At 35.1% G+C, this 144,179-nt stretch overlaps 2 protein-coding genes across 2 annotated transcripts; one reads left to right on the top strand and one right to left on the bottom strand.

The window, feature by feature from the left end:
• Positions 1-59,646: 59,646 nt before the first annotated feature.
• Positions 59,647-61,330, bottom strand: LOC123315618. Its single transcript, XM_044901376.1, has 2 exons — positions 60,233-61,330; positions 59,647-59,773 (listed from the first exon to the last, which is right to left on the bottom strand). The coding sequence occupies exon 1, from the start codon at positions 61,202-61,204 to the stop codon at positions 60,251-60,253; it is 954 nt and encodes a 317-aa protein (XP_044757311.1). The 5' UTR covers positions 61,205-61,330; the 3' UTR covers positions 59,647-59,773; positions 60,233-60,250.
• A 47,476-nt stretch (positions 61,331-108,806) lies between these two features.
• On the top strand, positions 108,807-111,374 carry LOC123315429. The gene has a single exon (XM_044901118.1). The coding sequence runs from the start codon at positions 108,807-108,809 to the stop codon at positions 111,372-111,374; it is 2,568 nt and encodes an 855-aa protein (XP_044757053.1).
• The last annotated feature ends 32,805 nt before the right edge of the window (positions 111,375-144,179 follow it).

Below are 144,179 nucleotides of genomic sequence, written 5' to 3'. Positions count from 1 at the left end.
GTTTCGTAATCAGCATTGATAAGGCTTCCATTCCAGCTCAAAAACTAAATATCGAAAATCTCGATTTTTTGGGTCAAAAATGAGCAAGGGGTTAGACCCCCCTAAAATGACCTATTTGCTCTTCTGCCTGAAAATCAGGAAGTTCAACCACTGTCTTAGGATATGGAGTGTATGATACTTACTTTGTTGATTCCTCCAAACTAAACAGTTGATGATTCAATAGAGAATTGCACTCCAGAGAGCAGTTCAAATTGAACTGGAAAATGAAAAATGGAAAAACAATAAATTCGATTTTTCTTTAAACAACGTCGGATATTTGAAAGTTCATCATAAAGACATAGGTTTTCGAATATGCTGAATCTATAGCAAGTATTCCTGAAAGTCTATCTCTCTCCGTTCAGATTTTCATCTTGAAAATAGCATTTTTCAAAAGTTGCAAATTTCAATCTGCAATATCTCTTGTTATATTCGTCTGATCCACTTGGGATTTCTGGTTTCGTTATCAGCATTGATCAGGCTTCCATTCCAGCTGAACAACTAAATATCGAAAATCTCGATTTTTTGGGTCAAAAATGAGCAAGGGCTTAGACCCCCCTAAAATGACCTATTTTCTCCTCCGCATACAAATCAGGGTGTCCAACTACTGTCTTAGGATATGGAGTGTATAGTACTTACTTTTTTGATTCAGCCAAACCTAACAGTTGATGATTCAATAGAGAATTGCACTCCAGAGAGCAGTTCAAAGTGAACTGGAAAATGAAAAATGGAAAAACAATAAATTCGATTTTTTTTCAAACGAACTCAGATATTTGAAAGTTTGATATGAAAATAAAGGTTTTCAAATAAGCTGAATCCATTGCGAGCATTCTGGAAAGCCTATCTCTCACCGATCAGATTTTCATTTCGGAAATGTCATTTTTCAAAAGTTGAAGATTTCAATCTGCAATATCTCTTGTTATATTCGTCTGATCCAATTGGAATTTCCGGTTTCGTAATCAGCATTGATAAGGCTTCCATTCCAGCTCAAAAACTAAATATCGAAAATCTCGATTTTTTGGGTCAAAAATGAGCAAGGGGTTAGACCCCCCTAAAATGACCTATTTGCTCTTCTGCCTGAAAATCAGGAAGTTCAACCACTGTCTTAGGATATGGAGTGTATGATACTTACTTTGTTGATTCCTCCAAACTAAACAGTTGATGATTCAATAGAGAATTGCACTCCAGAGAGCAGTTCAAATTGAACTGGAAAATGAAAAATGGAAAAACAATAAATTCGATTTTTCTTTAAACAACGTCGGATATTTGAAAGTTCATCATAAAGACATAGGTTTTCGAATATGCTGAATCTATAGCAAGTATTCCTGAAAGTCTATCTCTCTCCGTTCAGATTTTCATCTTGAAAATAGCATTTTTCAAAAGTTGAAAATTTCAATCTGCAATATCTCTTGTTATATTCGTCTGATCCAATTGGAATTTCCGGTTTCGTAATCAGCATTGATAAGGCTTCCATTCCAGCTCAAAAACTAAATATCGAAAATCTCGATTTTTTGGGTCAAAAATGAGCAAGGGGTTAGACCCCCCTAAAATGACCTATTTGCTCTTCTGCCTGAAAATCAGGAAGTTCAACCACTGTCTTAGGATATGGGGTGTATGATACTTACTTTGTTGATTCCTCCAAACTAAACAGTTGATGATTCAATAGAGAATTGCACTCCAGAGAGCAGTTCAAATTGAACTGGACAATGAAAAATGGAAAAACAATAAATTCGATTTTTCTTTAAACAACGTCGGATATTTGAAAGTTCATCATAAAGACATAGGTTTTCGAATATGCTGAATCTATAGCAAGTATTCCTGAAAGTCTATCTCTCTCCGTTCAGATTTTCATCTTGAAAATAGCATTTTTCAAAAGTTGCAAATTTCAATCTGCAATATCTCTTGTTATATTCATCTGATCCACTTGGGATTTCTGGTTTCGTTATCACCATTGATCAGGCTTCCATTCCAGCTGAACAACTAAATATCGAAAATCTCGACTTTTTGGGTCAAAAATGAGCAAGGGCTTAGACCCCCCTAAAATGACCTATTTGCTCCTCTGCATACAAATCAGGGTGTCCTACTACTGTTTTAGGATATGGAGTGTATAATACTTACTTTTTTGATTCAACCAAACCTAACAGTTGATGATTCAATAGAGAATTGCACTCCAGAGAGCAGTTCAAAGTGAACTGGAAAATGAAAAATGGAAAAACAATAAATTCGATTTTTTTTTCAAACGAACTCAGATATTTGAAAGTTTGATATGAAAATATAGATTTTCAAATAAGCTGAAGCGATTGCGAGCATTCTCAAAAGCCTATCTCTCACCGTTCAGATTTTCATTTTGGGAATGTCATTTTTCAAAAGTTGAAAATTTCAATCTGCAATATCTCTTTATATATTCGTCTGATCCAATTGGGATTTCCGGTTTCGTAATCAGCATTGATAAGGCTTCCATTCCAGCTCAAAAACTAAATATCGAAAATCTCGATTTTTTGGGTCAAAAATGAGCAAGGGGTTAGACCCCCCTAAAATGACCTATTTGCTCTTCTGCCTGAAAATCAGGAAGTTCAACCACTGTCTTAGGATATGCAGTGTATGATACTTACTTTGTTGATTCCTCCAAACTAAACAGTTGATGATTCAATAGAGAATTGCACTCCAGAGAGCAGTTCAAATTGAACTGGAAAATGAAAAATGGAAAAACAATAAATTCGATTTTTCTTTAAACAACGTCGGATATTTGAAAGTTCATCATAAAGACATAGGTTTTCGAATATGCTGAATCTATAGCAAGTATTCCTGAAAGTCTATCTCTCTCCGTTCAGATTTTCATCTTGAAAATAGCATTTTTCAAAAGTTGCAAATTTCAATCTGCAATATCTCTTGTTATATTCGTCTGATCCACTTGGGATTTCTGGTTTCGTTATCAGCATTGATCAGGCTTCCATTCCAGCTGAACAACTAAATATCGAAAATCTCGATTTTTTGGGTCAAAAATGAGCAAGGGCTTAGACCCCCCTAAAATGACCTATTTTCTCCTCCGCATACAAATCAGGGTGTCCAACTACTGTCTTAGGATATGGAGTGTATAGTACTTACTTTTTTGATTCAGCCAAACCTAACAGTTGATGATTCAATAGAGAATTGCACTCCAGAGAGCAGTTCAAAGTGAACTGGAAAATGAAAAATGGAAAAACAATAAATTCGATTTTTTTTTCAAACGAACTCAGATATTTGAAAGTTTGATATGAAAATACAGATTTTCAAATAAGCTGAAGCGATTGCGAGCATTCTCAAAAGCCTATCTCTCACCGTTCAGATTTTCATTTCGGGAATGTCATTTTTCAAAAGTTGAAAATTTCAATCTGCAATATCTCTTTATATATTCGTCTGATCCAATTGGGATTTCCGGTTTCGTAATCAGCATTGATAAGGCTTCCATTCCAGCTCAAAAACTAAATATCGAAAATCTCGATTTTTTGGGTCAAAAATGAGCAAGGGGTTAGACCCCCCTAAAATGACCTATTTGCTCTTCTGCCTGAAAATCAGGAAGTTCAACCACTGTCTTAGGATATGGAGTGTATGATACTTACTTTGTTGATTCCTCCAAACTAAACAGTTGATGATTCAATAGAGAATTGCACTCCAGAGAGCAGTTCAAATTGAACTGGAAAATGAAAAATGGAAAAACAATAAATTCGATTTTTTTTCGAACGAACTCAGATATTTGAAAGTTTGATATGAAAATGAAGGTTTTCAAATAAGCTGAATCCATTGCGAGCATTCTGGAAAGCCTATCTCTCACCGATCAGATTTTCATTTCGGAAATGTCATTTTTCAAAAGTTGAAGATTTCAATCTGCAATATCTCTTGTTATATTCGTCTGATCCAATTGGAATTTCCGGTTTCGTAATCAGCATTGATAAGGCTTCCATTCCAGCTCAAAAACTAAATATCGAAAATCTCGATTTTTTGGGTCAAAAATGAGCAAGGGGTTAGACCCCCCTAAAATGACCTATTTGCTCTTCTGCCTGAAAATCAGGAAGTTCAACCACTGTCTTAGGATATGGAGTGTATGATACTTACTTTGTTGATTCCTCCAAACTAAACAGTTGATGATTCAATAGAGAATTGCACTCCAGAGAGCAGTTCAAATTGAACTGGAAAATGAAAAATGGAAAAACAATAAATTCGATTTTTCTTTAAACAACGTCGGATATTTGAAAGTTCATCATAAAGACGTAGGTTTTCGAATATGCTGAATCTATAGCAAGTATTCCTGAAAGTCTATCTCTCTCCGTTCAGATTTTCATCTTGAAAATAGCATTTTTCAAAAGTTGCAAATTTCAATCTGCAATATCTCTTGTTATATTCATCTGATCCACTTGGGATTTCTGGTTTCGTTATCACCATTGATCAGGCTTCCATTCCAGCTGAACAACTAAATATCGAAAATCTCGATTTTTTGGGTCAAAAATGAGCAAGGGCTTAGACCCCCCTAAAATGACCTATTTGCTCCTCTGCATACAAATCAGGGTGTCCTACTACTGTTTTAGGATATGGAGTGTATAATACTTACTTTTTTGATTCAACCAAACCTAACAGTTGATGATTCAATAGAGAATTGCACTCCAGAGAGCAGTTCAAAGTGAACTGGAAAATGAAAAATGGAAAAACAATAAATTCGATTTTTTTTTCAAACGAACTCAGATATTTGAAAGTTTGATATGAAAATATAGATTTTCAAATAAGCTGAAGCGATTGCGAGCATTCTCAAAAGCCTATCTCTCACCGTTCAGATTTTCATTTTGGGAATGTCATTTTTCAAAAGTTGAAAATTTCAATCTGCAATATCTCTTTATATATTCGTCTGATCCAATTGGGATTTCCGGTTTCGTAATCAGCATTGATAAGGCTTCCATTCCAGCTCAAAAACTAAATATCGAAAATCTCGATTTTTTGGGTCAAAAATGAGCAAGGGGTTAGACCCCCCTAAAATGACCTATTTGCTCTTCTGCCTGAAAATCAGGAAGTTCAACCACTGTCTTAGGATATGGAGTGTATGATACTTACTTTGTTGATTCCTCCAAACTAAACAGTTGATGATTCAATAGAGAATTGCACTCCAGAGAGCAGTTCAAATTGAACTGGAAAATGAAAAATGGAAAAACAATAAATTCGATTTTTCTTTAAACAACGTCGGATATTTGAAAGTTCATCATAAAGACATAGGTTTTCGAATATGCTGAATCTATAGCAAGTATTCCTGAAAGTCTATCTCTCTCCGTTCAGATTTTCATCTTGAAAATAGCATTTTTCAAAAGTTGCAAATTTCAATCTGCAATATCTCTTGTTATATTCGTCTGATCCACTTGGGATTTCTGGTTTCGTTATCAGCATTGATCAGGCTTCCATTCCAGCTGAACAACTAAATATCGAAAATCTCGATTTTTTGGGTCAAAAATGAGCAAGGGCTTAGACCCCCCTAAAATGACCTATTTTCTCCTCCGCATACAAATCAGGGTGTCCAACTACTGTCTTAGGATATGGAGTGTATAGTACTTACTTTTTTGATTCAGCCAAACCTAACAGTTGATGATTCAATAGAGAATTGCACTCCAGAGAGCAGTTCAAAGTGAACTGGAAAATGAAAAATGGAAAAACAATAAATTCGATTTTTTTTTTCAAACGAACTCAGATATTTGAAAGTTTGATATGAAAATACAGATTTTCAAATAAGCTGAAGCGATTGCGAGCATTCTCAAAAGCCTATCTCTCACCGTTCAGATTTTCATTTTGGGAATGTCATTTTTCAAAAGTTGAAAATTTCAATCTGCAATATCTCTTTATATATTCGTCTGATCCAATTGGGATTTCCGGTTTCGTAATCAGCATTGATAAGGCTTCCATTTCAGCTCAAAAACTAAATATCGAAAATCTCGATTTTTTGGGTCAAAAATGAGCAAGGGGTTAGACCCCCCTAAAATGACTTATTTGCTCTTCTGCCTGAAAATCAGGAAGTTCAACCACTGTCTTAGGATATGGAGTGTATAATACTTACTTTGTTGATTCCACCAAACTAAACAGTTGATGATTCAATAGAGAATTGCACTTCAGAGAGCAGTTCAAAATGAACTGGAAAATGAAAAATGGAAAAACAATAAATTCGATTTTTTTTCAGACGAACTCAGATATTTGAAGGTTTGATATGAAAATGAAGGTTTTCAAATAAGCTGAATCCATTGCGAGCATTCTCAAAAGCCTATCTCTCACCGTTCAGATTTTCATTTTGGAAATGTCATTTTTTAAAAGTTGCAAATTTCAATCTGCAATATCTCTTGTTATATTCGTCTGATCCAATTGGTATTTCCGGTTTCTTTATCAGCATTGATCAGGCTTCCATTCCAGCTCAACAACTAAATATAGAAAATCTCGATTTTTTGGGTCAAAAATGAGCAAGTGCTTAGACCCCCCTAAAATGACCTATTTGCTCCTCTGCATAAAAATCAGGGTGTCCTACTACTGTCTTAGGATTTGGAGTGTATAGTACTTACTTTTTTGATTCAACCAAACCTAACAGTTGATGATTCAATAGAGAATTGCACTCCAGAGAGAAGTTCAAAGTGAACTGGAAAATGAAAAATGGAAAAACAATAATTTCGATTTTTTTTTTAAACAAAGTCAGATATTTGGAAGTTTATCATGAAAATATAGGTTTTCAAATAAGCTGAATCCATTGCGAGCATTCTCGAAAGCCTATCTCTCACCGTTCAGATTTTCATTTTGGAAATGTCATTTTTCAAAAGTTGAAAATTTCAAACTGCAATATCTCTTGTTATATTCGTCTGATCCAATTGGGATTTCCGGTTTCGTAATCAGCATTGATAAGGCTTCCATTCCAGCTCAAAAACTAAATATCGAAAATCTCGATTTTTTGGGTCAAAAATGAGCAAGGGCTTAGGCCCCCCTAAAATGACCTATTTGCTCCTCTGCATTAAAATCAGGGTGTCCTACTACTGTCTTAGGATATGGAGTGTATAGTACTTACTTTTTTGATTCAACCAAACCTAACAGTTGATGATTCAATAGAGAATTGCACTCCAGAGAGCAGTTCAAATTGAACTGGAAAATGAAAAATGGAAAAACAATAAATTCGATTTCTCTTTAAACAACGTCGGATATTTCAAAGTTCATCATGAAAATATAGGTTTTCGAATATGCTGAATCTATAGCAAGTATTCCTGCAAGCCTATCTCTCTCCGTTCAGATTCTCATCTTGAGAATGGCATTTTTCAAAAGTTGCAAATTTCAATCTGCAATATCTCTTGTTATATTCGTCTGATCCAATTGGGATTTCTGGTTTCGTTATCAGCATTGATCAGGCTTCCATTCCAGCTCAAAAACTAAATATCGAATATCTCGATTTTTTGGGTCAAAAATGAGCAAGGGCTTAGACCCCCCTAAAATGACCTATTTGCTCCTCTGCATACAAATCAGGGTGTCCTACTACTGTTTTAGGATATGGAGTGTATGATACTTACTTTTTTGATTCAACCAAACCTAACAGTTGATGATTCAATAGAGAATTGCCCTCCAGAGAGCAGTTCAAAGTGAACTGGAAAATGAAAAATGGAAAAACAATAAATTCGATTTTTTTTTTAAACAAAGTCAGATATTTGAATTTTCATGATGAAAATATAGGTTTTCGAATATGCTGAATCTATAGCAAGTATTCCTGAAAGTCTATCTCTCTCCGTTCAGATTTTCATCTTGAAAATAGCATTTTTCAAAAGTTGCAAATTTCAATCTGCAATATCTCTTGTTATATTCATCTGATCCACTTGGGATTTCTGGTTTCGTTATCACCATTGATCAGGCTTCCATTCCAGCTGAACAACTAAATATCGAAAATCTCGATTTTTTGGGTCAAAAATGAGCAAGGGCTTAGACCCCCCTAAAATGACCTATTTGCTCCTCTGCATACAAATCAGGGTGTCCTACTACTGTTTTAGGATATGGAGTGTATAATACTTACTTTTTTGATTCAACCAAACCTAACAGTTGGTGATTCAATAGAGAATTGCACTCCAGAGAGCAGTTCAAAGTGAACTGGAAAATGAAAAATGGAAAAACAATAAATTCGATTTTTTTTTCAAACGAACTCAGATATTTGAAAGTTTGATATGAAAATATAGATTTTCAAATAAGCTGAAGCGATTGCGAGCATTCTCAAAAGCCTATCTCTCACCGTTCAGATTTTCATTTTGGGAATGTCATTTTTCAAAAGTTGAAAATTTCAATCTGCAATATCTCTTTATATATTCGTCTGATCCAATTGGGATTTCCGGTTTCGTAATCAGCATTGATAAGGCTTCCATTCCAGCTCAAAAACTAAATATCGAAAATCTCGATTTTTTGGGTCAAAAATGAGCAAGGGGTTAGACCCCCCTAAAATGACCTATTTGCTCTTCTGCCTGAAAATCAGGAAGTTCAACCACTGTCTTAGGATATGGAGTGTATGATACTTACTTTGTTGATTCCTCCAAACTAAACAGTTGATGATTCAATAGAGAATTGCACTCCAGAGAGCAGTTCAAATTGAACTGGAAAATGAAAAATGGAAAAACAATAAATTCGATTTTTCTTTAAACAACGTCGGATATTTGAAAGTTCATCATAAAGACATAGGTTTTCGAATATGCTGAATCTATAGCAAGTATTCCTGAAAGTCTATCTCTCTCCGTTCAGATTTTGATCTTGAAAATAGCATTTTTCAAAAGTTGCAAATTTCAATCTGCAATATCTCTTGTTATATTCGTCTGATCCACTTGGGATTTCTGGTTTCGTTATCACCATTGATCAGGCTTCCATTCCAGCTGAACAACTAAATATCGAAAATCTCGATTTTTTGGGTCAAAAATGAGCAAGGGCTTAGACCCCCCTAAAATGACCTATTTTCTCCTCCGCATACAAATCAGGGTGTCCAACTACTGTCTTAGGATATGGAGTGTATAGTACTTACTTTTTTGATTCAGCCAAACCTAACAGTTGATGATTCAATAGAGAATTGCACTCCAGAGAGCAGTTCAAAGTGAACTGGAAAATGAAAAATGGAAAAACAATAAATTCGATTTTTTTTCGAACGAACTCAGATATTTGAAAGTTTGATATGAAAATGAAGGTTTTCAAATAAGCTGAATCCATTGCGAGCATTCTGGAAAGCCTATCTCTCACCGATCAGATTTTCATTTCGGAAATGTCATTTTTCAAAAGTTGAAAATTTCAATCTGCAATATCTCTTGTTATATTCGTCTGATCCAATTGGAATTTCCGGTTTCGTAATCAGCATTGATAAGGCTTCCATTCCAGCTCAAAAACTAAATATCGAAAATCTCGATTTTTTGGGTCAAAAATGAGCAAGGGGTTAGACCCCCCTAAAATGACCTATTTGCTCTTCTGCCTGAAAATCAGGAAGTTCAACCACTGTCTTAGGATATGGAGTGTATGATACTTACTTTGTTGATTCCTCCAAACTAAACAGTTGATGATTCAATAGAGAATTGCACTCCAGAGAGCAGTTCAAATTGAACTGGAAAATGAAAAATGGAAAAACAATAAATTCGATTTTTCTTTAAACAACGTCGGATATTTGAAAGTTCATCATAAAGACATAGGTTTTCGAATATGCTGAATCTATAGCAAGTATTCCTGAAAGTCTATCTCTCTCCGTTCAGATTTTCATCTTGAAAATAGCATTTTTCAAAAGTTGAAAATTTCAATCTGCAATATCTCTTGTTATATTCGTCTGATCCAATTGGAATTTCCGGTTTCGTAATCAGCATTGATAAGGCTTCCATTCCAGCTCAAAAACTAAATATCGAAAATCTCGATTTTTTGGGTCAAAAATGAGCAAGGGGTTAGACCCCCCTAAAATGACCTATTTGCTCTTCTGCCTGAAAATCAGGAAGTTCAACCACTGTCTTAGGATATGGGGTGTATGATACTTACTTTGTTGATTCCTCCAAACTAAACAGTTGATGATTCAATAGAGAATTGCACTCCAGAGAGCAGTTCAAATTGAACTGGACAATGAAAAATGGAAAAACAATAAATTCGATTTTTCTTTAAACAACGTCGGATATTTGAAAGTTCATCATAAAGACATAGGTTTTCGAATATGCTGAATCTATAGCAAGTATTCCTGAAAGTCTATCTCTCTCCGTTCAGATTTTCATCTTGAAAATAGCATTTTTCAAAAGTTGCAAATTTCAATCTGCAATATCTCTTGTTATATTCATCTGATCCACTTGGGATTTCTGGTTTCGTTATCACCATTGATCAGGCTTCCATTCCAGCTGAACAACTAAATATCGAAAATCTCGACTTTTTGGGTCAAAAATGAGCAAGGGCTTAGACCCCCCTAAAATGACCTATTTGCTCCTCTGCATACAAATCAGGGTGTCCTACTACTGTTTTAGGATATGGAGTGTATAATACTTACTTTTTTGATTCAACCAAACCTAACAGTTGATGATTCAATAGAGAATTGCACTCCAGAGAGCAGTTCAAAGTGAACTGGAAAATGAAAAATGGAAAAACAATAAATTCGATTTTTTTTTCAAACGAACTCAGATATTTGAAAGTTTGATATGAAAATATAGATTTTCAAATAAGCTGAAGCGATTGCGAGCATTCTCAAAAGCCTATCTCTCACCGTTCAGATTTTCATTTTGGGAATGTCATTTTTCAAAAGTTGAAAATTTCAATCTGCAATATCTCTTTATATATTCGTCTGATCCAATTGGGATTTCCGGTTTCGTAATCAGCATTGATAAGGCTTCCATTCCAGCTCAAAAACTAAATATCGAAAATCTCGATTTTTTGGGTCAAAAATGAGCAAGGGGTTAGACCCCCCTAAAATGACCTATTTGCTCTTCTGCCTGAAAATCAGGAAGTTCAACCACTGTCTTAGGATATGCAGTGTATGATACTTACTTTGTTGATTCCTCCAAACTAAACAGTTGATGATTCAATAGAGAATTGCACTCCAGAGAGCAGTTCAAATTGAACTGGAAAATGAAAAATGGAAAAACAATAAATTCGATTTTTCTTTAAACAACGTCGGATATTTGAAAGTTCATCATAAAGACATAGGTTTTCGAATATGCTGAATCTATAGCAAGTATTCCTGAAAGTCTATCTCTCTCCGTTCAGATTTTCATCTTGAAAATAGCATTTTTCAAAAGTTGCAAATTTCAATCTGCAATATCTCTTGTTATATTCGTCTGATCCACTTGGGATTTCTGGTTTCGTTATCAGCATTGATCAGGCTTCCATTCCAGCTGAACAACTAAATATCGAAAATCTCGATTTTTTGGGTCAAAAATGAGCAAGGGCTTAGACCCCCCTAAAATGACCTATTTTCTCCTCCGCATACAAATCAGGGTGTCCAACTACTGTCTTAGGATATGGAGTGTATAGTACTTACTTTTTTGATTCAGCCAAACCTAACAGTTGATGATTCAATAGAGAATTGCACTCCAGAGAGCAGTTCAAAGTGAACTGGAAAATGAAAAATGGAAAAACAATAAATTCGATTTTTTTTTCAAACGAACTCAGATATTTGAAAGTTTGATATGAAAATACAGATTTTCAAATAAGCTGAAGCGATTGCGAGCATTCTCAAAAGCCTATCTCTCACCGTTCAGATTTTCATTTCGGGAATGTCATTTTTCAAAAGTTGAAAATTTCAATCTGCAATATCTCTTTATATATTCGTCTGATCCAATTGGGATTTCCGGTTTCGTAATCAGCATTGATAAGGCTTCCATTCCAGCTCAAAAACTAAATATCGAAAATCTCGATTTTTTGGGTCAAAAATGAGCAAGGGGTTAGACCCCCCTAAAATGACCTATTTGCTCTTCTGCCTGAAAATCAGGAAGTTCAACCACTGTCTTAGGATATGGAGTGTATGATACTTACTTTGTTGATTCCTCCAAACTAAACAGTTGATGATTCAATAGAGAATTGCACTCCAGAGAGCAGTTCAAATTGAACTGGAAAATGAAAAATGGAAAAACAATAAATTCGATTTTTTTTCGAACGAACTCAGATATTTGAAAGTTTGATATGAAAATGAAGGTTTTCAAATAAGCTGAATCCATTGCGAGCATTCTGGAAAGCCTATCTCTCACCGATCAGATTTTCATTTCGGAAATGTCATTTTTCAAAAGTTGAAAATTTCAATCTGCAATATCTCTTGTTATATTCGTCTGATCCAATTGGAATTTCCGGTTTCGTAATCAGCATTGATAAGGCTTCCATTCCAGCTCAAAAACTAAATATCGAAAATCTCGATTTTTTGGGTCAAAAATGAGCAAGGGGTTAGACCCCCCTAAAATGACCTATTTGCTCTTCTGCCTGAAAATCAGGAAGTTCAACCACTGTCTTAGGATATGGAGTGTATGATACTTACTTTGTTGATTCCTCCAAACTAAACAGTTGATGATTCAATAGAGAATTGCACTCCAGAGAGCAGTTCAAATTGAACTGGAAAATGAAAAATGGAAAAACAATAAATTCGATTTTTCTTTAAACAACGTCGGATATTTGAAAGTTCATCATAAAGACGTAGGTTTTCGAATATGCTGAATCTATAGCAAGTATTCCTGAAAGTCTATCTCTCTCCGTTCAGATTTTCATCTTGAAAATAGCATTTTTCAAAAGTTGCAAATTTCAATCTGCAATATCTCTTGTTATATTCATCTGATCCACTTGGGATTTCTGGTTTCGTTATCACCATTGATCAGGCTTCCATTCCAGCTGAACAACTAAATATCGAAAATCTCGATTTTTTGGGTCAAAAATGAGCAAGGGCTTAGACCCCCCTAAAATGACCTATTTGCTCCTCTGCATACAAATCAGGGTGTCCTACTACTGTTTTAGGATATGGAGTGTATAATACTTACTTTTTTGATTCAACCAAACCTAACAGTTGATGATTCAATAGAGAATTGCACTCCAGAGAGCAGTTCAAAGTGAACTGGAAAATGAAAAATGGAAAAACAATAAATTCGATTTTTTTTTCAAACGAACTCAGATATTTGAAAGTTTGATATGAAAATATAGATTTTCAAATAAGCTGAAGCGATTGCGAGCATTCTCAAAAGCCTATCTCTCACCGTTCAGATTTTCATTTTGGGAATGTCATTTTTCAAAAGTTGAAAATTTCAATCTGCAATATCTCTTTATATATTCGTCTGATCCAATTGGGATTTCCGGTTTCGTAATCAGCATTGATAAGGCTTCCATTCCAGCTCAAAAACTAAATATCGAAAATCTCGATTTTTTGGGTCAAAAATGAGCAAGGGGTTAGACCCCCCTAAAATGACCTATTTGCTCTTCTGCCTGAAAATCAGGAAGTTCAACCACTGTCTTAGGATATGGAGTGTATGATACTTACTTTGTTGATTCCTCCAAACTAAACAGTTGATGATTCAATAGAGAATTGCACTCCAGAGAGCAGTTCAAATTGAACTGGAAAATGAAAAATGGAAAAACAATAAATTCGATTTTTCTTTAAACAACGTCGGATATTTGAAAGTTCATCATAAAGACATAGGTTTTCGAATATGCTGAATCTATAGCAAGTATTCCTGAAAGTCTATCTCTCTCCGTTCAGATTTTCATCTTGAAAATAGCATTTTTCAAAAGTTGCAAATTTCAATCTGCAATATCTCTTGTTATATTCGTCTGATCCACTTGGGATTTCTGGTTTCGTTATCAGCATTGATCAGGCTTCCATTCCAGCTGAACAACTAAATATCGAAAATCTCGATTTTTTGGGTCAAAAATGAGCAAGGGCTTAGACCCCCCTAAAATGACCTATTTTCTCCTCCGCATACAAATCAGGGTGTCCAACTACTGTCTTAGGATATGGAGTGTATAGTACTTACTTTTTTGATTCAGCCAAACCTAACAGTTGATGATTCAATAGAGAATTGCACTCCAGAGAGCAGTTCAAAGTGAACTGGAAAATGAAAAATGGAAAAACAATAAATTCGATTTTTTTTTTCAAACGAACTCAGATATTTGAAAGTTTGATATGAAAATACAGATTTTCAAATAAGCTGAAGCGATTGCGAGCATTCTCAAAAGCCTATCTCTCACCGTTCAGATTTTCATTTTGGGAATGTCATTTTTCAAAAGTTGAAAATTTCAATCTGCAATATCTCTTTATATATTCGTCTGATCCAATTGGGATTTCCGGTTTCGTAATCAGCATTGATAAGGCTTCCATTTCAGCTCAAAAACTAAATATCGAAAATCTCGATTTTTTGGGTCAAAAATGAGCAAGGGGTTAGACCCCCCTAAAATGACTTATTTGCTCTTCTGCCTGAAAATCAGGAAGTTCAACCACTGTCTTAGGATATGGAGTGTATAATACTTACTTTGTTGATTCCACCAAACTAAACAGTTGATGATTCAATAGAGAATTGCACTTCAGAGAGCAGTTCAAAATGAACTGGAAAATGAAAAATGGAAAAACAATAAATTCGATTTTTTTTCAGACGAACTCAGATATTTGAAGGTTTGATATGAAAATGAAGGTTTTCAAATAAGCTGAATCCATTGCGAGCATTCTCAAAAGCCTATCTCTCACCGTTCAGATTTTCATTTTGGAAATGTCATTTTTTAAAAGTTGCAAATTTCAATCTGCAATATCTCTTGTTATATTCGTCTGATCCAATTGGTATTTCCGGTTTCTTTATCAGCATTGATCAGGCTTCCATTCCAGCTCAACAACTAAATATAGAAAATCTCGATTTTTTGGGTCAAAAATGAGCAAGTGCTTAGACCCCCCTAAAATGACCTATTTGCTCCTCTGCATAAAAATCAGGGTGTCCTACTACTGTCTTAGGATTTGGAGTGTATAGTACTTACTTTTTTGATTCAACCAAACCTAACAGTTGATGATTCAATAGAGAATTGCACTCCAGAGAGAAGTTCAAAGTGAACTGGAAAATGAAAAATGGAAAAACAATAATTTCGATTTTTTTTTTAAACAAAGTCAGATATTTGGAAGTTTATCATGAAAATATAGGTTTTCAAATAAGCTGAATCCATTGCGAGCATTCTCGAAAGCCTATCTCTCACCGTTCAGATTTTCATTTTGGAAATGTCATTTTTCAAAAGTTGAAAATTTCAAACTGCAATATCTCTTGTTATATTCGTCTGATCCAATTGGGATTTCCGGTTTCGTAATCAGCATTGATAAGGCTTCCATTCCAGCTCAAAAACTAAATATCGAAAATCTCGATTTTTTGGGTCAAAAATGAGCAAGGGCTTAGGCCCCCCTAAAATGACCTATTTGCTCCTCTGCATTAAAATCAGGGTGTCCTACTACTGTCTTAGGATATGGAGTGTATAGTACTTACTTTTTTGATTCAACCAAACCTAACAGTTGATGATTCAATAGAGAATTGCACTCCAGAGAGCAGTTCAAATTGAACTGGAAAATGAAAAATGGAAAAACAATAAATTCGATTTCTCTTTAAACAACGTCGGATATTTCAAAGTTCATCATGAAAATATAGGTTTTCGAATATGCTGAATCTATAGCAAGTATTCCTGCAAGCCTATCTCTCTCCGTTCAGATTCTCATCTTGAGAATGGCATTTTTCAAAAGTTGCAAATTTCAATCTGCAATATCTCTTGTTATATTCGTCTGATCCAATTGGGATTTCTGGTTTCGTTATCAGCATTGATCAGGCTTCCATTCCAGCTCAAAAACTAAATATCGAATATCTCGATTTTTTGGGTCAAAAATGAGCAAGGGCTTAGACCCCCCTAAAATGACCTATTTGCTCCTCTGCATACAAATCAGGGTGTCCTACTACTGTTTTAGGATATGGAGTGTATGATACTTACTTTTTTGATTCAACCAAACCTAACAGTTGATGATTCAATAGAGAATTGCCCTCCAGAGAGCAGTTCAAAGTGAACTGGAAAATGAAAAATGGAAAAACAATAAATTCGATTTTTTTTTTAAACAAAGTCAGATATTTGAATTTTCATGATGAAAATATAGGTTTTCGAATATGCTGAATCTATAGCAAGTATTCCTGGAAGCCTATCTCTCTCCGTTCAGATTTTCATCTTGAAAATAGCATTTTTCAAAAGTTGCAAATTTCAATCTGCAATATCTCTTGTTATATTCGTCTGATCCAATTGGGATTTCCGATTTCGTTATCAGCATTGATGAGGCTTCCATTCCAGCCCAACAACTAAATATAGAAAATCTCGATTTTTTGGGTCAAAAATGAGCAAGGGCTTAGACCCCCCCAAAATGACCTATTTGCTCCTCTGCATAAAAATCAGGGTGTCCTACTACTGTCTTAGGATATGGAGTGTATAATACTTACTTTTTTGATTCAATCAAACTTAACAGTTGATGGTTCAATAGAGAATTGCACTCCAGAGAGCAGTTCAAAGTGAACTGGAAAATGAAAAATGGAAAAACAATAAATTCGATTTTTTTTTTTAAACAAAGTCAGATATTTGAAAGTTTATCATGAAAATATAGGTTTTCGAATATGCTGAATCTATAGCAAGTATTCCTGGAAGCCTATCTCTCTCCGTTCAGATTTTCATCCTGAAAATAGCATTTTTCAAAAGTTGAAAATTTCAATCTGCAATATCTCTTTATATATTCGTCTGATCCAATTGGGATTTCCGGTTTCGTAATCAGCATTGATAAGGCTTCCATTTCAGCTCAAAAACTAAATATCGAAAATCTCGATTTTTTGGGTCAAAAATGAGCAAGGGGTTAAACCCCCCTAAAATGACTTATTTGCTCTTCTGCCTGAAAATCAGGAAGTTCAACCACTGTCTTAGGATATGGAGTGTATAATACTTACTTCTTTGATTCAACCAAACCTAACAGTTGATGATTCAATAGAGAATTGCACTCCAGAGAGCAGTTCAAAATGAACTGGAAAATGAAAAATGGAAAAACAATAAATTCGATTTTTTTTTTCAAACGAACTCAGATATTTGAAGGTTTGATATGAAAATGAAGGTTTTCAAATAAGCTGAATCCATTGCGAGCATTCTCAAAAGCCTATCTCTCACCGTTCAGATTTTCATTTTGGAAATGTCATTTTTCAAAAGTTGCAAATTTCAATCTGCAATATCTCTTGTTATATTCGTCTGATCCAATTGGTATTTCCGGTTTCGTTATCAGCATTGATCAGGCTTCCATTACAGCTCAACAACTAAATATAGAAAATCTCGATTTTTTGAGTCAAAAATGAGCAAGGGCTTAGACCTCCCTAAAATGACCTATTTGCTCCTCTGCATAAAAATCAGGGTGTCCGACTACTGTCTTAGGATATGGAGTGTATAGTACTTACTTTTTTGATTCAACCAAACCTAACAGTTGATGATTCAATAGAGAATTGCACTCCAAAGAGCAGTTCAAAGTGAACTGGAAAATGAAAAATGGAAAAACAATAAATTCTATTTTTTTTTAAACAAAGTCAGATATTTGAAAGTTTATCATTAAAATATAGGTTTTCAAATAAGCTGAATCCATTGCGAGCATTCTCGGAAGCCTATCTCTCACCGTTCAGATTTTCATTTTGGAAATGTCATTTTTCAAAAGTTGAAAATTTCAATCTGCAATATCTCTCGTTATATTCGTCTGATCCAATTGGGATTTCCGGCTTCGTAATCAGCATTGATAAGGCTTCCATTCCAGCTCAAAAACTTAATATCGAAAATCTCGATTTTTTGGGTCGAAAATGAGCAAGGGGTTAGACCCCCCCTAAAATGACCTATTTGCTCTTCTGCCTGAAAATCAGGAAGTTCAACTACTGTCTTAGGATATGGAGTGTATGATATTACTTTGTTGATTCCACCAAACTAAACAGTTGATGATTCAATAGAGAATTGCACTCCAGAGAGCAGTTCAAATGGAACTTGAAAATGAAAAATGGAAAAACAATAAATTCGATTTTTCTTTAAACAACGTCGGATATTTGAAAGTTCATCATGAAAATATAGGTTTTCGAATATGCTGAATCTATAGCAAGTATTCCTGCAAGCCTATATCTCTCCGTTCAGATTCTCATCTTGAGAATGGCATTTTTCAAAAGTTGCAAATTTCAATGTGCAATATCTCTTGTTATATTCGTCTGATCCAATTGGGATTTCTGGTTTCGTTATCAGCATTGATCGGGCTTCCATTCCAGCTCAACAACTAAATATCGAAAATCTCGATTTTTCGGGTCAAAAATGAGCAAGGGCTTAGACCCCCCCTAAAATAACCTATTTGCTCCTCTGCATACAAATCAGGGTGTCCTATTATTGTTTTAGGATATGGAGTGTATAATACTTACTTTTTTGATTCAACCAAACCTAACAGTTGATGATTCAATAGAGAATTGCACTCCAGAGAGCAGTTCAAAATGAACTGGAAAATGAAAAATGGAAAAACAATAAATTCGATTTTTTTTTCAAACGAACTCAGATATTTGAAGGTTTGATATGAAAATGAAGGTTTTCAAATAAGCTGAATCCATTGCGAGCATTCTCAAAAGCCTATCTCTCACCGTTCAGATTTTCATTTTGGAAATGTCATTTTTCAAAAGTTGCAAATTTCAATCTGCAATATCTCTTGTTATATTCGTCTGATCCAATTGGTATTTCCGGTTTCGTTATCAGCATTGATCAGGCTTCCATTACAGCTCATCAACTAAATATAGAAAATCTCGATTTTTTGAGTCAAAAATGAGCAAGGGCTTAGACCCCCCTAAAATGACCTATTTGCTCCTCTGCATAAAAATCAGGGTGTCCGACTACTGTCTTAGGATATGGAGTGTATAGTACTTACTTTTTTGATTCAACCAAACCTAACAGTTGATGATTCAATAGAGAATTGCACTCCAAAGAGCAGTTCAAAGTGAACTGGAAAATGAAAAATGGAAAAACAATAAATTCTATTTTTTTTTAAACAAAGTCAGATATTTGAAAGTTTATCATGAAAATATAGGTTTTCAAATAAGCTGAATCCATTGCGAGCATTCTCGGAAGCCTATCTCTCACCGTTCAGATTTTCATTTTGGAAATGTCATTTTTCAAAAGTTGAAAATTTCAATCTGCAATATCTCTCGTTATATTCGTCTGATCCAATTGGGATTTCCGGTTTCGTAATCAGCATTGATAAGGCTTCCATTCCAGCTCAAAAACTTAATATCGAAAATCTCGATTTTTTGGGTCGAAAATGAGCAAGGGGTTAGACCCCCCCTAAAATGACCTATTTGCTCTTCTGCCTGAAAATCAGGAAGTTCAACTACTGTCTTAGGATATGGAGTGTATGATATTACTTTGTTGATTCCACCAAACTAAACAGTTGATGATTCAATAGAGAATTGCACTCCAGAGAGCAGTTCAAATGGAACTGGAAAATGAAAAATGGAAAAACAATAAATTCGATTTTTCTTTAAACTACGTCGGATATTTGAAAGTTCATCATGAAAATATAGGTTTTCGAATATGCTGAATCTATAGCAAGTATTCCTGCAAGCCTATCTCTCTCCGTTCAGATTCTCATCTTGAGAATGGCATTTTTCAAAAGTTGCAAATTTCAATCTGCAATATCTCTTGTTATATTCGTCTTATCCAATTGGGATTTCTGGTTTCGTTATCAGCATTGATCGGGCTTCCATTCCAGCTCAACAACTTAATATCGAAAATCTCGATTTTTCGGGTCAAAAATGAGCAAGGGCTTAGACCCCCCTAAAATAACCTATTTGCTCCTCTGCATACAAATCAGGGTGTCCTACTATTGTTTTAGGATATAGAGTGTATAAAACTTACTTTTTTGATTCAACCAAACCTAACAGTTGATGATTCAATAGAGAATTGCACTCCAGAGAGCAGTTCAAAATGAACTGGAAAATGAAAAATGGAAAAACAATAAATTCGATTTTTTTTTCAAACGAACTCAGATATTTGAAGGTTTGATATGAAAATGAAGGTTTTCAAATAAGCTGAATCCATTGCGAGCATTCTCAAAAGCCTATCTCTCACCGTTCAGATTTTCATTTTGGAAATGTCATTTTTCAAAAGTTGCAAATTTCAATCTGCAATATCTCTTGTTATATTCGTCTGATCCAATTGGTATTTCCGGTTTCGTTATCAGCATTGATCAGGCTCCCATTACAGCTCAACAACTAAATATAGAAAATCTCGATTTTTTGAGTCAAAAATGAGCAAGGGCTTAGACCTCCCTAAAATGACCTATTTGCTCCTCTGCATAAAAATCAGGGTGTCCGACTACTGTCTTAGGATATGGAGTGTATAGTACTTACTTTTTTGATTCAACCAAACCTAACAGTTGATGATTCAATAGAGAATTGCACTCCAAAGAGCAGTTCAAAGTGAACTGGAAAAAGAAAAATGGAAAAACAATAAATTCTATTTTTTTTTAAACAAAGTCAGATATTTGAAAGTTTATCATGAAAATATACGTTTTCAAATAAGCTGAATCCATTGCGAGCATTCTCGGAAGCCTATCTCTCACCGTTCAGATTTTCATTTTGGAAATGTCATTTTTCAAAAGTTGAAAATTTCAATCTGCAATATCTCTCGTTATATTCGTCTGATCCAATTGGGATTTCCGGTTTCGTAATCAGCATTGATAAGGCTTCCATTCCAGCTCAAAAACTTAATATCGAAAATCTCGATTTTTTGGGTCGAAAATGAGCAAGGGGTTAGACCCCCCCTAAAATGACCTATTTGCTCTTCTGCCTGAAAATCAGGAAGTTCAACTACTGTCTTAGGATATGGAGTGTATGATATTACTTTGTTGATTCCACCAAACTAAACAGTTGATGATTCAATAGAGAATTGCACTCCAGAGAGCAGTTCAAATGGAACTGGAAAATGAAAAATGGAAAAAACATAAATTCGATTTTTTTTTTAAACAAAGTCAGATATTTGAATTTTCATGATGAAAATATAGGTTTTCGAATATGCTGAATCTATAGCAAGTATTCCTGGAAGCCTATCTCTCTCCGTTCAGATTTTCATCCTGAAAATAGCATTTTTCATAAGTTGCGAATTTCAATCTGCAATATCTCTTGTTATATTCGTCTGATCCAATTGGGATTTCCGGTTTCGTTATCAGCATTGATGAGGCTTCCATTCCAGCCCAACAACTAAATATAGAAAATCTCGATTTTTTGGGTCAAAAATGAGCAAGGGCTTAGACCCCCCCAAAATGACCTATTTGCTCCTCTGCATAAAAATCAGGGTGTCCTACTACTGTCTTAGGATATGGAGTGTATAATACTTGCTTTTTTGATTCAACCAAACTTAACAGTTTTGATGGTTCAATAGAGAATTGCACTCCAGAGAGCAGTTCAAAGTGAACTGGAAAATGAAAAATGGAAAAACAATAAATTCGATTTTTTTTCAAACAAAGTCAGATATTTGAAAGTTTATCATGAAAATAAAGGTTTTCAAATAAGCTGAATCCATTGCGAGTATTCTCGAAAGACTTCCTCTCACCGTTCAGATCTTCATTTTGGAAATGTCATTTTTCAAAAGTTGAAAATTTCAATCTGCAATGTCTCTTGTTATATTCGTCTGATCCAATTGGGATTTCCGGTTTCGTAATCAGCATTGATAAGGCTTCCATTCCAGCTCAAAAACTAAATATCGAAAATCTCGATTTTTTGGGTCAAAAATGAGCAAGGAGTTAGACCCCCCTAAAATGACCTATTTGCTCTTCTGCCTGAAAATCAGGAAGTTCAACTACTGTCTTAGGATATGGAGTGTATGATACTTACTTTGTTGATTCCACCACACTAAACAGTTGATGATTCAATAGAGAATTGCACTCCAGAGAGCAGTTCAAATTGAACTGGAAAATGAAAAATGGAAAAGCAATAAATTCGATTTTTCTTTGAACAACGTCAGATATTTGAAAGTTCATCATGAAAATTTAGGTTTTCGAATATGCTGAATCTATAGCAAGTATTCCTGAAAGCCTATCTCTCTCCGTTCAGATTTTCATCTTGAAAATGGCATTTTTCAAAAGTTGCAAATTTCAATCTTCAATATCTCTTGTTAAATTCCTCTGATCCAGTTGGGATTTCCGGTTTCGTAATCAGCATTGATCAGGCTCCCATTCCAGCTCAACAACTAAATATCGAAAATCTCGATTTTTTGGGTCAAAAATGAGCAAGGGCTTAGACCCCCCTAAAATGACCTATTTGCTCCTCTGCATACAAATCAGGGTGTCCTACTACTGTTTTAGGATATGGAGTGTATAATACTTACTTTTTTGATTCAACCAAACCTAACAGTTGATGATTCAATATAGAATTGCACTCCAGAGAGCTGTTCAAAGTGAACTGGTAAATGAAAAATGGAAAAACAATAAATTATATTTTTTTCGAACGAACTCAGATATTTGAAAGTTTGATATGAAAATAAAGGTTTTCAAATAAGCTGAATCCATTGCGAGCATTCTCAAAAGCCTATCTCTCACCGTTCAGATTTACATTCTGGAAATGTCATTTTTCAAAAGTTGAAAATTTCAATCTGCAATATCTCTTGTTATATTCGTCTGATCCAATTGGGATTTCCGGTTTCGTTATCAGCATTTATAAGGCTTTTATTCCAGCTCGAAAACTAAATATAGAAAATCTCGATTTTTTGGGTCAAAAATGAGCAAAGGCTTAGACCCCCCTAAAATGACCTATTTGCTCCTCTGCATAAAAATCAGGGTGTCCTACTACTGTCTTAGGATATGGAGTGTATAATACTCACTTTTTTGACTCAACCAAACCTAACAGTTGATGATTCAATGGAGAATTGCACTCCAGAGAGCAGTTCAAAGTGAACTGGAAAATGAAAAATGGAAAAACAATAAATTCGATTTTTTTTTAACAAAGTCAGATATTTGGAAGTTTATCATGAAAATATAGGTTTTCAAATAAGCTGAATCCATTGCGAGCATTCTGGAAAGCCTATCTCTCACCGATCAGATTTTCATTTCGGAAATGTCATTTTTCAAAAGTTGAAAATTTCAATCTGCAATATCTCTTGTTATATTCGTCTGATCCAATTGGAATTTCCGGTTTCGTAATCAGCATTGATAAGGCTTCCATTCCAGCTCAAAAACTAAATATCGAAAATCTCGATTTTTTGGGTCAAAAATGAGCAAGGGGTTAGACCCCCCTAAAATGACCTATTTGCTCTTCTGCCTGAAAATCAGGAAGTTCAACCACTGTCTTAGGATATGGAGTGTATGATACTTACTTTGTTGATTCCTCCAAACTAAACAGTTGATGATTCAATAGAGAATTGCACTCCAGAGAGCAGTTCAAATTGAACTGGAAAATGAAAAATGGAAAAGCAATAAATTCGATTTTTCTTTGAACAACGTCAGATATTTGAAAGTTCATCATGAAAATTTAGGTTTTCGAATATGCTGAATCTATAGCAAGTATTCCTGAAAGCCTATCTCTCTCCGTTCAGATTTTCATCTTGAAAATGGCATTTTTCAAAAGTTGCAAATTTCAATCTTCAATATCTCTTGTTAAATTCCTCTGATCCAATTGGGATTTCCGGTTTCGTAATCAGCATTGATCAGGCTCCCATTCCAGCTCAACAACTAAATATCGAAAATCTCGATTTTTTGGGTCAAAAATGAGCAAGGGCTTAGAACCCCCTAAAATGACCTATTTGCTCCTCTGCATACAAATCAGGGTGTCCTACTACTGTTTTAGGATATGGAGTGTATAATACTTACTTTTTTGATTCAACCAAACCTAACAGTTGATGATTCAATATAGAATTGCACTCCAGAGAGCTGTTCAAAGTGAACTGGTAAATGAAAAATGGAAAAACAATAAATTATATTTTTTTCGAACGAACTCAGATATTTGAAAGTTTGATATGAAAATAAAGGTTTTCAAATAAGCTGAATCCATTGCGAGCATTCTCAAAAGCCTATCTCTCACCGTTCAGATTTACATTCTGGAAATGTCATTTTTCAAAAGTTGAAAATTTCAATCTGCAATATCTCTTGTTATATTCGTTTGATCCAATTGGGATTTCCGGTTTCGTAATCAGCATTTATAAGGCTTTTATTCCAGCTAGAAAACTAAATATAGAAAATCTCGATTTTTTGGGTCAAAAATGAGCAAAGGCTTAGACCCCCCTAAAATGACCTATTTGCTCCTCTGCATAAAAATCAGGGTGTCCTACTACTGTCTTAGGATATGGAGTGTATAATACTCACTTTTTTGACTCAACCAAACCTAACAGTTGATGATTCAATGGAGAATTGCACTCCAGAGAGCAGTTCAAAGTGAACTGGAAAATGAAAAATGGAAAAACAATAAATTCGATTTTTTTTTAACAAAGTCAGATATTTGGAAGTTTATCATGAAAATATAGGTTTTCAAATAAGCTGAATCCATTGCGAGCATTCTGGAAAGCCTATCTCTCACCGTTCAGATTTTCATTTTGGAAATGTCATTTTTCAAAAGTTGAAAATTTCAATCTGCAATATCTCTTGTTATATTCGTCTGATCCAATTGGGATTTCCGGTTTCGTTATCAGCATTGAGCAGGCTTCCATTCCAGCTCAAAAACTAAATATCGAAAATCTCGATTTTTCGGGTCAAAAATGAGCAAGGGGTTAGACCCCCCTAAAATGACCTATTTGCTCTTCTGCCTGAAAATCGGGAAGTTCAACTACTGTCTCAGGATATGGAGTGTATGATACTTACTTTGTTGATTCCACCAAACTAAACAGTTGATGATTCAATAGAGAATTGCACTCCAGAGAGCAGTTCAAAGTGAACTGGAAAATGAAAAATGGAAAAACAATAAATTCGATTTTTTTTTTGAACAAAGTCAGATATTTGAAAGTTCATCATGAAAATATAGGTTTTCAAATGAGCTGAATCCATTGCGAGCATTCTGGAAAGCCTATCTCTCACCGATCAGATTTTCATTTTGGAAATGTCATTTTTCAAAAGTTGAAAATTTCAATCTGCAATATCTCTTGTTATATTCGTCTGATCCAATTGGAATTTCCGGTTTCGTAATCAGCATTGATAAGGCTTCCACTCCAGCTCAAAAACCAAATATCGAAAATCTCGATTTTTTGGGTCTAAAATGAGCAAAGGGTTAGACCCCCCTTAAATGACCTATTTGCTCTTCTGCCTGAAAATCAGGAAGTTCAACCACTGTCTTAGGATATGGAGTGTATGATACTTACTTTGTTGATTCCACCAAACTAAACAGTTGATGATTCAATAGAGAATTGCACTCCAGAGAGCAGTTCAAATTGAACTGGAAAATGAAAAATGGAAAAACAATAAATTCGTTTTTTCTTTGAACAACGTCAGATATTTGAAAGTTCATCATGAAAATATAGGTTTTCGAATATGCTGAATCTATAGCAAGTATTCCTGAAAGCCTATCTCTCTCCGTTCAGATTTTCATCTTGAAAATGGCATTTTTCAAAAGTTGCAAATTTCAATCTTCAATATCTCTTGTTAAATTCCTCTGATCCAATTGGGATTTCCGGTTTCGTAATCAGCATTGATCAGGCTCCCATTCCAGCTCAACAACTAAATATCGAAAATCTCGATTTTTTGGGTCAAAAATGAGCAAGGGCTTAGACCCCCCTAAAATGACCTATTTGCTCCTCTGCATACAAATCAGGGTGTCCTACTACTGTTTTAGGATATGGAGTGTATAATACTTACTTTTTTGATTCAACCAAACCTAACAGTTGATGATTCAATATAGAATTGCACTCCAGAGAGCTGTTCAAAGTGAACTGGTAAATGAAAAATGGAAAAACAATAAATTATATTTTTTTCAAACGAACTCAGATATTTGAAAGTTTGATATGAAAATATAGGTTTTTAAATAAGCTGAATCCATTGCGAGCATTCTCAAAAGCCTATCTCTCACAGTTCAGATTTTCATTTTGGAAATGTCATTTTTCAAAAGTTGAAAATTTCAATCTGCAATATCTCTTGTTATATTCGTTTGATCCAATTGGGATTTCCGGTTTCGTAATCAGCATTTATAAGGCTTCTATTCCAGCTCGAAACTAAATATCGAAAATCTCGATTTTTTGGGTCAAAAATGAGCAAGGGCTTAGACCCCCCCTAAAATGACCTATTTGCTCCTCTGCATACAAATCAGGGTGTCCTACTACTGTTTTAGGATATGGAGTGTATAATACTTACTTTTTTGATTCAACCAAACCTAACAGTTGATGATTCAATAGAGAATTGCACTCCAGAGAGCAGTTCAAAGTGAACTGGAAAATGAAAAATGGAAAAACAATAAATTCGATTTTTTTTCGAACGAACTCAGATATTTGAAAGTTTGATATGAAAATGAAGGTTTTCAAATAAGCTGAATCCATTGCGAGCATTCTGGAAAGCCTATCTCTCACCGATCAGATTTTCATTTCGGAAATGTCATTTTTCAAAAGTTGAAAATTTCAATCTGCAATATCTCTTGTTATATTTGTCTGATCCAATTGGAATTTCCGGTTTCGTAATCAGCATTGATAAGGCTTCCATTCCAGCTCAAAAACTAAATATCGAAAATCTCGATTTTTTGGGTCAAAAATGAGCAAGGGGTTAGACCCCCCTAAAATGACCTATTTGCTCTTCTGCCTGAAAATCAGGAAGTTCAACCACTGTCTTAGGATATGGAGTGTATGATACTTACTTTGTTGATTCCTCCAAACTAAACAGTTGATGATTCAATAGAGAATTGCACTCCAGAGAGCAGTTCAAATTGAACTGGAAAATGAAAAATGGAAAAACAATAAATTCGATTTTTCTTTAAACAACGTCGGATATTTGAAAGTTCATCATAAAGACATAGGTTTTCGAATATGCTGAATCTATAGCAAGTATTCCTGAAAGTCTATCTCTCTCCGTTCAGATTTTCATCTTGAAAATAGCATTTTTCAAAAGTTGCAAATTTCAATCTGCAATATCTCTTGTTATATTCATCTGATCCACTTGGGATTTCTGGTTTCGTTATCACCATTGATCAGGCTTCCATTCCAGCTGAACAACTAAATATCGAAAATCTCGATTTTTTGGGTCAAAAATGAGCAAGGGCTTAGACCCCCCTAAAATGACCTATTTGCTCCTCTGCATACAAATCAGGGTGTCCTACTACTGTTTTAGGATATGGAGTGTATAATACTTACTTTTTTGATTCAACCAAACCTAACAGTTGATGATTCAATATAGAATTGCACTCCAGAGAGCTGTTCAAAGTGAACTGGTAAATGAAAAATGGAAAAACAATAAATTATATTTTTTTCGAACGAACTCAGATATTTGAAAGTTTGATATGAAAATAAAGGTTTTCAAATAAGCTGAATCCATTGCGAGCATTCTCAAAAGCCTATCTCTCACCGTTCAGATTTACATTCTGGAAATGTCATTTTTCAAAAGTTGAAAATTTCAATCTGCAATATCTCTTGTTATATTCGTTTGATCCAATTGGGATTTCCGGTTTCGTAATCAGCATTTATAAGGCTTTTATTCCAGCTCGAAAACTAAATATAGAAAATCTCGATTTTTTGGGTCAAAAATGAGCAAAGGCTTAGACCCCCCTAAAATGACCTATTTGCTCCTCTGCATAAAAATCAGGGTGTCCTACTACTGTCTTAGGATATGGAGTGTATAATACTCACTTTTTTGACTCAACCAAACCTAACAGTTGATGATTCAATGGAGAATTGCACTCCAGAGAGCAGTTCAAAGTGAACTGGAAAATGAAAAATGGAAAAACAATAAATTCGATTTTTTTTTTAACAAAGTCAGATATTTGGAAGTTTATCATGAAAATATAGGTTTTCAAATAAGCTGAACACATTGCGAGCATTCTGGAAAGCCTATCTCTCACCGTTCAGATTTTCATTTTGGAAATGTCATTTTTCAAAAGTTGAAAATTTCAATCTGCAATATCTCTTGTTATATTCGTCTGATCCAATTTGGATTTCTGGTTTCGTGATCAGCATTGATCAGGCTTCCATTCCAGCTCATAAACTAAATATCGAAAATCTCGATTTTTTGGGTCAAAAATGAGCAAGGGCTTAGACCCGCCTAAAATGACCTATTTGCTCCTCTGCATAAAAATCAGGGTGTCCTACTACTGTCTTAGGATATGGAGTGTATAGTACTTACTTTTTTGATTCAACTAAACCTAACAGTTGACGGTTCAATAGAGAATTGCACTCCAGAGAGCAGTTCAAATTGAACTGGAAAAGGAAAAATGGAAAAACAATAAATTCGATTTTTCTTTAAACAACGTCGGATATTTGAAAGTTCATCATGAAAATATAGGTTTTCGAATATGCTGAATCTATAGCAAGTATTCCTGAAAGCCCATCTCTCACCGTTCAGATTTTCATTTTGGATATGTCATTTTTCAAAAGTTGCAAATTTCAATCTGCAATATCTCTTGTTATATTCGTCTGATCCAATAAGGATTTCCGGTTTCGTAATCAGCATTGATAAGGCTTCCATTCCAGCTCAACAACTAACTATAGAAAATCTCGATTTTTTGGGTCAAAAATGAGCAAGGGCTTAGACACCCCTAAAATGACCTGTTTGCTCCTCTGCATGAAAATCAGGGTGTCCTACTACTGTCTTAGGATATGGAGTGTATAATACTCACTTTTTTGACTCAACCAAACCTAACAGTTGATGATTCAATGGAGAATTGCACTCCAGAGACCAGTTCAAAGTGAACTGGAAAATGAAAAATGGAAAAACAATAAATTCGATTTTTTTTTTGAACAAAGTCAGATATTTGAAAGTTCATCATAAAAATATAGGTTTTCAAATGAGCTGAATCCATTGCGAGCATTCTGGAAAGCCTATCTCTCACCGATCAGATTTTCATTTTGGAAATGTCATTTTTCAAAAGTTGAAAATTTCAATCTGCAATATCTCTTGTTATATTCGTCTGATCCAATTGGAATTTCCGGTTTCGTAATCAGCATTGATCAGGCTCCCATTCCAGCTCAACAACTAAATATCGAAAATCTCGATTTTTTGGGTCAAAAATGAGCAAGGGCTTAGACCCCCCTAAAATGACCTATTTGCTCCTCTGCATACAAATCAGGGTGTCCTACTACTGTTTTAGGATATGGAGTGTATAATACTTACTTTTTTGATTCAACCAAACCTAACAGTTGATGATTCAATAGAGAATTGCACTCCAGAGAGCAGTTCAAAGTGAACTGGAAAATGAAAAATGGAAAAACAATAAATTCGATTTTTTTTTTGAACAAAGTCAGATATTTGAAAGTTCATCATAAAAATATAGGTTTTCGAATATGCTGAATCTATAGCAAGTATTCCTGAAAGCCTATCTCTCTCCGTTCAGATTTTCATCTTGAAAATGGCATTTTTCAAAAGTTGCAAATTTCAATCTTCAATATCTCTTGTTAAATTCCTCTGATCCAATTGGGATTTCCGGTTTCGTAATCAGCATTGATCAGGCTCCCATTCCAGCTCAACAACTAAATATCGAAAATCTCGATTTTTTGGGTCAAAAATGAGCAAGGGCTTAGACCCCCCTAAAATGACCTATTTGCTCCTCTGCATACAAATCAGGGTGTCCTACTACTGTTTTAGGATATGGAGTGTATAATACTTACTTTTTTGATTCAACCAAACCTAACAGTTGATGATTCAATAGAGAATTGCACTCCAGAGAGCAGTTCAAAGTGAACTGGAAAATGAAAAATGGAAAAACAATAAATTCGATTTTTTTTTCGAACGAACTCAGATATTTGAAAGATTGATATGAAAATGAAGGTTTTCAAATAAGCTGAATCCATTGCGAGCATTCTGGAAAGCCTATCTCTCACCGATCAGATTTTCATTTCGGAAATGTCATTTTTCAAAAGTTGAAAATTTCAATCTGCAATATCTCTTGTTATATTCGTCTGATCCAATTGGAATTTCCGGTTTCGTAATCAGCATTGATAAGGCTTCCATTCCAGCTCAAAAACTAATTATCGAAAATCTCGATTTTTTGGGTCAAAAATGAGCAAGGGGTTAGACCCCCCTAAAATGACCTATTTGCTCTTCTGCCTGAAAATCAGGAAGTTCAACCACTGTCTAAGGATATGGAGTGTATGATACTTACTTTGTTGATTCCTCCAAACTAAACAGTTGATGATTCAATAGAGAATTGCACTCCAGAGAGCAGTTCAAATTGAACTGGAAAATGAAAAATGGAAAAACAATAAATTCGATTTTTCTTTAAAAAACGTCGGATATTTGAAAGTTCATCATAAAGACATAGGTTTTCGAATATGCTGAATCTATAGCAAGTATTCCTGAAAGTCTATCTCTCTCCGTTCAGATTTTCATCTTGAAAATAGCATTTTTCAAAAGTTGCAAATTTCAATCTGCAATATCTCTTGTTATATTCATCTGATCCACTTGGGATTTCTGGTTTCGTTATCACCATTGATCAGGCTTCCATTCCAGCTGAACAACTAAATATCGAAAATCTCGATTTTTTGGGTCAAAAATGAGCAAGGGCTTAGACCCCCCTAAAATGACCTATTTGCTCCTCTGCATACAAATCAGGGTGTCCTACTACTGTTTTAGGATATGGAGTGTATAATACTCACTTTTTTGACTCAACCAAACCTAACAGTTGATGATTCAATGGAGAATTGCACTCCAGAGAGCAGTTCAAAGTGAACTGGAAAATGAAAAATGGAAAAACAATAAATTCGATTTTTTTTTAACAAAGTCAGATATTTGGAAGTTTATCATGAAAATAAAGGTTTTCAAATAAGCTGAATCCATTGCGAGCATTCTCAAAAGCCTATCTCTCACCGTTCAGATTTACATTCTGGAAATGTCATTTTTCAAAAGTTGAAAATTTCAATCTGCAATATCTCTTGTTATATTCGTTTGATCCAATTGGGACTTCCGGTTTCGTAATCAGCATTTATAAGGCTTTTATTCCAGCTCGAAAACTAAATATAGAAAATCTCGATTTTTTGGGTCAAAAATGAGCAAAGGCTTAGACCCCCCTAAAATGACATATTTGCTCCTCTGCATAAAAATCAGGGTGTCCTACTACTGTCTTAGGATATGGAGTGTATAATACTCACTTTTTTGACTCAACCAAACCTAACAGTTGATGATTCAATGGAGAATTGCACTCCAGAGAGCAGTTCAAAGTGAACTGGAAAATGAAAAATGGAAAAACAATAAATTCGATTTTTTTTTTAACAAAGTCAGATATTTGGAAGTTTATCATGAAAATATAGGTTTTCAAATAAGCTGAACACATTGCGAGCATTCTGGAAAGCCTATCTCTCACCGTTCAGATTTTCATTTTGGAAATGTCATTTTTCAAAAGTTGAAAATTTCAATCTGCAATATCTCTTGTTATATTCGTCTGATCCAATTGGGATTTCCGGTTTCGTTATCAGCATTGATCAGGCTTCCATTCCAGCTCAAAAACTAAATATCGAAAATCTCGATTTTTTGGGTCAAAAATGAGCAAGGGGTTAGACCCCCCTAAAATGACCTATTTGCTCTTCTGCCTGAAAATCAGGAAGTTCAACTACTGTCTCAGGATATGGAGTGTATGATACTTACTTTGTTGATTCCACCAAACTAAACAGTTGATGATTCAATAGAGAATTGCACTCCAGAGAGCAGTTCAAAGTGAACTGGAAAATGAAAAATGGAAAAACAATAAATTCGATTTTTTTTTTGAACAAAGTCAGATATTTGAAAGTTCATCATAAAAATATAGGTTTTCAAATGAGCTGAATCCATTGCGAGCATTCTGGAAAGCCTATCTCTCACCGATCAGATTTTCATTTTGGAAATGTCATTTTTCAAAAGTTGAAAATTTCAATCTGCAATATCTCTTGTTATATTCGTCTGATCCAATTGGAATTTCCGGTTTCGTAATCAGCATTGATAAGGCTTCCATTCCAGCTCAAAAACCAAATATCGAAAATCTCGATTTTTTGGGTCTAAAATGAGCAAAGGGTGAGACCCCCCTTAAATGACCTATTTGCTCTTCTGCCTGAAAATCAGGAAGTTCAACCACTGTCTTAGGATATGGAGTGTATGATACTTACTTTGTTGATTCCACCAAACTAAACAGTTGATGATTCAATAGAGAATTGCACTCCAGAGAGCAGTTCAAATTGAACTGGAAAATGAAAAATGGAAAAACAATAAATTCGTTTTTTCTTTAAACAACGTCAGATATTTGAAAGTTCATCATGAAAATATAGGTTTTCGAATATGCTGAATCTATAGCAAGTATTCCTGAAAGCCTATCTCTCTCCGTTCAGATTTTCATCTTGAAAATGGCATTTTTCAAAAGTTGCAAATTTCAATCTTCAATATCTCTTGTTAAATTCCTCTGATCCAATTGGGATTTCCGGTTTCGTAATCAGCATTGATCAGGCTCCCATTCCAGCTCAACAACTAAATATCGAAAATCTCGATTTTTTGGGTCAAAAATGAGCAAGGGCTTAGACCCCCCTAAAATGACATATTTGCTCCTCTGCATACAAATCAGGGTGTCCTACTACTGTTTTAGGATATGGAGTGTATAATACTTACTTTTTTGATTCAACCAAACCTAACAGTTGATGATTCAATATAGAATTGCACTCCAGAGAGCTGTTCAAAGTGAACTGGTAAATGAAAAATGGAAAAACAATAAATTATATTTTTTTCGAACGAACTCAGATATTTGAAAGTTTGATATGAAAATAAAGGTTTTCAAATAAGCTGAATCCATTGCGAGCATTCTCAAAAGCCTATCTCTCACCGTTCAGATTTACATTCTGGAAATGTCATTTTTCAAAAGTTGAAAATTTCAATCTGCAATATCTCTTGTTATATTCGTTTGATCCAATTGGGATTTCCGGTTTCGTAATCAGCATTTATAAGGCTTTTATTCCAGCTCGAAAACTAAATATAGAAAATCTCGATTTTTTGGGTCAAAAATGAGCAAAGGCTTAGACCCCCCTAAAATGACCTATTTGCTCCTCTGCATAAAAATCAGGGTGTCCTACTACTGTCTTAGGATATGGAGTGTATAATACTCACTTTTTTGACTCAACCAAACCTAACAGTTGATGATTCAATGGAGAATTGCACTCCAGAGAGCAGTTCAAAGTGAACTGGAAAATGAAAAATGGAAAAACAATAAATTCGATTTTTTTTTTAACAAAGTCAGATATTTGGAAGTTTATCATGAAAATATAGGTTTTCAAATAAGCTGAATCCATTGCGAGCATTCTGGAAAGCCTATCTCTCACCGTTCAGATTTTCATTTTGGAAATGTCATTTTTCAAAAGTTGAAAATTTCAATCTGCAATATCTCTTGTTATATTCGTCTGATCCAATTGGGATTTCCGTTTTCGTTATCAGCATTGATCAGGCTTCCATTCCAGCTCAAAAACTAAATATCGAAAATCTCGATTTTTTGGGTCAAAAATGAGCAAGGGGTTAGACCCCCCTAAAATGACCTATTTGCTCTTCTGCCTGAAAATCAGGAAGTTCAACTACTGTCTCAGGATATGGAGTGTATGATACTTACTTTGTTGATTCCACCAAACTAAACAGTTGATGATTCAATAGAGAATTGCACTCCAGAGAGCAGTTCAAAGTGAACTGGAAAATGAAAAATGGAAAAACAATAAATTCGATTTTTTTTTTGAACAAAGTCAGATATTTGAAAGTTCATCATGAAAATATAGGTTTTCAAATGAGCTGAATCCATTGCGAGCATTCTGGAAAGCCTATCTCTCACCGATCAGATTTTCATTTTGGAAATGTCATTTTTCAAAAGTTGAAAATTTCAATCTGCAATATCTCTTGTTATATTCGTCTGATCCAATTGGAATTTCCGGTTTCGTAATCAGCATTGATAAGGCTTCCATTCCAGCTCAAAAACCAAATATCGAAAATCTCGATTTTTTGGGTCTAAAATGAGCAAAGGGTTAGAACCCCCTTAAATGACCTATTTGCTCTTCTGCCTGAAAATCAGGAAGTTCAACCACTGTCTTAGGATATGGAGTGTATGATACTTACTTTGTTGATTCCACCAAACTAAACAGTTGATGATTCAATAGAGAATTGCACTCCAGAGAGCAGTTCAAATTGAACTGGAAAATGAAAAATGGAAAAACAATAAATTCGTTTTTTCTTTAAACAACGTCAGATATTTGAAAGTTCATCATGAAAATATAGGTTTTCGAATATGCTGAATCTATAGCAAGTATTCCTGAAAGCCTATCTCTCTCCGTTCAGATTTTCATCTTGAAAATGGCATTTTTCAAAAGTTGCAAATTTCAATCTTCAATATCTCTTGTTAAATTCCTCTGATCCAATTGGGATTTCCGGTTTCGTAATCAGCATTGATCAGGCTCCCATTCCACCTCAACAACTAAATATCGAAATTCTCGATTTTTTGGGTCAAAAATGAGCAAGGGCTTAGACCCCCCTAAAATGACCTATTTGCTCCTCTGCATACAAATCAGGGTGTCCTACTACTGTTTTAGGATATGGAGTGTATAATACTTACTTTTTTGATTCAACCAAACCTAACAGTTGATGATTCAATATAGAATTGCACTCCAGAGAGCTGTTCAAAGTGAACTGGTAAATGAAAAATGGAAAAACAATAAATTATATTTTTTTCAAACGAACTCAGATATTTGAAAGTTTGATATGAAAATATAGGTTTTTAAATAAGCTGAATCCATTGCGAGCATTCTCAAAAGCCTATCTCTCACAGTTCAGATTTTCATTTTGGAAATGTCATTTTTCAAAAGTTGAAAATTTCAATCTGCAATATCTCTTGTTATATTCGTTTGATCCAATTGGGATTTCCGGTTTCGTAATCAGCATTTATAAGGCTTCTATTCCAGCTCGAAAACTAAATATCGAAAATCTCGATTTTTTGGGTCAAAAATGAGCAAGGGCTTAGACCCCCCCTAAAATGACCTATTTGCTCCTCTGCATACAAATCAGGGTGTCCTACTACTGTTTTAGGATATGGAGTGTATAATACTTACTTTTTTGATTCAACCAAACCTAACAGTTGATGATTCAATATAGAATTGCACTCCAGAGAGCTGTTCAAAGTGAACTGGAAAATAAAAAATGGAAAAACAATAAATTCGATTTTTTTTCGAACAAACTCAGATATTTGAAAGTTTGATATGAAAATGAAGGTTTTCAAATAAGCTGAATCCATTGCGAGCATTCTGGAAAGCCTATCTCTCACCGATCAGATTTTCATTTCGGAAATGTCATTTTTCAAAAGTTGAAAATTTCAATCTGCAATATCTCTTGTTATATTCGTCTGATCCAATTGGAATTTCCGGTTTCGTAATCAGCATTGATAAGGCTTCCATTCCAGCTCAAAAACTAAATATCGAAAATCTCGATTTTTTGGGTCAAAAATGAGCAAGGGGTTAGACCCCCCTAAAATGACCTATTTGCTCTTCTGCCTGAAAATCAGGAAGTTCAACCACTGTCTTAGGATATGGAGTGTATGATACTTACTTTGTTGATTCCTCCAAACTAAACAGTTGATGATTCAATAGAGAATTGCACTCCAGAGAGCAGTTCAAATTGAACTGGAAAATGAAAAATGGAAAAACAATAAATTCGATTTTTCTTTAAACAACGTCGGATATTTGAAAGTTCATCATAAAGACATAGGTTTTCGAATATGCTGAATCTATAGCAAGTATTCCTGAAAGTCTATCTCTCTCCGTTCAGATTTTCATCTTGAAAATAGCATTTTTCAAAAGTTGCAAATTTCAATCTGCAATATCTCTTGTTATATTCATCTGATCCACTTGGGATTTCTGGTTTCGTTATCACCATTGATCAGGCTTCCATTCCAGCTGAACAACTAAATATCGAAAATCTCGATTTTTTGGGTCAAAAATGAGCAAGGGCTTAGACCCCCCTAAAATGACCTATTTGCTCCTCTGCATACAAATCAGGGTGTCCTACTACTGTTTTAGGATATGGAGTGTATGATACTTACTTTTTTGATTCAACCAAACCTAACAGTTGATGATTCAATAGAGAATTGCACTCCAGAGAGCAGTTCAAAGTGAACTGGAAAATGAGAAATGGAAAAACAATAAATTCGATTTTTTTTTCAAACGAACTCAGATATTTGAAAGTTTGATATGAAAATATAGATTTTCAAATAAGCTGAAGCGATTGCGAGCATTCTCAAAAGCCTATCTCTCACCGTTCAGATTTTCATTTTGGGAATGTCATTTTTCAAAAGTTGAAAATTTCAATCTGCAATATCTCTTTATATATTCGTCTGATCCAATTGGGATTTCCGGTTTCGTAATCAGCATTGATAAGGCTTCCATTCCAGCTCAAAAACTAAATATCGAAAATCTCGATTTTTTGGGTCAAAAATGAGCAAGGGGTTAGACCCCCCTAAAATGACCTATTTGCTCTTCTGCCTGAAAATCAGGGAGTTCAACCACTGTCTTAGGATATGGAGTGTATGATACTTACTTTGTTGATTCCTCCAAACTAAACAGTTGATGATTCAATAGAGAATTGCACTCCAGAGAGCAGTTCAAATTGAACTGGAAAATGAAAAATGGAAAAACAATAAATTCGATTTTTCTTTAAACAACGTCGGATATTTGAAAGTTCATCATAAAAACATAGGTTTTCGAATATGCTGAATCTATAGCAAGTATTCCTGAAAGTCTATCTCTCTCCGTTCAGATTTTCATCTTGAAAATAGCATTTTTCAAAAGTTGCAAATTTCAATCTGCAATATCTCTTGTTATATTCCTCTGATCCAATTGGGACTTTCGGTTTCGTAATCAGCATTGATCAGGCTTCCATTCCAGCTCAACAACTAAATATCGAAAATCTCGATTTTTCTGGGTCAAAAATGAGCAAGGGCTTAGACCCCCTAAAATGACCTATTTGCTCCTCCGCATACAAATCAGGGTGTCCTACTACTGTCTTAGGATATGGAGTGTATAATACTTACTTTTTGATTCAAACAAACCTAACAGTTGATGATTCAATAGAGAATTGCACTCCAGAGAGCAGTTCAAAGTGAACTGGAAAATGAAAAATGGAAAAACAAAAGATTCGATTTTTTTTTAAACGAAGCCAGATATTTGAAAGTTTGATATGAAAATATAGGTTTTCAAATAAGCTGAATCCATTGCGAGCATTCCCAAAAGCCTATCTCTCACCGTTCAGATTTTCATTTTGGAAATGTCATTTTTCAAAAGTTGAAAATTTCAATCTGCAATATCTCTCGTTATATTCGTCTGATCCAATTCGGATTTCCGGTTTCGTAATCAGCATTGATCAGGCTTCCATTCCAGCTCAGAAACTAAATATCGAAAATCTCGATTTTTTGGGTCAAAAATGAGCAAGGGCTTAGACCCCCCTAAAATGACCTATTTGCTCCTCTGCATAAATTTCAGGGTGTCCTACTACTGTCTTAGGATATGGAGTGTATAGCACTTACTTTTTGATTCAACCAAACCTTACAGTTGATGATTCAATAGAGAATTGCACTCCAGAGAGCAGTTCAAAGTGAACTGGAAAATGAAAAATGTAAAAACAATAGATTCGATTTGTTTTTAAACGAAGCCAGATATTTGAAAGATTGATATGAAAATATAGGTTTTCAAATAAGCTTAATCCATTGCGAGCATTCCCAAAAGCCTATCTCTCACCGTTCAGATTCTCATTTTGGAAATGTCATTTTTCAAAAGTTGAAAATTTCAATCTGCAATATCTCTTGTTATATTCGTCTGATCCAATTGGGATTTCTGGTTTCGTTATCAGCATTGATCAGGCTTCCATTCCAGCTCAATAACTAAATATCGAAAATCTCGATTTTTTTGGGTCAAAAATGAGCAAGGGCTTAGACCCCCTAAAATGACCTATTTGCTCCTCTGCATAAAAATCAGGGTGTCCTACTACTGTCTTAAGATATGGAGTGTATAGAACTTACTTTTTTGATTCAACCAAACCTAACAGTTGATGATTCAATAGAGAATTGCACTCCAGAGAGCAGTTCAAATTGAACTGGAAAATGAAAAATCGAAAAAAAATAAATTCGATTTTTTTTCAAACAAAGTCAGATATTTGAAAGTTTGATATGAAAATAAAAGTTTTCAAATAAGCTGGACCCATTGCGAGCATTCCCGAAAGCCTATCTCTCACCGTTCAGATTTTCATTTTGGAAATGTCATTTTTCAAAAGTTGAAAATTTCAATCTGCAATATCTCTTGTTATATTCGTCTGATCCAATTGGGATTTCTGGTTTCGTTATCAGCATTGATCAGGCTTCCATTCCAGCTCAACAACTAAATATCGAAAATCTCGATTTTTTTGGGTCAAAAATGAGCAAGGCTTAGACCCCCTAAAATGACCTATTTGCTCCTCTGCATAAAAATCAGGGTGTCCTACTACTGTCTTAGGATATGGAGTGTATAGAACTTACTTTTTTGATTCAACCAAACCTAACAGTTGATGATTCAATGGAGAATTGCACTCCAGAGAGCAGTTCAAAGTGAACTGGAAAATGAAAAATGGAAAAAAAATAAATTCGATTTTTTTTATGAACAAAGTCAGATATTTGAAAGTTAATCATGAAAATATAGGTTTTCAAATAAGCTAGATCCATTGCGAGCATTCTTGAAAGCCTATCTCTCACCGTTCAGATTTTCATTTTGGAAATGTCATTTTTCAAAAGTTGAAAATTTCAATCTGCAATATCTCTTGTTATATTCGTCTGATCCAATTAGGATTTCCGGTTTCGTAATCAGCATTGATAAGGCTTCCATTTCAGCTCAAAAACTAAATATCGAAAATCTCGATTTTTTGGGTCAAAAATGAGCAAGGGCTTAGACCCCCCTAAAATGACCTATTTGCTCTTCTGCCTGAAAATCAGGAAGTTCAACTACTGTCTTAGGATATGGAGTGTATGATACTTACTTTGTTGATTCCACCAAACTAAACAGTTGATGATTCAAAAGAGAATTGCACTCCAGAGAGCAGTTCAAATTGAACTGGAAAATGAAAAATGGAAAAACAATAAATTCGATTTTTCTTCAAACAACGTCCGATATTTGAAAGTTCATCATGAAAATATAAGTTTTCGAATATGCTGAACCTAAAGCAAGTATTCCTGAAAGCCTATCTCTCTCCGTTCAGATTTTCATCTTGAAAATGGCATTTTTCAAAAGTTGCAAATTTCAATCTGCAATATCTCTTGTTATATTCCTCTGATCCAATTGGGACTTTCGGTTTCGTAATCAGCATTGATCAGGCTTTAATCCAGCTCAACAACTAAATATCGAAAATCTCGATTTTTTTGGGTCAAAAATGAACAAGGGCTTAGACCCCCTAAAATGACCTATTTGCTCCTCCGCATACAAATCAGGGTGTCCTACTACTGTCTTAGGATATGGAGTGTATAATACTTACTTTTTGATTCAAACAAACCTAACAGTTGATGATTCAATAGAGAATTGCACTCCAGAGAGCAGTTCAAAGTGAACTGGAAAATGAAAAATGGAAAAACAAAAGATTCGATTTTTTTTTAAACGAAGCCAGATATTTGAAAGTTTGATATGAAAATATAGGTTTTCAAATAAGCTGAATCCATTGCGAGCATTCCCAAAAGCCTATCTCTCACCGTTCAGATTTTCATTTTGGAAATGTCATTTTTCAAAAGTTGAAAATTTCAATCTGCAATATCTCTCGTTATATTCGTCTGATCCAATTCGGATTTCCGGTTTCGTAATCAGCATTGATCAGGCTTCCATTCCAGCTCAGAAACTAAATATCGAAAATCTCGATTTTTTGGGTCAAAAATGAGCAAGGGCTTAGACCCCCCTAAAATGACCTATTTGCTCCTCTGCATAAATATCAGGGTGTCCTACTACTGTCTTAGGATATGGATTGTATAGTACTTACTTTTTTGATTCAACCAAACCTAACAGTCGATGATTCAATAGAGAATTGCACTCCAGAGAGCAGTTCAATGTGAACTGGAAAATGAAAAATGGAAAAAAAATAAATTCGATTTTTTTTCAAACGAAGTCAGATATTTGAAAGTTTTATATGAAAATGAAGGTTTTCAAATAAGCTGAATCCATTGCGAGCATTCTCAAAAGCCTATCTCTCACTGTTCAGATTTTCATTTTGGAAATGTCATTTTTCAAAAGTTGCAAATTTTAATCTGCAATATCTCTGGTTATATTCGTTTGATCCAATTGGGATTTTCGGTTTCGTTATCAGCATTGATCAGGCTTTCATTCCAGCTCAAAAACTTAATATCGAAAATTTCGATTTTTTGGGTCAAAAATGAGCAAGGCCTAGACCCCCCTAAAATGACCTATTTGCTCCTCGGCATAAAAATCAGGGTGTCCTACTACTGTCTTAGGATATGGAGTGTATAGTACTTACTTTCTCGATTCAACCAAACCTAACAGTTGATGATTCAATAGAGAATTGCACTCCAGAGAGCAGTTCAAAGTGAACTGGAAAATGAAAAATGGAAAAAAAATAAATTCGATTTTTTTTTAAACAAAGTCAGATATTTGAAAGTTTATCATGAAAATATAGGTTTTCAAATAAGCTGAATCCATTGCGAGCATTCTCAAAAGCCTATCTCTCACTGTTCAGATTTTCATTTTGGAAATGTCATTTTTCAAAAGTTGCAAATTTTAATCTGCAATATCTCTTGTTATATTCGTTTGATCCAATTGGGATTTTCGGTTTCGTTATCAGCATTGATCAGGCTTTCATTCCAGCTCAAAAACTTAATATCGAAAATCTCGATTTTTTGGGTCAAAAATGAGCAAGGGCTTAGACCCCCTAAAATGACCTATTTGCTCCTCTGCATAAAAATCAGGGTGTCCTACTACTGTCTTAGGATATGGAGTGTATAATATTCACTTTTTTGACTCAACCAAACCTAACAGTTGATGATTCAATGGAGAATTGCACTCCAGAGAGCAGTTCAAAGTGAACTGGAAAATGAAAAATGGAAAAACAATAAATTCGATTTTTTTTTTAACAAAGTCAGATATTTGGAAGTTTATCATGAAAATATAGGTTTTCAAATAAGCTGAACACATTGCGAGCATTCTGGAAAGCCTATCTCTCACCGTTCAGATTTTCATTTTGGAAATGTCATTTTTCAAAAGTTGAAAATTTCAATCTGCATTATCTCTTGTTATATTCGTCTGATCCAATTTGGATTTCTGGTTTCGTGATCAGCATTGATCAGGCTTCCATTCCAGCTCATAAACTAAATATCGAAAATCTCGATTTTTTGGGTCAAAAATGAGCAAGGGCTTAGACCCGCCTAAAATGACCTATTTGCTCCTCTGCATAAAAATCAGGGTGTCCTACTACTGTCTTAGGATATGGAGTGTATAGTACTTACTTTTTTGATTCAACCAAACCTAACAGTTGATGGTTCAATAGAGAATTGCACTCCAGAGAGCAGTTCAAATTGAACTGGAAAAGGAAAAATGGAAAAACAATAAATTCGATTTTTCTTTAAACAACGTCGGATGTTTGAAAGTTCATCATGAAAATATAGGTTTTCGAATATGCTGAATCTATAGCAAGTATTCCTGAAAGCCCATCTCTCACCGTTCAGATTTTCATTTTGGATATGTCATTTTTCAAAAGTTGCAAATTTCAATCTGCAATATCTCTTGTTATATTCGTCTGATCCAATTAGGATTTCCGGTTTCGTAATCAGCATTGATAAGGCTTCCATTCCAGCTCAACAACTAACTATAGAAAATCTCGATTTTTTGGGTCAAAAATGAGCAAGGGCTTAGACACCCCTAAAATGACCTGTTTGCTCCTCTGCATGAAAATCAGGGTGTCCTACTACTGTCTTAGGATATGGAGTGTATAATACTCACTTTTTTGACTCAACCAAACCTAACAGTTGATGATTCAATGGAGAATTGCACTCCAGAGACCAGTTCAAAGTGAACTGGAAAATGAAAAATGGAAAAACAATAAATTCGATTTTTTTTTTGAACAAAGTCAGATATTTGAAAGTTCATCATAAAAATATAGGTTTTCAAATGAGCTGAATCCATTGCGAGCATTCTGGAAAGCCTATCTCTCACCGATCAGATTTTCATTTTGGAAATGTCATTTTTCAAAAGTTGAAAATTTCAATCTGCAATATCTCTTGTTATATTCGTCTGATCCAATTGGAATTTCCGGTTTCGTAATCAGCATTGATCAGGCTCCCATTCCAGCTCAACAACTAAATATCGAAAATCTCGATTTTTTGGGTCAAAAATGAGCAAGGGCTTAGACCCCCATAAAATGACCTATTTGCTCCTCTGCATACAAATCAGGGTGTCCTACTACTGTTTTAGGATATGGAGTGTATAATACTTACTTTTTTGATTCAACCAAACCTAACAGTTGATGATTCAATAGAGAATTGCACTCCAGAGAGCAGTTCAATGTGAACTGGAAAATGAAAAATGGAAAAACAATAAATTCGATTTTTTTTTTGAACAAAGTCAGATATTTGAAAGTTCATCATAAAAATATAGGTTTTCGAATATGCTGAATCTATAGCAAGTATTCCTGAAAGCCTATCTCTCTCCGTTCAGATTTTCATCTTGAAAATGGCATTTTTCAAAAGTTGCAAATTTCAATCTTCAATATCTCTTGTTAAATTCCTCTGATCCAATTGGGATTTCCGGTTTCGTAATCAGCATTGATCAGGCTCCCATTCCAGCTCAACAACTAAATATCGAAAATCTCGATTTTTTGGGTCAAAAATGAGCAAGGGCTTAGACCCCCCTAAAATGACCTATTTGCTCCTCTGCATACAAATCAGGGTGTCCTACTACTGTTTTAGGATATGGAGTGTATAATACTTACTTTTTTGATTCAACCAAACCTAACAGTTGATGATTCAATATAGAATTGCACTCCAGAGAGCTGTTCAAAGTGAACTGGTAAATGAAAAATGGAAAAACAATAAATTATATTTTTTTCGAACGAACTCAGATATTTGAAAGTTTGATATGGAAATAAAGGTTTTCAAATAAGCTGAATCCATTGCGAGCATTCTCAAAAGCCTATCTCTCACCGTTCAGATTTACATTCTGGAAATGTCATTTTTCAAAAGTTGAAAATTTCAATCTGCAATATCTCTTGTTATATTCGTTTGATCCAATTGGGATTTCCGGTTTCGTAATCAGCATTTATAAGGCTTTTATTCCAGCTCAAAAACTAAATATCGAAAATCTCGATTTTTTGGGTCAAAAATGAGCAAGGGGTTAGACCCCCCTAAAATGACCTATTTGCTCTTCTGCCTGAAAATCAGGAAGTTCAACTACTGTCTCAGGATATGGAGTGTATGATACTTACTTTGTTGATTCCACCAAACTAAACAGTTGATGATTCAATAGAGAATTGCACTCCAGAGAGCAGTTCAAAGTGAACTGGAAAATGAAAAATGGAAAAACAATAAATCCGATTTTTTTTTTGAACAAAGTCAGATATTTGAAAGTTCATCATGAAAATATAGGTTTTCAAATGAGCTGAATCCATTGCGAGCATTCTGGAAAGCCTATCTCTCACCGATCAGATTTTCATTTTGGAAATGTCATTTTTCAAAAGTTGAAAATTTCAATCTGCAATATCTCTTGTTATATTCGTCTGATCCAATTGGAATTTCCGGTTTCGTAATCAGCATTGATAAGGCTTCCATTCAAGCTCAAAAACCAAATATCGAAAATCTCGATTTTTTGGGTCTAAAATGAGCAAAGGGTTAGACCCCCCTTAAATGACCTATTTGCTCTTCTGCCTGAAAATCAGGAAGTTCAACCACTGTCTTAGGATATGGAGTGTATGATACTTACTTTGTTGATTCCACCAAACTAAACAGTTGATGATTCAATAGAGAATTGCACTCCAGAGAGCAGTTCAAATTGAACTGGAAAATGAAAAATGGAAAAACAATAAATTCGTTTTTTCTTTAAACAACGTCAGATATTTGAAAGTTCATCATGAAAATATAGGTTTTCGAATATGCTGAATCTATAGCAAGTATTCCTGAAAGCCTATCTCTCTCCGTTCAGATTTTCATCTTGAAAATGGCATTTTTCAAAAGTTGCAAATTTCAATCTTCAATATCTCTTGTTGAATTCCTCTGATCCAATTGGGATTTCCGGTTTCGTAATCAGCATTGATCAGGCTCCCATTCCAGCTCAACCACTAAATATCGAAAATCTCGATTTTTTGGGTCAAAAATGAGCAAGGGCTTAGACCCCCCTAAAATGACCTATTTGCTCCTCTGCATACGAATCAGGGTGTCCTACTACTGTTTTAGGATATGGAGTGTATAATACTTACTTTTTTGATTCAACCAAACATAACAGTTGATGATTCAATATAGAATTGCACTCCAGAGAGCTGTTCAAAGTGAACTGGTAAATGAAAAATGGAAAAACAATAAATTATATTTTTTTCAAACGAACTCAGATATTTGAAAGTTTGATATGAAAATATAGGTTTTCAAATAAGCTGAATCCATTGCGAGCATTCTCAAAAGCCTATCTCTCACAGTTCAGATTATCATCTTGGAAATGTCATTTTTAAAAGTTGAAAATTTCAATCTGCAATATCTCTTGTTATATTCGTTTGATCCAATTGGGATTTCCGGTTTCGTAATCAGCATTTATAAGGCTTCTATTCCAGCTCGAAAACTAAATATCGAAAATCTCGATTTTTTGGGTCAAAAATGAGCAAGGGCTTAGACCCCCCCTAAAATGACCTATTTGCTCCTCTGCATACAAATCAGGGTGTCCTACTACTGTTTTAGGATATGGAGTGTATAATACTTACTTTTTTGATTCAACCAAACCTAACAGTTGATGATTCAATAGAGAATTGCACTCCAGAGAGCAGTTCAAAGTGAACTGGAAAATGAAAAATGGAAAAACAATAAATTCGATTTTTTTTCGAACGAACTCAGATATTTGAAAGATTGATATGAAAATGAAGGTTTTCAAATAAGCTGAATCCATTGCGAGCATTCTGGAAAGCCTATCTCTCACCGATCAGATTTTCATTTCGGAAATGTCATTTTTCAAAAGTTGAAAATTTCAATCTGCAATATCTCTTGTTATATTCGTCTGATCCAATTGGAATTTCCGGTTTCGTAATCAGCATTGATAAGGCTTCCATTCCAGCTCAAAAACTAAATATCGAAAATCTCGATTTTTTGGGTCAAAAATGAGCAAGGGGTTAGACCCCCCTAAAATGACCTATTTGCTCTTCTGCCTGAAAATCAGGAAGTTCAACCACTGTCTTAGGATATGGAGTGTATGATACTTACTTTGTTGATTCCTCCAAACTAAACAGTTGATGATTCAATAGAGAATTGCACTCCAGAGAGCAGTTCAAATTGAACTGGAAAATGAAAAATGGAAAAACAATAAATTCGATTTTTCTTTAAACAACGTCGGATATTTGAAAGTTCATCATAAAGACATAGGTTTTCGAATATGCTGAATCTATAGCAAGTATTCCTGAAAGTCTATCTCTCTCCGTTCAGATTTTCATCTTGAAAATAGCATTTTTCAAAAGTTGCAAATTTCAATCTGCAATATCTCTTGTTATATTCATCTGATCCACTTGGGATTTCTGGTTTCGTTATCACCATTGATCAGGCTTCCATTCCAGCTGAACAACTAAATATCGAAAATCTCGATTTTTTGGGTCAAAAATGAGCAAGGGCTTAGACCCCCCTAAAATGACCTATTTGCTCCTCTGCATACAAATCAGGGTGTCCTACTACTGTTTTAGGATATGGAGTGTATAATACTTACTTCTTTGATTCAACCAAACCTAACAGTTGATGATTCAATATAGAATTGCACTCCAGAGAGCTGTTCAAAGTGAACTGGTAAATGAAAAATGGAAAAACAATAAATTATATTTTTTTCGAACGAACTCAGATATTTGAAAGTTTGATATGAAAATAAAGGTTTTCAAATAAGCTGAATCCATTGCGAGCATTCTCAAAAGCCTATCTCTCACCGTTCAGATTTACATTCTGGAAATGTCATTTTTCAAAAGTTGAAAATTTCAATCTGCAATATCTCTTGTTATATTCGTTTGATCCAATTGGGATTTCCGGTTTCGTAATCAGCATTTATAAGGCTTTTATTCCAGCTCGAAAACTAAATATAGAAAATCTCGATTTTTTGGGTCAAAAATGAGCAAAGGCTTAGACCCCCCTAAAATGACCTATTTGCTCCTCTGCATAAAAATCAGGGTGTCCTACTACTGTCTTAGGATATGGAGTGTATAATACTCACTTTTTTGACTCAACCAAACCTAACAGTTGATGATTCAATGGAGAATTGCACTCCAGAGAGCAGTTCAAAGTGAACTGGAAAATGAAAAATGGAAAAACAATAAATTCGATTTTTTTTTTAACAAAGTCAGATATTTGGAAGTTTATCATGAAAATATAGGTTTTCAAATAAGCTGAACACATTGCGAGCATTCTGGAAAGCCTATCTCTCACCGTTCAGATTTTCATTTTGGAAATGTCATTTTTCAAAAGTTGAAAATTTCAATCTGCAATATCTCTTGTTATATTCGTCTGATCCAATTGGGATTTCCGGTTTCGTTATCAGCATTGATCAGGCTTCCATTCCAGCTCAAAAACTAAATATCGAAAATCTCGATTTTTTGGGTCAAAAATGAGCAAGGGGTTAGACCCCCCTAAAATGACCTATTTGCTCTTCTGCCTGAAAATCAGGAAGTTCAACTACTGTCTCAGGATATGGAGTGTATGATACTTACTTTGTTGATTCCACCAAACTAAACAGTTTATGATTCAATAGAGAATTGCACTCCAGAGAGCAGTTCAAAGTGAACTGGAAAATGAAAAATGGAAAAACAATAAATTCGATTTTTTTTTTGAACAAAGTCAGATATTTGAAAGTTCATCATAAAAATATAGGTTTTCAAATGAGCTGAATCCATTGCGAGCATTCTGGAAAGCCTATCTCTCACCGATCAGATTTTCATTTTGGAAATGTCATTTTTCAAAAGTTGAAAATTTCAATCTGCAATATCTCTTGTTATATTCGTCTGATCCAATTGGAATTTCCGGTTTCGTAATCAGCATTGATAAGGCTTCCATTCCAGCTCAAAAACCAAATATCGAAAATCTCGATTTTTTGGGTCTAAAATGAGCAAAGGGTGAGACCCCCCTTAAATGACCTATTTGCTCTTCTGCCTGAAAATCAGGAAGTTCAACCACTGTCTTAGGATATGGAGTGTATGATACTTACTTTGTTGATTCCACCAAACTAAACAGTTGATGATTCAATAGAGAATTGCACTCCAGAGAGCAGTTCAAATTGAACTGGAAAATGAAAAATGGAAAAACAATAAATTCGTTTTTTCTTTAAACAACGTCAGATATTTGAAAGTTCATCATGAAAATATAGGTTTTCGAATATGCTGAATCTATAGCAAGTATTCCTGAAAGCCTATCTCTCTCCGTTCAGATTTTCATCTTGAAAATGGCATTTTTCAAAAGTTGCAAATTTCAATCTTCAATATCTCTTGTTAAATTCCTCTGATCCAATTGGGATTTCCGGTTTCGTAATCAGCATTGATCAGGCTCCCATTCCAGCTCAACAACTAAATATCGAAAATCTCGATTTTTTGGGTCAAAAATGAGCAAGGGCTTAGACCCCCCTAAAATGACCTATTTGCTCCTCTGCATACAAATCAGGGTGTCCTACTACTGTTTTAGGATATGGAGTGTATAATACTTACTTTTTTGATTCAACCAAACCTAACAGTTGATGATTCAATATAGAATTGCACTCCAGAGAGCTGTTCAAAGTGAACTGGTAAATGAAAAATGGAAAAACAATAAATTATATTTTTTTCGAACGAACTCAGATATTTGAAAGTTTGATATGAAAATAAAGGTTTTCAAATAAGCTGAATCCATTGCGAGCATTCTCAAAAGCCTATCTCTCACCGTTCAGATTTACATTGTGGAAATGTCATTTTTCAAAAGTTGAAAATTTCAATCTGCAATATCTCTTGTTATATTCGTTTGATCCAATTGGGATTTCCGGTTTCGTAATCAGCATTTATAAGGCTTTTATTCCAGCTCGAAAACTAAATATAGAAAATCTCGATTTTTTGGGTCAAAAATGAGCAAAGGCTTAGACCCCCCTAAAATGACCTATTTGCTCCTCTGCATAAAAATCAGGGTGTCCTACTACTGTCTTAGGATATGGAGTGTATAATACTCACTTTTTTGACTCAACCAAACCTAACAGTTGATGATTCAATGGAGAATTGCACTCCAGAGAGCAGTTCAAAGTGAACTGGAAAATGAAAAATGGAAAAACAATAAATTCGATTTTTTTTTTAACAAAGTCAGATATTTGGAAGTTTATCATGAAAATATAGGTTTTCAAATAAGCTGAATCCATTGCGAGCATTCTGGAAAGCCTATCTCTCACCGTTCAGATTTTCATTTTGGAAATGTCATTTTTCAAAAGTTGAAAATTTCAATCTGCAATATCTCTTGTTATATTCGTCTGATCCAATTGGGATTTCCGGTTTCGTTATCAGCATTGATCAGGCTTCCATTCCAGCTCAAAAACTAAATATCGAAAATCTCGATTTTTTGGGTCAAAAATGAGCAAGGGGTTAGACCCCCCTAAAATGACCTATTTGCTCTTCTGCCTGAAAATCAGGAAGTTCAACTACTGTCTCAGGATATGGAGTGTATGATACTTACTTTGTTGATTCCACCAAACTAAACAGTTGATGATTCAATAGAGAATTGCACTCCAGAGAGCAGTTCAAAGTGAACTGGAAAATGAAAAATGGAAAAACAATAAATTCGATTTTTTTTTTGAACAAAGTCAGATATTTGAAAGTTCATCATGAAAATATAGGTTTTCAAATGAGCTGAATCCATTGCGAGCATTCTGGAAAGCCTATCTCTCACCGATCAGATTTTCATTTTGGAAATGTCATTTTTCAAAAGTTGAAAATTTCAATCTGCAATATCTCTTGTTATATTCGTCTGATCCAATTGGAATTTCCGGTTTCGTAATCAGCATTGATAAGGCTTCCATTCCAGCTCAAAAACCAAATATCGAAAATCTCGATTTTTTGGGTCTAAAATGAGCAAAGGGTTAGAACCCCCTTAAATGACTTATTTGCTCTTCTGCCTGAAAATCAGGAAGTTCAACCACTGTCTTAGGATATGGAGTGTATGATACTTACTTTGTTGATTCCACCAAACTAAACAGTTGATGATTCAATAGAGAATTGCACTCCAGAGAGCAGTTCAAATTGAACTGGAAAATGAAAAATGGAAAAACAATAAATTCGTTTTTTCTTTAAACAACGTCAGATATTTGAAAGTTCATCATGAAAATATAGGTTTTCGAATATGCTGAATCTATAGCAAGTATTCCTGAAAGCCTATCTCTCTCCGTTCAGATTTTCATCTTGAAAATGGCATTTTTCAAAAGTTGCAAATTTCAATCTTCAATATCTCTTGTTAAATTCCTCTGATCCAATTGGGATTTCCGGTTTCGTAATCAGCATTGATCAGGCTCCCATTCCACCTCAACAACTAAATATCGAAAATCTCGATTTTTTGGGTCAAAAATGAGCAAGGGCTTAGACCCCCCTAAAATGACCTATTTGCTCCTCTGCATACAAATCAGGGTGTCCTACTACTGTTTTAGGATATGGAGTGTATAATACTTACTTTTTTGATTCAACCAAACCTAACAGTTGATGATTCAATATAGAATTGCACTCCAGAGAGCTGTTCAAAGTGAACTGGTAAATGAAAAATGGAAAAACAATAAATTATATTTTTTTCAAACGAACTCAGATATTTGAAAGTTTGATATGAAAATATAGGTTTTTAAATAAGCTGAATCCATTGCGAGCATTCTCAAAAGCCTATCTCTCACAGTTCAGATTTTCATTTCGGAAATGTCATTTTTCAAAAGTTGAAAATTTCAATCTGCAATATCTCTTGTTATATTAGTCTGATCCAATTGGAATTTCCGGTTTCGTAATCAGCATTGATAAGGCTTCCATTCCAGCTCAAAAACTAAATATCGAAAATCTCGATTTTTTGGGTCAAAAATGAGCAAGGGGTTAGACCCCCCTAAAATGACCTATTTGCTCTTCTGCCTGAAAATCAGGAAGTTCAACCACTGTCTTAGGATATGGAGTGTATGATACTTACTTTGTTGATTCCTCCAAACTAAACAGTTGATGATTCAATAGAGAATTGCACTCCAGAGAGCAGTTCAAATTGAACTGGAAAATGAAAAATGGAAAAACAATAAATTCGATTTTTCTTTAAACAACGTCGGATATTTGAAAGTTCATCATAAAGACATAGGTTTTCGAATATGCTGAATCTATAGCAAGTATTCCTGAAAGTCTATCTCTCTCCGTTCAGATTTTCATCTTGAAAATAGCATTTTTCAAAAGTTGCAAATTTCAATCTGCAATATCTCTTGTTATATTCATCTGATCCAATTGGGATTTCCGGTTTCGTAATCAGCATTTATAAGGCTTCTATTCCAGCTCGAAAACTAAATATCGAAAATCTCGATTTTTTGGGTCAAAAATGAGCAAGGGCTTAGACCCCCCCTAAAATGACCTATTTGCTCCTCTGCATACAAATCAGGGTGTCCTACTACTGTTTTAGGATATGGAGTGTATAATACTTACTTTTTTGATTCAACCAAACCTAACAGTTGATGATTCAATATAGAATTGCACTCCAGAGAGCTGTTCAAAGTGAACTGGAAAATAAAAAATGGAAAAACAATAAATTCGATTTTTTTTCGAACAAACTCAGATATTTGAAAGTTTGATATGAAAATGAAGGTTTTCAAATAAGCTGAATCCATTGCGAGCATTCTGGAAAGCCTATCTCTCACCGATCAGATTTTCATTTCGGAAATGTCATTTTTCAAAAGTTGAAAATTTCAATCTGCAATATCTCTTTATATATTCGTCTGATCCAATTGGGATTTCCGGTTTCGTAATCAGCATTGATAAGGCTTCCATTCCAGCTCAAAAACCAAATATCGAAAATCTCGATTTTTTGGGTCTAAAATGAGCAAAGGGTTAGAACCCCCTTAAATGACTTATTTGCTCTTCTGCCTGAAAATCAGGAAGTTCAACCACTGTCTTAGGATATGGAGTGTATGATACTTACTTTGTTGATTCCACCAAACTAAACAGTTGATGATTCAATAGAGAATTGCACTCCAGAGAGCAGTTCAAATTGAACTGGAAAATGAAAAATGGAAAAACAATAAATTCGATTTTTCTTTAAACAACGTCGGATATTTGAAAGTTCATCATAAAGACATAGGTTTTCGAATATGCTGAATCTATAGCAAGTATTCCTGAAAGTCTATCTCTCTCCGTTCAGATTTTCATCTTGAAAATAGCATTTTTCAAAAGTTGCAAATTTCAATCTGCAATATCTCTTGTTATATTCATCTGATCCACTTGGGATTTCTGGTTTCGTTATCAAAATTGATCAGGCTTCCATTCCAGCTGAACAACTAAATATCGAAAATCTCGATTTTTTGGGTCAAAAATGAGCAAGGGCTTAGACCCCCCTAAAATGACCTATTTGCTCCTCTGCATACAAATCAGGGTGTCCTACTACTGTTTTAGGATATGGAGTGTATGATACTTACTTTTTTGATTCAACCAAACCTAACAGTTGATGATTCAATAGAGAATTGCACTCCAGAGAGCAGTTCAAAGTGAACTGGAAAATGAGAAATGGAAAAACAATAAATTCGATTTTTTTTTCAAACGAACTCAGATATTTGAAAGTTTGATATGAAAATATAGATTTTCAAATAAGCTGAAGCGATTGCGAGCATTCTCAAAAGCCTATCTCTCACCGTTCAGATTTTCATTTTGGGAATGTCATTTTTCAAAAGTTGAAAATTTCAATCTGCAATATCTCTTTATATATTCGTCTGATCCAATTGGGATTTCCGGTTTCGTAATCAGCATTGATAAGGCTTCCATTCCAGCTCAAAAACTAAATATCGAAAATCTCGATTTTTTGGGTCAAAAATGAGCAAGGGGTTAGACCCCCCTAAAATGACCTATTTGCTCTTCTGCCTGAAAATCAGGGAGTTCAACCACTGTCTTAGGATATGGAGTGTATGATACTTACTTTGTTGATTCCTCCAAACTAAACAGTTGATGATTCAATAGAGAATTGCACTCCAGAGAGCAGTTCAAATTGAACTGGAAAATGAAAAATGGAAAAACAATAAATTCGATTTTTCTTTAAACAACGTCGGATATTTGAAAGTTCATCATAAAAACATAGGTTTTCGAATATGCTGAATCTATAGCAAGTATTCCTGAAAGTCTATCTCTCTCCGTTCAGATTTTCATCTTGAAAATAGCATTTTTCAAAAGTTGCAAATTTCAATCTGCAATATCTCTTGTTATATTCCTCTGATCCAATTGGGACTTTCGGTTTCGTAATCAGCATTGATCAGGCTTCCATTCCAGCTCAACAACTAAATATCGAAAATCTCGATTTTTCTGGGTCAAAAATGAGCAAGGGCTTAGACCCCCTAAAATGACCTATTTGCTCCTCCGCATACAAATCAGGGTGTCCTACTACTGTCTTAGGATATGGAGTGTATAATACTTACTTTTTGATTCAAACAAACCTAACAGTTGATGATTCAATAGAGAATTGCACTCCAGAGAGCAGTTCAAAGTGAACTGGAAAATGAAAAATGGAAAAACAAAAGATTCGATTTTTTTTTAAACGAAGCCAGATATTTGAAAGTTTGATATGAAAATATAGGTTTTCAAATAAGCTGAATCCATTGCGAGCATTCCCAAAAGCCTATCTCTCACCGTTCAGATTTTCATTTTGGAAATGTCATTTTTCAAAAGTTGAAAATTTCAATCTGCAATATCTCTCGTTATATTCGTCTGATCCAATTCGGATTTCCGGTTTCGTAATCAGCATTGATCAGGCTTCCATTCCAGCTCAGAAACTAAATATCGAAAATCTCGATTTTTTGGGTCAAAAATGAGCAAGGGCTTAGACCCCCCTAAAATGACCTATTTGCTCCTCTGCATAAATTTCAGGGTGTCCTACTACTGTCTTAGGATATGGAGTGTATAGCACTTACTTTTTGATTCAACCAAACCTTACAGTTGATGATTCAATAGAGAATTGCACTCCAGAGAGCAGTTCAAAGTGAACTGGAAAATGAAAAATGTAAAAACAATAGATTCGATTTGTTTTTAAACGAAGCCAGATATTTGAAAGTTTGATATGAAAATATAGGTTTTCAAATAAGCTTAATCCATTGCGAGCATTCCCAAAAGCCTATCTCTCACCGTTCAGATTCTCATTTTGGAAATGTCATTTTTCAAAAGTTGAAAATTTCAATCTGCAATATCTCTTGTTATATTCGTCTGATCCAATTGGGATTTCTGGTTTCGTTATCAGCATTGATCAGGCTTCCATTCCAGCTCAACAACTAAATATCGAAAATCTCGATTTTTTTGGGTCAAAAATGAGCAAGGGCTTAGACCCCCTAAAATGACCTATTTGCTCCTCTGCATAAAAATCAGGGTGTCCTACTACTGTCTTAAGATATGGAGTGTATAGAACTTACTTTTTTGATTCAACCAAACCTAACAGTTGATGATTCAATAGAGAATTGCACTCCAGAGAGCAGTTCAAATTGAACTGGAAAATGAAAAATGGAAAAAAAATAAATTCGATTTTTTTTCAAACAAAGTCAGATATTTGAAAGTTTGATATGAAAATAAAAGTTTTCAAATAAGCTGGACCCATTGCGAGCATTCCCGAAAGCCTATCTCTCACCGTTCAGATTTTCATTTTGGAAATGTCATTTTTCAAAAGTTGAAAATTTCAATCTGCAATATCTCTTGTTATATTCGTCTGATCCAATTGGGATTTCTGGTTTCGTTATCAGCATTGATCAGGCTTCCATTCCAGCTCAACAACTAAATATCGAAAATCTCGATTTTTTTGGGTCAAAAATGAGCAAGGCTTAGACCCCCTAAAATGACCTATTTGCTCCTCTGCATAAAAATCAGGGTGTCCTACTACTGTCTTAGGATATGGAGTGTATAGAACTTACTTTTTTGATTCAACCAAACCTAACAGTTGATGATTCAATGGAGAATTGCACTCCAGAGAGCAGTTCAAAGTGAACTGGAAAATGAAAAATGGAAAAAAAATAAATTCGATTTTTTTTATGAACAAAGTCAGATATTTGAAAGTTAATCATGAAAATATAGGTTTTCAAATAAGCTAGATCCATTGCGAGCATTCTTGAAAGCCTATCTCTCACCGTTCAGATTTTCATTTTGGAAATGTCATTTTTCAAAAGTTGAAAATTTCAATCTGCAATATCTCTTGTTATATTCGTCTGATCCAATTGGGATTTCCGGTTTCGTAATCAGCATTGATAAGGCTTCCATTTCAGCTCAAAAACTAAATATCGAAAATCTCGATTTTTTGGGTCAAAAATGAGCAAGGGCTTAGACCCCCCTAAAATGACCTATTTGCTCTTCTGCCTGAAAATCAGGAAGTTCAACTACTGTCTTAGGATATGGAGTGTATGATACTTACTTTGTTGATTCCACCAAACTAAACAGTTGATGATTCAAAAGAGAATTGCACTCCAGAGAGCAGTTCAAATTGAACTGGAAAATGAAAAATGGAAAAACAATAAATTCGATTTTTCTTCAAACAACGTCCGATATTTGAAAGTTCATCATGAAAATATCAGTTTTCGAATATGCTGAACCTAAAGCAAGTATTCCTGAAAGCCTATCTCTCTCCGTTCAGATTTTCATCTTGAAAATGGCATTTTTCAAAAGTTGCAAATTTCAATCTGCAATATCTCTTGTTATATTCCTCTGATCCAATTGGGACTTTCGGTTTCGTAATCAGCATTGATCAGGCTTTATTCCAGCTCAACAACTAAATATCGAAAATCTCGATTTTTTTGGGTCAAAAATGAACAAGGGCTTAGACCCCCTAAAATGACCTATTTGCTCCTCCGCATACAAATCAGGGTGTCCTACTACTGTCTTAGGATATGGAGTGTATAATACTTACTTTTTGATTCAAACAAACCTAACAGTTGATGATTCAATAGAGAATTGCACTCCAGAGAGCAGTTCAAAGTGAACTGGAAAATGAAAAATGGAAAAACAAAAGATTCGATTTTTTTTTAAACGAAGCCAGATATTTGAAAGTTTGATATGAAAATATAGGTTTTCAAATAAGCTGAATCCATTGCGAGCATTCCCAAAAGCCTATCTCTCACCGTTCAGATTTTCATTTTGGAAATGTCATTTTTCAAAAGTTGAAAATTTCAATCTGCAATATCTCTCGTAATATTCGTCTGATCCAATTCGGATTTCCGGTTTCGTAATCAGCATTGATCAGGCTTCCATTCCAGCTCAGAAACTAAATATCGAAAATCTCGATTTTTTGGGTCAAAAATGAGCAAGGGCTTAGACCCCCCTAAAATGACCTATTTGCTCCTCTGCATAAATATCAGGGTGTCCTACTACTGTCTTAGGATATGGATTGTATAGTACTTACTTTTTTGATTCAACCAAACCTAACAGTCGATGATTCAATAGAGAATTGCACTCCAGAGAGCAGTTCAATGTGAACTGGAAAATGAAAAATGGAAAAAAAATAAATTCGATTTTTTTTCAAACGAAGTCAGATATTTGAAAGTTTTATATGAAAATGAAGGTTTTCAAATAAGCTGAATCCATTGCGAGCATTCTCAAAAGCCTATCTCTCACTGTTCAGATTTTCATTTTGGAAATGTCATTTTTCAAAAGTTGCAAATTTTAATCTGCAATATCTCTGGTTATATTCGTTTGATCCAATTGGGATTTTCGGTTTCGTTATCAGCATTGATCAGGCTTTCATTCCAGCTCAAAAACTTAATATCGAAAATTTCGATTTTTTGGGTCAAAAATGAGCAAGGGCTTAGACCCCCCTAAAATGACCTATTTGCTCCTCGGCATAAAAATCAGGGTGTCCTACTACTGTCTTAGGATATGGAGTGTATAGTACTTACTTTCTCGATTCAACCAAACCTAACAGTTGATGATTCAATAGAGAATTGCACTCCAGAGAGCAGTTCAAAGTGAACTGGAAAATGAAAAATGGAAAAAAAATAAATTCGATTTTTTTTTAAACAAAGTCAGATATTTGAAAGTTTATCATGAAAACATAGGTTTTCAAATAAGCTGAATCCATTGCGAGCATTCTCAAAAGCCTATCTCTCACTGTTCAGATTTTCATTTTGGAAATGTCATTTTTCAAAAGTTGAAAATTTCAATCTGCAATATCTCTTGTTATATTCGTCTGATCCAATTGGGATTTCTGGTTTCGTTATCAGCATTGATCAGGCTTCCATTCCAGCTCAACAACTAAATATCGAAAATCTCGATTTTTTTGGGTCAAAAATGAGCAAGGGCTTAGACCCCCTAAAATGACCTATTTGCTCCTCTGCATAAAAATCAGGGTGTCCTACTACTGTCTTAGGATATGGAGTGTATAGAACTTACTCTTTTGATTCAACCAAACCTAACAGTTGATGATTCAATAGAGAATTGCACTCCAGAGAGAAGTTCAAAGTGAACTGGAAAATGAAAAATGGAAAAAAAATAAATTCGATTTTTTTTTTGAACAAAGTCAGATATTTGAAAGTTTACGACTCGGATTTAACCATTTTAGACCTGCTCCCCGCGTATAGTCCGATGACATCGCTTGATGACGAAATCTCAATGTCGGAAATCATAAGTGCGATTAAAAATATGAAAAATGATAAGTCACCTGGTCTAGACGGCATTCCGGCGGAGATATTCAAAGCCTTGGATGAGGACATTGTCAATAGTCTCCAAATACTATTCCGCAAAATCTGGGAACAGGGAGATGTGCCACAAGACTTCAGAGACGCTTTAGTTATCAACCTCTATAAGAACAGAGGCGATACGTCGAATTGCAACAATTACAGGGGCATATCGTTGCTTAATGTGGCCGGGAAAATTCTCTCGAAGATTATGGCTAATCGTCTGGTTCCACTCTCAGAGAAGCTTTTACCTGAATCCCAGTGCGGCTTTCGACCAAATCGAGGTACGGTGGACCTAATTTCTACACTGCGACAGCTACAAGAAAAGGCCCGTGAACAACAATCAAGGATTTATACAGCCTTCATCGATTTAAGCAAGGCATTCGACTCGGTGAACCGGAGAGCGCTATGGAAAATCATGGCACGTCTAGGAGTACCGGAAAAATTCCTAGCAGTGTGTAAAAGCCTTCATACCAACAACACCGCTAGAATACAGCATAATGGCTCTACAACCGACCATTTCTCAACCAACTCTGGAATAAAACAAGGCTGCGTATTAGCGCCTTTACTGTTCAATATTTTCGCCATAGCTGTATCGATAATTGCTGACATGAGCATGCCCGTAAGAGGTGTTGGGATAAGATTCAGATTTGATGGAGGCCTGTTTAACCTGAAGCGCCTCAGAGCGAAAACCCGTACCAAGTTTATCACGGAACTTCAATATGCAGACGACTGTTCACTCATCGCTAGCAGCTCAGAGGATCTACAGATAATGATGGACACCTATAAACATATATACGAAGCTTTAGGCCTTAGAATCAATATTGACAAGACCAAAATCCTGGTGAGTCCGCCAGAAAGCCTTCAAACAGATATCAGCCTGGACAATGAAACTCTAGAACAGGTCGAACAGTTCAAATACTTGGGAAGCTTCATAAATACTAGGGCTAACCTTGACACAGAAATACACAACCGTATCAATTCGGCATCACGGGCATTCTGGAAGCTGAAGGACAGAGTGTTTCAAAATCACGACCTCAATCTGAAGACCAAAACAGCTGTTTACAGAGCAGTGGTCCTCCGAACGCTTCTTTACGGAAGCGAAAGCTGGACTCCCTACAGGCGACATATTAAACAGCTTGAACAGACGCAGCAACGTCATCTAAGACAGATAATGCACATCAGATGGTTCCACAAAGTTTCGAATGCAGAAGTCTTGCAGCGCGCGAGTTGTACAACAATTGAGACTCAAGTAACGAGGGCCCGACTCAGATGGAGCGGCCACATTCTGAGGATGCATGACACAAGACTCCCCAAAATAGCTCTATACGGCGAACTCACTGAGGGAGCCCGGAAACCAGGAGGCCAGTATAAGCGGTTTAAGGATACACTACATCAATCCCTAAAATCAGTTAATGCCAATCATAACTGGGAACAACTAGCGTTAGACAGGTCACAGTGGAGGTCTTTGGTACACAGTTATAATAGAGAATCGAGAAGGATACAGCGGCGGCCAGATCTGGTTGGTGACTATCCATGCCCTGAGTGTGGAAGGATCTGCAGGTCACGGTTGGGTCTCTTTAGTCACAGGAGGGCACACAGTCGCAACTAGCACTAAGAAATTACAAGTCTGTTCGATTTTTTTTTTTTCTTCTTTTTGTAGAATTATTCCCGGTAACGAGATACAGCAATGATGAATGAATCAAGTCAACAGACAAATCATAGAAATCTTTAGAGGTGCTACTCTTCAATGAGCTCACAATATCTCTTACCTCGATAAAAGATACCTCCCTAAATGAAAAACTGAGATCACTTCGAATTTCTTTCGAAAACAAAGTCTCAACGTCAATATTACCTTTATCGACACTCCCAGCAATTCTGTGTGGAACAGAGTGAAAATACTCACTCAATGTCTCAACATCAACCTGAATATCAGACTGCCCCCTCGTAACTCCGCGTCTCTGGTCGATCATGGTCCACATAGTTCGAACTTTGTTGTTAGATTTCGCTATAATTTGATCATTGTGTTTAATCTTAGCATTTCTTATCTCCATTTCATACCTCGTTTTCAATCTCCTCTTATGAATCTTCAGACGCTCAGTGCCGTATCTGTCATACAAACCCGATACAAGATTTAGGTCATCCCGTAGAGCTCTCAATCTATCATTGTAGCAGCCCTCACTGATACCTACCCTTAATTTTTCTCTGGTGATAGCCTTAAGAGGAAAACATCTCTCATATGCATTAAGGAAAACATCATGAAAATGTTTGAAATTTTCATTCACCGACTGATTAGCAGTTCCATGAACGTTGAAATCAATATTCTCCAGGAAGCCATAAAACTCATTGAAAGCTCTTCCAGTACGCGGTCGGAAAACCCGAACCGACCTATCTCTAGACTCACCAGGGATCCTCACCGTTAACCTCTGCGCTCTATGATCAGAGAAACTCACTTCATGTACCCTACCACGACAATCTGAACAGCCAAAATTCAAAAAAATATTGTCCAGGCAGTTTTTACCTCTTGTAGGTTCAAAAACGGTTCGCCGAAACCCATAGGATGACAATAAGTCACAGAATGCATCTGAGTAATAGTCTGAAATATTAAAATTTACATTTAAATCACCACAAATAATGAATTTCTCACACAAATTTATTTTAACAAGAATAGACTCCACTATAGTCAAAAATTTATGAAAATCCCCTTTAGGAGATCTATATATGGATATCACAGTCACACTAAAAGAAGATAATCTCAAACTGGCAATCTCACAATGAGTCTCAACAGACAATGTATCTATTTCAGGACAAACAGAAAACAAATTATTTCTACAAAAAATGACAACACCTCCACGGCTCCTCGATTCTCTACCAAAAGAGTTTGCGGTTATCCAGCCAGACAGTGACAACCTGTCACATAAGGAAGATTTAACAAAATGTTCAGTAACACACAAAATATCCGTGCTACCAACTTCGTCAAGAAATAACTCCAGTAGGTTCAACTTATCACCAATTCCCTGTACATTCAAATGCACCAAAGAAAAACATGCTGTACCTTCAGAAATCATCGATTTCACTTCTTTTCTTTTTGAAGCTGTCTGCTCTGAAAAAACTTGGATACCACAGAACCATCAGGCCACATATTTGGGTCTTTCGCCTTTTCGAAGCTTGTCGCATTTATCGAAACCCTAAAGGATGAATATTTTTCCGGATATTTAGAAGTCAATTTCTCGCATACAGCTTCATTAATTTCTGTTTTTACCATAGCTGTAAAGTCACCTATCGATGTGGACGGAGAAATCCTAGATACAAAGAGTTGAATTTGCCTTTGAGTTGCCATGATGTCGTTGTTACTTCCAGAACCTGTAATAGACCATTTCTTAGAATTTCCTTTATTCTTCCTATTTATAATCTTCCACTCGTTTGTTTTAGACGTGTTTTTAGATTCCTCAGCCATATTTACATCATCATGCGTGATGATATGTTTATGTTTACTAACTTTCGCTTTCTGAAAAGTTTTCTTCTCCGATAATGTTTTACCATTTTCTAAGGATATAGGTTCCTCTACGAGATCCAGAGGATTGTCACGTTTATCGGTAGGTTGATCCACTAGTACGGGAGTCAGTTCACCCTTAGTTGGTATGTTAGATGGCGCAGTACGCCCCTTTATGGTCGATTTAATCGAAATATTGTACTCTTTCAAAAGCATAATTTTGTCCTTTAGCTCATTTATTAGCTCATTTTTTCCTTCAATTATTGTGTTCAAATACCCAATAACAGTTTCTTTGCTGTCTTCGTCATCAATGAATGTACTCACGGACTTAGTCTCATCATCGCAATTTAGCGAATCATTTCCACTGTTTTTTGACAGTTGGTTTACAACCATGGATTGCTCGAAGGAGGCTTCATTTAAATCTGCAATTCGGGTCTTCAGTTTGAGAATTTCAGCATCCTTCTCCTTACAGTGACAATTTTTTGAGGTTATGTTATCACAACAAATAACTTCACCATCAACTCCCACATACATTCCAGGAATCTTTAACACACAACTGGGATGGAAATATTTGCTGCATCTTGAGCAGGTTATTGATATTTTCACTTCTTTCGTACATTTATTACACAATTTTTCTGCACCATGAACACTTCGTGGCGCCATGTTGAAATCTGCAATTTCTCTTGTTATATTCGTCTGATCCAATTGGGATTTCCGGTTTCGTAATCAGCATTGATAAGGCTTCCATTTCAGCTCAAAAACTAAATATCGAAAATCTCGATTTTTTACGGTCAAAAATGAGCAAGGGGTTAGACCCCCCTAAAATGACCTATTTGCTCTTCTGCCTGAAAATCAGGAAGTTAAACTACTGTCTTAGGATATGGAGTGTATGATACTTACTTTGTTGATTCCACCAAACTAAACAGTTGATGATTCAATAGAGAATTGCACTCCAGAGAGCAGTTCAAATTGAACTGGAAAATGAAAAATGGAAAAACAATAAATTCGATTTTTCTTCAAACAACGTCCGATATTTGAAAGTTCATCATGAAAATATAAGTTTTCGAATATGCTGAACCTAAAGCAAGTATTCCTGAAAGCCTATCTCTCTCCGTTCAGATTTTCATCTTGAAAATGGCATTTTTCAAAAGTTGCAAATTTCAATCTGCAATATCTCTTGTTATATTCCTCTGATCCAATTGGGATTTCCGGTTTCGTAATCAGCATTGATCAAACTTCCATTACAGCTCAACAACTAAATATCGAAAATCTCGATTTTTTTGGGTCAAAAATGAGCAAGGGCTTAGACCCCCTAAAATGACCTATTTGCTCCTCCGCATACAAATCAGGGTGTCCTACTACTGTCTTAGAATATGGAGTGTATAATACTTACTTTTTGATTCAAACAAACCTAACAGTTGATGATTCAATAGAGAATTGCACTCCAGAGAGCAGTTCAAAGTGAACTGGAAAATGAAAAATGGAAAAACAATAAATTCGATTTTTTTTTTCAAACGAACTCAGATATTTGAAAGTTTGATATGAAAATAAAGGTTTTCAAATAAGCTGAATCCATTGCGAGCATTCTCAAAAGCCTATCTCTCACTGTTCAGATTTTCATTTTGGAAATGTCATTTTTCAAAAGTTGCAAATTTTAATCTGCAATATCTCTTGTTATATTCGTCTGATCCAATTGGGATTTCCGGTTTCGTTATCAGCATTGATCAGGCTTTCATTCCAGCTCAAAAACTAAATATCGAAAATCTCGATTTTTTGGGTCAAAAATGAGCAAGGGCTTAGACCCCCCTAAAATGACCTATTTGCTCCTCTGCATAAAAATTAGGGTGTCCTACTACTGTCTTAGGATATGGAGTGTATAGAACTTACTTTTTTGATTCAACCAAACCTAACAGTTGATGATTCAATAGAGAATTGCACTCCAGAGAGCAGTTCAAAGTGAACTGGAAAATGAAAAATGGAAAAACAATAGATTCGATTTTTTTTTAAACGAAGCCAGATATTTGAAAGTTTGATATGAAAATATAGGTTTTCAAATAAGCTGAATCCATTGCGAGCATTCCCAAAAGCCTATCTCTCACCGTTCAGATTTTCATTTTGGAAATGTCATTTTTCAAAAGTTGAAAATTTCAATCTGCAATATCTCTTGTTATATTCGTCTTATCCAATTGGGATTTGTGGTTTCGTTATCAGCATTGATCAGGCTTCCATTCCAGCTCAACAACTAAATATCGAAAATCTCGATTTTTCTGGGTCAAAAATGAGCAAGGGCTTAGACCCCCTAAAATGACCTATTTGCTCCGCCGCATACAAATCAGGGTATCCTACTACTGTCTTAGGATATGGAGTGTATAATACTTACTTTTTGATTCAACCAAACCTAACAGTTGATGATTCAATAGAGAATTGCATTTCAGAGAGCAGTTCAAAGTGAACTGGAAAATGAAAAATGGAAAAACAATAGATTCGATTTTTTTTAAACGAAGCCAGATATTTGAAAGTTTGATATGAAAATATAGGTTTTCAAATGAGCTGAATCCATTGCGAGCATTCCCAAAAGCCTATCTCTCACTGTTCAGATTTTCATTTTGGAAATGTCATTTTTCAAAAGTTGCAAATTTCAATCTGCAATATCTCTTGTTATATTCGTCTGATCCAATTGGGATTTCCGGTTTCGTAATCAGCATTGATGAGGCTTCCATTCCAGCTCAAAAACTTAATATCGTAAATCTCGATTTTTTGGGTCAAAAATGAGCAAGGGCTTAGACCCTCCTAAAATGACCCATTTGCTCCTCTGCATAAAAATCAGGGTGTCCTACTACTGTCTTAGGATATGGAGTGTATAGAACTTACTATTTTGATTCAACCAAACCTAACAGTTGATGATTCAATAGAGAATTGCACTCCAGAGAGCAGTTCAAAGTGAACTGGAAAATGAAAAATGGAAAAACAATAAATTCGATTTTTCTTCAAACAACGTCCGATATTTGAAAGTTCATCATGAAAATATAAGTTTTCGAATATGCTGAACCTAAAACAAGTATTCCTGAAAGCCTATCTCTCTCCGTTCAGATTTTCATCTTGAAAATGGCATTTTTCAAAAGTTGAAAATTTCAATCTGCAATATCTCTTGTTATATTCGTCTTATCCAATTGGGATTTTTGGTTTCGTTATCAGCATTGATCAGGCTTCCATTCCAGCTCAACAACTAAATATCGAAAATCTCGATTTTTCTGGGTCAAAAATGAGCAAGGGCTTAGACCCCCTAAAATGACCTATTTGCTCCTCCGCATACAAATCAGGGTGTCCTACTACTGTCTTAGGATATGGAGTGTATAGTACTTACTTTTTTGATTCAACCAAACCTAACAGTTGATGGTTCAATAGAGAATTGCACTCCAGAGAGCAGTTCAAATTGAACTGGAAAATGAAAAATGGAAAAACAATAAATTCGATTTTTCTTTAAACAACGTCGGATATTTGAAAGTTCATCATGAAAATATAGGTTTTCGAATATGCTGAATCCATAGCAAGTATTCCTGAAAGCCTATCTCTCTCCGTTCAGATTTTCATCTTGAAAATGGCATTTTTCAAAAGTTGCAAATTTCAATCTGCAATATCTCTTGTTATATTCGTCTGATCCAATTGGGATTTCTGGTTTCGTTATCAGCATTTGATCAGGCTTCCATTCCAGCTCAACAACTAAATATCGAAAATCTCGATTTTTTGGGTCAAAAATGAGCAAGGGCTTAGACCCCCCTAAAATGACCTATTTGCTCCTCTGCATACAAATAAGGGTGTCCTACTACTATTTTAGGATATGGAGTGTATAATACTTACTTTTTTGATTCAACCAAACCTAACAGTTGATGATTTAATAGAGAATTGCACTCCAGAGAGCAGTTCAAAGTGAACTGGTAAATGAATAATGGAAAAACAATAAATTCGATTTTTTCTTCAAACGAACTCAGATATTTGAATGTTTGATATGAAAATATAGGTTTTCAAATAAGCTGAATTCATTGCAAGCATTCTCAAAAGCCTATCTCTCACCGTTCAGATTTTCATTTTGGAAATGTCATTTTCCAAAAGTTGAAAATTTCAATCTGCAATATCTCTCGTTATATTCGTTTGATCCAATTCGGATTTCCGGTTTCGTAATCAGCATTGATAAGGCTTTCATTCCAGCTCAAAAACTAAATATCGAAAATCTCGATTTTTTGGGTCAAAAATGAGCAAGGGCTTAAACCCCCCTAAAATGACCTATTTGCTCCTCTGCATAAAAATCAGGGTGTCCTACTACTGTCTTAGGATATGGAGTGTATAGTACTTACTTTTTCGATTCAACCAAACCTAACAGTTGATGATTCAATAGAGAATTGCACTCCAGAGAGCAGTTCAAAGTGAACTGGAAAATGAAAAATGGAAAAACAATAGATTCGATTTTTTTTTAAACGAAGCCAGATATTCGAATGTTTGATATGAAAATATAGGTTTTCAAATAAGCTGAATCCATTGCGAGCATTCTCAAAAGCCTATCTCTCACCGTTCAGATTTTCATTTTGGAAATGTCATTTTTCAAAAGTTGAAAATTTCAATCTGCAATATCTCTTGTTATATTCGTCTTATCCAATTGGGATTTGTGGTTTCGTTATCAGCATTGATCAAGCTTCCATTCCAGCTCAACAACTAAATATCGAAAATCTCGATTTTTCTGGGTCAAAAATGAGCAAGGGCTTAGACCCCCTAAAATGACCTATTTGCTCCGCCGCATACAAATCAGGGTATCCTACTACTGTCTTAGGATATGGAGTGTATAATACTTACTTTTTGATTCAACCAAACCTAACAGTTGATGATTCAATAGAGAATTGCATTTCAGAGAGCAGTTCAAAGTGAACTGGAAAATGAAAAATGGAAAAACAATAGATTCGATTTTTTTTAAACGAAGCCAGATATTTGAAAGTTTGATATGAAAATATAGGTTTTCAAATAAGCTGAATCCATTGCGAGCATTCTCGAAAGCCTATCTCTCACCGTTCAGATTTTCATATTGGAAATGTCATATTTCAAAATTTGAAAATTTCAATCTGCAATATCTCTTGTTATTTTCGTCTGATCCAATTGGGATTTCCAGTTTCTTAATAAGCATTGATCAAGCTTCCATTCCAGCTCAACAACTAAATATCGAAAATCTCGATTTTTTGGGTCAAAAATGAGCAGGGGCTCAGACCACCCTAAAATGACCTATTTGCTCCTCTGCATAAAAATCAGGGTGTCCTACTACTATCTTAGGATATGGAGTGTATAGTACTTACTTTTTTGATTCAACCAAACCTAACAGTTGATGATTCAATAGAGAATTGCACTCCAGAGAGCAGTTCAAAGTGAACTGGAAAATGAGAAATGGAAAAAAAACAAATTCGATTTTTTTTCAAACAAAGTCAGATATTTGAAAATTTGATATGAAAATAAAGGTTTTCAAATAAGCTGAATCCATTGCGAGCATTCTCGAAAGCCTATCTCCCACCGTTCAGATTTTCATTTTGGAAATATCATTTTTCAAAAGTTGAAAATTTCAATCTGCAATATCTCTTGTTATTCCTCTGATCCAATTGGGATTTCCAGTTTCTTAATAAGCATTGATCAGGCTTCCATTCCAGCTCAACAACTAAATATCGAAAATCTCGATTTTTTTGGGTCAAAAATGAGCAAGGGCTTAGACCCCCTAAAATGACCTATTTGCTCCTCCGCATACAAATCAGGGTGTCCTACTACTGTCTTAGGATATTCAGTGTATAATACTTACTTTTCGATTCAACCAAACCTAACAGTTGATGATTCAATAGAGAATTGCACTCCAGAGAGCAGTTCAAAGTGAACTGGAAAATGCAAAATGGAAAAACAATAAATTCGATTTTTTTTTTTCAAACGAACTCAGATATTTGAAAGTTTGATATGAAAATGAAGGTTTTCAAATAAGCTGAATCCATTGCGAGCATTCTCAAAAGCCTATCTCTCACTGTTCAGATTTTCATTTTGGAAATGTCATTTTTCAAAAGTTGCAAATTTTAATCTGCAATATCTCTTGTTATATTCGTCTGATCCAATTGGGATTTCCGGTTTCGTTATCAGCAGTGATCAGGCTTTCATTCCAGCTCAAAAACTAAATATCGAAAATCTCGATTTTTTGGGTCAAAAATGAGCAAGGGCTTAGACCGCCCTAAAATGACCTATTTGCTCCTCTGCATAAAAATTAGGGTGTCCTACTACTGTCTTAGGATATGGAGTGTATAGAACTTACTTTTTTGATTCAACCAAACCTAACAGTGTATGATTCAATAGAGAATTGCACTCCAGAGAGCAGTTCAAAGTGAACTGGAAAATGAAAAATGGAAAAACAATAGATTCGATTTTTTTTTAAACGAAGCCAGATATTTGAAAGTTCGATATGAAAATATAGGTTTTCAAATAAGCTGAACCCATTGCGAGCATTCCCAAAAGCCTATCTCTCACCGTTCAGATTTTCATTTTGGAAATGTCATTTTTCAAAAGTTGAAAATTTCAATCTGCAATATCTCTTGTTATATTTCGTCTTATCCAATTGGGATTTGTGGTTTCGTTATCAGCATTGATCAGGCTTCCATTCCAGCTCAACAACTAAATATCGAAAATCTCGATTTTTCTGGGTCAAAAATGAGCAAGGGCTTAGACCCCCTAAAATGACCTATTTGCTCCTCCGCATACAAATCAGGGTGTCCTACTACTGTCTTAGGATATGGAGTGTATAGTACTTACTTTTTTGATTCAACCAAACCTAACAGTTGATGGTTCAATAGAGAATTGCACTCCAGAGAGCAGTTCAAATTGAACTGGAAAATGAAAAATGGAAAAACAATAAATTCGATTTTTCTTTAAACAACGTCGGATATTTGAAAGTTCATCATGAAAATATAGGTTTTCGAATATGCTGAATCTATAACAAGTATTCCTGAAAGCCTATCTCTCTCCGTTCAGATTTTCATCTTGAAAATGGCATTTTTCAAAATATGCAAATTTCAATCTGCAATATCTCTTGTTATATTCGTCTGATCCAATTGGGATTTCTGGTTTCGTTATCAGCATTGATCAGGCTTCCATTCCAGCTCAACAACTAAATATCGAAAATCTCGATTTTTTGGGTCAAAAATGAGCAAGGGCTTAGACCCCCCTAAAATGAACTATTTGCTCCTCTGCATACAAATAAGGGTGTCCTACTACTATTTTAGGATATGGAGTGTATAATACTTACTTTTTTGATTCAACCAAACCTAACAGTTGATGATTTAATAGAGAATTGCACTCCAGAGAGCAGTTCAAAGTGAACTGGTAAATGAATAATGGAAAAACAATAAATTCGATTTTTTCTTCAAACGAACTCAGATATTTGAATGTTTGATATGAAAATATAGGTTTTCAAATAAGCTGAATTCATTGCAAGCATTCTCAAAAGCCTATCTCTCACCGTTCAGATTTTCATTTTGGAAATGTCATTTTCCAAAAGTTGAAAATTTCAATCTGCAATATCTCTTGTTATATTCGTTTGATCCAATTCGGATTTCCGGTTTCGTAATCAGCATTGATAAGGCTTTCATTCCAGCTCAAAAACTAAATATCGAAAATCTCGATTTTTTGGGTCAAAAATGAGCAAGGGCTTAAACCCCCCTAAAATGACCTATTTGCTCCTCTGCATAAAAATCAGGGTGTCCTACTACTGTCTTAGGATATGGAGTGTATAGTACTTACTTTTTTGATTCAACCAAACCTAACAGTTGATGATTCAATAGAGAATTGCACTCCAGAGAGCAGTTCAAAATGAACTTGAAAATGAAAAATGGAAAAAAAATAAATTCGATTTTTTTCAAACAAAGTCAGATATTTGAAAGTTTATCATGAAAATATAGGTTTTCAGATAAGCTGAATCCATTGCGAGCATTCTCGAAAGCCTATCTCTCACCGTTCAGATTTTCATATTGGAAATGTCATATTTCAAAAGTTGAAAATTTCAATCTGCAATATCTCTTGTTATATTCGTCTGATCCAATTGGGATTTCCAGTTTCTTAATAAGCATTGATCAAGCTTCCATTCCAGCTCAACAACTAAATATCGAAAATCTCGATTTTTTGGGTCAAAAATGAGCAAGGGCTCAGACCCCCCTAAAATGACCTATTTGCTCCTCTGCATAAAAATCAGGGTGTCCTTCTACTATCTTAGGATATGGAGTGTATAGTACTTACTTTTTTGATTCAACCAAACCTAACAGTTGATGATTCAATAGAGAATTGCACTCCAGAGAGCAGTTCAAAGTGAACTGGAAAATGAAAAATGGAAAAAAAATAAATTCGATTTTTTTTTTAAACAAAGTCAGATATTTGAAAATTTGATATGAAAATAAAGGTTTTCAAATAAGCTGAATCCATTGCGAGCATTCTCGAAAGCCTATGTCCCACCGTTCAGATTTTCATTTTGGAAATATCATTTTTCAAAAGTTGAAAATTTCAATCTGCAATATCTCTTGTTATATTCCTCTGTTCCAATTGGGATTTCCGGTTTCGTAATCAGCATTGATCAGGCTTCCATTCCAGCTCAACAACTAAATATCGAAAATCTCGATTTTTTTGGGTCAAAAATGAGCAAGGGCTTAGACCCCCTAAAATGACTTATTTGCTCCTCCGCATACAAATCAGGGTGTCCTACTACTGTCTTAGGATATTCAGTGTATAATACTTACTTTTCGATTCAACCAAACCTAACAGTTGATGATTCAATAGAGAATTGCACTCCAGAGAGCAGTTCAAAGTGAACTGGAAAATGAAAAATGGAAAAACAATAAATTCGATTTTTTTTTAAACGAAGCCAGATATTCGAAAGTTTGATATGAAAATATAGGTTTTCAAATAAGCTGAATCCATTGCGAGCATTCTCAAAAGCCTATCTCTAACCGTTCAGATTTTCATTTTGGAAATGTCATTTTTCAAAAGTTGCAAATTTCAATCTGCAATATCTCTTGTTATATTCGTTTGATCCAATTCGAATTTCCGGTTTCGAAATCAGCATTGATAAGGCTTCCATCCCAGCTCAACAACTAAATATAGAAAATCTCGATTTTTTTGGGTCAAAAATGAGCAAGGGCTTAGACCCCCTAAAATGACCTATTTGCTCCTCTGCATAAAAATCAGGGTGTCCTACTACTGTCTTAGGATATGGAGTGTATAGTACTCACTTTTTTGATTCAACCAAACCTAACAGTTGATGATTCAATAGAGAATTGCACTCCAGAGAGCAGTTCAAAGTGAACTGGAAAATGAAAAATGGAAAAACAATAAATTCGATTTTTTTTTTCAAACGAACTCAGATATTTGAAATTTTGATATGAAAATAAAGGTTTTCAAATAAGCTGAATCCATTGCGAGCATTCTCAAAAGCACATCTCTCACTGTTCAGATTTTCATTTTGGAAATGTCATTTTTCAAAAGTTGCAAATTTCAATCTGCAATATCTCTTGTTATATTCGTTTGATCCAATTCGAATTTCCGGTTTCGAAATCAGCATTGATAAGGCTTCCATCCCAGCTCAACAACTAAATATAGAAAATCTCGATTTTTTTGGGTCAAAAATGAGCAAGGGCTTAGACCCCCTAAAATGACCTATTTGCTCCTCTGCATAAAAATCAGGGTGTCCTACTACTGTCTTAGGATATGGAGTGTATAGTACTTACTTTTTTGATTCAACCAGACCTAACAGTTGATGATTCAATCTGCAATATCTCTTGTTATATTCGTCTGATCTAATTGGGATTTCCGGTTTCGTAATCAGCATTGATCAGACTTCCATTCCAGCTCAACAACTAAATATCGAAAATCTCGATTTTTTTGGGTCAAAAATGAGCAAGGGCTTAGACCCCCCTAAAATGACCTATTTGCTCCTCTGCATAAAAATCAGGGTGTCCTACTACTGTCTCAGGATATGGAGTGTATAGTACTTACTTTTTTGATTCAACCAAACCTAACAGTTGATGATTCAATAGAGAATTGCACTCCAGAGAGCAGTTCAAAGTGAACTGGAAAATGAAAAATGGAAAAAAAATAAATTCGATTTTTTTTCAAACAAAGTAAGATATTTGAAAGTTTATCATGAAAATATAGGTTTTCAAATAAGCTGAATCCATTGCAAGCATTCTCAAAAGCCTATCTCTCACCGTTCAGATTTTCATTTTGGAAATGTCATTTTTCAAAAGTTGCAAATTTCAATCTGCAATATCTCTTGTTATATTCGTCTGATCCAATTGGGATTTCCGGTTTCGTAATCAGCATTGATCAGGCTTCCATTCCAGCTCAACAACTAAATATCGAAAATCTCGATTTTTTTGGGTCAAAAATGAGCAAGGGCTTAGACCCCCCTAAAATGACCTATTTGCTCCTCTGCATAAAAATCAGGGTGTCCTACTACTGTCTCAGGATATGGAGTGTATAGTACTTACTTTTTTGATTCAACCAAACCTAACAGTTGATGATTCAATCTGCAATATCTCTTGTTATATTCGTCTGATCCAATTGGGATTTCCGGTTTCGTAATCAGCATTGATAAGGCTTCCATTTCAGCTCAAAAACTAAATGTCGAAAATCTCGATTTTTTGGGTCAAAAATGAGCAAGGGGTTAGACCTCCCTAAAATGAACTATTTGCTCTTCTGCCTGAAAATCAGGAAGTTCAACTACTGTCTTAGGATATAAAGTGTATGATACTTACTTTGTTGATTCCACCAAACTAAACAGTTGATGATTCAATAGAGAATTGCAGTCCAGGGAGCAGTTCAAATTGAACTGGAAAATGAAAAATGGAAAAACAATAAATTCGATTTTTCTACAAACAACGTCCGATATTTGAAAGTTCATCATGAAAATATAGGTTTTCGAATATGCTGAACCTATAGCAAGTATTCCTGAAAGCCTATCTCTCTCCGTTCAGATTTTCATCATGAAAATGGCATTTTTCAAAAGTTGCAAATTTCAATCCGCAATATCTCTTGTTATATTCCTCTGATCCAATTGGGAAATCCGGTTTCGTAATCAGCATTGATCAGGCTTCCATTCCAGCTAAACAACTAAATATCGAAAATCTCGATTTTTTGGGTCAAAAATGAGCAAGGGCTTAGACTCCCCTAAAATGACCTATTTGCTCCTCTGCATAAAAATCAGGGTGTCCTACTACTGTCTCAGGATATGGAGTGTATAGTACTTACTTTTTTGATTCAACCAAACCTAACAGTTGATGATTCAATAGAGAATTGCACTCCAGAGAGCAGTTCAAAGTGAACTGGAAAATGAAAAATGGAAAAAAAATAAATTCGATTTTTTTTTAAACAAAGTCAGATATTTGAAAGTTTATCATGAAAATATAGGTTTTCAAATAAGCTGAATCCATTGCGAGCATTTTCGAAAGCCTATCTCTCACTGTTCAGATTTTCATTTTGGAAATGTCATATTTCAAAAGTTGAAAATTTCAATCTGCAATATCTCTTGTTATATTCGTCTGATCCAATTGGGATTTCCAGTTTCGTAATCAGCATTGATCAGACTTCCATTCCAGCTCAACAACTAAATATCGAAAATCTCGATTTTTTTGGGTCAAAAATGAGCAAGGGCTTAGACCCGCCTAAAATGACTTATTTGCTCCTCTGCATAAAAATCAGGGTGTCCTACTACTGTCTTAGGATATGGAGTGTATAGTTTTTACTTTTTTGATTCAACCAGACCTAACAGTTGATGATTCAATCTGCAAAATCTCTTGTTATATTCGTCTGATCCAATTGGGATTTCCGGTTTCGTAATCAGCATTGATCAGACTTCCATTCCAGCTCAACAACTAAATATCGAAAATCTCGATTTTTTTGGGTCAAAAATGAGCAAGGGCTTAGACCCCCCTAAAATGACCTATTTGCTCCTCTGCATAAAAATCAGGGTGTCCTACTACTGTCTCAGGATATGGAGTGTATAGTACTTACTTTTTTGATTCAACCAAACCTAACAGTTGATGATTCAATAGAGAATTGCACTCCAGAGAGCAGTTCAAAGTGAACTGGAAAATGAAAAATGGAAAAACAATAAATTCGATTTTTTTTTCAAACGAACTCAGATATTTGAAAGTTTGATATAAAAATAAAGGTTTTCAAATAAGCTGAATCCATTGCGAGCATTCTCAAAAGCCTATCTCTCACTGTTCAGATTTTCATTTTGGAAATGTCATTTTTCAAAAGTTGCAAATTTCAATCTGCAATATCTCTTGTTATATTCGTCTGATCCAATTGGGATTTCCGGTTTCGTAATCAGCATTGATCAGGCTTCCATTCCAGCTCAACAACTAAATATCGAAAATCTCGATTTTTTGGGTCAAAAATGAGCAAGGGCTTAGACCCCCCTAAAATGACCTATTTGCTCCTCTGCATACAAATCAGGGTGTCCTACTACTGTTTTAGGATATGGAGTGTATAATACTTACTTTTTTGATTCAACCGAACCTAACAGTTGATGATTTAATAGGGAATTGCACTCCAGAGAGCAGTTCAAAGTGAACTGGTAAATGAAAAATGGAAAAACAATAAATTCGATTTTTTTTCAAACGAACTCAGATATTTGAATGTTTGATATGAAAATATAGGTTTTCAAATAAGCTGAATCCATTGCAAGCATTCTCAAAAGCCTATCTCTCATTGTTCAGATTTTCATTTTGGAAATGTCATTTTCCAAAAGTTGAAAATTTCAATCTGCAATATCTCTTGTTTTATTCGTTTGATCCAATTCGGATTTCCGGTTTCATAATCAGCATTGACAAGGCTTTCATTCCAGCTCAAAAACTAAATATCGAAAATCTCGATTTTTTGGGTCAAAAATGAGCAAGGGCTTAGACCCCCCTAAAATTACCTATTTGCTCCTCTGCATAAAAATCAGGGTATCCTACTACTGTCTTAGGATATGGAGTGTATAGAACTTATTTTTTTGATTCAACCAAACCTAACAGTTGATGATTCAATAGAGAATTGCACTCCAGAGAGCAGTTCAAAGTGAACTGGAAAATGAAAAATGGAAAAACAATAGATTCGATTTTTTTTTAAACGAAGCCAGATATTTGAAAGTTTGATATGAAAATATAGGTTTTTAAATAAGCTGAATCCATTGCGAGCATTCTCAAAAGCCTATCTCTCACCGTTCAGATTTTCATTTTGGAAATGTCATTTTCCAAAAGTTGAAAATTTCAATCTGCAATATCTCTTGTTATATTCGTCTGATCCAATTTGGATTTCTGGTTTCGTGATCAGCATTGATCAGGCTTCCATTCCAGCTCATAAACTAAATATCGAAAATCTCGATTTTTTGGGTCAAAAATGAGCAAGGGCTTAGACCCCCCTAAAATGACCTATTTGGTCCTCTGCATAAAAATCAGGGTGTCCTACTACTGTCTTAGGATATGGAGTGTATAGTACTTACTTTTTTGATTCAACCAAACCTAACAGTTGATGGTTCAATAGAGAATTGCACTCCAGAGAGCAGTTCAAATTGAACTGGAAAAAGAAAAATGGAAAAACAATAAATTCGATTTTTCTTTAAACAACGTCGGATATTTGAAAGTTCATCATGAAAATATAGGTTTTCGAATATGCTGAATCTATAGCAAGTATTCCTGAAAGCCTATCTCCCACCGTTCAGATTTTCATTTTGGAAATGTCATTTTTCAAAAGTTGCAAATTTCAATCTGCAATATCTCTTGTTATATTCGTCTGATCCAATTGGGATTTCCGGTTTCGTAATCAGCATTGATAAGGCTTCCATTCCAGCTCAACAACTAACTATAGAAAATCTAGATTTTTTGGGTCAAAAATGAGCAAGGGCTTATGAAATAAAACACCCCTTATCTGGAATCAATGGAAGAGCGGCTTTCCACTGAACAGGGGTGATTATTTTTAAAGATGTTAACTACACAAAATTGAAGGCCCCTTTAAGGGCAAAAATGGTGGATTCGGCCCGTCGCGCGAAGGACAGGTCTTTGATGTTTTTCTATATTTTCTGGGGAGAAAATTTAAATGAAAATCTGTTAAATTTAACGAATAAATCTATTGCAGAAATTTGAATACAAGCACGTATTTGGTCGATAGCGACCACAATATAATCTCAATTTCTTTCACACATGCAAAGTGCGCAAAGCAATAATCATTAAAATTTCATCAATAAAAATCTTGGATTAAAAATTCTCTTTTCTCAATTTCACAACAACAATAAGAATATGATCAAAAATCAGATGAATTTTAGAGGAGCTTTCAGGACTCTGGACAAACAAAAATTGGAACCTTCTACCTTTTTCTGCGACCAGCGACCGTCGTTCGCCTGGGGTTGCTGGTGAACTTTTCGATCACCAGACTTTCCTCGCACAGTACGGCGAATTCTTTACACTCAACCGCACTTCCCGCACTTTTCCGTGGTCAACGATTAACGCTATTCGTTTCGACTCTATCCAAAATTCCTAAAATCCTATATCCGATCTATATCACAAATAAAAGCAATTATTACGCCCTGACTGACTTTAACCACGGTACTAAATCTCTTACACTATTCCCCGAATAGCTTGTACCCGTCTCCCTTTTTGAGACCTAACTCCGAAAAAATACTTCTAAATTTCTCGGACTGCCGAATCTACTCTCGGACTTCCAAATCTACCCTATTAGAATCCCGGATTCTACTTCCGTCTTCCCGACGTATATTTTCTTCGACCAACTTCCCACTAACTAACTAACTCCCTTCCCTTTTTTGGTTCCTTTTTATCATTCCCCTTCTTAGACCAAAAACCCAAATTTCCTCTCCACCTCTCGTGGGTGTATCCAGAATTATTCTACGACGCGCTAACCTTGCATTTTTCTGAACTAATTGAATTAGCCGGTTAAAACTCAAGAGCCTGCTAATTCTTACAACGCCGAATCAATTATCTTCGAATATTGAATTGATATATAAGCTCTTATGGGCGAGTTATTATCTAAACTAAACCGTTTTCCTTTTAACTTAAAATCAGCCTCAAGTCCGACATGAAACTCTACTTCTTCGACACTTATCTTCTTACTGGAAAAATATCATTCATACGCTTGTCATCAAAACCTTTATTTTCAATTATCTTGAACGTTGAGAGCCCCAGAAAGAATTTCCTAGCCCAATATTCTATAAGCATATATATCTCTTCAATATTCCTATTTATTACAATACTCCCCCCTTAAAAAAAGTTTTGGCATCGGATGCCATAACTTTTCCCTATTATGATGTGTCCATCCAATGTCCATCATCTCCTAACCAAAAAGGCTCTTATATCCAATACTAAATGTGCCAAGCTTTTAAGCATAATTCACAAGCAAAAAAAATTTCCTTTACAACTATGGAACTTATCTACTCAACATAAACAAAATCAATCAAAATCAAACAGTATCATTAGGATTTGAAAACATGACATGTCAAAACAGCAAAATTCAAAGTTCATCAATCAAGTTCTTAGAGTCCACCTCTTCACTTCTCCAGCATGGAGTCTTCAAGGTCCACTATTCGGATTTCAAATTCACTATCGCGAACATTTTCATTCAATCATAGACATCCTTGGAATCATATGGAAGAACTCTTCAGGTGGAAAAACCAAAAGTTACCTCAGGTGGAAAAGTTTCTTCACACGAAACAACACTGTTAAACCCATGCTAGTGTCCATTTCATGATCATCCGAGCATACACTCTTCTGTTCAGTTCAGAATTCTTGACACGGCACATTACTTGGCACCTCGTTTACCGGCTATGTCTTTCAGTCCAGTGTGGTATCACTATGGGTAAAATGGACGTAACCCTGGAGATGGTTCTTCTTCAACGTTTTGGCATCGTGCTTTCGAAGTTGGATTTGCTCGCACTTACTCGCCCTTGGTAAAACTCTCTACTGAGTGATGTATTGGATTATTCGCAGTAGGTACACTAAGCTTACTCCATTGCTTCTTGATCTTCAAGGTATATGGTGGACAGTTTATGCCCCGTCGTCTCTTATCGAATTCTCTTCTGGATACCTTCTATTCGCATCTCTCGAAGAACCTTCCTTCTAGGCTGAAACATCGTCGTTCTAATAATGACAATTTCCATCTCAGGGTCATGAATTTCGAGGCTTATATACGGACCGGCATCGTCCCATTTTCCGCACTAGATCAGTTCAGAGTATCCTTGTAGGCACAAGTCCATATATTGAGTTGAATGTCAGTCCCATTCTTACGAAAAATTTCCGAACTTTCTAGTTGATTGACGCAAACTTTTTCGAGTTCTTAAAGTTTCTCAACATTGCGAATAAAATTGCCGTAATTTTCGGTCTATTAGCCGCACTTTGGTTCACTATCGTCGTCGCCACCTGGTAACTAAGGTCAACCACCATTCAGAGGTTATTCCACTGATGATGACCTGATGATTATCGACCTTCTGGTTCAAAACCTGCCCTGGGATGTCTTCAAAGATTCATTGTTTTGGATAAAAAAAAAACAAACCAACCTTCCGACTAATTACAAGAAATAACAAAAATAAAAAAAAAACATCTACAAATATCATACAACAATGCTGCATCTCCCATGAGCATGCAATTCATTGTGGAGAAAACAATAATCATGAAAAAGATATAGACCTATCATAACTATATCAGTGAAACTCAAATCTTATCTTAAATAGTATGCATGCAGAACGTTGTGCTCACATAAATGACGACCACAATGTTTCTTCATAATCCTTTTCTGAACAGGATTATTTCTATCATATAATTAATCTCTTTCCGATATATGTACTTCATTATCACTGAATATCATTAGTAAGCAAATCAAAATTACCCCCTCATCGTTAATTTAACTTCCAACATGAATCTCCTAACAGAAACACATAGTACATTGCTTCTATGAAATCTATCCCCTCATTATGACTTTAGGTCCAGCTTAACTCAAAATACGTCTATTTTACAACATTTCTCCCACAACTTCCATTCTTGAAATAAAACAAAGATCGCTACCTAAATGATTTCAATCTGAATGAAAATAATCTGACTTCTATATAATGACTTAGGGTTTCTCCGGAGATTACTCAGCCCTAGCGCCCATCTGACGCAAAAAAAAAAAAATTGAAGAAACTCTTCTTTATACCGGTCATAGCTCCCTCACTATGACTCATTATTACCGGACCTACTTGTTATTCTACCTATAATCTGTGGACTGGGAAAGGTCGATTATTCCTTTTTCAGGACCGTCAGCCAAAATGTCCTGCCACTACCCCAAAAAAAAACAAAAATCGGACCCTCTTCAGGTTGTGGCTCTCCGGGTCAGTGAGAGCCCCTGGAATCTGCGAAAGGGCAGGAGTCGATTCAACTCTCCTGACAGGTCAATCTTACATATTTTCCTGTCGCTACCCTAAAACTGTACTCTGACTCCTATCCAATTTGGTTACTCCACATATTAGTGGAACGCCTTATCAGGGTAGACCTCCTTGCAATCCTTTCTGGTTCTACCCTGTCTTCATCACTGCTCTCTAATTCCATGTCTGAATTATATGTCTGATACCCCTGTGGTACCAACATCGGATAAGGCCTCCTAGGTTTCTCCATTTCCGAATCTGATTCACTGAAGTCCCTAAGTCTTTCCTTCCTTCCTGACAGATATTCTTCAGAGCGCTTTTGCCGAACCTTAGCAACATAAGGTTTCAGCCTATTTACATCGACAATTCGTTCCTCCCAACCTCCACATTTTCGTATCCTACAGGTTACCGAATCAAAGACTTCAATTATCCTGTACGGCCCTAACCAATTTTTACCCAATTTTTCAGATACCTCCTCTAAATATACCAGGTCCCTTAACTTAAACTTTGCCATCCGACATTCCTCTGCATCGATGTCCCATGACACCCGTTTAGTCGACTTCGACCCCCTGGGTCTATTATCACCTTGATACCCCTCTTCATTCCTGTATATTCTTGAACTGCTTATTTCATTGAACCTTTGTGTGTCCCCTTTTCCCTGTTTCTTGTTATCATCTATCGTCTTCTTCCTAGTATCACGATTACTATTTTTTGATTTCTTTCGAATTCCTTCAACAGCTCCTATCATGAAACTCGTTTGTGTACTATGATTCACAACTCCTACTTTAGCCTTCGAAATGTGTTCCATAGCGATTTCCCTTTCAACGCTATTCTCCTTAATTTCCTTCTTAACCGCGCTATCCCTTTCCCTTATCGGAATTTCTACCAACGACACTAGGTTCGCTGATCCATCACCACCCATGTGACCTACCCCTGCTAGGTCCGGATTCTCTAGGTTATCAATCATCTCTCTCGATAATAACTTGAAAATTTGTCCTCTAATTGTTATGAAAGGGCCATGAACATAATCGATATGCACCTGGTTAGCATGCATAAAATCTCTTCCCAAAATCACCTGAACATCCCCTAATGTGGAATTATCACACACCACGGCCCTCCAGGCCGTCCCCCATGATCCATTTTCGGGTCCTATGGCCACCTCGGCCACACCCCATGTTCTCAAAAGTTGCCCTGTTATACTCGTCAACTGATAATTGTCCATTTCTTCCCAGTCTATATCCTCCTTCGATACCAACCCCTTTCCTATTAGCGTCACTGCGGCCCCCGTATCTACCATACAATAACTAATAATACCATTTACCCTCAGCTTTACAACATTAGGTACATCTCCCGACGTTCGACCATATATACCTGGTACCACTATTCTAATATTGTTAATACCCTTCCGTATATCTCCCTCGACCTGAGACAGTTTCTTTACATGTCCATCGATCTGTAAAACTGGATTTTGCCCATCCTCCTTTGAATTTTCCAATTGAAAACTAGACGGCGATCGCGACTGCTTCGAAATCGCGCCGGTAGAAATGTTAATTCCTGATAATTGAAGTGTTTCCCTATTGCTGGAATACCTTGTATCCCTATCCCCGCTCATACGTCGCCCACCAGGTGTACTTACTTCCCCTCTCCTCCATGACCCATTTCCAAAATTCTGTCTTTGTTCTCGTCTTTCAAACGAATTTTTCTTGAGACAGTCCCTTGCCCAATGTCCCTGTTGATTACAGTTATAACACGATCCTTGTGTCCGTTGTCCCATTTTCCTGCTATTCCGGCATTCCCTCGCAAAATGTCCCGTTTGGCCGCAAGAAAAGCACTTCCTTCCGTTACTTTTCTCTGGGTTTCCCTGACCTCGCCAGGTACTTTTACATTCCTTCGCCGAATGTCCCTCCTTTTCGCACAATTGACACACCGTTCCAGTGTCAACTGTTGATATCCTCATATTTGCTAACCTCCCCTGCAACATCCTGTTGTTTGTTTCCTGTAACCGCACTAATTCTTCGGCCTTTTCCAAATCCAAATCCTTTTCCTTCAACAATAAAATTCCGGTTTCTTTCATGACATCCTTCCTGAGACCAATTTTGAATTGATTTAAAATTAAATCCTTATTTTTCTTCCGTATTCCAGGTTCCTCCTCTTCCTTTGCTCCGGCCAGATCCTCGATTAACAAATTAGCCCCTATTGTGCGCAATCTGGTACAAAATGAGGACACATCCTCGTCCTGTCTTTGGAAACAACGACTCAAGTTCCATTGGTATTCGCCCGGCAATCTATCTGAAGTGAATTTTTGTATGAATCGATTTTTTAAATCAGTATAAGTTAAAGAATTTAGAGTAGGATCCGATTTAAAAAAATTGTAGGCATCACCCACAAGCTTAAGTTTTAGTAAGATGAGGGTATCTTCCTCACTCCAATCATCTAATTTTGCTCGTAATTCTAATTTATCAAAATATCTATTCACATCTTTACCGGAGAACCCATCAAGAGTGGTCGCGATCATCCCCAACGAATACATGAAAGGGAGTTGCACAGAACTTTTTGCCGCCACACTAGGGGTGGTGTTATTAGCATTAGCCGCCGGCAACATTTTCGAAACCTAACCTCAATAAAAATTAAATTTGGAAACTATCTTTAAATTCCGCAAAGATATTGAAAATCAAGTTTCCCTTTTTCGAAATCACAATATACTGCGCACGCACGATAGAATTAGTCAAACTCTACACACCAAATAATCTCACTATTCAAGAAAAACCTTCAATGCAAACGTTCTGAAAAAAAAATATAATATCAAAAAAAAATATCCTGACCGTAACTAATATCTCGAAAAATTAATAGCGCCCTGAAAAAAAAAAAATTATATCTCAACAGAAAATAATATTCAATAAACAATTCCTGATCCTGAAAAAAAAATCCTGCAACCCTATCTTGTCCTAAATTTCAAATTATTCTGTTTATAAAATCAATTAGAAAAATTTTAAATCAATCTGACTTAAAATTCCAAATTATCCTGACATTCACTTAATTTTAAACAATTAAATTAAAATGACCGAAATTCCAAAGTATTCTAACGTCCAAATTGGAAAAATGAAAATATTTAATTGAAAGAATTTCACTCTTAATTCCGTGTTCAACTTCTGACAAAACAACACAAAAAAAAATTCTTAATTTTCTATATTCGCGTTAACTAAATTGGTCATAATTTCGCAAAAGTTTTTTAAAGAAACAAACTAATTTGTGACTCCGCTTTCAGTTACAAAAATAACCGATCAATCAACTCTTTTTTTTCTATTGGATACTCAACAAAAAAAAATTTCGAAATATTCACTTCAAAACCATCAAACTACTACAAATAATTCAAAATTTTCAATACCACACAGTAATATACAAATGTCCTGAAAACAAGAAACAGAAAAAAAATATCTTTCACCACCAGTCAAGAATGAGCCCTCAAACAATAAAATTCTTGCGAAAAATTAAATTTCAATCTTCAATATTAATCAACTACTATTAAATCTTCTTAAGGTTTCCATCAATCAAATCTTTCAAAAATTATTAAACCCCTATGCTCTTCACAAATAAAATTATCTCCCGATTTTGAAACTTGATTACTACCACCGCTTTTCAAATAAAATTCTGATCTAACTCACTGAAGAGGAATAAACGAACTCTTCCAACTCTACACAATTTTCTCTAGTCTGTCCGCAGCTAAATTTTAAAGGGAAAAAATAAAAAAAATTTCTATTGGCAACTCTGCTTTTCGCTTTTCACAAATAACTCTTGAAATGAACAAGACCCGACGCAAAATTAAATTATCCTTGACAATAAAATAACTCACAGTTCCTTCATCTGAAAGTCCTCCTCAAATTCATTGATGTAAACAAAACATCATATATTCTCTCAAAAACCCTTACTGAATCAACAACAAAAATTTCTGAAAACGCAATTCTCCCAATACGTTTCACTTCTACGATGACACCTAACAAAATATTAGATTTAGATTAACACGCTCCAGGAACAACCAAAAACTTTGAAAATCACACTTCTCAAATAAAAGAATTTAGTATTCCACCCCAGAAATATCAACTAACATCATCCCACCGCTGTCACCAGTGAAATAAAACACCCCTTATCTGGAATCAATGGAAGAGCGGCTTTCCACTGAACAGGGGTGATTATTTTTAAAGATGTTAACTACACAAAATTGAAGGCCCCTTTAAGGGCAAAAATGGTGGATTCGGCCCGTCGCGCGAAGGACAGGTCTTTGATGTTTTTCTATATTTTCTGGGGAGAAAATTTAAATGAAAATCTGTTAAATTTAACGAATAAATCTATTGCAGAAATTTGAATACAAGCACGTATTTGGTCGATTGCGACCACAATATAATCTCAATTTCTTTCACACATGCAAAGTGCGCAAAGCAATAATCATTAAAATTTCATCAATAAAAATCTTGGATTAAAAATTCTCTTTTCTCAATTTCACAACAACAATAAGAATATGATCAAAAATCAGATGAATTTTAGAGGAGCTTTCAGGACTCTGGACAAACAAAAATTGGAACCTTCTACCTTTTTCTGCGACCAGCGACCGTCGTTCGCCTGGGGTTGCTGGTGAACTTTTCGATCACCAGACTTTCCTCGCACAGTACGGCGAATTCTTTACACTCAACCGCACTTCCCGCACTTTTCCGTGGTCAACGATTAACGCTATTCGTTTCGACTCTATCCAAAATTCCTAAAATCCTATATCCGATCTATATCACAAATAAAAGCAATTATTACGCCCTGACTGACTTTAACCACGGTACTAAATCTCTTACACTATTCCCCGAATAGCTTGTACCCGTCTCCCTTTTTGAGACCTAACTCCGAAAAAATACTTCTAAATTTCTCGGACTGCCGAATCTACTCTCGGACTTCCAAATCTACCCTATTAGAATCCCGGATTCTACTTCCGTCTTCCCGACGTATATTTTCTTCGACCAACTTCCCACTAACTAACTAACTCCCTTCCCTTTTTTGGTTCCTTTTTATCATTCCCCTTCTTAGACCAAAAACCCAAATTTCCTCTCCACCTCTCGTGGGTGTATCCAGAATTATTCTACGACGCGCTAACCTTGCATTTTTCTGAACTAATTGAATTAGCCGGTTAAAACTCAAGAGCCTGCTAATTCTTACAACGCCGAATCAATTATCTTCGAATATTGAATTGATATATAAGCTCTTATGGGCGAGTTATTATCTAAACTAAACCGTTTTCCTTTTAACTTAAAATCAGCCTCAAGTCCGACATGAAACTCTACTTCTTCGACACTTATCTTCTTACTGGAAAAATATCATTCATACGCTTGTCATCAAAACCTTTATTTTCAATTATCTTGAACGTTGAGAGCCCCAGAAAGAATTTCCTAGCCCAATATTCTATAAGCATATATATCTCTTCAATATTCCTATTTATTACACTTAGACACCCCTAAAATGACCTATTTGCTCCTCTGCATAAAAATCAGGGTGTCCTACTACTGTCTTAGGATATGGAGTGTATAGTACTTACTTTTTTGATTCAACCAAACCTAAAAGTTGATGATTCAATAGAGAATTGCACTCCAGAGAGCAGTTCAAAGTGATCTGGAAAATGAAAAATGGAAAAACAATAAATTCGATTTTTTTTTTAACGAAGCCAGATATTTGAGAGTTCATCATGTAAATATAGGTTTTCAAATAAGCTGAATCCATCGCGAGCATTCTCGAAAGCCTATCTCTCACCGTTCAGATTTTCATTTTGGAAATGTCATATTTCAAAAGTTGAAAATTTCAATCTGCAATATCTCTTGATTCAAACAAATCTAACAGTTGATGATTCAATAGAGAATTGCACTCCAGAGAGCAGTTCAAAGTGAACTGGAAAATGAAAAATGGAAAAACAATAGATTCGTTTTTTTTTTTTAAACGAAGCCAGATATTTGAAAGTTTGATATGGAAATAAAGGTTTTCAAATAAGCTGAATCCATTGCGAGCATTCCCAAAAGCCTATCTCTCACTGTTCAGATTTTCATTTTGGAAATGTCATTTTTCAAAAGTTGCAAATTTCAATCTGCAATATCTCTTGTTTTATTCGTTTGATCCAATTGGGATTTCCGGTTTCGAAATCAGCATTGATAAGGCTTCCATCCCAGCTCAACAACTAAATATAGAAAATCTCGATTTTTTGGGTCAAAAATGAGCAAGGGCTTAGACCCCCCTAAAATGACCTATATGCTCCTCTGCATAAAAATCAGGGTGTCCTACTACTGTCTTAGGATATGGAGTGTATAGTACTTACTTTTTTGATTCAACCAAACCTAACAGTTGATGATTCAATAGAGAATTGCACTCCAGAGAGTAGTTCAAATTGAACTGGAAAATGAAAAATGGAAAAAAAATAAATTCGATTTTTCTTCAAACAACGTCCGATATTTGAAAGTTCATCATGAAAATATAAGTTTTCGAATATGCTGAACCTATAGCAAGTATTCCTGAAAGGCTATCTCTCTCCGTTCAGATTTTCAGCTTGAAAATGGCATTTTTCAAAAGTTGCAAATTTCAATCTGCAATATCTCTTGTTATATTCCTCCGATCCAATTGGGATTTCCGGTTTGGTAATCAGCATTGATCAGGCTTCCATTCCAGCTCAACAACTAAATATCGAAAGTCTCGATTTTTTTGGGTCAAAAATGAGCAAGGGCTTAGACCCCCTAAAATGACCTATTTGCTCCTCTGCATAAAAATCAGGGTGTCCTACTACTGTCTTAGGATATGGAGTGTACAGTACTCACTTTTTTGATTCAACCAAACCTAACAGTTGATGATTCAATAGAGAATTGCACTCCAGAGAGCAGTTCAAAGTGAACTGGAAAATGAAAAATGGAAGAAAAATAAATTCGATTTTTTTTTTGAACAAAGTCAGATATTTGAAAGTTTATCATGAAAATATAGGTTTTCAAATATGCTGAACCTATAGCAAGTATTCCTGAAAGCCTATCTCTCACTGTTCAGATTTTCATTTTGGAAATGTCATTTTTCAAAAGTTGCAAATTTCAATCTGCAATATCTGTTGTTTTATTCGTTTGATCCAATTGGGATTTCCGGTTTCGAAATCAGCATTGATAAGGCTTCCATCCCAGCTCAACAACTAAATATAGAAAATCTCGATTTTTTGGGTCAAAAATGAGCAAGGGCTTAGACCCCCCTAAACTGACCTATATGCTCCTCTGCATAAAAATCAGGGTGTCCTACTACTGTCTTAGGATATGGAGTGTATAGTACTTACTTTTTTTATTCAACCAAACCTAACAGTTGATGATTCAATAGAGAATTGCACTCCAGAGAGCAGTTCAAAGTGAACTGGAAAATGAAAAATGGAAAAACAATAAATTCGATTTTTTTTTCAAACGAACTCAGATATTTGAAAGTTTGATATGAAAATAAAGGTTTTCAAATAAGCTGAATCCATTGCGAGCATTCTCAAAAGCCTATCTCTCACCGTTCAGATTTTCATTTTGGAAATTTCATTTTTCAAAAGTTGAAAATTTCAATCTGCAATATCTCTTGTTATATTCGTCTGATCCAATTGGGATTTCCGGTTTCGTAATCAGCATTGATAAGGCTTCCATTCCAGCTCAACAACTTAATATCGAAAATCTCGATTTTTTGGGTCAAAAATGAGCAAGGGCTTAGACTCCCCTAAAATGACCTATTTGCTCCTCTGCATACAAATCAGGGTGTCCTACTACTGTTTTAGGATATAGAGTATATAATACTTACTTTTTTGATTCAACCAAACCTAACAGTTGATGATTTGATAGAGAATTGCACTCCAGAGAGCAGTTCAAAGTGAACTGGTAAATGAAAAATGGAAAAACAATAAATTCGATTTTTCTTTCGAACGAACTCAGATATTTGAATGTTTGATATGAAAATATAGGTTTTCAAATAAGCTGAATTCATTGCGAGCATTTTCAAAAGCCTATCTCTCACTGTTCAAATTTTCATTTCGGAAATGTCATTTTTCAAAAGTTGAAAATTTCAATCTGCAATATCTCTTGTTATATTCGTCTAATCCAATTGGGATTTCCGGTTTCGTAATCAGCATTGATAAGGCTTCCATTCCAGCTCAACAACTAACTATAGAAAATCTCGATTTTTTGGGTCAAAAATGAGCAAGGGCTTAGACCCCCCTAAAATGACCTATTTGCTCCTCTGCATAAAAATCAGGGTGTCCTACTACTGTCTTAGGATATGGAGTGTATAGAACTTACTTTTTTAATTCAACCAAACCTAACAGTTGATGATTCAATAGAGAATTGCACTCCAGAGAGCAGTTCAAAATGAACTGGAAAATGAAAAATGGAAAAAAAATAAATTCGATTTTTTTTTAAACAAAGTCAGATATTTGAAAGTTCATCATAAAAATATAGGTTTTCAACTAAGCTGAATCCATTGCGAGCATTCTCGAAAGCCTATCTCTCACCGTTCAGATTTTCATTTTGGAAATGTCATATTTCAAAAGTTGAAAATTTCAATCTGCAATATCTCTTGTTATATTCGTCTGATCCAATTGGGATTTCCAGTTTCGTAATCAGCATTGATCAGGCTTCCATTCCAGCTCAACAACTAAATATCGAAATTCTCGATTTTTTGGGTCAAAAATGAGCAAGGGCTTAGACTCCCCTAAAATGACCTATTTGCTCCTCTGCATACAAATCAGGGTGTCCTACTACTGTTTTAGGATATAGAGTATATAATACTTACTTTTTTGATTCAACCAAACCTAACAGTTGATGATTCAATAGAGAATTGCACTCCAGAGAGTAGTTCAAATTGAACTGGAAAATGAAAAATGGAAAAACAATAAATTCGATTTTTCTTCAAACAACGTCCGATATTTGAAAGTTCATCATGAAAATATAAGTTTTCGAATATGCTGAACCTATAGCAAGTATTCCTGAAAGGCTATCTCTCTCCGTTCAGATTTTCAGCTTGAAAATGGCATTTTTCAAAAGTTGCAAATTTCAATCTGCAATATCTCTTGTTATATTCCTCCGATCCAATTGGGATTTCCGGTTTGGTAATCAGCATTGATCAGGCTTCCATTCCAGCTCAACAACTAAATATCGAAAATCTCGATTTTTTTGGGTCAAAAATGAGCAAGGGCTTAGACCCCCTAAAATGACCTATTTGCTCCTCTGCATAAAAATCAGGGTGTCCTACTACTGTCTTAGGATATGGAGTGTATAGTACTCACTTTTTTGATTCAACCAAACCTAACAGTTGATGATTCAATAGAGAATTGCACTCCAGAGAGCAGTTCAAAGTGAACTGGAAAATGAAAAATGGAAGAAAAATAAATTCGATTTTTTTTTTGAACAAAGTCAGATATTTGAAAGTTTATCATGAAAATATAGGTTTTCAAATATGCTGAACCTATAGCAAGTATTCCTGAAAGCCTATCTCTCACTGTTCAGATTTTCATTTTGGAAATGTCATTTTTCAAAAGTTGCAAATTTCAATCTGCAATATCTGTTGTTTTATTCGTTTGATCCAATTGGGATTTCCGGTTTCGAAATCAGCATTGATGAGGCTTCCATCCCAGCTCAACAACTAAATATAGAAAATCTCGATTTTTTGGGTCAAAAATGAGCAAGGGCTTAGACCCCCCTAAACTGACCTATATGCTCCTCTGCATAAAAATCAGGGTGTCCTACTGCTGTCTTAGGATATGGAGTGTATAGTACTTACTTTTTTTATTCAACCAAACCTAACAGTTGATGATTCAATAGAGAATTGCACTCCAGAGAGCAGTTCAAAGTGAACTGGAAAATGAAAAATGGAAAAACAATAAATTCGATTTTTTTTTCAAACGAACTCAGATATTTGAAAGTTTGATATGAAAATAAAGGTTTTCAAATAAGCTGAATCCATTGCGAGCATTCTCAAAAGCCTATCTCTCACCGTTCAGATTTTCATTTTGGAAATTTCATTTTTCAAAAGTTGAAAATTTCAATCTGCAATATCTCTTGTTATATTCGTCTGATCCAATTGGGATTTCCGGTTTCGTAATCAGCATTGATAAGGCTTCCATTCCAGCTCAACAACTTAATATCGAAAATCTCGATTTTTTGGGTCAAAAATGAGCAAGGGCTTAGACTCCCCTAAAATGACCTATTTGCTCCTCTGCATACAAATCAGGGTGTCCTACTACTGTTTTAGGATATAGAGTATATAATACTTACTTTTTTGATTCAACCAAACCTAACAGTTGATGATTTGATAGAGAATTGCACTCCAGAGAGCAGTTCAAAGTGAACTGGTAAATGAAAAATGGAAAAACAATAAATTCGATTTTTCTTTCGAACGAACTCAGATATTTGAATGTTTGATATGAAAATATAGGTTTTCAAATAAGCTGAATCCATTGCGAGCATTTCCAAAAGCCTATCTCTCACCGTTCAGATTTTCATTTCGGAAATGTCATTTTTCAAAAGTTGAAAATTTCAATCTGCAATATCTCTTGTTATATTCGTCTAATCCAATTGGGATTTCCGGTTTCGTAATCAGCATTGATAAGGCTTCCATTCCAGCTCAACAACTAACTATAGAAAATCTCGATTTTTTGGGTCAAAAATGAGCAAGGGCTTAGACCCCCCTAAAATGACCTATTTGCTCCTCTGCATAAAAATCAGGGTGTCCTACTACTGTCTTAGGATATGGAGTGTATAGAACTTACTTTTTTAATTCAACCAAACCTAACAGTTGATGATTCAATAGAGAATTGCACTCCAGAGAGCAGTTCAAAATGAACTGGAAAATGAAAAATGGAAAAAAAATAAATTCGATTTTTTTTTAAACAAAGTCAGATATTTGAAAGTTCATCATAAAAATATAGGTTTTCAACTAAGCTGAATCCATTGCGAGCATTCTCGAAAGCCTATCTCTCACCGTTCAGATTTTCATTTTGGAAATGTCATATTTCAAAAGTTGAAAATTTCAATCTGCAATATCTCTTGTTATATTCGTCTGATCCAATTGGGATTTCCAGTTTCGTAATCAGCATTGATCAGGCTTCCATTCCAGCTCAACAACTAAATATCGAAATTCTCGATTTTTTGGGTCAAAAATGAGCAAGGGCTTAGACTCCCCTAAAATGACCTATTTGCTCCTCTGCATACAAATCAGGGTGTCCTACTACTGTTTTAGGATATAGAGTATATAATACTTACTTTTTTGATTCAACCAAACCTAACAGTTGATGATTCAATAGAGAATTGCACTCCAGAGAGTAGTTCAAATTGAACTGGAAAATGAAAAATGGAAAAACAATAAATTCGATTTTTCTTCAAACAACGTCCGATATTTGAAAGTTCATCATGAAAATATAAGTTTTCGAATATGCTGAACCTATAGCAAGTATTCCTGAAAGGCTATCTCTCTCCGTTCAGATTTTCAGCTTGAAAATGGCATTTTTCAAAAGTTGCAAATTTCAATCTGCAATATCTCTTGTTATATTCCTCCGATCCAATTGGGATTTCCGGTTTGGTAATCAGCATTGATCAGGCTTCCATTCCAGCTCAACAACTAAATATCGAAAATCTCGATTTTTTTGGGTCAAAAATGAGCAAGGGCTTAGACCCCCTAAAATGACCTATTTGCTCCTCTGCATAAAAATCAGGGTGTCCTACTACTGTCTTAGGATATGGAGTGTATAGTACTCACTTTTTTGATTCAACCAAACCTAACAGTTGATGATTCAATAGAGAATTGCACTCCAGAGAGCAGTTCAAAGTGAACTGGAAAATGAAAAATGGAAGAAAAATAAATTCGATTTTTTTTTTGAACAAAGTCAGATATTTGAAAGTTTATCATGAAAATATAGGTTTTCAAATATGCTGAACCTATAGCAAGTATTCCTGAAAGCCTATCTCTCACTGTTCAGATTTTCATTTTGGAAATGTCATTTTTCAAAAGTTGCAAATTTCAATCTGCAATATCTGTTGTTTTATTCGTTTGATCCAATTGGGATTTCCGGTTTCGAAATCAGCATTGATGAGGCTTCCATCCCAGCTCAACAACTAAATATAGAAAATCTCGATTTTTTGGGTCAAAAATGAGCAAGGGCTTAGACCCCCCTAAACTGACCTATATGCTCCTCTGCATAAAAATCAGGGTGTCCTACTGCTGTCTTAGGATATGGAGTGTATAGTACTTACTTTTTTGATTCAACCAAACCTAACAGTTGATGATTCAATAGAGAATTGCACTCCAGAGAGCAGTTCAAAGTGAACTGGAAAATGAAAAATGGAAAAACAATAAATTCGATTTTTTTTTCAAACGAACTCAGATATTTGAAAGTTTGATATGAAAATAAAGGTTTTCAAATAAGCTGAATCCATTGCGAGCATTCTCAAAAGCCTATCTCTCACCGTTCAGATTTTCATTTTGGAAATTTCATTTTTCAAAAGTTGAAAATTTCAATCTGCAATATCTCTTGTTATATTCGTCTGATCCAATTGGGATTTCCGGTTTCGTAATCAGCATTGATAAGGCTTCCATTCCAGCTCAACAACTTAATATCGAAAATCTCGATTTTTTGGGTAAAAAATGAGCAAGGGCTTAGACTCCCCTAAAATGACCTATTTGCTCCTCTGCATACAAATCAGGGTGTCATACTACTGTTTTAGGATATAGAGTATATAATACTTACTTTTTTGATTCAACCAAACCTAACAGTTGATGATTTGATAGAGAATTGCACTCCAGAGAGCAGTTCAAAGTGAACTGGTAAATGAAAAATGGAAAAACAATAAATTCGATTTTTCTTTCGAACGAACTCAGATATTTGAATGTTTGATATGAAAATATAGGTTTTCAAATAAGCTGAATCCATTGCGAGCATTTCCAAAAGCCTATCTCTCACCGTTCAGATTTTCATTTCGGAAATGTCATTTTTCAAAAGTTGAAAATTTCAATCTGCAATATCTCTTGTTATATTCGTCTAATCCAATTGGGATTTCCGGTTTCGTAATCAGCATTGATAAGGCTTCCATTCCAGCTCAACAACTAACTATAGAAAATCTCGATTTTTTGGGTCAAAAATGAGCAAGGGCTTAGACCCCCCTAAAATGACCTATTTGCTCCTCTGCATAAAAATCAGGGTGTCCTACTACTGTCTTAGGATATGGAGTGTATAGAACTTACTTTTTTAATTCAACCAAACCTAACAGTTGATGATTCAATAGAGAATTGCACTCCAGAGAGCAGTTCAAAATGAACTGGAAAATGAAAAATGGAAAAAAAATAAATTCGATTTTTTTTTAAACAAAGTCAGATATTTGAAAGTTCATCATAAAAATATAGGTTTTCAAATAAGCTGAATCCATTGCGAGCATTCTCGAAAGCCTATCTCTCACCGTTCAGATTTTCATTTTGGAAATGTCATATTTCAAAAGTTGAAAATTTCAATCTGCAATATCTCTTGTTATATTCGTCTGATCCAATTGGGATTTCCAGTTTCGTAATCAGCATTGATCAGGCTTCCATTCCAGCTCAACAACTAAATATCGAAAATCTCGATTTTTTGGGTCAAAAATGAGCAAGGGCTTAGACTCCCCTAAAATGACCTATTTGCTCCTCTGCATACAAATCAGGGTGTCCTACTACTGTTTTAGGATATAGAGTATATAATACTTACTTTTTTGATTCAACCAAACCTAACAGTTGATGATTTGATAGAGAATTGCACTGCAGAGAGCAGTTCAAAGTGAACTGGTAAATGAAAAATGGAAAAACAATAATTTCGATTTTTCTTTCGAACGAACTCAGATATTTGAATGTTTGATATGAAAATATACGTTTTCAAATAAGCTGAATCCATTGCGAGCATTCTCAAAAGCCTATCTCTCACCGTTCAGATTTTCATTTTGGAAATGTCATTTTTCAAGAGTTGAAAATTTCAATCTGCAATATCTCTTGTTATATTCGTTTGATCCAATTCGGATTTCCGGTTTCGTAATCAGCATTGATAAGGCTTTCATTCCAGCTCAAAAACTAAATATCGAAAATCTCGATTTTTTGGGTTAAAAATGAGCAAGGGCTTAAACCCCCCTAAAATGACCTATTTGCTCCTCTGCATAAAAATCAGGGTGTCCTACTACTGTCTTAGGATATGGAGTGTATAGAACTTACTTTTTTAATTCAACCAAACCTAACAGTTGATGATTCAATAGAGAATTGCACTCCAGAGAGCAGTTCAAAATGAACTGGAAAATGAAAAATGGAAAAAAAATAAATTCGATTTTTTTTTAAACAAAGTCAGATATTTGAAAGTTCATCATAAAAATATAGGTTTTCAAATAAGCTGAATCAATTGCGAGCATTCTCGAAAGCCTATCTCTCACCGTTCAGATTTTCATTTTGGAAATGTCATATTTCAAAAGTTGAAAATTTCAATCTGCAATATCTCTTGTTATATTCGTCTGATCCAATTGGGATTTCCAGTTTCGTAATCAGCATTGATCAGGCTTCCATTCCAGCTCAACAACTAAATATCGAAAATCTCGATTTTTTTGGGTCAAAAATAAGCAAGGGCTTAGACCCGCCTAAAATGACCTATTTGCTCCTCTGCATAAAAATCAGGGTGTCCTACTACTGTCTTAGGATATGGAGTGTATAGTACTTACTTTTTTGATCCAACCAAACCTAATAGTTGATGATTCAATAGAGAATTGCACTCCAGAGAGCAGTTCAAAGTGAACTGGAAAATAAAAAATGGAAAAAAAATAAATTCGATTTTTTTTTTAACAAAGTCAGATATTTGAAAGTTTATCATGAAAATATGGGTTTTCAAAAAAGCTGAATCCATTGCAAGCATTCTCGAAAGCCTATCTCTCACCGTTCAGATTTTCATTTTGGAAATGTCATTTTTCAAAAGTTGCAAATTTCAATCTGCAATATCTCTTGTTATATTCGTTTGATCCAATTCGGATTTTCGGTTTCGTAATCAGCATTGATAAGGCTTCCATTTCAGCTCAAAAACTTAATATCGAAAACCTCGATTTTTTGGGTCAAAAATGAGCAAGTGCCTAGACCCCCCTAAAATGACCTATTTGCTCCTCTGCATAAAAATCAGGGTGTCCTACTACTATCTTAGGATATGGAGTGTATAGTACTTACTTTTTTGATTCAACCAAACCTAACAGTTGATGATTCAATAGAGAATAGCACTCCAGAGAGCAGTTCAAAGTGAACTGGAAAATGAAAAATGGAAAAGAAATAAATTCGATTTTTTTTAACAAAGTCAGATATTTGAAAGTTTATCATGAAAATATGGGTTTTCAAAAAAGCTGAATCCATTGCGAGCATTCTCGAAAGCCTATCTCTCACTGTTCAGATTTTCATTTTGGAAATGTCATTTTTCAAAAGTTGAAAATTTCAATCTGCAATTTCTCTTGTTATATTCGTCTGATCCAATTGGGATTTCCGGTTTCGTAATCAGCATTGATAAGGCTCCCATTTCAGCTCAAAAACTAAATATCGAAAATCTCGATTTTTTGGGTCAAAAATGAGCAAGGGGTTAGACCTCCCTAAAATGACCTATTTGCTCTTCTGCCTGAAAATCAGGAAGTTCAACTACTGTCTTAGGATATGGAGTGTATGATACTTACTTTGTTGATTCCACCAAACTAACCAGTTGATGATTCAATAGAGAATTGCACTCCAGAGAGCAGTTCAAATTTAACTGGAAAATGAAAAATGGAAAAACAATAAATTCGATTTTTCTTCAAACAACGTCCGATATTTGAGAGTTCATCATGAAAATATAGGTTTTCAAATATGCTGAACCTATAGCAAGTATTCCTGAAAGCCTATCTCTCTCCGTCCAGATTTTCATCTTGAAAATGGCATTTTCCAAAAGTTGCAAATTTCAATCCGCGATATCTCTTGTTATATTCCTCTGATCCAATTGAGATTTCCGGTTTCGTAATCAGCATTGATCAGGCTTCTATTCCAGCTCAACAACTAAATATCGAAAATCTCGATTTTTTTGGGTCCAAAATGAGCAAGGGCTTAGACCCCCTAAAATGACTTATTTGCTCCTCCGTATACAAATCAGGGTGTCCTACTACTGTCTTAGGATATGGAGTGTATAATACTCACTTTTCGATTCAACCAAACCTGACTGTTGATGATTCAATAGAGAATTGCACTCCAGAGAGCAGTTCAAAGTGAACTGGAAAATGAAAAATGGAAAAACAATAAATTCGATTTTTTTTTAAACGAAGCCAGATATTTGAAAGTTTGATATAAAAATATAGATTTTCAAATAAGCTGAATCCATTGCGAGCGTTCTCAAAAGCCTATCTCTCACCGTTCAGATTTTCATTTCGGAAATGTCATTTTTCAAAAGTTGAAAATTTCAATCTGCAATATCTCTTGTTATATTCGTCTGATCCAATTGGGATTTCCGGTTTCGTAATCAGCATTGATCAGGCTTCCATTCCAGCTCAGAAACTAAATATCGAAAATCTCGATTTTTTGGGTCAAAAATGAGCAAGGGCTTAGACCCCCCTAAAATGACCTATTTGCTCCTCTGCATAAATATCAGGGTGTCCTACTACTGTCTTAGGATATGGAGTGTATAGTACTTACTTTTTTGATTCAACCAAACCTAACAGTTGATGATTCAATAGAGAATTGCACTCCAGAGAGCAGTTCAAAGTGAACTGGAAAATGAAAAATGGAAAAAAAATAAATTCGAATTTTTTTTTGAACAAAGTCAGATATTTGAAAGTTTATCATGAAAATATAGGTATTCAAATAAGCTGGATCCATTGCGAGCATTCTCGAAAGCCTATCTCTCACCGTTCAGATTTTCATTTTGGAAATGTCATTTTTCAAAAGTTGAAAATTTCAATCTGCAATATCTCTTGTTATATTCGTCTGATCCAATTGGGATTTCCGGTTTCGTAATCAGCATTGATCAGGCTTCCATTGCAGCTCAACAACTAAATATCGAAAATCCCGATTTTTTTGGGTCAAAAATGAGCAAGGGCTTAGACCCCCTAAAATGACCTATTCGCTCCTCCGCATACAAATCAGGGTGTCCTACTACTGTCTTAGAATATGGAGTGTATAATACTTACTTTTTGATTCAAACAAACCTAACAGTTGATGATTCAATAGAGAATTGCACTCCAGAGAGCAGTTCAAAGTGAACTGGAAAATGAAAAATGGAAAAACAATAGATTCGATTTTTTTTTTTAACGAAGCCAGATATTTGAAAGTTTGATATAAAAATATAGGTTTTCAAATAAGCTGAATCCATTGCGAGCATTCCCAAAAGCCTATCTATCACCGTTCAGATTTTCATTTTGGAAATGTCATTTTTCAAAAGTTGAAAATTTCAATCTGCAATATCTCTTGTTATATTCCTCTGATCCAATTGGGATTTCCGGTTTCGTAATCAGCATTGATCAGGCTTCCACTGCAGTTCAACAACTAAATATAGAAAATCTCGATTTCTTGGGTCAAAAATGAGCAAGGGCTTAGACCCCCCTAAAATGACCTATTTGCTCCTCTGCATACAAATCAGGGTGTCCTACTACTGTTTTAGGATATGGAGTGTATAATACTTACTTTTTTGATTCAACCGAACCTAACAGTTGATGATTTAATAGAGAATTGCACTCCAGAGAGCAGTTCAAAGTGAACTGGTAAATGAAAAATGGAAAAACAATAAATTCGATTTTTTTTCAAACGAACTCAGATATTTGAATGTTTGATATGAAAATATGGGTTTTCAAATAAGCTGAATCCATTGCAAGTATTTTCAAAAGCCTATTTCCCACCGTTCAGATTTTCATTTTGGAAATGTCATTTTCCAAAAGTTGAAAATTTCAATCTGCAATATCTCTTGTTTTATTCGTTTGATCCAATTCGGATTTCCGGTTTCATAATTAGCATTGATAAGGCTTTCATTCCAGCTCAAAAACTAAATATCGAAAATCTCGATTTTTTGGGTCAAAAATGAGCAAGGGCTTAGACCCCCCTAAAATGACCTATTTGCTCTTCTGCCTGAAAATCAGGGTGTCCTACTACTGTCTCAGGATATGGAGTGTATAGAACTTACTTTTTTGATTCAACCAAACCTAACAGTTGATGATTCAATAGAGAATTGCACTCCAGAGAGCAGTTCAAAGTGAACTGGAAAATGAAAAATGGAAAAACAATAGATTCGATTTTTTTTTAACGAAGCCAGATTTTTGAAAGTTTGATATGAAAATATAAGTTTTCAAATAAGCTGAATCCATTGCGAGCATTCCCAAAAGCCTATCTCTCACCGTTCAGATTTTCATTTTGGAAATGTCATTTTTCAAAAGTTGAAAATTTCAATCTGCAATATCTCTTGTTATATTCGTCTGATCCAATTTGGATTTCTGGTTTCGTGATCAGCATTGATCAGGCTTCCATTCCAGCTCATAAACTAAATATCGAAAATCTCGATTTTTTGGGTCAAAAATGAGCAAGGGCTTAGACCCCCCTAAAATGACCTATTTGCTCCTCTGCATAAAAATCAGGGTGTCCTACTACTGTCTTAAGATATGGAGTGTATAGTACTTACTTTTTTGATTCAACCAAACCTAACAGTTGATGGTTCAATAGAGAATTGCACTCCAGAGAGCAGTTCAAATTGAACTGGAAAAGGAAAAATGGAAAAACAATAAATTCGATTTTTCTTTAAACAACGTCGGATATTTGAAGGTTCATCATGAAAATATAGATTTTCGAATATGCTGAATCTATAGCAAGTATTCCTGAAAGCCTATTTCTCACCGTTCAGATTTTCATTTTGGAAATGTCATTTTCCAAAAGTTGAAAATTTCAATCTGCAATATCTCTTGTTATATTCGTCTGATCCAATTGGCATTTCCGGTTTCGTAATCAGCATTGATCAGGCTTCCATTCCAGCTCAACAACTAAATATCGAAAATCTCGATTTTTTGGGTCAAAAATGAGCAAGGGCTTAGACCCCCCTAAAATGACCTATTTGCTCCTCTGCATACAAATCAGGGTGTCCTACTACTGTCTTAGGATATGGAGTGTATAGAACTTATTTTTTTGATTCAACCAAACCTAACAGTTGATGATTCAATAGAGAATTGCAGTCCAGAGAGCTGTTCAAAGTGAACTGGTAAATGAAAAATGGAAAAACAATAAATTCGATTTTTTTTCAAACGAACTCAGATATTTGAATGTTTGATATAAAAATATAGGTTTTCAAATAAGCTTAATCCATTGCAAGTATTCTCAAAAGCCTATTTCTCACCGTTCAGATTTTCATTTTGGAAATGTCATTTTTCAAAAGTTGAAAATTTCAATGTGCAATATCTCTTGTTTTATTCGTTTGATCCAATTCGGATTTCCGGTTTCATAATCAGCATTGATAAGGCTTTCATTCCAGCTCAAAAACTAGGTATCGAAAATCTCGATTTTTTGGGTCAAAAATGAGCAAGGGCTTAGACCCCCTAAAATGACCTATTTGCTCCTCTGCATAAAAATCAGGGTGTCCTACTACTGTCTTAGGATATGGAGTGTATAGAACTTACTTTTTTGATTCAACCAAACCTAACAGTTGATGATTCAATAGAGAATTGCACTCCAGAGAGCAGTTCAAAGTGAACTGGAAAATGAAAAATGGAAAAACAATAGATTCGATTTTTTTTTTTAACGAAGCCAGATATTTGAAAGTTTGATATGAAAATATAGGTTTTCAAATAAGCTGAATCCATTGCGAGCATTCCCAAAAGCCTTTCTCTCACCGTTCAGATTTTCATTTTGGAAATGTCATTTTTCAAAAGTTGAAAATTTCAATCTGCAATATCTCTTGTTATATTCGTCTGATCCAATTTAGATTTCTGGTTTCGTGATCAGCATTGATCAGGCTTCCATTCCAGCTCATAAACTAAATATCGAAAATCTCGATTTTTTGGGTCAAAAATGAGCAAGGGCTTAGACCCCCCTAAAATGACCTATTTGCTCCTCTGCATAAAAATCAGGGTGTCCTACTACTGTCTTAAGATATGGAGTGTATAGTACTTACTTTTTTGATTCAACCAAACCTAACAGTTGATGGTTCAATAGAGAATTGCACTCCAGAGAGCAGTTCAAATTGAACTGGAAAAGGAAAAATGGAAAAACAATAAATTCGATTTTTCTTTAAACAACGTCGGATATTTGAAGGTTCATCATGAAAATATAGATTTTCGAATATGCTGAATCTATAGCAAGTATTCCTGAAAGCCTATTTCTCACCGTTCAGATTTTCATTTTGGAAATGTCATTTTCCAAAAGTTGAAAATTTCAATCTGCAATATCTCTTGTTTTATTCGTTTGATCAAATTCGGATTTCCGGTTTCATAATCAGCATTGATAAGGCTTTCATTCCAGCTCAAAAACTAAATATCGAAAATCTCGATTTTTTGGGTCAAAAATGAGCAAGGGCTTAGACCCCCCTAAAATGACCTATTTGCTCCTCTGCATAAAAATCAGGGTGTCCTACTACTGTCTTAGGATATGGAGTGTATAGTACTTACTTTTTTGATTCAACCAAACCTAACAGTTGATGATTCAATAGAGAATTGCACTCCAGAGAGCAGTTCAATGTGAACTGGAAAATGAAAAATGGAAAAATAATAAATTCGATTTTTTTTTTAACGAACTCAGATATTTGAATGTTTATCATGAAAATATAGGTTTTCAAATAAGCTGAATCCATTGCGAGCATTCCCAAAAGCCTATCTCTCACCGTTCAGATTTTCATTTTGGAAATGTCATTTTTCAAAAGTTGCAAATTTCAATCTGCAATATCTCTTGTTATATTCGTCTGATCCAATTGGATTATCAGCATTGATCAGGCTTCCATTCCAGCTCAACAACTAAATATCGAAAATCTCGTTTTTTTGGGTCAAAAATGAGCAAGGGCTTAGACCCCCCTAAAATGACCTATTTGCTCCTCTGCATACAAATCAGGGTGTCCTACTACTGTTTTAGGATATAGAGTGTATAATACTTACTTTTTTGATTCAACCAAACCTAACAGTTGATGATTTGATAGAGAATTGCACTCCAGAGAGCAGTTCAAAGTGAACTGGTAAATGAAAAATATAAAAACAATAAATTCGATTTTTTTTTCAAACGAACTCAGATATTTGAATGTTTATCATGAAAATATAGGTTTTCAAATAAGCTGAATCAATTGCGAGCATTCTCGAAAGCCTATCTCTCACCGTTCAGATTTTCATTTTGGAAATGTCATATTTCAAAAGTTGCAAATTTCAATCTGCAATATCTCTTGTTATATTCGTCTGATCCAATTGGGATTTCCGGTTTCGTAATCAGCATTGATAAGGCTTCCATTCCAGCTCAGAAACTAAATATCGAAAATCTCGATTTTTTGGGTCAAAAATGAGCAAGGGCTTAGACCCCCCTAAAATGACCTATTTGCTCCTCTGCATACAAATCAGGGTGTCCTACTACTGTTTTAGGATATAGAGTGTATAATACTTACTTTTTTGATTCAACCAAACCTAACAGTTGATGATTTGATAGAGAATTGCACTCCAGAGAGCAGTTCAAAGTGAACTGGAAAATAAAAAATGGAAAAACAATAGATTCGATTTTTTTTTAAACGAAGCCAGATATTTGAAAGTTTGATATGAAAATATAGGTCTTCAAATAAGCTAAATCCTTTGCGAGCATTCCCAAAAGCCTATCTCTCACCGTTCAGATTTTCATTTCGGAAATGTCATTTTTCAAAAGTTGAAAATTTCAATCTGCAATATCTCTTGTTATATTCGTCTGATCCAATTGGGATTTCCGGTTTCGTAATCAGCATTGATTAGGCTTCCATTCCAGCTCAGAAACTAAATATCGAAAATCTCGATTTTTTGGGTCAAAAATGAGCAAGGGCTTAGAGCCCCCTGAAATGACCTATTTGCTCTTCTGCCTGAAAATCAGGAAGTTCAACTACTGTCTTAGGATATGGAGTGTATGAAACTTACTTTGTTGATTCCACCAAACTAAACAGTTGATGATTCAATAGAGAATTGCACTCCAGAGAGCAGTTCAAATTGAACTGGAAAATGAAAAATGGAAAAACAATAAATTCGATTTTTCTTCAAAGAACGTCCGATATTTGAAAGTTCATCATGAAAATATAAGTTTTCGAATATGCTGAACCTATAGCAAGTATTCCTGAAAGCCTATCTCTCTCCGTTCAGATTTTCATTTTGAAAAGGGCATTTTTCAAAAGTTGCAAATTTCAATCTGCAACATCTCTTGTTATATTCCTCTGATCCAATTGGGATTTCCGGTTTCGTAATCAGCATTGATCAGGCTTCCATTGCAGCTCAACAACTAAATATCGAAAATCCCGATTTTTTTGGGTCAAAAATGAGCAAGGGCTTAGACCCCCTAAAATGACCTATTCGCTCCTCCGCATACAAATCAGGGTGTCCTACTACTGTCTTAGAATATGGAGTGTATAATACTTACTTTTTGATTCAAACAAACCTAACAGTTGATGATTCAATAGAGAATTGCACTCCAGAGAGAAGTTCAAAGTGAACTGGAAAATGAAAAATGGAAAAACAATAGATTCGATTTTTTTTTTAAACGAAGCCAGATATTTGAAAGTTTGATATAAAAATATAGGTTTTCAAATAAGCTGAATCCATTGCGAGCATTCCCAAAAGCCTATCTCTCACCGTTCAGATTTTCATTTTGGAAATGTCATTTTTCAAAAGTTGAAAATTTCAATCTGCAATATCTCTTCTTATATTCCTATGATCCAATTGGGATTTCCGGTTTCGTAATCAGCATTGATCAGGCTTCCATTGCAGCTCAACAACTAAATATAGAAAATCTCGATTTCTTGGGTCAAAAATGAGCAAGGGCTTAGACCCCCCTAAAATGACCTATTTGCTCCTCTGCATACAAATCAGGGTGTCCTACTACTGTCTTAGGATATGGAGTGTATAGTTCTTACTTTTTTGATTCAACCAAACCTAACAGTTGATGATTCAATAGAGAATTGCACTCCAGTAGCAGTTCAAAGTGAACTGGAAAATGAAAAATGGAAAAACAATAAATTCGATTTTTTTTCAAACGAACTCAGATATTTGAATGTTTGATATGAAAATATGGGTTTTCAAATAAGCTGAATCCATTGCAAGTATTTTCAAAAGCCTATTTCTCACCGTTCAGATTTTCATTTTGGAAATGTCATTTTCCAAAAGTTGAAAATTTCAATCTGCAATATCTCTTGTTTTATTCGTTTGATCCAATTCGGATTTCCGGTTTCATAATTAGCATTGATAAGGCTTTCATTCCAGCTCAAAAACTAAATATCGAAAATCTCGATTTTTTGGGTCAAAAATGAGCAAGGGCTTAGACCTCCCTAAAATGACCTATTTGCTCCTCTGCATAAAAATCAGGGTGTCCTACTACTGTCTCAGGATATGGAGTGTATAGAACTTACTTTTTTGATTCAACCAAACCTAACAGTTGATGATTCAATAGAGAATTGCACTCCAGAGAGCAGTTCAAAGTGAACTGGAAAATGAAAAATGGAAAAACAATAGATTCGATTTTTTTTAACGAAGCCAGATATTTGAAAGTTTGATATGAAAATATAAGTTTTCAAATAAGCTGAATCCATTGCGAGCATTCCCAAAAGCCTATCTCTCACCGTTCAGATTTTCATTTTGGAAATGTCATTTTTCAAAAGTTGAAAATTTCAATCTGCAATATCTCTTGTTATATTCGTCTGATCCAATTTGGATTTCTGGTTTCGTGATCAGCATTGATCAGGCTTCCATTCCAGCTCATAAACTAAATATCGAAAATCTCGATTTTTTGGGTCAAAAATGAGCAAGGGCTTAGACCCCCCTAAAATGACCTATTTGCTCCTCTGCATTAAAATCAGGGTGTCCTACTACTGTCTTAAGATATGGAGTGTATAGTACTTACTTTTTTGATTCAACCAAACCTAACAGTTGATGGTTCAATAGAGAATTGCACTCCAGAGAGCAGTTCAAATTGAACTGGAAAAGGAAAAATGGAAAAACAATAAATTCGATTTTTCTTTAAACAACGTCGGATATTTGAAGGTTCATCATGAAAATATAGATTTTCGAATATGCTGAATCTATAGCAAGTATTCCTGAAAGCCTATTTCTCACCGTTCAGATTTTCATTTTGGAAATGTAATTTTCCAAAAGTTGAAAATTTCAATCTGCAATATCTCTTGTTATATTCGTCTGATCCAATTGGCATTTCCAGTTTCGTAATCAGCATTGATCAGGCTTCCATTCCAGCTCAACAACTAAATATCGAAAATCTCGATTTTTTGGGTCAAAAATGAGCAAGGGCTTAGACCCCCCTAAAATGACCTATTTGCTCCTCTGCATACAAATCAGGGTGTCCTACTACTGTTTTAGGATATGGAGTGTATAATACTTACTTTTTTGATTCAACCGAACCTAACAGTAGATGATTTAATAGAGAATTGCAGTCCAGAGAGCAGTTCAAAGTGAACTGGTAAATGAAAAATGGAAAAACAATAAATTCGATTTTTTTTCAAACGAACTCAGATATTTGAATGTTTGATATGAAAATATAGGTTTTCAAATAAGCTGAATCCATTGCAAGTATTCTCAAAAGCCTATTTCTCACCGTTCAGATTTTCATTTTGGAAATGTCATTTTCCAAAAGTTGAAAATTTCAATCTGCAATATCTCTTGTTTTATTCGTTTGATCCAATTCGGATTTCCGGTTTCATAATCAGCATTGATAAGGCTTTCATTCCAGCTCAAAAACTAGGTATCGAAAATCTCGATTTTTTGGGTCAAAAATGAGCAAGGGCTTAGACCCCCTAAAATGACCTATTTGCTCCTCTGCATAAAAATCAGGGTGTCCTACTACTGTCTTAGGATATGGAGTGTATAGAACTTACTCTTTTGATTCAACCAAACCTAACAGTTGATGATTCAATAGAGAATTGCACTCCAGAGAGCAGTTCAAAGTGAACTGGAAAATGAAAAATGGAAAAACAATAGATTCGATTTTTTTTTTAACGAAGCCAGATATTTGAAAGTTTGATATGAAAATATAGGTTTTCAAATAAGCTGAATCCATTGCGAGCATTCCCAAAAGCCTATCTCTCACCGTTCAGATTTTCATTTTGGAAATGTCATTTTTCAAAAGTTGAAAATTTCAATCTGCAATATCTCTTGTTATATTCGTCTGATCCAATTTAGATTTCTGGTTTCGTGATCAGCATTGATCAGGCTTCCATTCCAGCTCATAAACTAAATATCGAAAATCTCGATTTTTTGGGTCAAAAATGAGCAAGGCTTAGACCCCCCTAAAATGACCTATTTGCTCCTCTGCATAAAAATCAGGGTGTCCTACTACTGTCTTAAGATATGGAGTGTATAGTACTTACTTTTTTGATTCCACCAAACCTAACAGTTGATGGTTCAATAGAGAATTGCACTCCAGTGAGCAGTTCAAATTGAACTGGAAAAGGAAAAATGGAAAAACAATAAATTCGATTTTTCTTTAAACAACGTCGGATATTTGAAGGTTCATCATGAAAATATAGATTTTCGAATATGCTGAATCTATAGCAAGTATTCCTGAAAGCCTATTTCTCACCGTTCAGATTTTCATTTTGGAAATGTCATTTTCCAAAAGTTGAAAATTTCAATCTGCAATATCTCTTGTTTTATTCGTTTGATCAAATTCGGATTTCCGGTTTCATAATCAGCATTGATAAGGCTTTCATTCCAGCTCAAAAACTAAATATCGAAAATCTCGATTTTTTGGGTCAAAAATGAGCAAGGGCTTAGACCCCCCTAAAATGACCTATTTGCTCCTCTGCATAAAAATCAGGGTGTCCTACTACTGTCTTAGGATATGGAGTGTATAGTACTTACTTTTTGATTCAACCAAACCTAACAGTTGATGATTCAATAGAGAATTGCACTCCAGAGAGCAGTTCAATGTGAACTGGAAAATGAAAAATGGAAAAATAATAAATTCGATTTTTTTTAACGAACTCAGATATTTGAATGTTTATCATGAAAATATAGGTTTTCGAATAAGCTGAATCCATTGCGAGCATTCCCAAAAGCCTATCTCTCACCGTTCAGATTTTCATTTTGGAAATGTCATTTTTCAAAAGTTGAAAATTTCAATCTGCAATATCTCTTGTTTTATTCGTTTGATCCAATTCGGATTTTCGGTTTCATAATTAGCATTGATAAGGCTTTCATTCCAGCTCAAAAACTAAATATCGAAAATCTCGATTTTTTGGGTCAAAAATGAGCAAGGGCTTAGACCCCCCTAAAATGACCTATTTGCTCCTCTGCATAAAAATCAGGGTGTCCTACTACTGTCTTAGGATATGGAGTGTATAATACTTACTTTTTTGATTCAACCGAACCTAACAGTAGATGATTTAATAGAGAATTGCAGTCCAGAGAGCAGTTCAAAGTGAACTGGTAAATGAAAAATGGAAAAACAATAAATTCGATTTTTTTTCAAACGAACTCAGATATTTGAATGTTTGATATGAAAATATAGGTTTTCAAATAAGCTGAATCCATTGCAAGTATTCTCAAAAGCCTATTTCTCACCGTTCAGATTTTCATTTTGGAAATGTCATTTTCCAAAAGTTGAAAATTTCAATCTGCAATATCTCTTGTTTTATTCGTTTGATCCAATTCGGATTTCCGGTTTCATAATCAGCATTGATAAGGCTTTCATTCCAGCTCAAAAACTAGGTATCGAAAATCTCGATTTTTTGGGTCAAAAATGAGCAAGGGCTTAGACCCCCTAAACTGACCTATTTGCTCCTCTGCATAAAAATCAGGGTGTCCTACTACTGTCTTAGGATATGAAGTGTATAGAACTTACTTTTTTGATTCAACCAAACCTGACAGTTGATGATTCAATAGAGAATTGCACTCCAGAGAGCAGTTCAAAGTGAACTGGAAAATGAAAAATGGAAAAACAATAGATTCGATTTTTTTTTTTAACGAAGCCAGATATTTGAAAGTTTGATATGAAAATATAGGTTTTCAAATAAGCTGAATCCATTGCGAGCATTCCCAAAAGCCTATCTCTCACCGTTCAGATTTTCATTTTGGAAATGTCATTTTTCAAAAGTTGAAAATTTCAATCTGCAATATCTCTTGTTATATTCGTCTGATCCAATTTAGATTTCTTGTTTCGTGATCAGCATTGATCAGGCTTCCATTCCAGCTCATAAACTAAATATCGAAAATCTCGATTTTTTGGGTCAAAAATGAGCAAGGGCTTAGACCCCCCTAAAATGACCTATTTGCTCCTCTGCATAAAAATCAGGGTGTCCTACTACTGTCTTAAGATTTGGAGTGTATAGTACTTACTTTTTTGATTCAACCAAACCTAACAGTTGATGGTTCAATAGAGAATTGCACTCCAGAGAGCAGTTCAAATTGAACTGGAAAAGGAAAAATGGAAAAACAATAAATTCGATTTTTCTTTAAACAACGTCGGATATTTGAAGGTTCATCATGAAAATATAGATTTTCGAATATGCTGAATAAATAGCAAGTATTCCTGAAAGCCTATTTCTCACCGTTCAGATTTTCATTTTGGAAATGTCATTTTCCAAAAGTTGAAAATTTCAATCTGCAATATCTCTTGTTTTATTCGTTTGATCAAATTCGGATTTCCGGTTTCATAATCAGCATTGATAAGGCTTTCATTCCAGCTCAAAAACTAAATATCGAAAATCTCGATTTTTTGGGTCAAAAATGAGCAAGGGCTTAGACCCCCCTAAAATGACCTATTTGCTCCTCTGCATAAAAATCAGGGTGTCCTACTACTGTCTTAGGATATGGAGTGTATAGTACTTACTTTTTTGATTCAACCAAACCTAACAGTTGATGATTCAATAGAGAATTGCACTCCAGAGAGCAGTTCAATGTGAACTGGAAAATGAAAAATGGAAAAATAATAAATTCGATTTTTTTTTTAACGAACTCAGATATTTGAATGTTTATCATGAAAATATAGGTTTTCAAATAAGCTGAATCCATTGCGAGCATTCCCAAAAGCCTATCTCTCACCGTTCAGATTTTCATTTTGGAAATGTCATTTTTCAAAAGTTGCAAATTTCAATCTGCAATATCTCTTGTTATATTCGTCTGATCCAATTGGATTATCAGCATTGATCAGGCTTCCATTCCAGCTCAACAACTAAATATCGAAAATCTCGTTTTTTTGGGTCAAAAATGAGCAAGGGCTTAGACCCCCCTAAAATGACCTATTTGCTCCTCTGCATACAAATCAGGGTGTCCTACTACTGTTTTAGGATATAGAGTGTATAATACTTACTTTTTTGATTCAACCAAACCTAACAGTTGATGATTTGATAGAGAATTGCACTCCAGAGAGCAGTTCAAAGTGAACTGGTAAATGAAAAATGGAAAAACAATAAATTCGATTTTTTTTTCAAACGAACTCAGATATTTGAATGTTTATCATGAAAATATAGGTTTTCAAATAAGCTGAATGAATTGCGAGCATTCTCGAAAGCCTATCTCTCACCGTTCAGATTTTCATTTTGGAAATGTCATATTTCAAAAGTTGCAAATTTCAATCTGCAATATTTCTTGTTATATTCGTCTGATCCAATTGGGATTTCCGGTTTCGTAATCAGCATTGATAAGGCTTCCATTCCAGCTTAGAAACTAAATATCGAAAATCTCGATTTTTTGGGTCAAAAATGAGCAAGGGCTTAGACCCCCCTAAAATGACCTATTTGCTCCTCTGCATACAAATCAGGGTGTCCTACTACTGTTTTAGGATATAGAGTGTATAATACTTACTTTTTTGATTCAACCAAACCTAACAGTTGATGATTTGATAGAGAATTGCACTCCAGAGAGCAGTTCAAAGTGAACTGGAAAATAAAAAATGGAAAAAAAATAGATTCGATTTTTTTTTAAACGAAGCCAGATATTTGAAAGTTTGATATGAAAATATAGGTCTTCAAATAAGCTAAATCCATTGCGAGCATTCCCAAAAGACTATCTCTCACCGTTCAGATTTTCATTTCGGAAATGTCATTTTTCAAAAGTTGAAAATTTCAATCTGCAATATCTCTTGTTATATTCGTCTGATCCAATTGGGATTTCCGGTTTCGTAATCAGCATTGATTAGGCTTCCATTCCAGCTCAGAAACTAAATATCGAAAATCTCGATTTTTTGGGTCAAAAATGAGCAAGGGCTTAGAGCCCCCTAAAATGACCTATTTGCTCCTCTGCATAAATATCAGGGTGTCCTACTACTGTCTTAGGATATGGAGTGTATAGTACTTACTTTTTTGATTCAACCAAACCTAACAGTTGATGATTCAATAGAGAATTGCACTCCAGTAGCAGTTCAAAGTGAACTGGAAAATGAAAAATGGAAAAAAAATAAATTCGATTTTTTTTCAAACAAAGTCAGATATTTGAAAGTTCATCATGAAAATATAGGTTTTCAAATAAGCTGAATCCATTGCGAGCATTCTCGAAAGCCTATCTCTCACCGTTCAGATTTTCATTTCGGAAATGTCATTTTTCAAAAGTTGAAAATTTCAATCTGCAATATCTCTTGTTATATTCGTCTGATCCGATTGGGATTTCCGGTTTCGTAATCAGCATTGATAAGGCTTCCATTTCAGCACAAAAACTAAATATCGAAAATCTCGATTTTTTGGGTCAAAAATGAGCTAGGGGTTAGACCCCCCCAAAATGACCTATTTGCTCTTCTGCCTGAAAATCAGGAAGTTCAACTACTGTCTTAGGATATGGAGTGTATGATACTTACTTTGTTGATTCCACCAAACTAAACAGTTGATGATTCAATAGAGAATTGCACTCCAGAGAGCAGTTCAAATTGAACTGGAAAATGAAAATTGGAAAAACAATAAATTCGATTTTTCTTCAAACAACGTCCGATATTTGAAAGTTCATCATGAAAATATAGGTTTTCGAATATGCTGAACCTATAGCAAGTATTCCTGAAAGCCTATCTCTCTCCGTTCAGATTTTCATCTTGAAAATGGCATTTTTCAAAAGTTGCAAATTTCAATCTGCAATATCTCTTGTTATATTCCTCTGATCCAATTGGGATTTCCGGTTTCGTAATCAGCATTGATCAGGCTTCCATTCCAGCTCAACAACTAAATATCGAGAATCTCGATTTTTTTGGGTCAAAAATGAGCAAGGGCTTAGACCCCCTAAAATGACCTATTTGCTCCTCCGCATACAAATCAGGGTGTCCTACTACTGTCTTAGGATATGGAGTGTATTATACTTACTTTTTGATTCAACCAAACCTAACAACCTAACAATCATGAATATGAATATACAAAGTATATCGAAAAAAGTTGACCAATTCAATTCTTACATGGCTGAGTTAAATCCTGATGTTGTCTGCCTAACGGAGCACTGGCTTCGAAAAGGGCATATGGACGTTCTGAATATGCAGAACTATCGAGTAGCCTCGTCTCTTTGTAGAGAAAATTCTATTCATGGTGGAACAATGATTCTTGTAAAGGACGGATTAAAATATAGGAATCTGTCGGAGCTTCTTTCCTCCACTATTGAGAAGCACATTGAGATTTCGGCGGTCGAACTGAACAAGCGAAAATTGGTAGTAATTGCATTATATAGACCTCCGACTGGCGATTTTGATCTGTTTGTGAACGTTGTTGACAAGATGTTGTCCGAGGTGGCTGAGAGGTTCCCTGCTCATGAAGTATACTTGGCAGGAGATTTCAACATAGATTTCCTAGTGGAAAGTAACGATATGAGAGACTTGTTGAATCTACTTAAATCTCATGGGCTGGCTATAACGTCGACATTGCCAACACGGGTTACCAAGACAAGCAGTACCTGCATAGCTAATGTGTTCACAAATAAAGACTTGGACAATATTAAGGTGAGAACAATAAATATGCATATGTCGGATCATCGGGCACAACTATTGGCGATAACTGAAAAGCGGATAAAGAAGGAAAAAGTGAAAAAGATTAAAATAAGAGATATAAGTGACCACAATGTGCAGATATATAAACAAAAGCTTCTGTCATATCGGTGGTTGGATATCTTGAGGGAGAAATCTTCTGAGGAGATGTTCAACACGATCTATGAAATTATCCTGAAAGATTACAATGAATGCTTTCCAGTGAGGTACAGACCGGAAAAGAGTAAAAATAATTATTATTTCACTGATGTGCAGATAAGGATGAAAAACAGATTAGATGCGTTAGCAGTAAGAGCAGCAACAACGAAAAGTGATGAAGATTACCGGGTTTACAATAATTATAAGAGATTGTTTCACCAAGAAATTGCTGAATCGATAAAGCAGAGAAATGCCTCATTTATAGAAAACTCAGAGAATAAGCAGAAAGCTATATGGCACCTCATTAGGACAGAAACAAATAAGAAACGGAAATCTTCAGCCAAGACCTCACTATGTGCTGAAAATTTAAATACCTATTTTTGTGAATTGGGTGAGACAGTTGCTGAAAGTATACCTGTATCAGAGATCAGACCCGAAGATTTCCTGAAAAATGTCAAAATAGATAACAGTAAATCGTGTTACTTTCGTCCTACCACACCAGAAGAGATTGAAGCAATTATAGGAAATCTGAAAAAAAAATCTGCCACAGATGTGGATGATTTTTCAGTGGAACTATTGAAGAAGATAAAAAGGGAATTATCCGATCCTTTGTCGTTCGTTGTGAATAAGTGTATGGAAGAGGGAGTGTTTCCTGCTGTGCTGAAACGGGCAAAGGTAGTTCCAGTTCACAAGGGAGGTGATGCCGATCAAGAACAAAATTACAGGCCCATATCAATTTTGCCAGTCCTGTCTAAGGTGCTGGAAATGGCAATCAAGGAGAGATTGGTTGATTTTTTTGAAAAGAACAAATTTTTCTCCGATCATCAACACGGCTACAGGGGGGGCAGATCGGTTGTGACAGCCATATGGGAAGTTCTCAAGCTTACTGCTGCAGCTTGGGATGGTAATGACATTGCTGAGTTGTTGTGTGTTGATCTTTCAAAGGCTTTCGACACCGTTGATCATGGTACGTTGCTTGAGAAGCTGTTTTACTATGGAGCGAGGGGCATTCCACTTAAGTTAATTGCCTCATACTTATCTGAGAGAGAACAACTGGTTACCTGGTTGAATGAGCAGTCCACCAGCCGAAAGATTAAGATAGGTGTCCCGCAGGGTTCGGTGCTTGGCCCAATCCTTTTTTTGATCTTCATTAATGACCTGATCTGGAATATAAGTTTTTATGGAGCTGTACTGTTTGCTGATGATACCTCTGTTATGCTGAGAGGTAGAAGTGTGGACGAGATACGAACTAAAGCGGAGAAACTACTGGAAGACATCGGAAAGTGGTTTCAGGCGAATAGACTGAAAATGAATGAGAGCAAGACTCAGCAGCTCACATTTTCCCATGCATTGGATCAGAGAGCCTCCGTTAAGTTTTTGGGAGTCCATTTGGAATCTGGACTAGGATGGAGGACCAACATTGATGGACTGGTAGCAAAACTGTCAGTGGCTGTGTATTCCATTCGACGGGTGAAAATGTGCACAACATATGAAATGGCCAGGCTAACTTATTTTGCCAACTTCCATAGTGTGGCCTCCTACGCCATTCTTTTTTGGGGTAGTTCATCGGAAGCGCAAAGAGTGCTTTTACTCCAGAAGAGGGCTATAAGGGCTCTTTTCGGCCTTGGACCCAGAGACAGTTGTAGAGAGGCATTCAGGGCTGGGGGCATCTTGACTGTCCCAAGTATTTTCATATCATCCACACTGAAGTATGTGCATGCTAATATCAGAAACTTCCCGAGGAATATGCAGAGGCATCCATATGGAACAAGAAATAGAACAGCCTTAGAAATACCCTTTCATCGTCTAACATCGTCACAGCAATTTGTTGATTACTGGGGAGCCGTTTTGTACAATTCGATACCGGATACTATAAAACGGTTAAATGCTACAAGATTCGACAGGGAGATAAAGAGGGCTCTGTTGAAGACTACTGTATATAGCTTGAAAGAATTTTTGGACCGGCCTTCATTCTTTTTTACATGAATAAATGGATCAACAATGTTTTGTTTTATGTGTAATTGTGGTACTAGTCCTTCACAAAATAACTTACATATTTTTTGAATACTATTGTATTTGATTTTTTTTCTTTGACGCTTCCTGTATCTTGATACTGAGAATTATTAAATTATTATTATTATTATAATTATAACAGTTGATGATTCAATAGAGAATTGCACTCCAGAGAGCAGTTCAAAGTGAACTGGAAAATGAAAAATGGAAAAACAATAGATTCGATTTTTTTTTAAACGAAGCCAGATATTTGAAAGTTTGATATGAAAATATAGGTTTTCAAATAAGCTAAATCCATTGCGAGCATTCCCAAAAGCCTATCTCTCACCGTTCAGATTTTCATTTCGGAAATGTCATTTTTCAAAAGTTGAAAATTTCAATCTGCAATATCTCTTGTTATATTCGTCTGATCCAATTGGGATTTCCGGTTTCGTAATCAGCATTGATCAGGCTTCCATTCCAGCTCAGAAACTAAATATCGAAAATCTCGATTTTTTGGGTCAAAAATGAGCAAGGGGTTAGACCTCCCTAAAATGACCTATTTGCTCCTCTGCATAAATATCAGGGTGTCCTACTACTGTCTTAGGATATGGAGTGTATAATACTTACTTTTTTATTCAATCAAACCTAACAGTTGATGATTCAATAGAGAATTGCACACCCAGAGAGCAGTTCAAAGTGAACTGGAAAATGAAAAATGGAAAAACAATAGATTCGATTTTTTTTCAAACGAAGCCAGATATTTGAAAGTTTGATATGAAAATATAGGTTTTCAAATAAGCTGAATCCATTGCGAGCATTCCCAAAAGTCTATCTCTCACCGTTCAGATTTTCATTCTGGAAATGTCATTTTTCAAAAGTTGAAAATTTCAATCTGCAATATCTCTTGTTATATTCGTCTGATCCAATTGGGATTTCCGGTTTCGTAATCAGCATTGATATGGCTTCCTTTTCAGCTCAAAAACTAAATATCGAAAATCTCGATTTTTTGGTCAAAAATGAGCAATGGGTTAGACCTCCCTAAAATGACCTATTTGCTCTTCTGCCTGAAAAACAGGAAATTCAACTACTGTCTTAGGATATGGAGTGTATGATACTTACTTTGTTGATTCCACCAAACTGAACAGTTGATGATTCAATAGAGAATTGCACTCCAGAGAGCAGTTCAAAGTGAACTGGAAAATGAAAAATGGAAAAACAATAAATTCGATTTTTTTTTCAAACGAACTCAGATATTTGAAAGTTTGATATGAAAATATAGGTTTTCAAATAAGCTGAATCAATTGCGAGCATTCTCGAAAGCCTATCTCTCACTGTTCAGATTTTCATTTTGGAAATGTCATTTTTCAAAAGTTGCAAATTTCAATCTGCAATATCTCTTGTTATATTCGTATGATCCAATTGGGATTTCCGGTTTCGTAATCAGCATTGATAAGGCTTCCATTCCAGCTCAACAACTAACTATAGAAAATCTCGATTTTTTGGGTCAAAAATGAGCAAGGGCTTAGACCCCCTAAAATGACCTATTTGCTCCTCTGCATAAAAATCAAGGTGTCCTACTACTGTCTTAGGATATGGAGTGTATAGTACTTACTTTTTTGATTCAACCAAACCTAACAGTTGATGATTCAATAGAGAATTGCACTCCAGAGAGCAGTTCAAAGTGAACTGGAAAATGAAAAATGGAAAAAAAATAAATTCGATTTTTTTTTCAAACAGAGTCAGATATTTGAAAGTTTTTCATGAAAATATAGGTTTTCAAATAAGCTTAATCCATTGCGAGCATTCCCAAAAGCCTATCTCTCACCGTTCAGATTTTCATTTCGGAAATGTCATTTTTCAAAAGTTGAAAATTTCAATCTGCAATATCTCTTGTTATATTCGTGTGATACAATTGGGATTTCCGGTTTCGTAATCAGCATTGATTAGGCTTCCATTCCAGCCCAGAAACTAAATATCGAAAACCTCGATTTTTTGGGTCAAAAATGAGCAAGGGGTTAGACCTCCCTAAAATGACCTATTTGCTCTTCTGCCTGAAAATCAGGAAGTTCAACTACTGTCTTAGGATATGGAGTGTATGATACTTAATTTGTTGATTCCACCAAACTAAACAGTTGATGATTCAATAGAGAATTGCACTCCAGAGAGCAGTTCAAATTGAACTGGAAAATGAAAAATGGAAAAAAAATAAATTCGATTTTTCTTCAAACAACGTCCGATATTTGAAAGTTCAACATGAAAATATAGGTTTTCGAATATGCTGAACCTATAGCAAGTATTCCTGAAAGCCTATCTCTCTGCGTTCAGATTTTCATCTTGAAAATGGCATTTTTCAAAAGTTGCAAATTTCAATCCGCAATATCTCTTGTTATATTCCTCTGATCCAATTGGGATTTCCGGTTTCGTAATCAGCATTGATCAGGCTTTCATTCCAGCTCAACAACTAAATATCGAAAATCTCGATTTTTTGGGTAAAAAATGAGCAAGGGCTTAGACCCCCTAAAATGACCTATTTGCTCCTCCGCATAAAAATCAGGGTGTCCTACTACTCTCTCAGGATATGGAGTGTATAATACTTACTTTTTGATTCAACCAAACCTAACAGTTGATGATTCAATAGAGAATTGCACTCCAGAGAGCAGTTCAAAGTGAACTGGAAAATGAAAAATGGAAAAACAATAGATTCGATTTTTTTCTAAACGAAGCCAGATATTTGAAAGTTTGATATGAAAATATTATTTTTTCGAATAAGCTGAATCCATTGCGAGCATTCCCAAAAGCCTATCTCTCACCGTTCAGATTTTCATTTCGGAGATGTCATTTTTCAAAAGTTGAAAATTTCAATCTGCAATATCTCTTGTTATATTACGGTGAGAGATAGGCTTTTGGGAATGCTCGCAATGGATCCAGCTTATTTGAAAACCTATATTATCATTATAAACTTTCAAATATCTGACTTTGTTAAAAAAAATATTCGGATTTATTTTTTTTCCATTTTTCATTTTCCAGTTCACTTTGAACTGCTCTCTGGAGAGCAATTCTCTATTGAATCATCAACTGTTAGGTTTGGTTGAATCGAAAAAGTAAGTACTATACACTCCATATCCTAAGACAGTAGTAGGACACCCTGATTTTTATGCCGAGGAGCAAATAGGTCATTTTAGGGGGGTCTAAGCCCTTGCTCATTTTTGACCCAAAAAATCGAGATTTTCGATATTTTGTTGTTGAGCTGAAATGGAAGCCTTATCAATGCTGATTACGAAACCGGAAATCCGAATTGGATCAAACGAATATAACAAGAGATATTGCAGATTGAAATTTTCAACTTTTAAAAAATGATATTTCCAAAATGAAAATCTGAACGGTGAGAGATAGGCTTTCGAGAATGCTCGCAATTGGAATTTCCGTTTTCGTAATCAGCATTGATAAGGCTTCCATTTCAGCTCAAAAACTAAATATCGAAAATCTCGATTTTTTGGGTCAAAAATGAGCAAGGGGTTAGACCTCCCTAAAATGACCTATTTGCTCTTCTGCCTGAAAATCAGGAAGTTCAACTACTGTCTTAGGATATGGAGTGTATGATACTTACTTCGTTGATTCCACCAAACTAAACAGTTGATGATTCAATAGAGAATTGCACTCCAGAGAGCAGTTCAAATTGAACTGGAAAATGAAAAATGGAAAAAAAATAAATTCGATTTTTCTTCAAACAACGTCCGATATTCGAAAGTTCATCATGAAAATATAGGTTTTCGAATATGCTGAACCTATAGCAAGTATTGCTGAAAGCCTATCTCTCTCCGTTCAGATTTTCATCTTGAAAATGGCATTTTTCAAAAGTTGCAAATTTCAATCCGCAATATCTCTTGTTATATTCTTCTGATCCAATTGGGATTTCCGATTTCGTAATCAGCATTGATCAGGCTTTCATTCCAGCTCAACAACTAAATATCGAAAATCTCGATTTTTTGGGTCAAAAATGAGCAAGGGCTTAGACCCCCTAAAATGACCTATTTGCTCCTCCGCATAAAAATCAGGGTGTCCTACTACTGTCTCAGGATATGGAGTGTATAATACTTACTTTTTGATTCAACCAAACCTAACAGTTGATGATTCAATAGAGAATTGCACTCCAGAGAGCAGTTCAAAGTGAACTGAAAAATGAAAAATGGAAAAACAATAGATTCGATTTTTTTCTAAACGAAGCCAGATATTTGAAAGTTCGATATGAAAATATAGGTTTTCAAATAAGCTGAATCCATTGCGAGCATTCCCAAAAGCCTATCTCTCACCGTTCAGATTTTCATTTCGGAGATGTCATTCTTCAAAAGTTGAAAATTTCAATCTGCAATATCTCTTGTTATATTACGGTGAGAAATAGGCTTTCGAGAATGCTCGCAATGGATCCAGCTTATTTGAAAACCTATATTTTCATGATAAACTTTCAAATATCTGAATTTGTTAAAAAAAAAAATCGAATTTATTTTTTTTCCATTTTTCATTTTCCAGTTCACTTTGAACTGCTCTCTGGAGTGCAATTCTCTATTGAATCATCAACTGTTAGGTTTGGTTGAATCGAAAAAGTAAGTATCATACACTCCATATCCTAAGACAGCAGTTGAACTTCCTGATTTTCAGGCAGAAGAGCAAATAGGTCATTTTAGGGGGGGTCTAACCCCTTGCTCATTTTTGACCCAAAAAATCGAGATTTTCGATATTTAGTTTTTGAGCTGAAATGGAAGCCTTATCAATGCTGATTACGAAACCGGAAATCCCAATTGGATCAGACGAATATAACAAGAGATATTGCAGATTGAAATTTGCAACTTATGAAAAATGACATTTCCAAAATGAAAATCTGAACGGTGAGAGATAGGCTTTCGAGAATGCTCGCAATGGATCCAGCTTATTTGAAAACCTATATTTTCATGATAAACTTTCAAATATCTGACTTTGTTTAAAAAAAAAATCGAATTTATTGTTTTTCCATTTGAAATTTTCCAGTTCAATTTGAACTGCTCTCTGGAGTGCAATTCTCTATTGAATCATCAACTGTTAGGTTTGGTGGAATCAACAAAGTAAGTATCATACACTCCATATCCTAAGACAGCAGTTGAACTTCCTGATTTTCAGGCAGAAGAGCAAATAGGTCATTTTAGGGGGGTCTAACCCCTTGCTCATTTTTGACCCAAAAAATCGAGATTTTCGATATTTAGTTTTTGAGCTGAAATGGAAGCCTTATCAATGCTGATTACGAAACCGGAAATCCCAATTGGATCAGACGAATATAACAAGAGATATTGCAGATTGGAATTTTCAACTTTTGAAAAATGACATTTCCGAAATGAAAATCTGAACGGTGAGAGATAGGCTTTCGAGAATGCTCGCAATTGAGATCTCCGGTTTCGTAATCAGCATTGATAAGGCTTCCATTTCAGCTCAAAAACTAAATATCGAAAATCTCAATTTTTTGGGTCAAAAATGAGCAAGGGGTTAGACCTCCCTAAAATGACCTATTTGCTCTTCTGCCTGAAAATCAGGAAGTTCAACTACTGTCTCAGGATATGGAGTGTATGATACTTACTTCGTTGATTCCACCAAACTAAACAGTTGATGATTCAATAGAGAATTGCACTCCAGAAAGCAGTTCAAATTGAACTGGAAAATGAAAAATGGAAAAACAATAAATTCGATTTTTCTTCAAACAACGTCCGATATTCGAAAGTTCATCATGAAAATATAGGTTTTCGAATATGCTGAACCTATAGCAAGTATTCCTGAAAGCCTATCTCTCTCCGTTCAGATTTTCATCTTGAAAATGGCATTTTTCAAAAGTTGCAAATTTCAATCTGCAATATCTCTTGTTATATTCCTCTGATCCAATTGGGATTTCCGGTTTCGTAATCAGCAGTGATCAGGCTTCCATTCCAGCTCAACAACTAAATTTCGAAAATCTCGATTTTTTTGGGTCAAAAATGAGCAAGGGCTTAGACCCCCTGAAATGACCTATTTGCTCCGCCGCATACAAATCAGAGCGTCCTACTACTGTCTTAGGATATGGAGTGTATAATACTTACTTTTCGATTCAACCAAACCTAACAGTTGATGATTCAATAGAGAATTGCACTCCAGAGAGCAGTTCAAAGTGAACTGGAAAATGAAAAATGGAAAAACAATAGATTCGATTTTTTTTTTAAACGAAGCCAGATATTTGAAAGTATATATATATGCCGGTTTATAACGTCTTACGACGTTGTCCGACGCCTAATTTCCATCGGTGTCGCAGTCCGCAATCTTCTGCTGTTAATTGTCTGGCACTCATGAATTTTTCGATGGCCTTCGGCCATTCTAGTTTAGGTCTGCCTCTCTTTCGTCGACCCTGTGGCTGCCATTCCAGAACTTGTTTAGGAAGACGATTATCTTGCATCCTCTTAACATGACCGAACCATGTGAGCTGTTTCACCTCTATGTCTTGCCAAGTGGTCCCCTCAATTTCCATTCTTGTCTTCACTTCTTCATTTCGTATCCGGTCTCTTCTGGAAATTCTGAGCGATCTTCTTATCGCGTCCATCTCAACAGCTTCTATTCTCGATTTCAACCTTTCTGGAATTCTCCAGGTTTCAGAACCATATATGAGTGAAGATTTGATCATGGTCTCGTAAATTTGAAACTTTCTACTTTTGGTTATTTCTCCACTCCATAGCACACTGTTGAGACATCCTCTCATTTTTTTTGCGGAAGTTATTCTCCTTTCAATCTCTCCTATGTCTGTTTCGCTCTCGTCGAATCGTACTCCCAAATAGACATAGTCCCGACAGCCAGATATGCGATGCCCGTTTTCAAGATCCAGAAAACCAGGCGGACCACCTATCCTCAAGTACTTCGTCTTCTCCAGGTTAACTGTTAAGCCCCATTCATTGTACTCCTCCACAAGTTTACGTACCATATACTCCATATCCTCTTGGTCTCCAGCAAGAATCGCCTGATCGTCTGCAAATTGTAGGGTATAAATATAATTATCCTTCAGTTCTATCCCCATCCCTCGTATCTTTCTTTTCCATCTTTTCAGGCAGGCTGCCACATAAATTTTAAAAAGTGTTGGTGAAATGCAGCAGCCCTGTCTCAATCCCTTTGTGACTGCGAACTCCTTTGTTAGAAATTTTCCTATCTTCACTCTTGATTTAGATCCTCTATATAGTTCCTGTAGTGCCTCTATGTATCTGTAGTTTATATTGGAGTGTTTAGGGATTTGCCATAGTCTAGATAACAAGACAGTGTCATAGGCCTTCTGAAGATCTACAAAAGTGATATGGGTTTCCATGTTTGAAAGTTTGATATGAAAATATAGGTTTTCAAATAAGCTGAATCCATTGCGAGCATTCCCAAGAGCCTATCTCTCACCGTTCAGATTTTCATTTCGGAAATGTCATTTTTCAAAAGTTGAAAATTTCAATCTGCAATATCTCTTGTTATATTCGTTTGATCCAATTCGGATTTCCGGTTTCGTAATCAGCATTGATAAGGCTTTCATTCCAGCTCAGAAACTAAATATCGAAAATCTCGATTTTTTTGGTCAAAAATGAGCAAGGGCTTAGACCCCCTAAAATGACCTATTTGCTCCTCTGCATAAATATCAGGGTGTGCTACTACTGTCTTAGGATATGGAGTGTATAATACTTACTTTTTGATTCAACCAAACCTAACAATTGATGATTCAATAGGGAATTGCATTCAAGAGATCAGTTCAAAGTGAACTGGAAAATGAAAAATGGAAAAAAAATAAATTCGATTTTTTTTCGAACAAAGTCAGATATTTGAAAGTTTATCATGAAAATATAGGTTTTCAAATAAGCTGAATCCATTGCGAGCATTCTCGAAAGCCTATCTCTCACCGTTCAGATTTTCATTTTGGAAATGTCATTTTTCAAAAGTTGAAAATTTCAATCTGCAATACCTCTTGTTATATTCGTCTGATCTAATTGGGATTTCCGGTTTCGTAATCAGCATTGATAAGGCTTCCATTTCAGCTCAAAAACTAAATATCGAAAATCTCGATTTTTTGGGTCAAAAATGAGCAAGGGGTTAGACCCCCCTAAAATGACCTATTTGCTCTTCTGCCTGAAAATCAGGAAGTTCAACTACTGTCTTAGGATATGGAGTGTATGATACTTACTTTGTTGATTCCACAAAACTAAACAGTTGATGATTCAAAAGAAAATTGCACTCCAGAGAGCAGTTCAAATTGAACTGGAAAAAGAAAAATGGAAAAACAATAAATTCGATTTTTCTTTAAACAACGTCGGATATTTGAAAGTTCATCATGAAAATATAGGTTTTCGAATATGCTGAATCTATAGCAAGTATTCCTGAAAGCCTATCTCTCACCGTTCAGATTTTCATTTTGGAAATGTCATTTTTCAAAAGTTGCAAATTTCAATCTGCAATATCTCTTGTTATATTCGTCTGATCCAATTGGGATTTCCGGTTTCGTAATCAGCATTGATAAGGCTTCCATTCCAGCTCAACAACTAACTATAGAAAATCTCGATTTTTTGGGTCAAAAATGAGCAAGGGCTTAGACACCCCTAAAATGACCTATTTGCTCCTCTGCATAAAAATCAGGGTGTCCTACTACTGTCTTAGGATATGGAGTGTATAGTACTTACTTTTTTGATTCAACCAAACCTAAAAGTTGATGATTCAATAGAGAATTGCACTCCAGAGAGCAGTTCAAAGTGAACTGGAAAATGAAAAATGGAAAAACAATAGATTCGTTTTTTTTTTTTTAAACGAAGCCAGATATTTGAAAGTTTGATATGGAAATAAAGGTTTTCAAATAAGCTGAATCCATTGCGAGCATTCCCAAAAGCCTATCTCTCACTGTTCAGATTTTCATTTTGGAAATGTCATTTTTCAAAAGTTGCAAATTTCAATCTGCAATATCTCTTGTTTTATTCGTTTGATCCAATTGGGATTTCCGGTTTCGAAATCAGCATTGATAAGGCTTCCATCCCAGCTCAACAACTAAATATAGAAAATCTCGATTTTTTGGGTCAAAAATGAGCAAGGGCTTAGACCCCCCTAAAATGACCTATATGCTCCTCTGCATAAAAATCAGGGTGTCCTACTACTGTCTTAGGATATGGAGTGTATAGTACTTACTTTTTTGATTCAACCAAACCTAACAGTTGATTATTCAATAGAGAATTGCACTCCAGAGAGCAGTTCAAATTGAACTGGAAAATGAAAAATGGAAAAACAATAAATTCGATTTTTCTTCAAACAACGTCCGATATTTGAAAGTTCATCATGAAAATATAAGTTTTCGAATATGCTGAACCTATAGCAAGTATTCCTGAAAGGCTATCTCTCTCCGTTCAGATTTTCAGCTTGAAAATGGCATTTTTCAAAAGTTGCAAATTTCAATCTGCAATATCTCTTGTTATATTCCTCCAATCCAATTGGGATTTCCGGTTTGGTAATCAGCATTGATCAGGCTTCCATTCCAGCTCAACAACTAAATATCGAAAATCTCGATTTTTTTGGGTCAAAAATGAGCAAGGGCTTAGACCCCCTAAAATGACCTATTTGCTCCTCTGCATAAAAATCAGGGTGTCCTACTACTGTCTTAGGATATGGAGTGTATATTACTCACTTTTTTGATTCAACCAAACCTAACAGTTGATGATTCAATAGAGAATTGCACTCCAGAGAGCAGTTCAAAGTGAACTGGAAAATGAAAAATGGAAGAAAAATAAATTCGATTTTTTTTTTGAACAAAGTCAGATATTTGAAAGTTTATCATGAAAATATAGGTTTTCAGATATGCTGAACCTATAGCAAGTATTCCTGAAAGCCTATCTCTCACTGTTCAGATTTTCATTTTGGAAATGTCATTTTTCAAAAGTTGCAAATTTCAATCTGCAATATCTCTTGTTTTATTCGTTTGATCCAATTGGGATTTCCGGTTTCGAAATCAGCATTGATGAGGCTTCCATCCCAGCTCAACAACTAAATATCGAAAATCTCAATTTTTTGGGTCAAAGATGAGCAAGGGCTTAGACCCCCCTAAAATGACCTATTTGCTCTTCTGCCTGAAAATCAGGAAGTTCAACTACTGTCTTAGGATATGGAGTGTATGAAACCTACTTTGTTGATTCCACCAAACTAAACAGTTGATGATTCAATAGAGAATTGCACTCCAGAGAGCAGTTCAAATTGAACTGGAAAATGAAAAATGGAAAAACAATAAATTCGATTTTTCTTCAAAGAACGTCCGATATTTGAAAGTTCATCATGAAAATATAAGTTTTCGAATATGCTGAACCTATAGCAAGTATTCCTGAAAGCCTATCTCTCTCCGTTCAGATTTTCATTTTGAAAAGGGCATTTTTCAAAAGTTGCAAATTTCAATCTGCAATATCTCTTGTTATATTCCTCTGATCCAATTGGGATTTCCGGTTTCGTAATCAGCATTGATCAGGCTTCCATTGCAGCTCAACAACTAAATATCGAAAATCCCGATTTTTTTGGGTCAAAAATGAGCAAGGGCTTAGACCCCCTAAAATGACCTATTCGCTCCTCCGCATACAAATCAGGGTGTCCTACTACTGTCTTAGAATATGGAGTGTATAATACTTACTTTTTGATTCAAACAAACCTAACAGTTGATGATTCAATAGAGAATTGCACTCCAGAGAGCAGTTCAAAGTGAACTGGAAAATGAAAAATGGAAAAACAATAGATTCGATTTTTTTTTTAAACGAAGCCAGATATTTGAAAGTTTGATATAAAAATATAGGTTTTCAAATAAGCTGAATCCATTGCGAGCATTCCCAAAAGCCTATCTCTTACCGTTCAGATTTTCATTTTGGAAATGTCATTTTTCAAAAGTTGAAAATTTCAATCTGCAATACCTCTTCTTATATTCCTCTGATCCAATTGGGATTTCCGGTTTCGTAATCAGCATTGATCAGGCTTCCATTGCAGCTCAACAACTAAATATAGAAAATCTCGATTTCTTGGGTCAAAAATGAGCAAGGGCTTAGACCCCCCTAAAATGACCTATTTGCTCCTCTGCATACAAATCAGGGTGTCCTACTACTGTCTTAGGATATGGAGTGTATAGTTCTTACTTTTTTGATTCAACCAAACCTAACAGTTGATGATTCAATAGAGAATTGCACTCCAGTAGCAGTTCAAAGTGAACTGGAAAATGAAAAATGGAAAAACAATAAATTCGATTTTTTTTCAAACGAACTCAGATATTTGAATGTTTGATATGAAAATATGGGTTTTCAAATAAGCTGAATCCATTGCAAGTATTTTCAAAAGCCTATTTCTCACCGTTCAGATTTTCATTTTGGAAATGTCATTTTCCAAAAGTTGAAAATTTCAATCTGCAATATCTCTTGTTTTATTCGTTTGATCCAATTCGGATTTCCGGTTTCATAATTAGCATTGATAAGGCTTTCATTCCAGCTCAAAAACTAAATATCGAAAATCTCGATTTTTTGGGTCAAAAATGAGCAAGGGCTTAGACCTCCCTAAAATGACCTATTTGCTCCTCTGCATAAAAATCAGGGTGTCCTACTACTGTCTCAGGATATGGAGTGTATAGAACTTACTTTTTTGATTCAACCAAACCTAACAGTTGATGATTCAATAGAGAATTGCACTCCAGAGAGCAGTTCAAAGTGAACTGGAAAATGAAAAATGGAAAAAACAATAGATTCGATTTTTTTTTAACGAAGCCAGATATTTGAAAGTTTGATATGAAAATATAAGTTTTCAAATAAGCTGAATCCATTGCGAGCATTCCCAAAAGCCTATCTCTCACCGTTCAGATTTTCATTTTGGAAATGTCATTTTTCAAAAGTTGAAAATTTCAATCTGCAATATCTCTTGTTATATTCGTCTGATCCAATTTGGATTTCTGGTTTCGTGATCAGCATTGATCAGGCTTCCATTCCAGCTCATAAACTAAATATCGAAAATCTCGATTTTTTGGGTCAAAAATGAGCAAGGGCTTAGACCCCCCTAAAATGACCTATTTGCTCCTCTGCATAAAAATCAGGGTGTCCTACTACTGTCTTAAGATATGGAGTGTATAGTACTTACTTTTTTGATTCAACCAAACCTAACAGTTGATGGTTCAATAGAGAATTGCACTCCAGAGAGCAGTTCAAATTGAACTGGAAAAGGAAAAATGGAAAAACAATAAATTCGATTTTTCTTTAAACAACGTCGGATATTTGAAGGTTCATCATGAAAATATAGATTTTCGAATATGCTGAATCTATAGCAAGTATTCCTGAAAGCCTATTTCTCACCGTTCAGATTTTCATTTTGGAAATGTAATTTTCCAAAAGTTGAAAATTTCAATCTGCAATATCTCTTGTTATATTCGTCTGATCCAATTGGCATTTCCGGTTTCGTAATCAGCATTGATCAGGCTTCCATTCCAGCTCAACAACTAAATATCGAAAATCTCGATTTTTTGGGTCAAAAATGAGCAAGGGCTTAGACCCCCCTAAAATGACCTATTTGCTCCTCTGCATACAAATCAGGGTGTCCTACTACTGTTTTAGGATATGGAGTGTATAATATTACTTAGGATATGGAGTGTATAGAACTTACTTTTTTGATTCAACCAAACCTAACAGTTGATGATTCAATAGAGAATTGCACTCCAGAGAGCAGTTCAAAGTGAACTGGAAAATGAAAAATGGAAAAACAATAGATTCGATTTTTTTTTTAACGAAGCCAGATATTTGAAAGTTTGATATGAAAATATAGGTTTTCAAATAAGCTGAATCCATTGCGAGCATTCCCAAAAGCCTATCTCTCACCGTTCAGATTTTCATTTTGGAAATGTCATTTTTCAAAAGTTGAAAATTTCAATCTGCAATATCTCTTGTTATATTCGTCTGATCCAATTTAGATTTCTGGTTTCGTGATCAGCATTGATCAGGCTTCCATTCCAGCTCATAAACTAAATATCGAAAATCTCGATTTTTTGGGTCAAAAATGAGCAAGGGCTTAGACCCCCCTAAAATGACATATTTGCTCCTCTGCATAAAAATCAGGGTGTCCTACTACTGTCTTAAGATATGGAGTGTATAGTACTTACTTTTTTGATTCAACCAAACCTAACAGTTGATGGTTCAATAGAGAATTGCACTACAGAGAGCAGTTCAAATTGAACTGGAAAAGGAAAAATGGAAAAACAATAAATTCGATTTTTCTTTAAACAACGTCGGATATTTGAAGGTTCATCATGAAAATATAGATTTTCGAATATGCTGAATCTATAGCAAGTATTCCTGAAAGCCTATTTCTCACCGTTCAGATTTTCATTTTGGAAATGTCATTTTCCAAAAGTTGAAAATTTCAATCTGCAATATCTCTTGTTTTATTCGTTTGATCAAATTCGGATTTCCGGTTTCATAATCAGCATTGATAAGGCTTTCATTCCAGCTCAAAAACTAAATATCGAAAATCTCGATTTTTTGGGTCAAAAATGAGCAAGGGCTTAGACCCCCCTAAAATGACCTATTTGCTCCTCTGCATAAAAATCAGGGTGTCCTACTACTGTCTTAGGATATGGAGTGTATAGTACTTACTTTTTTGATTCAACCAAACCTAACAGTTGATGATTCAATAGAGAATTGCACTCCAGAGAGCAGTTCAATGTGAACTGGAAAATGAAAAATGGAAAAATAATAAATTCGATTTTTTTTTTAACGAACTCAGATATTTGAATGTTTATCATGAAAATATAGGTTTTCAAATAAGCTGAATCCATTGCGAGCATTCCCAAAAGCCTATCTCTCACCGTTCAGATTTTCATTTTGGAAATGTCATTTTTCAAAAGTTGAAAATTTCAATCTGCAATATCTCTTGTTTTATTCGTTTGATCCAATTCGGATTTCCGGTTTCATAATAAGCATTGATAAGGCTTTCATTCCAGCTCAAAAACTAAATATCGAAAATCTCGATTTTTTGGGTCAAAAATGAGCAAGGGCTTAGACCCCCCTAAAATGACCTATTTGCTCCTCTGCATAAAAATCAGGGTGTCCTACTACTGTCTCAGGATATGGAGTGTATAGAACTTACTTTTTTGATTCAACCAAACCTAACAGTTGATGATTCAATAGAGAATTGCACTCCAGAGAGCAGTTCAAAGTGAACTGGAAAATGAAAAATGGAAAAACAATAAATTCGATTTTTTTTCAAACGAACTCAGATATTTGAATGTTTGATATGAAAATATAGGTTTTCAAATAAGCTGAATCCATTGCAAGTATTCTCAAAAGCCTATTTCTCACCGTTCAGATTTTCATTTTGGAAATGTCATTCTCCAAAAGTTGAAAATTTCAATCTGCAATATCTCTTGTTTTATTCGTTTGATCCAATTCGGATTTCCGGTTTCATAATCAGCATTGATAAGGCTTTCATTCCAGCTCAAAAACTAGGTATCGAAAATCTCGATTTTTTGGGTCAAAAATGAGCAAGGGCTTAGACCCCCTAAACTGACCTATTTGCTCCTCTGCATAAAAATCAGGGTGTCCTACTACTGTCTTAGGATATGGAGTGTATAGAACTTACTTTTTTGATTCAACCAAACCTAACAGTTGATGATTCAATAGAGAATTGCACTCCAGAGAGCAGTTCAAAGTGAACTGGAAAATGAAAAATGGAAAAACAATAGATTCGATTTTTTTTTTAACGAAGCCAGATATTTGAAAGTTTGATATGAAAATATAGGTTTTCAAATAAGCTGAATCTATTGCGAGCATTCCCAAAAGCCTATCTCTCACCGTTCAGATTTTCATTTTGGAAATGTCATTTTTCAAAAGTTGAAAATTTCAATCTGCAATATCTCTTGTTATATTCGTCTGATCCAATTTAGATTTCTGGTTTCGTGATCAGCATTGATCAGGCTTCCATTCCAGCTCATAAACTAAATATCGAAAATCTCGATTTTTTGGGTCAAAAATGAGCAAGGGCTTAGACCCCCCTAAAATGACCTATTTGCTCCTCTGCATAAAAATCAGGGTGTCCTACTACTGTCTTAAGATATGGAGTGTATAGTACTTACTTTTTTGATTCAACCAAACCTAACAGTTGATGGTTCAATAGAGAATTGCACTCCAGAGAGCAGTTCAAATTGAACTGGAAAAGGAAAAATGGAAAAACAATAAATTCGATTTTTCTTTAAACAACGTCGGATATTTGAAGGTTCATCATGAAAATATAGATTTTCGAATATGCTGAATAAATAGCAAGTATTCCTGAAAGCCTATTTCTCACCGTTCAGATTTTCATTTTGGAAATGTCATTTTCCAAAAGTTGAAAATTTCAATCTGCAATATCTCTTGTTTTATTCGTTTGATCAAATTCGGATTTCCGGTTTCATAATCAGCATTGATAAGGCTTTCATTCCAGCTCAAAAACTAAATATCGAAAATCTCGATTTTTTGGGTCAAAAATGAGCAAGGGCTTAGACCCCCCTAAAATGACCTATTTGCTCCTCTGCATAAAAATCAGGGTGTCCTACTACTGTCTTAGGATATGGAGTGTATAGTACTTACTTTTTTGATTCAACCAAACCTAACAGTTGATGATTCAATAGAGAATTGCACTCCAGAGAGCAGTTCAATGTGAACTGGAAAATGAAAAATGGAAAAATAATAAATTCGATTTTTTTTTTAACGAACTCAGATATTTGAATGTTTATCATGAAAATATAGGTTTTCAAATAAGCTGAATCCATTGCGAGCATTCCCAAAAGCCTATCTCTCACCGTTCAGATTTTCATTTTGGAAATGTCATTTTTCAAAAGTTGAAAATTTCAATCTGCAATATCTCTTGTTTTATTCGTTTGATCCAATTCGGATTTCCGGTTTCATAATTAGCATTGATAAGGCTTTCATTCCAGCTCAAAAACTAAATATCGAAAATCTCGATTTTTTGGGTCAAAAATGAGCAAGGGCTTAGACCCCCCTAAAATGACCTATTTGCTCCTCTGCATAAAAATCAGGGTGTCCTACTACTGTCTCAGGATATGGAGTGTATAGAACTTACTTTTTTGATTCAACCAAACCTAACAGTTGATGATTCAATAGAGAATTGCACTCCAGAGAGCAGTTCAAAGTGAACTGGAAAATGAAAAATGGAAAAACAATAGATTCGATTTTTTTTTAACGAAGCCAGATATTTGAAAGTTTGATATGAAAATATAAGTTTTCAAATAAGCTGAATCCATTGCGAGCATTCCCAAAAGCCTATCTCTCACCGTTCAGATTTTCATTTTGGAAATGTCATTTTTCAAAAGTTGAAAATTTCAATCTGCAATATCTCTTGTTATATTCGTCTGATCCAATTTGGATTTCTGGTTTCGTGATCAGCATTGATCAGGCTTCCATTCCAGCTCATAAACTAAATATCGAAAATCTCGATTTTTTGGGTCAAAAATGAGCAAGGGCTTAGACCCCCCTAAAATGACCTATTTGCTCCTCTGCATAAAAATCAGGGTGTCCTACTACTGTCTTAAGATATGGAGTGTATAGTACTTACTTTTTTGATTCAACCAAACCTAACAGTTGATGGTTCAATAGAGAATTGCACTCCAGAGAGCAGTTCAAATTGAACTGGAAAAGGAAAAATGGAAAAACAATAAATTCGATTTTTCTTTAAACAACGTCGGATATTTGAAGGTTCATCATGAAAATATAGATTTTCGAATATGCTGAATCTATAGCAAGTATTCCTGAAAGCCTATTTCTCACCGTTCAGATTTTCAGTTTGGAAATGTAATTTTCCAAAAGTTGAAAATTTCAATCTGCAATATCTCTTGTTATATTCGTCTGATCCAATTGGCATTTCCGGTTTCGTAATCAGCATTGATCAGGCTTCCATTCCAGCTCAACAACTAAATATCGAAAATCTCGATTTTTTGGGTCAAAAATGAGCAAGGGCTTAGACCCCCCTAAAATGACCTATTTGCTCCTCTGCATACAAATCAGGGTGTCCTACTACTGTTTTAGGATATGGAGTGTATAATACTTACTTTTTTGATTCAACCGAACCTAACAGTAGATGATTTAATAGAGAATTGCAGTCCAGAGAGCAGTTCAAAGTGAACTGGTAAATGAAAAATGGAAAAACAATAAATTCGATTTTTTTTCAAACGAACTCAGATATTTGAATGTTTGATATGAAAATATAGGTTTTCAAATAAGCTGAATCCATTGCAAGTATTCTCAAAAGCCTATTTCTCACCGTTCAGATTTTCATTTTGGAAATGTCATTTTCCAAAAGTTGAAAATTTCAATCTGCAATATCTCTTGTTTTATTCGTTTGATCCAATTCGGATTTCCGGTTTCATAATCAGCATTGATAAGGCTTTCATTCCAGCTCAAAAACTAGGTATCGAAAATCTCGATTTTTTGGGTCAAAAATGAGCAAGGGCTTAGACCCCCTAAACTGACCTATTTGCTCCTCTGCATAAAAATCAGGGTGTCCTACTACTGTCTTAGGATATGAAGTGTATAGAACTTACTTTTTTGATTCAACCAAACCTAACAGTTGATGATTCAATAGAGAATTGCACTCCAGAGAGCAGTTCAAAGTGAACTGGAAAATGAAAAATGGAAAAACAATAGATTCGATTTTTTTTTTTAACGAAGCCAGATATTTGAAAGTTTGATATGAAAATATAGGTTTTCAAATAAGCTGAATCCATTGCGAGCATTCCCAAAAGCCTATCTCTCACCGTTCAGATTTTCATTTTGGAAATGTCATTTTTCAAAAGTTGAAAATTTCAATCTGCAATATCTCTTGTTATATTCGTCTGATCCAATTTAGATTTCTGGTTTCGTGATCAGCATTGATCAGGCTTCCATTCCAGCTCATAAACTAAATATCGAAAATCTCGATTTTTTGGGTCAAAAATGAGCAAGGGCTTAGACCCCCCTAAAATGACCTATTTGCTCCTCTGCATAAAAATCAGGGTGTCCTACTACTGTCTTAAGATATGGAGTGTATAGTACTTACTTTTTTGATTCAACCAAACCTAACAGTTGATGGTTCAATAGAGAATTGCACTCCAGAGAGCAGTTCAAATTGAACTGGAAAAGGAAAAATGGAAAAACAATAAATTCGATTTTTCTTTAAACAACGTCGGATATTTGAAGGTTCATCATGAAAATATAGATTTTCGAATATGCTGAATCTATAGCAAGTATTCCTGAAAGCCTATTTCTCACCGTTCAGATTTTCATTTTGGAAATGTCATTTTCCAAAAGTTGAAAATTTCAATCTGCAATATCTCTTGTTTTATTCGTTTGATCAAATTCGGATTTCCGGTTTCATAATCAGCATTGATAAGGCTTTCATTCCAGCTCAAAAACTAAATATCGAAAATCTCGATTTTTTGGGTCAAAAATGAGCAAGGGCTTAGACCCCCCTAAAATGACCTATTTGCTCCTCTGCATAAAAATCAGGGTGTCCTACTACTGTCTTAGGATATGGAGTGTATAGTACTTACTTTTTTGATTCAACCAAACCTAACAGTTGATGATTCAATAGAGAATTGCACTCCAGAGAGCAGTTCAATGTGAACTGGAAAATGAAAAATGGAAAAATAATAAATTCGATTTTTTTTTTAACGAACTCAGATATTTGAATGTTTATCATGAAAATATAGGTTTTCAAATAAGCTGAATCCATTGCGAGCATTCCCAAAAGCCTATCTCTCACCGTTCAGATTTTCATTTTGGAAATGTCATTTTTCAAAAGTTGCAAATTTCAATCTGCAATATCTCTTGTTATATTCGTCTGATCCAATTGGATTATCAGCATTGATCAGGCTTCCATTCCAGCTCAACAACTAAATATCGAAAATCTCGTTTTTTTGGGTCAAAAATGAGCAAGGGCTTAGACCCCCCTAAAATGACCTATTTGCTCCTCTGCATACAAATCAGGGTGTCCTACTACTGTTTTAGGATATAGAGTGTATAATACTTACTTTTTTGATTCAACCAAACCTAACAGTTGATGATTTGATAGAGAATTGCACTCCAGAGAGCAGTTCAAAGTGAACTGGTAAATGAAAAATGGAAAAACAATAAATTCGATTTTTTTTTCAAACGAACTCAGATATTTGAATGTTTATCATGAAAATATAGGTTTTCAAATAAGCTGAATCAATTGCGAGCATTCTCGAAAGCCTATCTCTCACCGTTCAGATTTTCATTTTGGAAATGTCATATTTCAAAAGTTGCAAATTTCAATCTGCAATATCTCTTGTTATATTCGTCTGATCCAATTGGGATTTCCGGTTTCGTAATCAGCATTGATAAGGCTTCCATTCCAGCTTAGAAACTAAATATCGAAAATCTCGATTTTTTGGGTCAAAAATGAGCAAGGGCTTAGACCCCCCTAAAATGACCTATTTGCTCCTCTGCATACAAATCAGGGTGTCCTACTACTGTTTTAGGATATAGAGTGTATAATACTTACTTTTTTGATTCAACCAAACCTAACAGTTGATGATTTGATAGAGAATTGCACTCCAGAGAGCAGTTCAAAGTGAACTGGAAAATAAAAAATGGAAAAACAATAGATTCGATTTTTTTTTAAACGAAGCCAGATATTTGAAAGTTTGATATGAAAATATAGGTCTTCAAATAAGCTAAATCCATTGCGAGCATTCCCAAAAGCCTATCTCTCACCGTTCAGATTTTCATTTCGGAAATGTCATTTTTCAAAAGTTGAAAATTTCAATCTGCAATATCTCTTGTTATATTCGTCTGATCCAATTGGGATTTCCGGTTTCGTAATCAGCATTGATTAGGCTTCCATTCCAGCTCAGAAACTAAATATCGAAAATCTCGATTTTTTGGGTCAAAAATGAGCAAGGGCTTAGAGCCCCCTAAAATGACCTATTTGCTCCTCTGCATAAATATCAGGGTGTCCTACTACTGTCTTAGGATATGGAGTGTATAGTACTTACTTTTTTGATTCAACCAAACCTAACAGTTGATGATTCAATAGAGAATTGCACTCCAGTAGCAGTTCAAAGTGAACTGGAAAATGAAAAATGGAAAAAAAATAAATTCGATTTTTTTTCAAACAAAGTCAGATATTTGAAAGTTCATCATGAAAATATAGGTTTTCAAATAAGCTGAATCCATTGCGAGCATTCTCGAAAGCCTATCTCTCACCGTTCAGATTTTCATTTCGGAAATGTCATTTTTGAAAAGTTGAAAATTTCAATCTGCAATATCTCTTGTTATATTCGTCTGATCCGATTGGGATTTCCGGTTTCGTAATCAGCATTGATAAGGCTTCCATTTCAGCACAAAAACTAAATATCGAAAATCTCGATTTTTTGGGTCAAAAATGAGCTAGGGGTTAGACCCCCCCAAAATGACCTATTTGCTCTTCTGCCTGAAAATCAGGAAGTTCAACTACTGTCTTAGGATATGGAGTGTATGATACTTACTTTGTTGATTCCACCAAACTAAACAGTTGATGATTCAATAGAGAATTGCACTCCAGAGAGCAGTTCAAATTGAACTGGAAAATGAAAAATGGAAAAACAATAAATTCGATTTTTCTTCAAACAACGTCCGATATTTGAAAGTTCATCATGAAAATATAGGTTTTCGAATATGCTGAACCTATAGCAAGTATTCCTGAAAGCCTATCTCTCTCCGTTCAGATTTTCATCTTGAAAATGGCATTTTTCAAAAGTTGCAAATTTCAATCTGCAATATCTCTTGTTATATTCCTCTGATCCAATTGGGATTTCCGGTTTCGTAATCAGCATTGATCAGGCTTCCATTCCAGCTCAACAACTAAATATCGAGAATCTCGATTTTTTTGGGTCAAAAATGAGCAAGGGCTTAGACGCCCTAAAATGACCTATTTGCTCCTCCGCATACAAATCAGGGTGTCCTACTACTGTCTTAGGATATGGAGTGTATTATACTTACTTTTTGATTCAACCAAACCTAACAACCTAACAATCATGAATATGAATATACAAAGTATATCGAAAAAAGTTGACCAATTCAATTCTTACATGGCTGAGTTAAATCCTGATGTTGTCTGCCTAACGGAGCACTGGCTTCGAAAAGGGCATATGGACGTTCTGAATATGCAGAACTATCGAGTAGCCTCGTCTCTTTGTAGAGAAAATTCTATTCATGGTGGAACAATGATTCTTGTAAAGGACGGATTAAAATATAGGAATCTGTCGGAGCTTCTTTCCTCCACTATTGAGAAGCACATTGAGATTTCGGCGGTCGAACTGAACAAGCGAAAATTGGTAGTAATTGCATTATATAGACCTCCGACTGGCGATTTTGATCTGTTTGTGAACGTTGTTGACAAGATGTTGTCCGAGGTGGCTGAGAGGTTCCCTGCTCATGAAGTATACTTGGCAGGAGATTTCAACATAGATTTCCTAGTGGAAAGTAACGATATGAGAGACTTGTTGAATCTACTTAAATCTCATGGGCTGGCTATAACGTCGACATTGCCAACACGGGTTACCAAGACAAGCAGTACCTGCATAGCTAATGTGTTCACAAATAAAGACTTGGACAATATTAAGGTGAGAACAATAAATATGCATATGTCGGATCATCGGGCACAACTATTGGCGATAACTGAAAAGCGGATAAAGAAGGAAAAAGTGAAAAAGATTAAAATAAGAGATATAAGTGACCACAATGTGCAGATATATAAACAAAAGCTTCTGTCATATCGGTGGTTGGATATCTTGAGGGAGAAATCTTCTGAGGAGATGTTCAACACGATCTATGAAATTATCCTGAAAGATTACAATGAATGCTTTCCAGTGAGGTACAGACCGGAAAAGAGTAAAAATAATTATTATTTCACTGATGTGCAGATAAGGATGAAAAACAGATTAGATGCGTTAGCAGTAAGAGCAGCAACAACGAAAAGTGATGAAGATTACCGGGTTTACAATAATTATAAGAGATTGTTTCACCAAGAAATTGCTGAATCGATAAAGCAGAGAAATGCCTCATTTATAGAAAACTCAGAGAATAAGCAGAAAGCTATATGGCACCTCATTAGGACAGAAACAAATAAGAAACGGAAATCTTCAGCCAAGACCTCACTATGTGCTGAAAATTTAAATACCTATTTTTGTGAATTGGGTGAGACAGTTGCTGAAAGTATACCTGTATCAGAGATCAGACCCGAAGATTTCCTGAAAAATGTCAAAATAGATAACAGTAAATCGTGTTACTTTCGTCCTACCACACCAGAAGAGATTGAAGCAATTATAGGAAATCTGAAAAAAAAATCTGCCACAGATGTGGATGATTTTTCAGTGGAACTATTTAAGAAGATAAAAAGGGAATTATCCGATCCTTTGTCGTTCGTTGTGAATAAGTGTATGGAAGAGGGAGTGTTTCCTGCTGTGCTGAAACGGGCAAAGGTAGTTCCAGTTCACAAGGGAGGTGATGCCGATCAAGAACAAAATTACAGGCCCATATCAATTTTGCCAGTCCTGTCTAAGGTGCTGGAAATGGCAATCAAGGAGAGATTGGTTGATTTTTTTGAAAAGAACAAATTTTTCTCCGATCATCAACACGGCTACAGGGGGGGCAGATCGGTTGTGACAGCCATATGGGAAGTTCTCAAGCTTACTGCTGCAGCTTGGGATGGTAATGACATTGCTGAGTTGTTGTGTGTTGATCTTTCAAAGGCTTTCGACACCGTTGATCATGGTACGTTGCTTGAGAAGCTGTTTTACTATGGAGTGAGGGGCATTCCACTTAAGTTAATTGCCTCATACTTATCTGAGAGAGAACAACTGGTTACCTGGTTGAATGAGCAGTCCACCAGCCGAAAGATTAAGATAGGTGTCCCGCAGGGTTCGGTGCTTGGCCCAATCCTTTTTTTGATCTTCATTAATGACCTGATCTGGAATATAAGTTTTTATGGAGCTGTACTGTTTGCTGATGATACCTCTGTTATGCTGAGAGGTAAAAGTGTGGACGAGATACGAACTAAAGCGGAGAAACTACTGGAAGACATCGGAAAGTGGTTTCAGGCGAATAGACTGAAAATGAATGAGAGCAAGACACAGCAGCTCACATTTTCCCATGCATTGGATCAGAGAGCCTCCGTTAAGTTTTTGGGAGTCCATTTGGAATCTGGACTAGGCTGGAGGACCAACATTGATGGACTGGTAGCAAAACTGTCAGTGGCTGTGTATTCCATTCGACGGGTGAAAATGTGCACAACATATGAAATGGCCAGGCTAACTTATTTTGCCAACTTCCATAGTGTGGCCTCCTACGCCATTCTTTTTTGGGGTAGTTCATCGGAAGCGCAAAGAGTGCTTTTACTCCAGAAGAGGGCTATAAGGGCTCTTTTCGGCCTTGGACCCAGAGACAGTTGTAGAGAGGCATTCAGGGCTGGGGGCATCTTGACTGTCCAAAGTATTTTCATATCATCCACACTGAAGTATGTGCATGCTAATATCAGAAACTTCCCGAGGAATATGCAGAGGCATCCATATGGAACAAGAAATAGAACAGCCTTAGAAATACCCTTTCATCGTCTAACATCGTCACAGCAATTTGTTGATTACTGGGGAGCCGTTTTGTACAATTCGATACCGGATACTATAAAACGGTTAAATGCTACAAGATTCGACAGGGAGATAAAGAGGGCTCTGTTGAAGACTACTGTATATAGCTTGAAAGAATTTTTGGACCGGCCTTCATTCTTTTTTACATGAATAAATGGATCAACAATGTTTTGTTTTATGTGTAATTGTGGTACTAGTCCTTCACAAAATAACTTACATATTTTTTGAATACTATTGTATTTGATTTTTTTTCTTTGACGCTTCCTGTATCTTGATACTGAGAATTATTAAATTATTATTATTATTATTATTATAACAGTTGATGATTCAATAGAGAATTGCACTCCAGAGAGCAGTTCAAAGTGAACTGGAAAATGAAAAATGGAAAAACAATAGATTCGATTTTTTTTTAAACGAAGCCAGATATTTGAAAGTTTGATATGAAAATATAGGTTTTCAAATAAGCTAAATCCATTGCGAGCATTCCCAAAAGCCTATCTCTCACCGTTCAGATTTTCATTTCGGAAATGTCATTTTTCAAAAGTTGAAAATTTCAATCTGCAATATCTCTTGTTATATTCGTCTGATCCAATTGGGATTTCCGGTTTCGTAATCAGCATTGATCAGGCTTCCATTCCAGCTCAGAAACTAAATATCGAAAATCTCGATTTTTTGGGTCAAAAATGAGCAAGGGGTTAGACCTCCCTAAAATGACCTATTTGCTCCTCTGCATAAATATCAGGGTGTCCTACTACTGTCTTAGGATATGGAGTGTATAATACTTACTTTTTTATTCAATCAAACCTAACAGTTGATGATTCAATAGAGAATTGCACACCCAGAGAGCAGTTCAAAGTGAACTGGAAAATGAAAAATGGAAAAACAATAGATTCGATTTTTTTTCAAACGAAGCCAGATATTTGAAAGTTTGATATGAAAATATAGGTTTTCAAATAAGCTGAATCCATTGCGAGCATTCCCAAAAGTCTATCTCTCACCGTTCAGATTTTCATTCTGGAAATGTCATTTTTCAAAAGTTGAAAATTTCAATCTGCAATATCTCTTGTTATATTCGTCTGATCCAATTGGGATTTCCGGTTTCGTAATCAGCATTGATATGGCTTCCTTTTCAGCTCAAAAACTAAATATCGAAAATCTCGATTTTTTGGTCAAAAATGAGCAATGGGTTAGACCTCCCTAAAATGACCTATTTGCTCTTCTGCCTGAAAAACAGGAAATTCAACTACTGTCTTAGGATATGGAGTGTATGATACTTACTTTGTTGATTCCACCAAACTGAACAGTTGATGATTCAATAGAGAATTGCACTCCAGAGAGCAGTTCAAAGTGAACTGGAAAATGAAAAATGGAAAAACAATAAATTCGATTTTTTTTTCAAACGAACTCAGATATTTGAAAGTTTGATATGAAAATATAGGTTTTCAAATAAGCTGAATATATTGCGAGCATTCTCGAAAGCCTATCTCTCACTGTTCAGATTTTCATTTTGGAAATGTCATTTTTCAAAAGTTGCAAATTTCAATCTGCAATATCTCTTGTTATATTCGTATGATCCAATTGGGATTTCCGGTTTCGTAATCAGCATTGATAAGGCTTCCATTCCAGCTCAACAACTAAATATAGAAAATCTCGATTTTTTGGGTCAAAAATGAGCAAGGGCTTAGACCCCCTAAAATGACCTATTTGCTCCTCTGCATAAAAATCAAGGTGTCCTACTACTGTCTTAGGATATGGAGTGTATAGTACTTACTTTTTTGATTCAACCAAACCTAACAGTTGATGATTCAATAGAGAATTGCACTCCAGAGAGCAGTTCAAAGTGAACTGGAAAATGAAAAATGGAAAAAAAATAAATTCGATTTTTTTTTCAAACAGAGTCAGATATTTGAAAGTTTTTCATGAAAATATAGGTTTTCAAATAAGCTGAATCCATTGCGAGCATTCCCAAAAGCCTATCTCTCACCGTTCAGATTTTCATTTCGGAAATGTCATTTTTCAAAAGTTGAAAATTTCAATCTGCAATATCTCTTGTTATATTCGTGTGATACAATTGGGATTTCCGGTTTCGTAATCAGCATTGATTAGGCTTCCATTCCAGCCCAGAAACTAAATATCGAAAACCTCGATTTTTTGGGTCAAAAATGAGCAAGGGGTTAGACCTCCCTAAAATGACCTATTTGCTCTTCTGCCTGAAAATCAGGAAGTTCAACTACTGTCTTAGGATATGGAGTGTATGATACTTAATTTGTTGATTCCACCAAACTAAACAGTTGATGATTCAATAGAGAATTGCACTCCAGAGAGCAGTTCAAATTGAACTGGAAAATGAAAAATGGAAAAAAAATAAATTCGATTTTTCTTCAAACAACGTCCGATATTTGAAAGTTCAACATGAAAATATAGGTTTTCGAATATGCTGAACCTATAGCAAGTATTCCTGAAAGCCTATCTCTCTGCGTTCAGATTTTCATCTTGAAAATGGCATTTTTCAAAAGTTGCAAATTTCAATCCGCAATATCTCTTGTTATATTCCTCTGATCCAATTGGGATTTCCGGTTTCGTAATCAGCATTGATCAGGCTTTCATTCCAGCTCAACAACTAAATATCGAAAATCTCGATTTTTTGGGTCAAAAATGAGCAAGGGCTTAGACCCCCTAAAATGACCTATTTGCTCCTCCGCATAAAAATCAGGGTGTCCTACTACTCTCTCAGGATATGGAGTGTATAATACTTACTTTTTGATTCAACCAAACCTAACAGTTGATGATTCAATAGAGAATTGCACTCCAGAGAGCAGTTCAAAGTGAACTGGAAAATGAAAAATGGAAAAACAATAGATTCGATTTTTTTCTAAACGAAGCCAGATATTTGAAAGTTTGATATGAAAATATAGGTTTTCGAATAAGCTGAATCCATTGCGAGCATTCCCAAAAGCCTATCTCTCACCGTTCAGATTTTCATTTCGAAGATGTCATTTTTCAAAAGTTGAAAATTTCAATCTGCAATATCTCTTGTTATATTACGGTGAGAGATAGGCTTTCGAGAATGCTCGCAATGGATCCAGCTTATTTGAAAACCTATATTTTCATGATAAACTTTCAAATATCTGACTTTGTTAAAAAAAAAAATCGAATTTATTTTTTTTCCATTTTTCATTTTCCAGTTCACTTTGAACTGCTCTCTGGAGTGCAATTCTCTATTGAATCATCAACTGTTAGGTTTGGTTGAATCGAAAAAGTAAGTATCATACACTCTATATCCTAAGACAGTAGTTGAACTTCCTGATTTTCAGGCAGAAGAGCAAATAGGTCATTTTAGGAGTGTCTAACCCCTTGCTCATTTTTGACCCAAAAAATCGAGATTTTCGATATTTAGTTTTTGAGCTGAAATGGAAGCCTTATCAATGCTGATTACGAAACCGGAAATTCCAATTGGATCAGACGAATATAACAAGAGATATTGCAGATTGAAATTTGCAACTTTCGAAAAATGACATTTCCAAAATGAAAATCTGAACGGTGAGAGATAGGCTTTCGAGAATGCTCGCAATGGATCCAGCTTATTTGAAAACCTATATTTTCATGATAAACTTCCAAATATCTGACTTTGTTTAAAAAAAAAATCGAATTTATTGTTTTTCCATTTTTCATTTTCCAGTTCAATTTGAACTGCTCTCTGGAGTGCAATTCTCTATTGAATCATCAACTGTTAGGTTTGGTGGAATCAACAAAGTAAGTATCATACACTCCATATCCTAAGACAGCAGTTGAACTTCCTGATTTTCAGGCAGAAGAGCAAATAGGTCATTTTAGGGGGGTCTAACCCCTTGCTCATTTTTGACCCAAAAAATCGAGATTTTCGATATTTAGTTTTTGAGCTGAAATGGAAGCCTTATCAATGCTGATTACGAAACCGGAAATCCCAATTGGATCAGACGAATATAACAAGAGATATTGCAGATTGGAATTTTCAACTTTTGAAAAATGACATTTCCGAAATGAAAATCTGAACGGTGAGAGAAAGGCTTTTGGGAATGCTCGCAATGGATCCAGCTTATTTGAAAACCTATATTATCATTATAAACTTTCAAATATCTGACTTTGTTAAAAAAAAAAATCGAATTTATTTTTTTTCCATTTTTCATTTTCCAGTTCACTTTGAACTGCTCTCTGGAGAGCAATTCTCTATTGAATCATCAACTGTTAGGTTTGGTTGAATCGAAAAAGTAAGTACTATACACTCCATATCCTAAGACAGTAGTAGGACACCCTGATTTTTATGCCGAGGAGCAAATAGGTCATTTTAGGGGGGTCTAAGCCCTTGCTCATTTTTGACCCAAAAAATCGAGATTTTCGATATTTAGTTGTTGAGCTGAAATGGAAGCCTTATCAATGCTGATTACGAAACCGGAAATCCGAATTGGATCAAACGAATATAACAAGAGATATTGCAGATTGAAATTTTCAACTTTTGAAAAATGATATTTCCAAAATGAAAATCTGAACGGTGAGAGATAGGCTTTCGAGAATGCTCGCAATTGGAATTTCCGTTTTCGTAATCAGCATTGATAAGGCTTCCATTTCAGCTCAAAAACTAAATATCGAAAATCTCGATTTTTTGGGTCAAAAATGAGCAAGGGGTTAGACCTCCCTAAAATGACCTATTTGCTCTTCTGCCTGAAAATCAGGAAGTTCAACTACTGTCTTAGGATATGGAGTGTATGATACTTACTTCGTTGATTCCACCAAACTAAACAGTTGATGATTCAATAGAGAATTGCACTCCAGAGAGCAGTTCAAATTGAACTGGAAAATGAAAAATGGAAAAAAAATAAATTCGATTTTTCTTCAAACAACGTCCGATATTCGAAAGTTCATCATGAAAATATAGGTTTTCGAATATGCTAAACCTATAGCAAGTATTGCTGAAAGCCTATCTCTCTCCGTTCAGATTTTCATCTTGAAAATGGCATTTTTCAAAAGTTGCAAATTTCAATCTGCAATATCTCTTGTTATATTCCTCTGATCCAATTGGGATTTCCGGTTTCGTAATCAGCAGTGATCAGGCTTCCATTCCAGCTCAACAACTAAATTTCGAAAATCTCGATTTTTTGGGTCAAAAATGAGCAAGGGCTTAGACCCCCTAAAATGACCTATTTGCTCCGCCGCATACAAATCAGAGCGTCCTACTACTGTCTTAGGATATGGAGTGTATAATACTTACTTTTCGATTCAACCAAACCTAACAGTTGATGATTCAATAGAGAATTGCACTCCAGAGAGCAGTTCAAAGTGAACTGGAAAATGAAAAATGGAAAAACAATAGATTCGATTTTTTTTTTAAACGAAGCCAGATATTTGAAAGTATATATATATGCCGGTTTATAACGTCTTACGACGTTGTCCGACGCCTAATTTCCATCGGTGTCGCAGTCCGCAATCTTCTGCTGTTAATTGTCTGGCACTCATGAATTTTTCGATGGCCTTCGGCCATTCTAGTTTAGGTCTGCCTCTCTTTCGTCGACCCTGTGGCTGCCATTCCAGAACTTGTTTAGGAAGACGATTATCTTGCATCCTCTTAACATGACCGAACCATGTGAGCTGTTTCACCTCTATGTCTTGCCAAGTGGTCCCCTCAATTTCCATTCTTGTCTTCACTTCTTCATTTCGTATCCGGTCTCTTCTGGAAATTCTGAGCGATCTTCTTATCGCGTCCATCTCAACAGCTTCTATTCTCGATTTCAACCTTTCTGGAATTCTCCAGGTTTCAGAACCATATATGAGTGAAGATTTGATCATGGTCTCGTAAATTTGAAACTTTCTACTTTTGGTTATTTCTCCACTCCATAGCACACTGTTGAGACATCCTATCATTTTTTTTGCGGAAGTTATTCTCCTTTCAATCTCTCCTATGTCTGTTTCGCTCTCGTCGAATCGTACTCCCAAATAGACATAGTCCCGACAGCCAGATATGCGATGCCCGTTTTCAAGATCCAGAAAACCAGGCGGACCACCTATCCTCAAGTACTTCGTCTTCTCCAGGTTAACTGTTAAGCCCCATTCATTGTACTCCTCCACAAGTTTACGTACCATATACTCCATATCCTCTTGGTCTCCAGCAAGAATCGCCTGATCGTCTGCAAATTGTAGGGTATAAATATAATTATCCTTCAGTTCTATCCCCATCCCTCGTATCTTTCTTTTCCATCTTTTCAGGCAGGCTGCCACATAAATTTTAAAAAGTGTTGGTGAAATGCAGCAGCCCTGTCTCAATCCCTTTGTGACTGCGAACTCCTTTGTTAGAAATTTTCCTATCTTCACTCTTGATTTAGATCCTCTATATAGTTCCTGTAGTGCCTCTATGTATCTGTAGTTTATATTGGAGTGTTTAGGGATTTGCCATAGTCTAGATAACAAGACAGTGTCATAGGCCTTCTGAAGATCTACAAAAGTGATATGGGTTTCCATGTTTGAAAGTTTGATATGAAAATATAGGTTTTCAAATAAGCTGAATCCATTGCGAGCATTCCCAAGAGCCTATCTCTCACCGTTCAGATTTTCATTTCGGAAATGTCATTTTTCAAAAGTTGAAAATTTCAATCTGCAATATCTCTTGTTATATTCGTTTTATCCAATTCGGATTTCCGGTTTCGTAATCAGCATTGATAAGGCTTTCATTCCAGCTCAGAAACTAAATATCGAAAATCTCGATTTTTTTGGTCAAAAATGAGCAAGGGCTTAGACCCCCTAAAATGACCTATTTGCTCCTCTGCATAAATATCAGGGTGTGCTACTACTGTCTTAGGATATGGAGTGTATAATACTTACTTTTTGATTCAACCAAACCTAACAATTGATGATTCAATAGGGAATTGCATTCAAGAGATCAGTTCAAAGTGAACTGGAAAATGAAAAATGGAAAAAAAATAAATTCGATTTTTTTTCAAACAAAGTCAGATATTTGAAAGTTTATCATGAAAATATAGGTTTTCAAATAAGCTGAATCCATTGCGAGCATTCTCGAAAGCCTATCTCTCACCGTTCAGATTTTCATTTTGGAAATGTCATTTTTCAAAAGTTGAAAATTTCAATCTGCAATACCTCTTGTTATATTCGTCTGATCTAATTGGGATTTCCGGTTTCGTAATCAGCATTGATAAGGCTTCCATTTCAGCTCAAAAACTAAATATCGAAAATCTCGATTTTTTGGGTCAAAAATGAGCAAGGGGTTAGACCCCCCTAAAATGACCTATTTGCTCTTCTGCCTGAAAATCAGGAAGTTCAACTACTGTCTTAGGATATGGAGTGTATGATACTTACTTTGTTGATTCCACCAAACTAAACAGTTGATGATTCAAAAGAAAATTGCACTCCAGAGAGCAGTTCAAATTGAACTGGAAAAAGAAAAATGGAAAAACAATAAATTCGATTTTTCTTTAAACAACGTCGGATATTTGAAAGTTCATCATGAAAATATAGGTTTTCGAATATGCTGAATCTATAGCAAGTATTCCTGAAAGCCTATCTCTCACCGTTCAGATTTTCATTTTGGAAATGTCATTTTTCAAAAGTTGCAAATTTCAATCTGCAACATCTCTTGTTATATTCGTCTGATCCAATTGGGATTTCCGGTTTCGTAATCAGCATTGATAAGGCTTCCATTCCAGATCAACAACTAACTATAGAAAATCTCGATTTTTTGGGTCAAAAATGAGCAAGGGCTTAGACACCCCTAAAATGACCTATTTGCTCCTCTGCATAAAAATCAGGGTGTCCTACTACTGTCTTAGGATATGGAGTGTATAGTACTTACTTTTTTGATTCAACCAAACCTAAAAGTTGATGATTCAATAGAGAATTGCACTCCAGAGAGCAGTTCAAAGTGAACTGGAAAATGAAAAATGGAAAAACAATAGATTCGTTTTTTTTTTTTTAAACGAAGCCAGATATTTGAAAGTTTGATATGGAAATAAAGGTTTTCAAATAAGCTGAATCCATTGCGAGCATTCCCAAAAGCCTATCTCTCACTGTTCAGATTTTCATTTTGGAAATGTCATTTTTCAAAAGTTGCAAATTTCAATCTGCAATATCTCTTGTTTTATTCGTTTGATCCAATTGGGATTTCCGGTTTCGAAATCAGCATTGATAAGGCTTCCATCCCAGCTCAACAACTAAATATAGAAAATCTCGATTTTTTGGGTCAAAAATGAGCAAGGGCTTAGACCCCCCTAAAATGACCTATATGCTCCTCTGCATAAAAATCAGGGTGTCCTACTACTGTCTTAGGATATGGAGTGTATAGTACTTACTTTTTTGATTCAACCAAACCTAACAGTTGATTATTCAATAGAGAATTGCACTCCAGAGAGCAGTTCAAATTGAACTGGAAAATGAAAAATGGAAAAACAATAAATTCGATTTTTCTTCAAACAACGTCCGATATTTGAAAGTTCATCATGAAAATATAAGTTTTCGAATATGCTGAACCTATAGCAAGTATTCCTGAAAGGCTATCTCTCTCCGTTCAGATTTTCAGCTTGAAAATGGCATTTTTCAAAAGTTGCAAATTTCAATCTGCAATATCTCTTGTTATATTCCTCCGATCCAATTGGGATTTCCGGTTTGGTAATCAGCATTGATCAGGCTTCCATTCCAGCTCAACAACTAAATATCGAAAATCTCGATTTTTTTGGGTCAAAAATGAGCAAGGGCTTAGACCCCCTAAAATGACCTATTTGCTCCTCTGCATAAAAATCAGGGTGTCCTACTACTGTCTTAGGATATGGAGTGTATAGTACTCACTTTTTTGATTCAACCAAACCTAACAGTTGATGATTCAATAGAGAATTGCACTCCAGAGAGCAGTTCAAAGTGAACTGGAAAATGAAAAATGGAAGAAAAATAAATTCGATTTTTTTTTTGAACAAAGTCAGATATTTGAAAGTTTATCATGAAAATATAGGTTTTCAAATATGCTGAACCTATAGCAAGTATTCCTGAAAGCCTATCTCTCACTGTTCAGATTTTCATTTTGGAAATGTCATTTTTCAAAAGTTGCAAATTTCAATCTGCAATATCTCTTGTTTTATTCGTTTGATCCAATTGGGATT

This window comes from Coccinella septempunctata, chromosome 6 (assembly GCF_907165205.1).
Source record: "Coccinella septempunctata chromosome 6, icCocSept1.1, whole genome shotgun sequence".
NCBI classification, from domain to species: Eukaryota; Metazoa; Arthropoda; class Insecta; order Coleoptera; family Coccinellidae; genus Coccinella; species Coccinella septempunctata.
This window is presented reverse-complemented; position numbering and strand designations above follow the sequence as displayed.

Excerpts from the sequence above, each read along its gene's own strand:
- LOC123315618 (XM_044901376.1), bottom strand. The coding sequence starts at position 61,204 with ATGTATGTGGGAGTTGATGGTGAAGTTATTTGTTGTGATAACATAACC.
- LOC123315429 (XM_044901118.1), top strand. The coding sequence starts at position 108,807 with ATGATTCTTGTAAAGGACGGATTAAAATATAGGAATCTGTCGGAGCTT.